The sequence below is a fragment of the Phascolarctos cinereus genome, unplaced genomic scaffold (assembly GCF_003287225.1).
Source record: "Phascolarctos cinereus isolate Bilbo 61053 unplaced genomic scaffold, phaCin_HiC Scaffold_726;HRSCAF=1367, whole genome shotgun sequence".
Classification (NCBI taxonomy): domain Eukaryota; kingdom Metazoa; phylum Chordata; class Mammalia; order Diprotodontia; family Phascolarctidae; genus Phascolarctos; species Phascolarctos cinereus.
In genome coordinates, this window is record NW_027556098.1 from 156,325,297 (window position 1) to 156,469,475 (window position 144,179).

General features: G+C 36.4%; 1 protein-coding gene and 1 pseudogene across 1 annotated transcript; both read right to left on the reverse strand.

Moving 5' to 3' along the window:
• Positions 1-8,846: 8,846 nt before the first annotated feature.
• On the reverse strand, positions 8,847-10,867 carry LOC110223788 (zinc finger protein 800-like; annotated as a pseudogene).
• Positions 10,868-28,906: 18,039 nt separating this feature from the next.
• On the reverse strand, positions 28,907-111,323 carry DARS1 (aspartyl-tRNA synthetase 1). Its single transcript, XM_021009452.2, is given in 17 exon segments — positions 28,907-29,598; positions 32,141-32,212; positions 32,370-32,481; positions 33,746-33,826; positions 34,765-34,807; positions 36,831-36,977; positions 38,993-39,140; positions 41,736-41,870; positions 42,579-42,690; positions 55,273-55,332; positions 56,138-56,158; positions 56,160-56,219; positions 60,300-60,402; positions 85,537-85,639; positions 103,755-103,847; positions 108,102-108,159; positions 111,141-111,323. Coding segments are annotated over 17 exon segments (1,500 nt in total). The 5' UTR covers positions 111,201-111,323; the 3' UTR covers positions 28,907-29,506.
• Between the last annotated feature and the right edge of the window lie 32,856 nt (positions 111,324-144,179).

The following is a 144,179-nucleotide window of genomic DNA, read 5'->3' on the forward strand; positions in this document are numbered from 1 at the left end:
GGCATGATGTAGGACTCAGGGGTGGGGAACCTACAGGTGATTATGCAGCAAAGAAGACGGAGAAGGAGTGATCAGGTAGGCAGGAGAGGTGAGAGCAGCAGAAGAGACAGTACCTAGGAGAAAACAGTCCAAAGGTATTTGGACTCCTCCAGAAGGAGGAGTGGGGGGAACAATAGTGTCATGTTTCAGAAAGGTTAAAAAGAATGGAAAACACTGTGTTTCTAACATCAGGGAAAGTAAATGTATAAGCTGGTGAAATCTGCATATTCCTTTCCTTGCTCCTACCTTTTGTTGGAATGATTCTCAGTTTTTCAGTGTGGAGCCAAAATGAATTTCAGTTTGTAGTTGAATCATTTCAGTTGTATCTGACTCTTTGTGACTGTCTGGGGTTTTCTTGTCTAAGATACCTGAGTAGTTTGCCATTTCCTTCTCCAGCTCATTTGGCAGATGACAAAAATGAGACAAACAAGGTTAAGTATCTTGCCAAAGGTCACGCAGCTGTTAAGGGGTCTGAGACCAGATATGAACTTGTGAAGATGAGTCTTTCTGATCCAAGCTCAGTGCTCTATCCATTGCATCACCTAGATGCATTTAAGTTCAAGAAGAAGTAAATGAATTGCAATTTAAAGCATCATGGTCCAACCCTGTCTGAATGCTGCCATCAGGGGATCATATGGTGCTTTAAACATCTGCAAAGCAGTTCTACAGGAGGTTAGTTCTTTGCATTGTAAATTTTTTAGTTTTGAGAGAAATATTGACAAGTGGGTCAGTTAAGTCAGGGGGGAGCATAGTTTGAGTGGCTTCTGTGACATTTTCTTTCTGTCTTAACATTTTCTTTCTTTAAGTGCATTTTCACTTAACTGCACAAATGTACTTCTGCAGTACATTTTCTTTCTTTAACTTTTAAAAATCATCTTTGAGTCCCTTGCAGGCTCTTCTCCCACCTTGTAAATGTGGGTGTTCCCCAGACTTCTGTCCTTAGTTCTCTTGATTAAAAATTATTGATGCCTTTTATCTTTAATACACAATTATATCTCTTTGTACCACCATATTCTCTTCCCTCTTCCCCTTTAAGTATGCACTTACCACTTTTGATTTTGATTTTACCATTTTTTGATTTTTGCATTATGGTTATTTGTGTGTAGCAACATGATGGGCTCATTTTCTCAGAGCAAGGTTATCTCATCTTCCCTTCAGGGCTCAAGGGGGTACTCCTGAGGAGTCAGAGGCATTTTTTTTTTCAGCCCTCTGCTACATCTGGATGTGTCTTACCTGCCTTGCTGGATTGTAAGCACCTTGTTCTTTTCTGTGTCTTGCCCATAGTTGGTATGCAATGCACATTTGCTGACTGGATTTTGCACAAGTTGTGCAAGGAATCCATGAATCTATAAGTGCCCTAAGCATTGTTGTTATGCTCTTAGCTCTTAAAAAAATGCAGTGAATGATACAGTGAAAAAATACAGTGAATGATAAAGAAGAAAATTTATCTGTTATGGGCTGAATAATTATTGCCTAAATATGGCTATTTTTCAAATATATGGAATTACTATTGTGGTTAAAAATAGAAGTTATTAGCATTACTGAATTCATTGTAGCATCTAGTCATCGTAATTACCTTTTAAAATCATATTTTACAATATAAATTTCTCTTCCCCCCTACCCTCCCAATCGAGAATGAAAGTAAAATAAAATCCTTCTTATAAACATGTATAGTCAAGCAAAGCAAATTTCTGCATTGACCATGTCCAAAAAATACATCGCATTCTGTACTCTGAATCCTTTATTTATTTATTTAAATCTGCCCAGGTTTCTCTGAAATCCTCTTCATCAGAGGTATCAAATTCTCACCATAGGGCAGAGAGTAGTGCAAACCAGATTAAAATGTAATTGAGAAATGTTTAACAAAAATATAATACAACATAGACAATATTAATTTGTAGTTTTCTAACTATGCATCCTGCAGGGATCCATTTATATTTCAGTTTGACACTAAAACTTTTCATTATTTCTTACAGCACAATAGTATTTCATCACATTTATATACCATAGCCTTTTCAGCCATTCCCTAGTTGATAGGAACCCCCTCTGATTCTCATTTTTTTTTTTTGCCATTCAGAAAATATTTCTTAACTCTTTTTAAAAAAAAAAACGCTTTCTTCCTCTCTTCAAAGAATGCTAGTTGAATCTGTGACTAAACTATATTTTTCTTTTAGGCTTTGCTTGTAGAGATTTTGGAGTGATTCTCTTCTTCTGGATTTGTATACTAAGCATCTGTCACATAATACCTTTATATGGTGAGATTCTTCATCTTTGTCTTCCTTTTCCCCCTCCCTTTTCTCCTCCTCCCTTTTCTCCCCTCTTCCTCTTCTTCCTCTCATCTCAGCCTTTTTCCTAACTTCTGACTTAATGTCAGGTTGGGCTTTGTGCACTCCTAGGCTGATCCTCTGCTGCTTTCTTAGTGACTGTTGACTTGCTCTGGCATCTTGGGGGGTCAGTTCAGGCTGTGGACTGCTAGCTTTTAGCACTACCTAGATGGTCTGATACAGGGCAAAGTCTGATTGCTGTCTCCCTGAGCTCTGCAAGTTCCTGACTTGGGTTTAGGTCTGAGCACTGATAGACTGCTGTTGGATTCATCCAATATTAGCCGGTTGGGAAGCTCTGCTGGTCCAAAGGGACAGAACTGTAGCCACCCTTTTGGTCTGGAAATCTTGCCCAGATAAAACCCTGCCTTAAACCCATACACATCCCTATATATGTATATATACATATTTACAAATTTTGTGTGTGTATATATATGTATATTTAAAATTTGCAAATTACTTTACCTTTTGTTCTTTGAGTTCATAATAACCCTGTTAGGTAGGTAATGGAGGTGTTATCTTCACTGAAGGTTTTACATATGAGGAAACTGAGGCTGAGAGATGAATTGATTTGCTCATAGTCAAACAGATTGTGTCAGAAGCAGTTTTGAACCCATGTCTTACTGACTCCAAGTGCAGCATTCTAGATACTATGCCCTTCTGCTGAATTAAAGGATTTTTGCTCTTCAGCTAGCAGGTAGGGTAGGGTGATTCTGGGCAGTGCAGCTGTCCTTGGGGCCCTTAGTATTGCTGCCAGGTGGGTGGTTTAGCCTAATGTCCATAGTCTTTTGTGGAGGACACAGGTTTACTGAAGAGTTTTATATAATTCATTACCTTTTAATAGTAAGTATCAACCAGGTAAATTGTTTCCACTGTAGTTTAGAGTCCAGTAATTACCCAATGTTTCACAGAGAGATAAAACCCATCTCCTTGACTTGAGATTGAAAAAGAATATTTCACGCTCCATTTTCCAAGACATAAAAGAGATATTATTCTTCATGTGCAGTTGCATCAGGCTGCGCAGACATCACAGGTTGACCATCGCATCTTTTATCAGTCCCAGGGGACTCATTACAGGCTCAGCAGGTTGGCATGTTGATAGTCATCTCAGAAAGAGATGCATTTATAAGCAACCCAGGTGGAACCGAGAGATACCTTTATTTCTGATTTGGATGCAAGACCACTAAGTTATCCTGAGGCAACTGAAAAAAAGAGAAAGAGAGAGAAACAAGAAAGCTTTGCTGTTCTCAGTAGTTATGGAGAGGATTGTCTGGATGACATTGAGCAGCCTTTAGTCAGCAGTTCATTGTACAATGCAACATGGCATAGGAGTCAAGGATAGTGGGATTCTACCTTTTAGCCTGATACTAGCTCTTTGGCCAAAGGATTTAAAAAAAATTAACGGAAATAAGAGACTATATATAGTGTTCCATTCTGATTTTTGACTCATGACCTAATAATTCTTAGAATATAGATTAATTCAATCAACAATATGTTTTTGTGGGTCCTAGGTACAGAGGTCTAGGTATTTCGTGGGTCAGAATCCTCTCCAAACAAAAACTTATGATCCCTCCCACTGATAAAATTACTAGTCAGTTTTAGGTAAAAGGAAAAGCATTTAATAAAATAGCATAGTAATAAAAATAATATAACCTTCTCCTCTAAATTAGGAGCACATTGTCTCTCAAACACTCTCAGCGTGGAGTATACATTTTTAAGGACTATGTGATGCATATACATGTGGTCAAGCCATACATCCATTAAGCACCTCAAAGTTACCCCAGGAGTGCTGGGAATGGTAGTGTCCTCCCCTGCTCTCTAGACCACCCATATTGTTTCAAACCCAGCCCTCAAACCTATTATCCAGGGAAGTGATTCCTGTGGAGGAGAGAAGCAGATAAGTTGTGCCGGGAAGGTAAATTATCATCAGCACCATTTGTACCACCATCTCCCCTAAGACCTTGATGGAGACAGCCTAGGACCCTGAACCCAAGAGCCTTGGGAATAGTGCTCCCCAAAATGCCCTCCTTGCTTCCAGCTTAGCCCAAACTGCTATTAATGAGGCAAGAAATCATGTGGAGAAGGAGCCTACCTTCAAATAATATAATATTTGTCAAGTGCTTAGCCTAGTGCCTGGCACATAGAAGGTGCTTAATAAATGCTTATTTTTAACTCCCTTCCCCTCCCTCATCACTACCAGCAACAACTGCTGACCAACTGAGTGGCATCATCCCTTAACCACCAGTCCTGAATCTACCATAGATTCCCAAAGTGGGCAACACCACCCCCTGGTGGGCACTAGAACAATTCAGTGGGGCAGTAGCAGCCTCAGGTGTATTGTAGGGCATTGAATAAAAATAAGAGGGTGGTGGAAGCATTAGAAGAGAAGAAAATTTTGAAAGACCATCGTTTGTTGTGTAACAGAGTTAAAGTCATAGTAATTACATTATTTTCCAAATAAACACACAAAATGTAAGTTATAACCAATCAGTGGTCAAGTCCACTGATAAGTCTTAACAAGCAAGTGTTGGCAGATGAGCCTGTCTGAAAGTCCAGCATGCATCGGCAATAATATGTGTGTGTAATGACTTGTTTACAATACAGTTACATGACACAATACTTCGTCATCAAAATTTCAATGCAGGAAAAAACCCACAAATGTACAATAAATTATTAAATTTAAGATGCATCATATATATATATATACATATATATATATATATACATATATTTAAAATGATGCAAATTTTAAAAAAACTAAGGGGTTAAGGTAGATTTCCAGGGGTGTGCTGAGTAATTTTTTTTTTTTGAAAAGGGAGCAGTAGGCCAAATAAGTTTGGGAACCTCTGGTGCAGCCCATCCCTCACAGGCATCATTTAGGGAAGCAACTCTTGTGGAGAAGGGGCCAGCCATCCTCACCAACTGCCATAAGAGACTCTACCATCTGCTTTGCCACCACCTAAAAATCTCTCATACACACCAGGGTACACATACTCTATCTTTTCAAAAGTTTTCTTACATGTTTTGTTTTTCTATTACAAATATTTCCAGATTATTCCTAGGCTATGACAGCTCTTGTGTAACAAAATAACACAAGCAAAACTAAAAATACAATGACCTCATTTGAAAGTGCATGTAATATTCTTCCTCTGTAGCAATCCCAACGTTTCCATTTTTAAAGTGTTTTTGGAAAATTAACAGAAATTTTATTTCCCTCCAATCCCCTATCCCTTAAAAAAGAAACAGATTCCTTTTTTAAACAAATATGTATACTCAAGCAAACATATTTCCTAATTGGCTATATGCAAAAATATTTGTCTTATTCTGCACTTTAAATCTCTGATCTTTTGTCAGGAGGTAGATGCTAGCTTTCATCACTGGTTCTCTGGGATCATGGATTTGTCATTGTATTGATCATTGTTCTTACAACTTCCAAAGTTGTTTGTCTTTACAATGTTACTGTTTAAATTGTTCTCCTTTACATTACATTTGTTCATTACATCCTTTGAGTCTTCAAAATTGTTTATTTTGATAATATTCATGTTATGATATAAATTAATTCTTCTTGTTGTTTACTTCACTAAGCAGCATTTCATATATTTTCCCATATTGCTTTGAAATCACCAATTTCTCATTTCTTACAACACAGTAGTATTTTGTCACAGTTATATACCACAACTTATTCAACTCTTCCTCAATTGGTGGCATTTTCTTGAATTTCTAGTTTTTTGCCACCACAAAATAAACATACACATATGACTACTCGTGTGTGTGTGTGTGTGTGTGTATACACATACACACATTTTGTGTTCAATCATATATACTCATATAATACACATTTCTTGTTCAGTCATTTCAGTCATGTCCAACTCTTTGTGACCTCATTTGGGGTTTTCTTGGCAAAGATATTGAAGTGGTTTGCCATTTCCTTCTCCAGCTTATTTGGAAGATGAGGAAACTGAGGCAAACTGGATTAAGCGACTTGCCCAGGGACACGCACACATGCCCGCATGTACCCATGCACAACGGTGCACATCCACGCACATACACTCTTCCACAAATCCTATACCACCAGTGGGGGAGGGACCATGAGTAGTCAGGACTCCTGTGTAAAAGTGGGCTCATAGCTAGAGTAAGTATTGCTCCTAGGAATATATCTCAACTAGATTTTTGTAGTTCTTTACTGTGCTACATGTTGTGGGGTAGCCTCTGCTGAGATTATTTTCTCTTCTCTGGTGCCATCTGCTGTTTTTATAGTGAATTGCAGCTTCTATATAGTCATTCTTTACAGAGGGAGCTCAGCTCTTTATCCTTTAACCTCTATAGCTATTTCAGCTCTTTTGTGAGTCAGACCCCATAGTCATAGCCTTCTATCCAATGAAAGCCCTAGGCTTTAGTTTGCTTTTTGAATTTCTTTGCTTCTGCCTCAAGAGCCACTCCATGAATGGAATCTGCTATTTGACTTTGAGTCTGATTTATTTCCATCACACACAGTACATTTTCCAAACAAAAGAATGTACATTCAATATAGAACATTTCCAGCTACAGTTAAAGTCTTTCTAGTTTTCTTTCATGGTATGTTTAAGTGCAAAGCACTAGGAAAGCTACATGTTTTTCTATCTATAAAAGCATTTTTTCTTATGACCTTGTAATCTTCAACATTTTTGGATTTTATACAAAAAGCAAATGGAAACAAGGTCCCTCCCAATTACAGGTATGAACCTATTATAAAAACATAGGGGCAGCTAGGAGGTACAGTGGATAGAGCACTGGTCCTGGAGCCAGGAGGACTTGAGTTCAAATTTGGCCTCAGACACATAACACTCACTAGCTATGTGACTCTGACCAAGTTACTTAACCCCAATTGCCTCACAAAAACAAAACAAAAAACATGGTATATTTTCTCTAGAACTTTTTGAAATTAGGATAATTTGACACAAATTTCTAGAAAACAAAATGGTTTTTCCTAAAAAATCACAAAATGTTGATACATAGAAACCTACCAAGACATTTGTAATGATAGGGTTGCCTTTTCCCCTAAAATCTTGATTTATTAGAAATTGGAAAAGAATTCATGGGAAAAGAATTCATTATTTTGCAAATTCTATTGCAAAAATCAAATGTTATCTAAAGTGGTCACTTGAAATTTTCCTGAAAGAAAAAGTTTTCTTGATTTCTCTTTTCTTCCTCCCTATGTAGCAATATTTAAAGAAATAAAACTAACATCATAAGAAGTGGTTATACATGGATTGTCTGTAAATATAAAATATCAGTAAGATATATACTATCTTCATGTTAACATTAGTAAATGTGTTGCCCATTAAAAAAAAATAGAAACTGAAAAATTAAGTTGCATCTAGCATTAAAATGCTTATGTATAAAATTTAAAGGAAAAATAGGGAAATGTTTGATTTTCATAAAAACCTCAGATGATTACAAATTAAAGGTATTACTATGAACCATGCTTGAAAATGAATTGGGGGGTAGCTAGGTGGCGCAGTGGATAGAACACTAGCCCTGAAGTTAGGAGGACCTGAGTTCAAATCTGGCCTCAGACCAAACACTTGACACTTACTAGCTGTGTGACCCTGGGCAAGTCACTTAACCCCAATTGCCTTAAAAAAAACCAAAAAAAAACCAACCCCCAAAACTGGAACTTTCTGTATACTATTTTTAGTACAATGAACCTTTGATTACACTAGAAAATCAGTGGGAGATGAATTGATGTTGAGGACAAGTACTAATATTCAGCAGACTTAAGTTCTTCTACGTTTTAATGGACTGTTCTTAGCATACATTCACTGGAGGAAATTTTGAAATCACGCACACAACCTGGATGAAAATCTTGCCAAATAAAATGAAACTATGATTGAACTTCTTTGTCAAATAACACCACCAACTGAGATATTCCCTCAGGGTGCTGACTGCCTAATGCTTCTGGTTTTTAAGAGAAAACACATTTTGCATTTTTAAAATTTTATTTTAATCTTTTTTCATTTTTCTCTTTTGTTTTAATATAGTAGGATGAGCCTTCCAAGAGTGGGGAACCTGTTGCCTCGAGGCCACATGTGGCCTTCTAGGTCCTTGGATGCAGCCTTTTGACAATCCAAATTTTACAGAACAAATCCTTTTATGAAGGGGCATTGTTCTGTGAAGTTTGGATTCAGATAAAGAGCCTCACTCGAGGACCTAATGGGCCACATGTGGCCTTGAGGAAGCAGGTTCCCCACACCTGCTGTAGACCAAATATACAAGGTAAGACAAACAATGATGTAGGTAGAATAAGATTAACTTCACAGCTACTTGAAAGAGTAGTGACTTGGAAGAGGCAATGGTTATTTAATTTAGTTAGAAAACATCAGTAACAATTGAATATCTATGAAGATATTTTTCTTTTTTTCTATATGGTACCATTTGAATACGTTAGTGGTTCTAACACCAATTAAGAGTCTTCCCACACAAATGAACTCCAAACCTTTCCATACATCACTTGAAGTTATCAGACAAGAGCTTGATCTTGTACTTTAGCCTTTGATTTTATTTCCTTCAAGTGAATTAGAAGCATTTGCCTTATGAGTTTTCTTAGGATGTTCAAGGTAAGTCTTTTTTGCAAATGCCTTTCCATACTTACTGCATCTGTGAAGAGAAAAATTTTTCATGACTTTTACTTCAATGCCAAAAGCAGCTACTTCATACTTTTTATTGGGAGAATTAAAAGTTCTATCATGTTTTGAATTGTTTTGCTTTGCTTCATCCCTTGGAGGGCCTCTTTTTGCCATTTTATTTAAGACAAAATCAGTGGGCCTTTTTTATAGCTCTGATCTCTAAACTGGCTGTGATTTTCCTAAGATAGTGTGGTGATTTTTTGTGAACCACAGTTATGTGCCTTATCATATTTCCAATGCGTTTCATAAGTACAAAGTGGACGCTTATAAAATCTAACAAAATGTTATTTACATCTGTGTGCAACTCAGTGTGTTTAGTCAAGTTCTGCTTGGAAGTGAATTGGCATTTACAAAGTTTACAATAAAGCTGCTTGAAGTCAAAGCCAGCTGAAAGTTTTGGTTTCCTGTTTTCGCTGGCCACCTGTAGCAGAAGGACTCATTGATTTAGAGCTTTGAGTCTTACTTAACTTTATTTTTCTGTGCTGCCATTATGTTCTGTTTCTCATTTGAATAATTTCTTCCCTTTAATTCATTTTATGGAGAATGGGTAATAGAAAGGGGTGAAGATGCGACAGTCTGATGGTTCAACTTTTACTGTTATTTCTGTGCTGTAGATAGTATTATTAGGGCCCTTTTCTCTTTTAGAGTTTGTTCCAGAAAGAGTTATCTTGTGGACAATTTGCATATCTTTAAGCATTATTTGTGAACTAATATTTCCTCTTGTAAAGGAGCCATTTATATGCAGTTAAATTGTATTCAGCCTTTGAATAAGACATTTATTTTCTAGTCTTAAAAGATTTTTTTTAAGGAGAAACAGTGTCAGGAACAAAGGCTGCCCAGGCTTTAGCTATATCAGGAGTAATTGAATCCCTCCTCAGTCTTCTATGAACTTTATCAAAATTCCCCCTTACATTCACTTTGTAGCAAATGATTGTAAAATAATGGACAATTCCTACTCAACGTCACTAGACATTCTTATTGCGCCCTTTAATAGAGGACTAGTTCGGATTCTTTCGTGTTTACTTCTTTTGGTGTACTCTTCTAATGTGCCCATGAACATGGTGTCTGGAATTGAATTCTTTTCTACAAAGATAACAAATCAACTGGTGGCCAAAATCAGAACTCTCAGAAGTTTCCAAGTTAGTGTGTGATTCCTGAGGCTGTTCATCAGACGTTGGTGTTGCTTCATTCCGGGCTGTTTCTGCAGGACAGGGCTCTACAAATTCTGTTTCTGTATCTGAAACTGGAGTTGTTTTGGACTGTTCAGTGTTAGGTTCTTGCATCTGAACTTGAGTTTGATTAGGAAAATTACTGATTAAGTGACTTCACCTGGTTTATTATTCCTTGAAATATACCAAAAAACACTGCATTCTGATTAGTTTCTATGGGTTTTAGCCTAATATATTCTGGCTTGTCCACGCTTAGATAAATGGCTTCTAGGAGATCATTTATGGCTTGGTTTTGTTGATCATTTCCATCAGGCTATCATCCATCTGGAGACTTGGAGGGCAGTAGAATGTTTTTATGAGTAATTAAATTGGGTAATCTGAAGAGACTGCAACATAATTTACTCAATAATGGTATCCATATCTCTTAATAAAATGTGTTTGGTTGTTTAGTTCCCTAAAAGTAGGTTCTGTTCTTTAAAGTGGTGAAAATCTCTTGAAAGTCGAATCTGCAAACCTAAACTGACCGAAAGCATTCAATAATTTGCTGAATGCCAGATCTGGAAATCTGCAGCGGTGGTTGTAACAAAGGAGGCTCTCCAGGTTCCAGAATATACACTGGTTCACAACATCCATGATGATGGTCAGTCTGACACCACTTGTTCCTCAGAGGCATTTTCAGGTAGGTATGACCTACTTTCTTTCCGCAGTTCGAAGCTCCTCCTGGGGCTGGCTGGCAGGCAAGCAGGCGGGCCGGCTAGCCGGCTGGGCAGCCGCGGGGCCAGCCTAGCATGGGAGGTGACGGACCGCACCTGGCACAGAGCCCCTGGAGGCTGGAGGTAGCCTCGCTCCCTTACCTGGCCGTCAGCTCACTTGGGCCACGCCACAACGTGCTGCGCTCCCGAAGAATCCCCAGCGCAGACGCGGAAGCAGGCAGTGCAGCATAACCCCTCTCTCTTCAGGGCAGCGGCTGCCAGAATCTGCTGTTTGAAATGTGAGTGAGTATAATCCTTTCAATGCCTTTCATATCTCCATTCACTTGCTTGGGTTCACGCAAATCCTCATGGGATCATTTAAACTGGGTACTGGGTAGAGCAGATGATCTTTGTCTTACCTTCTTGCACACACTAAAACCCCTATTCCTGCTACATTACAAATTTTCCTTTGACCTAGATCTTTTGACCTCATTACCTTGAAGTCTGGATTGACTTCACCACTTGACTAAAATTTGATTCTCCAAGATAATAAATGATCTCTCAATTGCTAAATCTAATTTCAGATCTCATCCTCCTTGACCTTTCTGCAGTTTTTGTCACTGATATATTCCTACTGAATATTCTCTTCCCCCTTGGTTCTCAGTATATTACTCTGTTCTAGTTTTCCACTCATCCTCAGTCATTTTTGCTAGGTTATCATTTATTTTCCTCCCTCTAAACATATGTGTTCCTGAAGGCTCTGTGCTCTTTTTTTTCTTCATAAATTTTCCCTTTATGGTCTTTTCAGTTCCTATGGGTTCAGTAATCATCTGTATGTAGATGACTCCCAAATGTAGCCATCCAGCCTTAATATCTCTACCGAGCTCCAGTCCCTTATCACCAACTGCCTGAAGGACATTTTCACCTGGATGTCCTGTCAGTATCTAAAACTCAACATGTCCAAAATCAACCTGAGAGTCTTGGAAATAGCAATGTCCCCCAATCCACCAGACCTTCTTGCAACCCAGCCTGAAGGGACAAATCGTTGTGGAGAAGGCACCCATCTTCCTCATCACCACCAGCAACAACTGTAGATCAACTGCCACCAATAGGCAGACAAACACAAAAGACCTGGGAGTCCTAGTATCCCCCCAGCCCTACCCCAACCACCAGTCTTACTTCCAACACAGCCCTCATAGCCATCATTTGGGGAAACAACTACCATGGAGAAGGAGCCAGCCACCCCCACCAATTGTCAACTAGCTGTCACAGGGCAGGCAAGTCAGCCTGGTACCCTTCAGCAAGGCACCCTAAGGAAGAGATAGGAAGTGACATGTGTTAGGCAATAATAATAGCTAACATTTACAGATGTATATATATATATATATATATATATATATATATATATATATATATATATATATATATATAATATATATAAAATCATATGTGCCAGGCACTGTGCTAAGTGCTTTACAAATATGATTTGATCTCCAACAATCTAGGGAGGTAGGTGCTATTATTATCCCCATTTTACAGTTGAGGAAACTGTGGGAAAAACAGATTTTTTAAAAAAACTGACTTCCAAGGTCACATAGCTAATGAGTATCTGAAGCTGGGTTTGAACTTAAGTTTTCCTGACTCCAGACCCAATGCTGTATCTGCTGTGCCACCTAGCTGCTCCATTCACATCTTGATCACCATCTCCCCTCCGACCTGATGGAGACAGACCAGAACCCCTGAATTTAAAAGCCTTTGAAATAGCAATATCTCCAACACAGTCCCCATAGCTTTCAACCTGGGAAGCAACTCCTGTGGAGATGTAGTCTGGCAACTGCTCCTATAGGTGCTATAGCCACATCTATTGAAGACCCAGAATAGAAAGTTCTTGCCACCAAAGTCCTTGGAACTATCAAATGGCTCAACATCAGAAACTGATATAATTTAATTAGTGGAAATGACATTTAAAAATAGACATTGTCATCTGCTTCGCCACCATCCCCCAAGGACCATGGGACCTTTCCATGTGGTTTGTAGCTGAAATCTTCCCTATGGGTTGTCTCCCCCATTAGAACGTGAGCTCCTTGAAAATGGGGACTATCTTTTCTACTTGTATCCTTATAACTTGGCACAGTATTTTGTATATAATAAGTGCTTGATGAGTATTTTTTTTTCATTCATTCATGGAACTAGCATCTTCCCCTCTAGACTTTTCCATCCTCCAAACTCCAATCTTTTGTCACCCAGTTTTACCACCTTGAATCATTTTTCAATCTTCACTCTCCTTACCCAGCCCTCTACCCAACCTCCCAAAAGAAAACCTAAACCAGAAATCAAAGGAAACATTTGAATATGAAAATCCAACAGGTTGTGAAGTCTTGTGAATTATATATAAAATAATTATTCTAAATTGGATTGAGCTGGTGATCTTACCTCCTGAACACATATCTTATCTCTCTTTCCTCCCTTCACATAGTCACTATCACACTTCAAGCCCTCATCTGCTCTCATGTGGACTATATCAATATCTCCTAATTAGTTTTCCTGCTATATATATATGGAGTCTCTTCCCTCTCCAATGCCGCTTTGTTCTGAATCCACATTTATAGGTTGGATTTAGTGCTGGGAGTTTGTTTTGAGGGTCAGGACCCCACATTTCTTTCTACGGATCCTTGAATCATATAAGGAATTTAGCTGGAGGTCTGAACCAAGTCTCCAGGTGTCCCTTCTACATGGAACATTTCAATAGATCTCTGCCAATACAAGGGTAACCTGCCTAGCCTTTAAAGCCCAACCGTAATACTACCTTCTCCAGGAAATCTTCCCTCAACTGTGCTACCCTCTCCTGCTTCCATCCTGGACATCCCACAGCCCTTTGTATTTCTCATTTCCATTTAATCATTATTCTGTATGACAATTATTTGTGTTTTTATCTTGTCCTCCTAATAGCTCCGTGAAGGTAGAGAGGACAGATGAGGCCCTACCAAAATTGATTAACATCACCAGTCCTTACATATAATAGACATCTAGTAATTCAACTCAACAAGCATTTATTAAGAGTCTCCAAGACTCTGCAAGGAACTAGTGCTATAAAGAAGAAAATGAAAATAATACCTACCCCCTTGGTGCTTCTAGGCTTCTGGGTGGTAATAAAACATACACAAGTAAATAAAGTTCAGATAGTTTGAGGAGGAAGATAACACTACCCACCAGGAGAATCAGGAAGGTCTGAGGAGCCAAGCCATGAAGGGAGATGAGGATTCTGAGTGGGAGCTATGAGGAGGGATTACAGACCAGGAGGTGAAAATGTTTCTTATTTGTTCAAATGAATTGACTTATTACCTCAACAGCTGTTAAGGCAAAGACAAGGAAAATCTACTGAACAGATCTCCTTTTATGATCCCCTAATACTCCATGGGCTCTTTGAAATTCTCAAGAAATATTTCAACTTGACAACACCTAAATAAGAAATGTGCTCCACAGGGATCAAAGCCCTCAACCCTTTTAATGGTGACGTCCCCTTGTCTAACTTGTAGGTCTAGCCCCACCCTGTGTTTGCTTACTTGGTTACATATGCTGGTTACGGTAATAAGACAACCAAAGAACTTGAGCATTAGCATTTTTATGCTTCCCACAACTAGAAAATTCACTTACGTTTGGAGCTAGAAGAAGTAAATGGCTGCAGATGTGGAGGCAATGACAAATATGCCTTCCGAGCACCAGCAGCAGGGTTTTGTGTCAAAGGTTTTCCTGCCAATTGAAATGTTAGCGAGAAGGACTAAAAAGGCAATCAGCGACTGCCCGGGTTAATTAGTGTATAAAGGAAGTTCAGCATCACTCTGCTTACTAAGTCAGACCAAACCTCATCTCATTGACTACTAGAAAATCTATTCTGCTAGGAAACTCTGAACCTGAAATACTGTATAGACCCTGACTCCCATTTGTTGAACTAGGTTTCCAAGAAAGACTCATCCAGAGGCATTATTGGCTAAATGCTAAAGAAAGGGTAGTCACTGAATTTGATTAATTCCATGTCAAATTGAACTGAATTAGGAGAATTAGTGATTATTTTGAAACTTGGATAATTAGCAAAGTTTATAATCTATTTGTTCTTAATGGCAGGTGGTGAGAGATCACTTCAAATGGCATGTTATTTACAGGGAGAGTTCTCTAACACAATCAACCTTCTAAGGATGTGAATAACACACCTGGCTTTCAACAACATAGTATACATACAAACTTCTGGGAAACAGTAGCAGCAAAGAGATCAACTTTGTGAAGAGCCATTATGGATGAGATATCTCACTTTATTCTATTTATTTATGTAAAGTTTTACTGATACCTTTTGTTTTTATATCATGGTCACTTTTGGATCAGCCCTTCTCCTGCCCTCTCTCCCATGCAATGAGCCTTCCTTTGAAATAAAGGCAGAACAGTTAAGTAAAATCACCGAAATATTGTACCTGACAGAATACGCTATTTTATTCTACATCTGTAATTCCCCTGCCCTGCCTTGCCACATACAGACCTCCTTCCCATGAAAGGATAGTAGAACATTTCTTTTTCTTTTTTCTGTGGCTAGCATTGGGCATTGTAACAATAGAGTGGTAAGTTTCATTTTTACTTTTATCATTTACATCGTTGTAGCCATTGTATAGATTGTTTTTTTCTGGTTCTGTTTACTTCATTTTCATTAGTTCATATAAATTTTCCTAGGTTTCTCTGAATTCCTCATTTGGTTTCTTATAATGTAAGAATATTCTATTTTCAGATGCCACAATTTATTTAGACATTCTCTAATCCGTGGGTTACCATTGCTTCCAGTTCTTTGGTTAGGTGACTTAGTTTAAGCAAAAATGTGTATGTAGCAGTGGAGAGGAGAGACAGCAATGAATTTGGCTTGGTATGCTTTTGGTTGCCATTTTTATTTTGGTTGCCACTTTAGCCAGGGGATTATTGTCATATCTTGCTTGGAACTGTTCATTGATTCCATAAAAACATGACATTAGGAGAAACAATGTTGAGAGATTATGGAAGAAGCTCAGTTATTTTCATAGGAATAATGTCATAAATGGGTGATTGAACACATGGTGTGGTGAGATTCTAGGATTTTATGAGGTTTGGTTATGAGTCATTAATGTTCATATAGGATCAGTGATCTAGAGCTTCCTTTTCTCAGATGCCATCTACTCCAACCCCCTCATAAGGAAGAAAGAACAGTACAGTGGAAAGAGAGCTGAATTTGGAGACACAGGGAGTTCAGATCTTACCTCCGCCACTGTGGGCAAATCATTTTACCTGTCTGAAATTAATTGTTCTTTGGATGTTTGATAGAATCAATTTGTGCATCATACCCTTGATCTTTCCTTCACCCACAAATGTACTACCTACATGTCATTCTCCTCTATGGCCTTTGACACTATTGATCACTCTCTCCTTGATACTCTCTTCTCTCTCACCCCACTCCCATGGTTTTCTTCCTACCTCTTTGACTTCTTCTCTACCTCTTTTGCTGGATCCTTTTCCAGATCTCATTCTGAGGATTCTGTCCTACGTTCTCTTAGCTTTGCCCTTTCTATTACTTCACTTGATGGTCTCATGAGCTTCCATGGATTTAATTACTATCTCTATGCTGATGATTTGTTTCCTGCCACAACCTCTCTGCTGACTTCCAATCTCTCATCTCCGACTGCCTTTCAATCATCTGGAACTGGATTCAGCAGACATCTTAAGTTCAATATGTCCAAAACAGAACTCACTGTCTTTCCTCCCCTCCGCTCCGCTCCCCCCCCAACCTTTTCTAAAACTGTAGCACCATCCTCCCAGTCCCTCAGGTTCATAAGCTAGGAGTCCTAGATTATCTCTTCTCCTGCCCATATCCAAGCTGTTGCCAAGACCTGTCAATTTCACCTTTGCAACATTTCTTAACTATGTCCCCTTCTCTCCTATGACACTGACACCACTTTGGTGCAGTCCCTCATCACCCCATGCTTGGATAATTCAATAGCCTCCTGGTGGGTCTTCCTCACCCAAGTCTCTCCCCATTCCAATCCATCTTCCATTTAGCCACTAAAGTGATTTTCCTAAAACACAAGTTCAATCATGTCACTCCTTCCCCCAACTCCTCTCCACTCAATAAACTCCTGTGGTTTCCTGTTACCTCCAGGATCAAATACTAAATGTTTTGTTTGGCATTCAAAGCTCTTCATAACCTAGGCCCCCCTTATCTTTCCAGTCTTACTCCTTGACATGTGCTCTACCACATAGTGACACTGGCCTCCTCAGTTGTCCCACAAAAAAGACACTCCATCTCTCAGCTCTGGGCATCTTTTCTGGTTGTCTCCCATGCCTGGAATGTTTTCTGTCCTCAACTTTTGTCTACTGACAAGCCTCTTTGGATTCTTATAAGTCCCAAATAAAATCCCACATTCTGTAGGAACAACCACTCTTTATTCTAGTGCCTTCCTTCTTTTAATTATTTCCTGTTTATCCTGTGTATTGTTCATTATGTAGATATTTATTTTCATGCTATCTCTCCTATTAGATTGTAAGTTCTTTGAGGGCAGGGACTGCATTTGCCCTTTTTTATATCCTCAGCACTTAGCATAGTGCCTGGCACATAGTACGCATTTAACAAATATTTATTAATTGATTTTTTTCTCTGGAAGTTCATTTATGGCATATTCAATTTCTTCCTCTGAAATGGAATTCTCTGTTGTTCTGGTAATTTGATTATTTTATATTTTTGTAAATATTCATTTATTTTATAGGAATTGTTGGTTTTTGTTGGCATATAATTGGGCAAAAAGTTTTTAATAATCTTCATTCTTTGTTGTGAATTCTCATTTTTGATGCTGGTAACCTGATTTTCCTCTTTTTTTAAAATCAAATTAGTTAATAGTTTATCTATGTTATTAGTTTTTTTCAAAAAACTAGCTCATAATTTTATTTATTAATTTAATGGTTTTATTGTTTTCAACATTATTTTTTTCTTTAATTTTCAAGATTTCTGTTTTGGTGTTTAATTGGTATTTTTTCACTTGTTGTATCCTAATATTTTTAGTCACATTTCCAATTCATTGATCTTTTCTCTGTTTTGTTAAGAAGTGTTTAGAGAGATACATTTTCCCCTAATGACTTGTTAGGCTGCATCTAAACATTTGAGAGTGGTGTTTCACTGTTCTAATTACCTTTAATTAAATTACCCATTGTTTCTATTTGTTCTTTGAATCAATAACTCTTTAGGTTGTTATTCATTTTCAGTTGATTTTTAATACTTTTTCAGTGGACTTTTATTATGATTTTGTTGCATTGTGAACAGTAAAGGATATATTCAGTATTTCTGTATTTATTTGTGAGGTTTTTATGTCCAAAAACATGTTTACATTCCAATGAATAGGGGAGATGGGGGGTATGGCAAAAGGGTTCTTTTAGAATCCTAATGTCACATGGCATCTTAGAGGTAGTCAACTGAGATAGAAGACCTATACATAGTTTGATGTTTTGAAAATGTAAGGAAAAAAAGGGGGCAGGGAGAAGAGAATATATTAGGATAAAATTGGAGAAAAGTTAGGAAAACTTTTTGTGACTCATAATCAGGTTGTGTAAGTAGAACCATATCCAAACACAGGATTGGGCAAAGTTGGTGTCACTCGAACTTCATATTCATCTAAACTGGTCAAAAGAGCATAGAATAGGCACATACAAAGTTTGGCATAGAAATACATTTAAGTCAGCACTATCTAGATAGGAACAGGAAAAGGGGGAACATAAGGGGGAGAGTAGGTTCAGGGAGGGATTAGTCATCAGCAAAGCAAACCTTAAGCTTGGAGAGAGGATAGTGAAGAGAAGGTTAAAGAGAAATATAAAGGAAAAGGTATAAAGAAGAATATTAAAAAGAAAAAGTATAAGAATAGAATGGAAGAGAATAAACAATTAACTATCATAAATTATTGAGAATAGAATGAACTTATCCATAAAATGGGAGTGGTTAGCAGAATGGATTAGAAAATAAAATCCAACAATGTTTTTATAAGAAACACACCTGAAATATAGATTCATATTGGGGCAGCTAGGTGGCGCAGTGGATAGAGCAAGGCCCAGCATTCAGGAGGACCTGAGTTCAAATGTGACCTCAGATACATAACACTTACTAGCTGTGTGACTGGGCAAGTCACTGAACCCCACTGCCTAGCCAAAAAAAAAAAAAAGAAATATAGATTCATAAAAAGTTAAAATAAGGGGTCAGCAAAATCTATTATGCGTCAAATGAACACCAAAAAGGCATAGCAATTATAATTTCAGACAAGGCAATAACAAAAATAGACTCTAAAAGAGATATAAGAAAGAAACTATAGTTTGCTGAAAGATAACAAAGACAATGAATTAACATATATGCATAAAGTAATATAGCTTCTAAATACTTAAAGGACAAATTAATTACAAGGAAAAATAGACCATATAATTATAATAATAGAGAACCTCAATTTACCCCTATCAGCCCTACATTAATTTAACAAAAAACAAAACAGAAGTTAAAGACCTGAGTAGAATTTTAGAAAAATTAGCTATGATTAATTTCTGTTTGGTGATTATTGATTAGAAATAGAAAGTAGAATACATGTTTCTCAGCTGTGAATGGTATTTCACCAGTCTGGGACTCTGTTATTTCATCTGTAAAATGAGGGCATTAGAAGGAACCTCTAAGCTCACCTTCCAGTTCTAGATTTATGATCCAATGCTGTTGCAAAATGTTGGTTAGGGCAACCTTATGTGTAGTGTGTTTATAAAAGAAAGGTCATGCAATGGTCTTTTAGTCAAAACAGTTCACAAAGGCAAATATTATATATATTAAATATACAAGTATTTTTGTGTTCGTTTTTAAAATTGTGTGTGGGGGGTTTTTCGTGGGGAGATGGTCTGGACGTGCCTGAGATTTCAATGGTGTGGGCAGTTTCCAGTGTGAAACACCTTCTACCAATGCATGTTGGCAGTTTGTCTAAAACTTAAAATGAGTTGTTTTGACTTGCCCATAGACATACAACTAATAGTCTCAGAGTCAGAACTTGAAACTATGTCTTTTTGACTTCAAGGCTGTCTTGCTGTCTACCATGAGACACTGTCTTCTGATGGTAAGTATATGAATGTAAGAAGAAAATTTAAATTCTAAATTGTCTTTTCCTGTTTCCTTATTAAAGGCGTCCTTGAGCTCCTGGAAAATGATACTAATTCATGCAATTTTCTTCTTTCCCTGACTCCTTGACAACATGTTAATCTTCCCTCTCAATTAGCCTCTTTGTGAACCTTATGAATGTAGTTTAATCTGTAACCTGACTTAGTTTACCTATAAAGTCTGCTTAACTAGGTATATGTATGAGATTATGACTGTTTAACTTTGTTCAACTTTTATGACATTGAAGAAGGCATGGGATTATGGATCTGTCTTTTCTCTAACTTTTATGGCCTAAGAGGAATGTACAAGATTGCAATAAGTAAACATTATTTATCATTTGGACATAATTTTCCTATTAAGAGGCCTTGTTAGAATCCTAATGATCAGATTTATTGTTTTCTCTGAGGTCTGAATCTATGCTTGCATATAATCCCATCACGGTAAATATATTTCAGCTGCAGTTATTCCTCCAGGAACTCAAAGAGGAGCTATTTCTCCCGTAACACTATATTGACATTCCTGTTTTTCAGGGGCAAAGTTTCTGGTTAGGAGAGAGGACATTTGGTGCCAGTATCCTTATAAGTGCTCTGTAAACCTTAAACGAATGGCGATCTAAATGTATTTTCTACAGCAGTGTCCCTCTCTGAGCTTGTTTCTTCATCTGTAAAATGAGGGATAATTGTGTATACTACCTATATCACAGGGTTATGGTGGAAACAAATTATACAGTGCCATATTAGTGGCTCTGCATGATCTATAGGATGACACAAAACACCCGAGACTGGAAAACTTCCACATTCTAGCCCCAATCTACTTTTCCAGCATTATTTCGTACTCCTATCATATACAATGTTTTAGCCATTTGGATTCCTGGCCATTTTGACACCCCCCCTCCCCCATCTACAACTGCAAAAATCCTTCCTAGGCTAGGGGTTCTTAAGGGTTTGCTTAATTTTTTTTTTTTAATGTCACAGACCTCTTTGGTAGTCCAATGCATACAGATACCTTCTAGAAAGTATTTTTTTAAAAATATAAATTTACTTTTAGTTTTCAACATTCCCTTCCACAAGTTTTTGAGTTCCAAATTTTCACCCCATCTCCCCCCTCCCCCTACCCCAAGATGGCATGCATTCTGAATATCCCTTCCCCTAGTCTGTCCTCTCTTCTATCTCTCTCCCCTTCTCTTATCCCCTTCCCCTTCTATTTTCCTATAGGGCAGGATAGACTTCTGTACCCCATTTCCTGTATTTCTTATTTCCCAGTAGCATGTGAAAACATTTTTTTAAACATGTTTTTAAAACTTTAGGTTTCAAATTTTCTCTCTTCCTCCCTCCCCACCCACCCTCACTGAAAAGGCAAGCAACTCAATATAGGTTATACATGTGCAGTTATGCAAAACATGTCCATAGTAGACATGTTGTGAAAAACTAACTCTATTTCCCTTAATCCTATCCTGCCCTCCCATTTATTCTATTCTTTCTTTTGACCCTGTCCCTCCTCAAAAGTATTTCCTTCTGATTACCCCCTTTCCCAGTCTGCCCTCCTCTCTATCATCCCCCTGCTCTCTTGTCCCCTTCTCCCCCTATTTTCCTGTAGGGTAAGACAGATTTCCATACCCAACTGAATGTGTATGTTATTCCCTCCTTAAGCCAAATCCTGTGAGAATAAGATTCACTCATTCCCTCTCACCTTCCCCCATTTCCCCTCCACTGCAAGAGACTTTTCTTTCTTTTTTTTTTGTGAGATAATTTACCCCATTCTACCCTAGAAAGTATTTAAAAATTGCAAGAAATGTTAAATTTTAGGGGTTACTGAAAATAAGATGCTTTTTTCCCCATCCAAGTTCATGGACCACCTAAAATCCAACCAAGTCCATGGACTCTAGGTTAAGAATTCCTACTTTATCCACTACTCAACACTGCCTCTGAATAGAATATTAAGGTGATGTTAAAATGAAAAAAAAAAAAGGAAATATACAAAGACATATGGAAAGACCTATATGAGGTGGTGCAATTAAAGATGCTTTTTAATCGCCAAAACTGTATATACATTATATAACAACTTTAAGAAAAAAAAGGAAAGAAAATAGGGCCAGGAGTGTCAGAATTTCAAAAAAGTCTGGGACACAAGACATATCTATAGCACCTAATATAGTGCCAGGCACATTTATCAACAAAAGAACAGTGACATGCAAAATATAACTATAATAGCAATATTTTTCCGTAACTAAAGAGAAAATCTGAAAACCAAAGAAATATAGTTGAAAAAAAGAAATGAATTTAAACATAAAACTAGGTGCTACTTTTCCCATTTTATCTTTCAACTAAGAAATAATTCCTCTTTCATCTCTTTGACATATAGACCTGGTTGTGGCATTAGGTTAAAGGGTAGGCACAGTTTAGTGGCTTTTTTGCTTTCTGAATTCCTGGATCAATTCACAGCTTCACCAGTGGTGCATTTGTGTGCCTGTTTCCCTGAAGTTCTTCCAAAAATTTTCAATTTTTTTTTGCCACCTTCTCCAGTGTGATTGATTGATGTAAAGTGGAACTTAAGAGTTACTTTAAAGAATTTTTCTAATTATTAGGTGATTTTGAATAATTTCCCCCTTCATATTATAGCTGTTGGTAACTTGGATATCTTCCTATGAGAAACGTCCATATCCATTGATCATTTATCGTTGAGGATAGGGGCTTTTTTTTTTTAAAAAAGCAAAAACAAGCTTAATAAAAAAAGGCAAACTGTTAGCTAATCTGATTTTAAGGGAGGAAGCCAAATTACTAAAATTAAAAATGAAAATAACAGATAAAAATGAATTTTTGGGGAATTATTGCCCAATTATATATAGCTAAAATAATAGATGAGTACTTATCTCCAAAAACCAAATAAAAATAAAAAAAATTAATTCTACTTGATAGCCAAACAAAAAAAACCAAAAAACAAAGAAAAACACTAAACAAGCTATAAATGACCTTGTATAGGGGACCCCAGATCCAAATGGATTTACAATTCTGTAAGTCAAAAAACAATTCTAACATAACAGATTTTTTACAAAAATAGAAACTTCTATAACTTTACTGAAGTTGTAACTCTTAAGCTTACCAAACTCCTATAAAACATGATTTTTACACACAAAACAGGGGGAAGTAGAGAAAACTATAGATCACTATCTTTAATACCTCACTACAAAAAGACTGAATAGGATATTGATAGTGTACAGCAACATATTAAAAAGACTATAACTATGAATAGGTTGTATTTAATTATACCATGAATGCAGTATTATTTCAACATTAAGTCAGCTATAAACATAATAGATAAGATTAATAAAATTCATCATCAGCAGAATCAGGAAAAGCTTTTAAAAATTTATTTTAAATTTATGGAATAAAACAAGCACTTCCATAATATGGTATAATAAAAAAGATTATTGCACATAAAGCTGCAAATCTATTGTGTACAATTTGCTATTCCTTTTAAATATATAATGAAATTATCATGTAAACTTTTTTCTTCTCTCTCCCTCCCCCTCATCCTAGAGATGACTACCTTTAGATACAAATAGGTATAGATATATAAAATTATTTTATACAGACTTCTATTTATCAGTGCTTTCTCTGGATGCTGATAGTGTGTTTCTTCATATATTCTTTAATTTGTGTAGTTATTATATTCAAAATGACTTATTTGCTCAGTTGTTCTTAAAACATTGATGTTACCATATACAATCTTCTCTGTTCTGCTCATTTCACTCATTATTTCGTACCAAGTCTTTCCGTGTTTTTCTAAGATCATTGAGCTAATTTTTTTTGCTTTAAATTTTATTAATTTATTTTGATTTATCAATAATCACTTCCATATGATTTTGAGTTTAAAATTTTCTCCCCTTTTCTCCCCATGAAGGTGCACAATCTGATATAGGCTATACATTTACATTCCTATTAAACATATTTTCACATTAGTGATGTTGTAAGTAAAAATTAAAACCAATAGGAGGAACCATCAGAAAGAGGAAACAAAACTCAACAGAAGAGAAAAAAATAGCAATTCAACTTCCATAGTTTTCTTTGGATGTGAATAGCATTTTCTATCACAAGGCCTCTGGAGATGTCTTAGATCCTTGTATTGCTGAGAAGGGTTAAGTTTATGAAGATTAGTAATCGCACAACGTGGCTGTTATTGTGTACAACATTATCTTGGCTCTGCTCACTTCATTCAGCATCAGACTATACAAGCTGTTCCAAGTTTTTCTGAAGTCAGCCTGTTCAGCATTTCTTATAGCACAATAGTATTCCATTTTTCATATACCACAACTTGCTCAGCCATTCCCTAATTGATGGGCATCCTCTCAATTTCCAATTCTTTGCCACCACAAAAAGAGCTGCTATGAATATTTTTGTACATGTGGGCCCTTTTCCCATTTGTATGATCTCTTTCGGATATAACCCTGAGCTAATAATTTCTAACAGCAGAGCAGTATTCCATCACAATCATATACTTGTTCAGCCATTCCCCAATTGTTGAACATCCTTGCAATTTCCAGTTCTTTGCCACCACATTCACATTCAAAGTTATATTTGTGAATTTCTTTTTACTATTTGCCTTCTCAGCCTCTTTTTGCCCTATCCCCATTACCTTATCTTCTCCCCTTACACCCCTATTCCTTATTTTACCAACCCCTCTAAGAGCTTTGACAAACTTTTATGTTAAAAGCCCTAAAAAGCAAAGGAATAAATGGGCTTTTCCTTAATATGTAGACACTATTACATCTAAAATCAGTAAGTAGCATTATCTGTAATGGAGAAACAGTAGAAGCTTTTCTAAAAAGATCGCTTGCTTTAAGAGTAAAACAAGGATGTCCACAGTCACTATTAAATTATTTGATAACAGTTTTAGAAATGGTAGCTATTGTAAAAAGCGTTAAGAACAAGATCCCTGCTGTTAAGAGATGATGGTTTAGAGAACTCAACAGATTTAATTAAAAATTAATTGACATGACTTCAGTAAGGTAGCAAGATGTAAAATACACACAAATCATCAACCTTTCTGTATATTGCCAACAAAACCCAGCAAAATAACAATAATAATAAAAAAAGAATATTCCATTCAAAATGGAGTGGACTAAGGAGTCCATCTACTAAGTCACTCTCAGGATTTATAGATCATAAACTATAAAACACTCTAGAAATAAAAGACAGAGAAATAAATTGGGTCTTGCTGATAAAAATCATGCCCAAATTATAGATTTAGTGCCATATCAAACTAAAAAGAGGTTATTTTATTTCTAATTAAATTTTATTTTTCAGTTCACAAAAACCAGCTCTTCCCCTCACCGCCCTGACAAACTGGAAAAAGAAAAAAATATCTTATTTTGTACCTCTGCCAGGATGTGGGTAGCAGGACTCAACAGTGGTCCTCTGGAATCATGGTTGGTCATGCCATTGATCAGTTGCTTGTTTTTACAATGCTGTCATATAAATTGTTCTGCTCAATTCACTCTTCATTAGTTCATACAAACCTTCCCAGATCTCAAACTATCCTTTTCATTGTTTCTTATGGTACAGTACTATTCCTTTATGTTACTATACTGTAACTTCTTCAGCCACCATTCTCTAATGGGTAATCCCTAGTTTCTAGGTATTACAACTATTTTTGCACATATGGATCCTTTCCCTCTTTATCTGAACTCTTTGTAGGCTTAGCTTGCAGTTGGTATTGTTGGTTCAAATTGTAAGAACAGTTTAGTGACTTTTGGGTATAGTTTCACATTTCTTTCCAGGATGGCTGGATTGATTCTCAACTCTACCAATGCATTTCTGTGCCTTTTTTCCTCCTACATATCTTCAACATATATAATTTTCCTTTTTTTTTTTAACTTTTCCAATCTATTGGGTATAAAAAGAAGCCTCACAGTGCCTTAATTGGTATTTGTCAAGTTATTGGTGACTTGGAGCATTTTTCCTAAGTTTATTGATAGCCTGGATTTTTTTCAAACTGCCTGTTATCTTTTGACTATTTATTAATTGGGGAATGGGTCATGAACTTATACATCTGAATCACTACTTCATAATGAGACCAAAGGGTTACTTTACAGAACTAGATAAATTAAGAAAATTCACCTGGTGGGGGGAGATCAATAATACTAAGAGAAATAATGGGGAGGAAAGTAGGAAATTAAGGCTACCTAGCAGTATTAGATCTCAAACCATGCCATTAAGTTTAGTAAGCATCAAACTATATGGTAATAGTAAAAAAACAAAAACAAAACCCAGAAACGTTGATCAATGGAACAGATTAGTTAAACATGATCCAGAATCAAGTGAACATAGTAGCACTGTGTTGAATAAACTCAAGACAGCAGCTACTGGGGAGTAAGAACTTTATTTTACAAAAACTGCTGGGAAAATTGGAAAGCCCCTTGGCACTAATTAGGTTTAAACCAACATATTGCACCATATTCTACTATAAGTGATCTAAATAAATGACATAAGCAGCACGAACACATTAGAAGAGGAAATTTTTTTATATCCATGACTATGGGGAAATATTTAACAAGGGATAAAGCTGACAATAGGAGATAAAATGGACAATTTAAAGTACACAAAACTGAAAAGCAGAACCAATATCAATGCGTTTAGTATTACAAAGTTAACTGGGTAAAAATCTTTGTAGCATATTTCTTTGATAAAGTCTGAAATATAAGATATGTAAGAAATTGATAGAAATCTGTATAAGCAAGAGGGTTAAATAGGTAAAGGATATGAACAGGGAAGCTGTCAGCAACCTTATGAAAAGTTCTCTTAATCATCAATAGTAATTAGGTCCTTGAGTGAGGAGATTGTTTCATTCTTTGCCTCTTCAGTGCCTATTTTCCTGGCACACTGTAGGTTCTTCATAAATGCTTGTTAAGGGAAATGTAAATTCAAACAATACTTAAGTTCTCATTCAGATTGATAAAGATGAAAAAAGAGGAAAAGTGCAATTGTTTGGGAGGACAGACACACTAATGTACCACCACTGGTGGGATTGTGAATTGGTCTAACCATTCTGGAAATAAAAATGGAACTATACTTCAAAAACTGATATAAAAGTGGTCAAAGACAGAGATAAAGGAGTCATTTGTACAAAAAACATTTATAGTAAGCCCTTTCATTTTTTTTTTTGGTAGTAAAGAACTGGAAACAAGGGGAATGGCTAAATGAATTATGGGATATGAAAGTAATGGCATTAGTTGCCTTTCATAAAGAAATGATAATGACAGTCTTGGGGAGACCAAGGATAATTTATATAAATCCATGAAGAGAGCTATAACAAATGTACACAATGACCATAATTACATAACTCTTAAAGACTTTAGAATTCTGATCAATGCAGTGACTAATCAGGACTCCATGAGAAGTAGATACATCTTGGGTATAAAATGAGACACAGATTTTTAGTCATGGTCAATGTTTTGATTGCCTATACTTATTTACTATGAGGAAGAGAGGGGAGGGAGAGTGTGAATTGGTGGGTAGAGACGGCGATGCCAAAAAAAAAACTGTCAATGAAACATTTTAAAACATGGAAAAGCACAAGTTTAAAAGGGAGATACAAGGCAGTTTTGTTAGTATCATGTTAAATTTAACATATATTAAGAAACCAGCTGAAGCTGTCTCATTTATGATCCTTTTTTGTTCTTTGTATACTGAAATGTTCATGTTTATTGATGTGTAAGCTCACAAATCTTATTTTTGCCACACCTCATGTAAAATGTCTCCTGACAAGGCCACCATTCTGGTGCAGGCCCTCATCACCTCACACCTTGATTACTTAACAGCAAGATCAAATCCAAAATATTTTTGAAGTCTTCATAACCTACTTCCCCAACACCTACTCTTCAGTCTAGTGACACTTGGGCCTCTTGTTTGATACTAGCTGCTCCCAACATTTTCTCTGGTTGTCCCCCATGCCTAGAATGCTCTTCTTTACTTTTGCCTACTAATAATTCCCTGGTGTCCTTTATTTTTTTTTCCTAATGGGGGAGACAACATGCAAACAAATATACATGAAGTGAGCTATATACAGGAAAAACAGGAAATAATTAAAAGGAGGCACTGGAATTAAGAGGGGTAGGGAAGGCTTCCTATAGAAGGTGGGATTTAGTTAAGACTTAAAGGAAGTCCTGGTTTCCTTTGAGTTCAAAGTAAAATCCCATCTTATACAGAAAGTTTTTCTGTATCCTCTTAATTCTAGTATCCTCCCTTTGAATATAACTTGCCTTGTCTAGCTGTCTGCATGTTGTCTCTATCAGGCTGTGAACATACTGAGGATAAGGACTATTTGGGTTCTTTTTTTTTGTATTCCTGGTGTTTAGCACACTGCTTATCACAAGTGTAGGGACTTAATAAATGTTTAATTGAAAATGAAAAGGTAACATTTTAAAAAGAGAACTGGATATCTAATAAAGAGATATGGAATCCAAATCTAAGCCATGCAGCACCTGTGTGACCTTAATCAAAATACCAATACTTTTGGGCCCTGAGTTTAAAAATGAATGGGCTGGATGAAATGATCCCTAGAACCTTCCAGCTCTACCAGTCTATTAATTAATTGAGCATTGTGACAAAACCAAACAGAAGGCTCCTTAACTTCCTGTTGCCAAATACACAGTACACTTTTTGTACTTTGACAATACAAGTGAAAAATAAGTATTTAAGTTTGTTTCTATTTTTAGAAACTAGAAAAAAGATGATCTTCATCACATAAAATCAGTTACATTAGAATATATCCTTCTTGTGAAAACAAACTGACATTAGAGCTGTTAAATTCAAATTCCCATAAAATCCCCTCACCAATAAAAAAGACAAGACCAATTTTAGAATTTTATTGAAACTCAGTTTTGGAATTTTGACAACTCAGTATAATAACTTCATTAAAATTTTTCTTTTCTAGCAGTATTTCCACCTGCTTTACATGATATCTAAGCATAATTTTAAAAAAATTAAAATGTTACTATTTCCTACTTTTTTCCATGATATTTCAGTTAGAAAGATGCTAATGTTCCACAATATTTTTCCAGGCTGTCTTTGAACATTGTCACAACTGTTAAAAATTGGCTGAAATACTGAATTTTAAGATACAACTTTATGGCCCTTGTCCCTTGTAAGATAGAAAAAAAGTTTTTTATTGCACAGCTGCAAAGTTTTAAAATGTTAACTGCCTAGAAATTTGTTAAAATTTGAGATAACGGAATATGAATGAACATAAATATGAAATCCTCATACAAAATATTTAAACACTTCCTATCAGAGAATGTCCAAGACAGTTAAAATCATCTAAACTGCAGTTAATGAGTCAAAAAAAATTGTGGCACTTTAGAAGATAAGATATTTATTCTATTGCATATTCTGAGCACTTAAACAGCCTAATCAACAGCAGGTTACTGGACAGAATAAAAAAGTAATTTTCCCTAAGGTGTTAATCTTTTGGGATCACGGGGGAACATAGATGTTTGACGAACATTGTGTAATCCCAGGTACAGCATGGTAACTCGCTCCAACCCTGTAAAAATAAGATATTTCATCAATCTTTTTTTCTTCCAAAATCTTTTCAGGCTCTGACTCACTTCAAATGATTAATACTAATGTATTTGTTCAACTGAAATAGATATCACAGTTGCTTCTCACTAAGAATAACAAAACAATTATTTTGAGCTATTGGCACATGCTAGTTGACAATTCAGAACTGTAGATTATGCTAAGGAGCTGATCAGATGATTTAAAAAATCTTCTCCAGCAGGTATTCTGTAATAAGCTTACCACTACTGCCCAAAGATAAATTACCCCAACCAATGTGACCATTAAAAAATAAAAAATGCCAGGGATACATGAATGAATTCTATTTTGGTGTACAGAATTTTGTAAAATTTCAAGTTATACCTGAAACCAATTTGTTAGAGTACAAAATTCAATAAAAATTGTGTCACTAACACCTTATGAAGTTCTTTTTATAATATTCAACTGCAAGATGGTCTCTCATTAGAAGAATACTTTTTCAAAGTAAGATCTGTCTTTTTCCAATATAGCCAAATCAAATATCATTCCCTTCACAAAACATTCTTCAATCTCTTGCCTCTTCCCAATGACGTTCTCTTTCTTGGGTTTCAAATGCACAACACTCCCTTTATGAATTTATTTCATTTTATAATAACACAGTTATTGTATATGTCACATTCTAACTACATTGTAAGATCCATGGATTGAATTCAACATTTATTGATAAAGGACTTAACATCTAAATTTTGTATTTCTTCTAGAAACTAGCAGTGTTGTATGTATTAAAGAAGCTTAATAAATATTTAATGAAATGAGTGTATGAAGTATGACTACAAAATAACATTTATTTTTCTGTGCAACTTAGGAAAGTAGTTTCATTTCTTTCTATCTATTGGGAATATTTGTTAGGATTAATGACCAAATAGCAAAGCTGGCTGAAAAAATTAGCAAATGGCTTAATTATTCTCTTTTTATGACAATCTAACTAAAAGACGATTGATTATATGTCATAAGTGAACCTTATAAATAAAATGAACTTACATGTAAAAAGTATGCTTCAATTTTCCTAATCTTACATTTTATAGAAGAGTAGCAAAGGGACCTCAGCTCTCATTCCAATCTAACTGAACAATATCCCTGACAACTATACATGGTTATTTGCTCTCACCTTGAAAATTTCCACTTAAGTTTTCAACCCACTATTACATCCCAAGGAGCCCAGTCCATTGTTGGATAGCTCTCTCTCTCTTTTTAATTCCTTGGGTCTAGCCCCAAATCTGTTCTTGTAATCGCCAACCAATGCTCCAATGTTTAAGTTTAAAGCCTTCCAACTAGTAAAAGACAGTTTTCCTATCCCTTCTGAATCTTTTCTTTCAATCTCCAATTCTTTCAATTGATCACTATATGCCCTATCTGGTCCGTGGCACTTCTCTATCTTGGTTATCTGACCCTGGAGATGTTCTAGGTTTGCCGATGTCCTTGCTAAAAGCACACAACTGAGCACAATAAGGGCTATCACTTCAGAAGACTTGTACTTTCTTAATGGAGAGGTTTCTTTCTTTTTTTTGGTGGCCATGCCACAGTTGATTCATTTGAAGCCTGTAAGTTGACCAAAATTGTCAGATGTTGTACACACGAACAAGTCTGTTTGATACAAACATTTCTGCAGTTGATTTTTTGTGTCTATGATGTAGGACTTTGAATTTATTTTTATTAAATTTCATCTTATTAGATAAAGGTCTCTCCCAGCTCTAAATCCATGATACTATGATATTTAAAATTAGTTTATCCTTTCCTACACAAAATAGACAAGATAGAGACAACTATGAACAAGTAATCAGCATGGGGATAAACTGCAAACCTAAAAAGCATTTTCCCCAACTTTCTTCCAAACGTTAATGGGGGAAAAAGCAAACCTTACTTTAAACAATTCTTAGCTAAAACAAAATCAGAAAACCCAATTATAGCTACAGCCTAATAAATTACATTAAAGATTTTAAAACTTGTGAGGATAGTAAAGCAAAAAAAGTTCTGAAAACTGTCATTTATTTCAATGAAATTCTTAATTTCAACTAAACCCTACTTATCAATATCATAGAGTTCACTTTTTTTTGGAAAAAAAAAAGGCAAAAGGAGGGTTGAATTAGGAATCCTCAAGGACTGGGAAAGAAAACTGGATATTTAATTTGTTAAGTACATCCAGTATTTTGAAATTCATTATGAATAAAATAAAATCACTGCCTGCCACCCCTCATGTTAGAGCATTGAAAACATAAAAATTTCAGAACACAGTCCAAAAAGCTATGGTACATGAATTTTGTCTTGTCAATCTTTTGTTTAATTCTACTCACTTTAAAGAGATCTTCCAATTCAATTTGGGGGATTTATAAATATTTAAAATTGGGCATTATCTGATATTTCTTATATAAGCCTTATCAAAACACCTTTTGAAATCCAGTTATAATGAAATTTAGTTAGGACTGATCATTTTCTCAAATAAAATTCCAACTGTAACCAGATATGACACAGTAATAATAAGAAAACATTACCAATGCCACCACCCGCATGAGGAGGGGCTCCAAAACGGAAGGAATCGATGTAAGCCTTTATTTTCTCCAGGTCTATGAAAGGGGAAAAAAAATGCATGATTTTGAACTCATTCAATTGAAAGATGATTTCATATATAATTATTAACAACCCATTATAGAAATGTGTAAATCTATTTATTTAAAATGAACTCTGCTTTCCTTCTTCCCCAGATACATTTAAGGGAGTTACCAATTCCATGATGTAAAGCCCTCTCTGTTAGCAGCTGAGGATCGTGAATTCTCTGTGCTCCAGACAGGATCTCTTCCCCTCTCATGAACATGTCATAAGAGTTTGACTGTTTCTAGAAAAAGCAAAAGTGACTTTACTCCACTGTGAATCATTTATCTATTATACTATTATAATATGGATTTTTTAAAATTAGTATTTATGGCTGTAGAGAAGGTGCCAGCCTGTACTGGATGACTGAGTCTCCTCACCCGGGAGTTCCCTACACCAATCACATCCTAAATGGAATACCTGTCCCTATTCACGATCAAGTGACCTATTAACACAAACAGTCTGGACCTGTGCTTTAAATAGTGAAAGTAGCTCCTGACAAGGAAACTTTATCAGCCCAGAATGGGATCTTGGACAGTTGTCTGAGGCACTGAGAATCAAATGATTTGCCCATCATCACAAAACCCAAGTGCCAGAGATGGAACATCAATTCAGGTCTTATTTGTGCCAAGGAAGGATCTCTATCCACTATACTGTGGTTAAATTTTAAAAATAAATAAATAAAAAGAAGCCCTACATCTTTACTTAAATACAGGGATAAAAAAATTGTGATTGGTGAATACTACAGTTCCAAAGTAAGGAACTCTATTTCTATAACAATACATATACATACAAACACAACATGATACAAACGGTTCCAAAAAAAGTATACTAATACTTTTTCAAAAATTAAATTACATTGCTGAAGTGAATGAACCTTAATCACATTACTGTCAACATTGCTCCCCATCCCCTCAACCATTCACTAAGCATGACACTATAGCAGATTTCAGAGAGTAGTTAAATATGTGATACTTACCTTATTTTATCATTAGACATTTTCCTCCTTGTTTGATTATACTACCCTATCTCAATAGAATACTTTTAGGCTATTACACTTGGGCGAATTACCAATCTGATTCAAATATGTTTTTTAAAACAAATTATCAAATACAAGCAAAATAATTTTGGTTTTTGATATGTCAGTTTATTCATTATCAGATTAGTAATGGAATTATTTATAGACTTCTAAAATAATAATTTGTGTAATAAATTCATAACATAGTAATAGTTATTTTTATATTTATGTGACCATTTTCTCTCAAAAGATTATACATAAAACATAGCCTATCATGTTAATGATATCAGTATCAGGTTGCATGACAGGAAACTGAAGGAATGACATCCAGATTTCAAGCACTATTAGACCTACTATTACAGGCAGACATAATAGCAACAATATATGTAACTGCTTCCATTCAAATGAAATAAAGTAACGAAACAAATTTTCCCAAAATGAACACAAACTCTACCACCACCCCAACACTAATTAAAACTAAAGTACTTACAGAATTTCTTGGGTCAGGCATAGTATAGAAAGGTCGTACAGCCAAAGGATATTTGTCAAGAATATAAAAATCAGTATCATACTTTAAAGAGAAGAAATATTTTTGATAGTGTTAATAAGAAATATGCTTAATGGCAATAAAATGAATCGAGACCACAATTTTCCTTTTAGAATAAAAGAAAATTCAATAAAATATAGTTTGTTCACTGTAGCACTTCCATTTAAATGGACAGTGAAACAATTTTATATTTTTTACTTAAACTGAAAATGCAATGAAAGTTTGCATTTCTGATTATTTCCCTGTGACTGCATTATAAATTTTTTTTTATGTAGCAGAAATAAAATCACTCAACTTTGTTTACTTTTTTATTTCCAGACATGTCTTGCTTCTAAGTATGTTTTGTACTTGCTAACACAGCCAGCAGGAGGAGCTCATGGACTGCTTTTAATTTTCTTAGATTCTACTTCCCCAAGTTTGTTTTTACATTAGGACAAAATTAAAACTATAACTTATAGCTTTAAATTTCCTTTCTCAAAAAAAATCAAAGAATTAGGTAGAAGACTATAAATGAATTATTATTTCATAGAGTGCTCTTCCCTCTCAAAGACACACAAAAAGAGTCTCAAGGCTGCTAAAGAAGAAATATTATTTCAAAAGAATCCCAAAGTATTTTAAGATCCTTTTTATATGCCTAAAGTTCTTTAGCTCCTTAATTATTTAAAGTAATATTAAAGGAGCTAATATTTGGCCGGGGGGGGTCTCATCTTTGGAAAATCATTTAGTATACCTTTGAATACACTAGTCAACTGCTTAACTCTAAAAGCTAATATTAGCAGATTCTGCTAAACAACATAAATTTTCTTAGAAACTTATTCTATTATTCTTATCTTGCTATTAGATATATCTGGAGGAATGCTGTACTAATGATTTGTTTACCCTGGACTATCTTCTTAGCACTGGAATACAGAAACATTTCAGTCTTTTGGAAATTCCAAGAAGGAAATAATAATAAATATTACCTTTTCTTTTACCAAACGACCCAAGAGCTTCTCATTTGGTGTACTGTAACAGAAATTTGAAATGAGTTATTCAAGGTTGAAACATTAAAGGAAAGACCCTTTTAATTTTCACTGAGTAATTTAAAAAATTACTATGTTGGAACTTCTATACCTAGCTTCAAATTTAGAGCAGAAAGGAACTTCAGACATTATCTAGTCCAACTCCCTCATTTTACAGGCAACAAGCATTTTCTGGTTTTATTTTTAAAATTTATTTTTAAATTCTGAGTTCCAAATTCTCTCCCTCCCTCCAAATCCTCCCTCTCCCATCCACTGAGAAGGTGAACAGTAATACCCATTATAAGTGTGAAACTATGCAAACATATTTCCATATTAGAAAAAAAGTCAAGAAAAGTAAAGTGAGAAAATTATACTTCAATTTGTACTCAGAGTTCATTAGTTCTCTGGAGGTGGCCAGCAATTTTCATCATTAGTCCCTCTGAACTGTCTTGGATCACTGTATTGCTCAGAGCAGTCTTTTCACAGTTGATCAAAATTACAATATTGCTGTTATTGTGTGCAATGTCCTGGTTCTGCCCACTTCAACTTGTATCAGTTCATTCAAGTCTTCCCAGAATTTACCAACCTCCCTCATCATTTCTTATAACACAATCATCTTCCATCGCAATCATAGGCTACAACTTGTTGGTTACTCTCTAACTGATGAACATTCCTTCAATTTACAATTCTTCGCCACCACAAAAAGCTGCTATTAATATTTTTGTACATGTTAAGTCCTTTTCCCTTTTCTTCGATCTCTCTGGGATACAGATCTAGTAGTGGTATTGCTGGATCAAAAGGTATACAGTTTTATAGCCCTTTAGGCATAGTTCCAAATTGTTCTTCAGAATAGTCAGACCAATTAACAACTCTACCAAATAATGCATACATGTACCTCATTTTCCACATCCCTTCCAGCATCTGTCAATTGATAGGTGGGTGTGAGGTGGTTCCTGAGAGTTGTTTTAATTTGTATTTTTCTAATCAGTAGTGATTTATAGCATTTTTTCATATGACTATAACTAGGTTGGATTTCTTCTGAAAACTGCCTGTTCACATCCCTTGACCATTTATCAACTGGGGAATGACTCTTATTTTCCTAAATTTGACTTAGTTCTCTATATATTTGAGAATGACCCCTTCATCAGAAATTCTGAAGATGTCAAGAGAAATAATTCCAGTGCTGGAGGGGAGGAGGTACTAGAGACAGATGTAGATACACACAGAATGCATTGATTAACACAGTCTTAAAATATACTTATAGAAGATGAAAGCAAAGGCAGTTAAGGATGATTTGAAAAACAGGGTGGCATGGTTCTATAAGAATAATGTGAGCAAGACTAACGTTCAAAATGAACCAATATTAGCAATGGATGCAAAGGACAACCAAAAAGAGTTTTACAGGATCAAAGAAAGATGAACGTCACAGAGCTCAAAGTGATTAGGATGATGATAATGAGTGATGAAGGAGAGGTATCAATTCTTGTTTTGCCTTTTTTTTGCTGCTAAGAATGACCCTTAGATTGGAAAATTCAGAATAAAAATGTAGTCAATAGGTAGCTGATACTGTAGTGATAAAGAGAGCAAAAAAACGTTAAGAAGAGTCAGAAGACTGACTTTGTTTTGAGTGTTGTTTCTCACATTACTGGCTGTGAGACTGTCATTTGTGAAACTGGGATAATAAGATTGTATTATCTACCTCACAGGGCTGTTATAAGTTCTATGCAAGCTCCAATTTTTTCATACACAGCAAAGCATACAGACCTTAGTTTAAAAATTGCTGATTTAGGACAAAAGTAACATATTAGTCGATAAATTCATACTACAGGAAGTTTTCACAAAGTCCTTGCAAACTTTTAAACTTTAATAACTTGGTAAGATAAAATGTTTACTGTAAACTGTGTTCTATGGCTAGTCAATGAAAACTCATGAAAAAGAATTTTGTCAAAATCAGCTGTTAAAAGTTTATAGTTTTTAAAACTTCGAAAGTATTAACGAAGACCCTTCTCAGTTTCCAAAGCACAAACCTCAAATCTTCTTCATCTCCCATTTCCACTCCAGCTTCCCTGAGCACAGCCAAAGCCTCACGATATTCTAGTCTCAAGGTTGGTTCCAAAAATTTGAAAGGCTCACATGGGAACTGTTTGTTTACTGTCTGAATCTCAGTTTGAAACCTATGAAGAGAAAAAATACTTTGGGGGTTATTAAAAAAAAAAAAAGGCTTATATGACATTAATTTTCTCCCCACAAGATGTCACTGTTGCAATACACAAAATCACATTCTGAATCAGAGTACAGACCAAGAATGTTATGGACAAAAAGTTATCTAAGTTAATATAAAACTTAATATAATACTTTATGTTAAATATTTAATGGAATTTCTCACACTTAATCATTTGCTGTCACCACAGCAACAACTTTACAATTAAGACTGCTTTACAACCAACGCTGGTTCTTTTCAGAGGAAAAGTGTGTAGGCTTCCAGCTGCCACCAGACTAGATCAGGGAGCATCCTACCTAGTAAAACTGGTATATCAATGCTAAAACAACAATTTAAAAAATTTGACAGTTCTACTCTGTCAATACATGTTACCAGGTGGAAAAAAATATTAACATGAATTTTTCTAATTCATGTATTATGAAGCATAATTTTTTCTTGAGAAGTATAAAACCTCATTTTTCATTATAAGTATCTACAAAAGGTATATAATTTGACAACATTATATAATCTCTTAATAGACCATTGGAACTTTCACAGAAACACAGATACTTAGCCAATAGTTAGTCTCAATAATTAAATACTTCATACTGAAATCAAGGTATGAATGTTATATCAAAAGTATGTGAATCAACTATTGTCCATCAAAAATAAAGTCAGTCAATTGACTAATCTAGGTTACCTGATTTTCTAAATTATAATGCTGATACTGAAATTTAAAATTATTGTATGGCTTATCTAAATCAGGCTTTCATTTTAAATGTCCATTACAGGTCAATGAATGGTAAGTGTACCTACCAAAGGTAAGTCAAATATTACAAGTTTATTATAAGATGAATATGTATCCTTTTTTGGGGGGTAAACTAAAGGAGGGCAATGATAATAGTAGCTAGTTATTTTCTATTTGTAAATAGTTCTTTAATTGCTGACTGATTCAAGCCTGGTTTATTAAAAAAAATGATGATGGGTTTAGAAGATATCAAAGCAAATTGCCTTCATACAAAAAAAAATCACAACAGCTTAAATGGTTGAGGTACCAAATTCTACAATTTTAGAATACAAATTTTTGACTTCCAAAAGAAAACTAAATTTTTTAAAAGGCTGTTCAATAAAAGTAGATCTCTTAATTATAGCTGGAAAAGGGTACATTATGAGTTGTACTGAATTCCAAACCAAAGACTTAAAACAGAACATGCAAGTATTTGGCGGTGTGGAGGTAGGGGTGCGTTGGGGGTGGGGAGACAGGGGTGGGATATGAGATCATTCTACAATAAGGCAATGCAGAAGATTACTGGAAAATATCTGTGCCTATGCTAAGGAAATAGCTATCCTAGATCAATAATTCATTTCTGAGCCTTTTGAAATTACTTGCTTGGGCTCTCCTGAGAACAGCCATAGAACTCATTAACACTTCTGCTGCCCCCTCCCTTTCTTACAAGTTCCCTGTGCTTAGATATGAGAGAAAAGAAGGGGAAAAGAATTAATTCAGAGATGAAGGACTTTGCAGTGAGATCCCTATCCAGAATCCATATTGGATGCAGGTAGCCCCTTGGTGTGTGTAAATGAGTTGGGATGTACCTTCTTTCTCTTGGAGTACCAGCACCCGGGTTATCTGGCATAGCCTTCTCTACAATGTGAGCTAAAGAGGAAGCCACTACTTACCCTGGGGAGACCAGCTACATGGGGAGAAAGCTATGTCATAGCTTTGTCTATGGTTAATGAGAATGTGTTTGTAAGAGTCATTCAGAGTTTTATACAAGAAAGATTTGGGGGCAAAAGTGGGGCCTATATTCTGATTAATATGGTATTTAGTATGGCCCTCTTCACTCATTAAATCTAACTACTTAACTACCAAATATTCATTTACACTGTTTGATAGCTTAAATATCTCTTATGCAAGGGCCCTTCCTTTTCTGAGACACTTATAATGAGTAATTAAGGAGGTATAGAGAAATATAAAATACTTCTTACCGTTCCTGAAGTCCTTTAAATATTTGTACCAATGTGTCAGCAATTTCATCTACTACTTCATGGTAATGGTAATTAAAAGCCATTTCAATGTCCAAACCAACAAATTCTGTCAGATGCCTATGTGTATTAGAGTCTTCCGCTCTGAATACTGTAACATTAAGTAAGTATTATACTATAAACGGTGCTCCAAAATTTGAGGAAATTATCACACTCTAAAAAATCTATTTTGTCCCACTTGTGCCACTCAAACGAGGCTGTTTTCACAGAATTATAGAGTTGAAAGAGGTTATGACATGTATCTGCTTTGACTTCCCTTTGGATTATAAGCTAATTACAAACTTCTATAAGAAAACTATTCAAATAAAAGTTGGTTTATCTAGCCTTCCACAAGCAGAAATCTATGATCAATGAGCATTAGTACAAAGATAAATGATGTTCATGATGACTCAAAGACAAAGCAAGACCTTGAAGTGTCTTCTAAAGTGTGAAAAATATATTAAAGTTTGTTTGCTATGGTTTTAAATATATTCAACATTTTAATTTTGTGCAAATTAATTAATTCAAACACAGACCATAACACATGATAAACTACAACCATGATGACTAACAGTAAATATACTCTCTCTCTGAAGGGGTTTAATTGCTTCCACCAAAGCTTTTTACCTATCTAGGGGCTTAGCCTTAGGATTTTACCTAATAGCAAAAGTAGGGCTTCTAGAACATCTGACCATATCTACTCAGAGAGGGTGAGGCAACTGGAGACCTGGTCCTTCTATCTTCCCAACACCTAAACAGAAAACCCTATTCCACCAACTAGATTGGTATCTTTTCTCTCTACATCTACATTCCAAGCTTAATTTTGTCTCCAATTACCACCTATTATTTGTAGTTTTGCTTTCTAAGGCCAAAGCCTTTTCTCATGTCATATGCTTGAATGCTCTTCCTATCTCTTTCTCTATCTCCTACCCAATCTTCAAACCTAGCCCTCTACTTCCCAAATAACTCTTGCTTATATTTTCTAACTCTCTTAACTTAAGCACTTCCCTGTACTTTACAACTTAGAACTACTATTTAGGGAAGCAGTTCTTAAAGTGTAGTCTGAGGAACCTTTCAGGAAATCTTTGAGGTCAAAAGTATTTATATAAGAATACTAAGATGTTTTAATTTCTAATATGGTAAATATCAATATATATAACCCACATAAAGAAAAGTCCTTTGACAGCCTCAATAATTTTTAAGAGTATAAAGGAGTCCTGCGACCAAAAAAAAAAAATCCAAGAACTGCTGATTTAAGATTACTGATGGCATTACATCCTTTCTCATTAACTCGAATTTAAGTTCCTTAGTGATCACAGATCAACATCTTACTTCTTTTATATTTTACTGTAATTAGCAAAATGTAGGTATGTATGGGCTGTGCATTTAATATTTACTGACAGGTTCATTCAGAATATAAATTTAAATAATCTCTAATAATCCTGTGATTTATATATTACCCAAATAACTTTTTTGGGGGGGATTGTGGGAAACTTTAACTAATACACAACTCTGCCCCCCATAATTAGACAGATTTTTAGGAAAGTAAATATTTTCAAGCAATTAAAATTATAATCAGTCTTTAATAATTTCACAGCTGGGACCTGAAGGACAATATAAGTCCAACCTATACTTACAATGTACCTGACAAATAGCCATCTAGTCTTTGCCTTAAGACATCTAGTGAGGGGGAATCTTACACTTACTGAGGTGCCCACTTCACTTATAGATTAGCTCTAATTATTAGTAAGCTATCTCTTAGAATAAGCCTAAATCTATCCCTTTGCAATTACCACCTATTATTTGTAGTTTTGCTTTCTAGGGCCAAAGCACAACAAATTTTATCATTTCATGTGAGAATCCTCTAAATACTTAGAGATAGCAATTATGTTCCCCTCATATTGTCTCTTCTTTAGCTCAAACATCCCAGGTGTTTTCAACTGACCCTCATCAGGCACAATCTTGAGGCCTTGGACAGTCTGATTCTTTTTCTAGATACTCTTGAGTTTATTAACACTGTTCCTAGAGTGCAGTGCTTAACAGTCACATTTCCTCAGTGGATTGTAAGCTTGAGGGTGGGGATATCTATATTAGCTGCACAAAACAGGCACTTAATACCTATTGAACTGTATTAGAACCTGGTAAAATGAATTGGGGTGGCTTCCCGTGATGATATGTATTTCATCATAGTCCGGATTACCATTTGTAATGCAGTATGAGAATTTATAGACAGGATTCATGATTTGGAGAGAGGTTGGACTAAGTTTCCTGCCTGTCTGTCCTTTAGCCTATAAGGCTTTTTTTTGTTCAATATACAGTCCTAATTGTGAAAAGATTCTTCCAGTACCCAAAGCATACTATTACTTTGGTTAAACACATTTCTAAATTATAAATTTGTTTTTTGTTCAGTCATTTCAATTTTGTCCAGTTCTTCCTAATCCCATTTGACGTTTTCTTGGCAAAGATACTAAGAATGGTTTTGACATTTTCTTCTCCAGGTAATTTTAAAGATGAGGAACTGAGGCAAACAGAATTAAGGGACTTGTCCAGAATCATATAGCTCGTGTCTGAGGCCAGATTTGAACTCTGGAAGATGAATGTTCCTGATTTTATGCCCAGCACTCTATCCACTGTGCCCTAGCTGCTCCCAAACTATAAACATACATACAGTGCTAACCAAATAAAACCAAGCTGGTCAAAATCTTACCTGGTCCAATACAGAAAACTTTTTCAAAATCAGCACAAATACACATCTGTTTATATAGCTGTGGGGACTGAGCCAGATATGCATTACTTTTAAAATATGATACAGTAAATACATTAGCTCCTCCTTCACTGGCAGCTGAAAAGTACAATATTCACTTTGTAAGAATAAAGTATAACCAAACTAAAGAATAGCACACATGTAGCCTCACAGGAAAAACAATTTAAACTTAAATTTTAAACTTCTTAAATGCAACTGTCTGAAAAGCATGATTAAAGTACGAGAATTTTATGAGATTTCCCTGTTTGCTATTTTTAGTAATTTTATGAAATACTATCTACTCAAACAAATAGGATGGCTGCAACACCAGTTTTGAAAGAAACCCAAGTAATGAAAATAGTTGTTGATGCAATTTACTTGCTTCTTTGTGGAACATGCAGTATTGCTTCACTTTAAAACTACTTTATATCATATAAAGCCTCTTAAAATAAGGGCAATGAGTTAAACATTATGGAGAACAGGCTTCTCAAAAACATAAAATAAGAAAAATGGAATAAAAATACAAATAATAAATATGCACTTATATATAGCCAACCTCACAAATATCGCCTCATTTTTATCCTCACAATTGAACTCTGTGAGGCAGGTGTTATTATTACCCTCATTTTACAGATGAAGAAATAGAGGCAGATAGATGTTAAATGACTTGCCCAGGGTCCCATAGCTTAAGTGTCTTAAGGTTAGATTTGAACTCAAGTATTTCTGACTCTAGGCCTAGCAGTCAATCCACTGTACAACTTTAACTTTGGGTACTGCAATGTCAATTTTGCAAATTTAGAGAAATACCTGAAATGATTTTGGGGGTTTGGATTTCTACAAACCCCCTGTGAATTAGAGTTTCACGGAAGAGGTGGCAGATACCAGACTGGAGACGGAAGATTGCCTGACTAGTTGAAGTCTGTAAGAGAAGTAAATAATGAATTTTAAAACAATTTAATAGTTAAATTGTATTTTGTCTGTTAATCAATAAAATAATATTAAAGCTCAAATAAATCATTACTGGGCAAATCAAATTATAAAGAGTTTCAGGAAAGTAATACAATTTTCAGCAATTAATAAAACAACCATTCTATGTAGATAGTATCTTGAATTTAGAAGCATACAACTGCTTCTATTTTAAGGAAAGGGAGAAAATGCTAATTCAATACACAGGACGTAGCACTGACCTATGCATTACCTGGTAAAAAGCTAGCTCAGGAAAAATGGATTCTTAGGGTTTTTTCTTTTAGAAATAAAAACATTAAACTTTAGAAAAATTGCATATTCTTCCTTCATTTAAAAATTTTCATATATTCAATTTAAAACAAAACCACCAGTATACTATCATTCCATTTATTACCAGCACAGCTATTCATACTTTTGCAGGCAAGGCCAAAATGAAAATGTTTTGCTTCCAAGCAGTTTTGTATAGTTAAATAAAAAAAGTGAAGATGGCCTCATCTAAAAAGGTTAAATAACTTCCGATAGAGCCGTGAATGGCACTTGTGGTAACTGTTAGTGGCACTCTATTACACTTAAAAAAACCAAACCAAACCAAACCAAACCAACCCCCCCCCCAACAAACACAACATTTAATCGTCCCTTTTTGCTATCTTTTACTTTCTTATGTCTCTACTCTAAAATGGACATTAGGATATTAATTAGCTCAGTTGATATAATCAGGGCTAAAGAGGTCAATGCCTTCTGGATTAGAATTTCTATATGTTTCTGGCTTACTGGTAGTACAGCTGTATGACTTGGAATTTCACAGCAAAAAACATGCCAGGACTAATGGGAGTGACTTTTCTTGGTCTACACCTTGGGGTGTTAGATATGAACATCAGTACAACTGGACCAGTCATGTGAATGGGATGTAGCAGCAAACCTGAAGAGACTTGACTTTAACTCTCTGTGATCTCACTGGAAGGAACTCAAGAACTGGATCACTTACAATATTCTAATCTTATATTCCCAAATGCTTTTCAAACACTGTTAATGAAGAAGGGCTATATTGCCATTGTCCCATCTTCAAACTGAAATAGCCTTACTAATGCTACAATTTTTCATAACCATTTAACATCTGACTGAATGTACGTATATATTACTTATTCACATTCTAAAAATATGCTTAAAATGCACTTACTAATAATTTTTCACACAAATGAGAAACAGTTTAAAAAGATGTGCGTCATTCATCACAATGTTTACTTGTTCATTTTCAAGGTATATGAATTTTCAGTTAGAGAGAAAGACTTGTGGTTTTAGCTTCATATGTGGTTTTGTGACATTCTTTTTATCCAATCAAAACAAGTTGCATAACCTTGAATCAGAAAGCTCAGTAACCCATTTAAAACAAAGTTGGTTTCACATTCACTGAAAAAGAAACATCTTTACCAAAATTTAATTAGATATAAACCACGTAAAATATTGCCACACTTTCCTTTATTTAGTTAACCTAACTAAATTCATTTTGGCCCCTTACCAAACATAAGATGAACTAAGGAGAAACAGCACGGTATAATGGAAATAGCATTATATTTGGAGTCAGAAGACCTGGGTTGGGAGTCCTCATCCTGCCAGCTGTATAATCTTGGACAAGTAATTTCACTTTTGTGGGATTAACTTTCCTCATCTGTAAACTCAACTCTAAGGTCCCTTTTTATCTATTCTGTGATTCTATTAAGTTAGCTGCGACTCCTCTTAGGATTGGGATTTTGTGTTTCCAAAAACCCACAGTCTACATTCTTCTACTTTCTGTCAGATATTTAAAAGATGAAGAAAATCCTGTGACAGACTGGGAATTTTCATTGCTTTCCTAGCTGCTGTGGGCCAAAGCAGCAACCACTTTTGCCCTCCGTGACTTGGCTCCTATTGCCATTTAGAATTCACTATGTGCTTGGGACTGCCCTAACTCTACAGCCCCTTCGTGACCAAGAGTACAGAAAGGTGGTAGCTACCACTGAGGATAAAAGAGCAGGTACTGCAACTACTGTCACCAACACTACTTCCCTGGCTTGGGCCACAGTCATTCACTGGAATTATAAGATACAATAACCAAATCAAGTGGCCAAATGCTGCCTGGAACTTGCGGTTTCTTCATCATACAGTACACTCAGCTGCCACTACTGTTCATTGTACCATGCCTGATACAATCCATCCCAAGCACTGTAATGGAGATGGATAGAAGAGTGAGATGGTAGTCCCAGATGCACACTGTGGACTAGTGATCTTCAAAGTAGACCTTCCCAAATGTCATCACCATTGATTGACCTGGCTCCCTGTTCTAATCAAGTGATTATATAACTGATCCTAAAGCTATCAAATCCCCACCTCTCCCCTATATCCTAATCCTTGTAATTCAAAGTTATTGCTTGTGAAGCAAACACCCTTTCCCACCTTTTGCAGCTCACCCTAACCCAACCCCTAATCTCTATCCTTTACCCTACCTGTCCCGTTAACAAGATTCTTTTCTTCTTAAATATCTTTGTATCACATGCTTTCTATCTTCAGAAAAACTTGGCCTTTCCCCAGAAGATATATTATCCCTTGCCAGCCTCTCTTGTGTTTATGAAGAAGAGTTAGCATACTCTTTATTGCCACTTCTAAGCCTTCCCCCTCTGCCACCATCAATCAGCACCTTCTTCTTTCAAAGGGTACCCTCTCTGTATATAACCCTCAGGATCTGTGTTAGTTGTCTACGGACCTCCAAATCATTATTTCTCCCGTTCTCAAGGAGTTCAGTACTTGGCGTATAGTTTTCCTCATTACTTTATCTTTGCTTTCATACTTTTGAAACTTAGTATTTCAAACACTGAGCTTCTGAACACTTTGGGCTCCCAGTTCATCAGCCTTTTCAACTTATGCAGCCCAAAGCTTTGCTCTACCTCAAACATGAATAGTGACGTAACAGATATCACTATTACCTACAACTCTTCTACTTCTGTGCTCCTGAACGCTGAAATTTTCTCACCTTATCATACTCTCCTGTATTTCCGTATTTCTATTGGTCTCAGTCCTATTTTTAAAAAATCCTTTAGTCTCCTTCTCCAGGTTAATTATCCCTGCTTTTGGGCTTGCTTTTCTCTCTATAATTTTGGCTCTGTAAATTAAGCAGTTTAACAATCTGCTGCCCTTCACCCTTGAATAACCCTTCCTATTCTTTCCCATTGTTCATGCTCATCAATTCCCAACACAGAGTCATACCCACCCAATACTTTCTAGGATCTTACTCCAGAGCTGAATGCTGGAGGAAGTAATAATAGAATGCCAAACAGTTCTACTGCAAATTCATTATCTGATACTACATGGCAATTTTCTTATTCCTTCTTGATCTGATGCTCTATCATGTTTCCCCAAATAACTCCTTTAAACCTTATTAATCTTCGCCATTTGTTAGAGTTCCTTCTTCAAATTACCTTATATATTATTGTGCACATGTTATATCCTTCTAGCATAATGTAAGCTACTGTCTGGCAGGAGTGCTTCCATTTTTTTCCTAAAATTAATTTTTTTTAAAGTTTTCAACAATCACTTCAATTGTGGAATGACTTGTACTCTTATAAATTTGACTTAGTTCTCTATATATTTTATAAATGAGGCACTTATCAGAGACACTGCTTGTAAAAATTCTTTCCAGCTTTCTACTTTCCTCCTAATTTTGGTTGCACTGGCTTTGTTTGTGCAAAAACTTTTCAATTTAATGTAATTAAAATTATCCATTTTGTATTTCATAATGTTCTCTATCTCTTGTTTGGTCATAAATTCTTCCTTTCTCCATAGATCTAAAAGATAAATGATTTCTTGCTCTTCTAATTTGCTTATAGTATCAGACTTTATATCTAAATCGTGTACCCATTTTGACTTTATTTCAGTATATGGTGTAAGATTTTGGTTTATGCCTAGTTTCTGCTACACTCTTTTCCAGTCTTCTCAGCAGTTTTTATCAAATATTGAGTTCTTATCCCAGTAGCTGGGGTATTTGGGTTTATCAAACACTAGATTACTATAGTCATTGACTACTGTGTCTTACATAACTAATCTATTCCTCTGACCTACCACTCTATTTCTTAGCCAGTACCAAGTAATCTTGATGATTGCTGCTTTATAATACAATTTAAGGTCTGGAACGGCTAGGCCACCTTTCCTAGCATTTCTTTTCATTAGTTCCCTTGATAAGCTGGATAACTTTTGTTCTTCTAAAATAAATCTTGTCATTTTTTCTAGCTCTATAAAATAATTTTTGGTAGTCTGATTGGAATGGCACTGAATAAATAAATTAACTTGGGTAAAATTGATATTTGTATTATATTAGCTCGGCCTACCTATGAGCAACTGATGTTTTTCCAATTATTTAGATCCGACTTTATTTGTGATGAAAAGTGTTTTGTAATTAATTGTGTTCCTATAGTTCCTGGGTTTCTTTTGGAGGTAGACTCCTAAATATTTTATAATGTCTACAGTAACTTTAAATGGAATTTCTCTATCTCTTGCTGTTGGGCTTTGTTGGTAATTTACAGAAATGTCAATGATTTATGTGGGTTTATTTTATATCCTGCAACTTTGCTAAACTTCATTTTTGCCTTTGTATACCCAATAATATAGTATCTACATGTAAACATTTGTTCAATATTTACTGAATTAAATTTTTCTTGAAATTAAACTGGATATTCATAATCTTATGGACAGTAAAAGAGAAATGTTACTCAAGAAAAGTTCAAAGGAAGAGTGATGAAAGGTGTGTAGCAGGGAATGAAAGTGGGACCCAGGAATATAGAAATAGAAAAAAAATATTCTCCTACTAATCCAGAACTATAGATACCACTGCTAAAAGAACCATATTCACTAATTAAGTTTGGGCTGTCCATGTTGCAAGAAAAGTGTCAAGGAAGTCTGATTCTATGTTCTTCATTCCTATATGAGGCAATTAACATTACAAAGAAAAATTTGCCTTTATAGTCACAGATACATTTCACCTAAAGCAAAGTCATGTTCTTGCTTATAAAAAATATCAATGATAAAGATCAGACAGTTCAAGGTACATGCTTTACAAAGGTGGGCCCAGTAGCATTATCTCTGCTTAAGAAAAATCTTTAAAAGAAAGACATTTTTTGGTTTTATATAAAAAATATCAAATTCAACAGAATATAAATATGATTCTTTTCACAGAAGTATTTTTCCCATTATGAGTGACTAACAACTGATTTTTTTTCCCATTACAGTTGGAGAAGTGACAGTTACAATATCAAAATGATGCAATTTCACACTGCAGTATAAAGTAAGTTTGTAAAAGAAAGTGCTTTTAGGCAATGCAATTGTATATGTAAGCCTGGTTTTTAAAAGATGCTTTAAAAAAGTTTGTCATTTTATGATGGTGCTAAGAAGTTAGAATCTGATCTTTGTTTTTAGCTGGTAAGCTAAAGCATAATTACTTTAGATACCTAATTTTACATCCCTATATAGGTTTCAACTTTACAATAAATATAAAGGCAAAACCATAATTGTATAAACATATTAACTTTAAAGACTTAATTTCATATATATACATTTTTTTTCCTACTTTCTACCAAGCATAAAAGCATACTAAATAAAAAGGCTACTTATTCATTACAGGGAAATGTCATGTTTTACAAAAAAGGCACACAGCCTTTGGGAGCTGACATTTTCAGTTACTCTGTCTCATCACAAATAGAAAGTAAGTTTGGGATCTTAAGATTTAAAAACTAAAAAATGTCGTAAGGTAAAAAACAGGCACTTACTTGACTAAATTAGAAATATACTCCTTAAAGCTTAATGCTTAATAGTAAGAGTTCTATGACTAAGCACTGGGTGTTTCAGGAGGTACAGAAGAGAACTGGAAGTAAGGAACTGATTTGCTTTACTTTTTAAGGGGTTAGGGTAGGTAAATTTCTACTTTAAATACCCTCTTTCTCTGAACTTGGCTCTGTAAAATGCCTGCCATTCCTTATAGATAGGAGACCATTTCTCTGTTTTACAGCAAATTTTCCTAAAATATGGGCCTTTTCCCTCCACTAGCAGTTTATTAAAATAACGTTATTAAAATGATATTGGCATTCTGAATGAATCACAGACAAATCTGAAGAAAAGGGAAGGAAAGTATTTGATATTCAGTATAGTGCATTTCCCTGAGGACCTCTGAAAGCATTTGAAGATGTAAAAAAGGACAAAATCTTCTGACTTTTCAAGAGCTCTAAAAGGAGACAGGAAAATGAAAACAATTTCAATCTTTATTACCCAGCCTCTAGTTTTACTAAAATCATTATATTTCCCACAATCAATTCCTTTTATGTTGAGTGGAGCTTGTTGCTCTAAAGAACATTTATAGTTTGCCATCTTAACCATACCCACCATAGCTTTTGCTTGGTATGTCACACAAGACTTCCTGTCAATTTAGGGCTAAATGCTGCACTAGATGCTATATATTTTTAAGTTATAAGGCATAAAGGAAATGGAAAGGAGGCAAAAAAGACAGTTTTGAACTAGTATCTGAAATGCATTTGAAGAAGCTACTGAAGATCAAAGTGATACTGAAATCCTTGTTGTTGGACATCAAGGTACCAAAAACCTGAGATACTATAAGCTAAGGCAGTCTTAGCAGGAAAGTGTTTCAATTGTTTTTTGTTTTGAAAACATTTTTTTCCAGGTTAATTTTATGTCAGTTCACTGAAGATGAGAGCCAAAGAGGAAGGGACAAGTCAAAGAACAGAAGGGACAAATGATATCAAAAATTTTCAACCAAGGAAGGCCCCAAATCAGAATCTGTAGTATTCTTTCTAGACTTCCCAGGATTTCATGATTCCAGGAAAATAGTGGTACTTAAGTGAGAAATAAACTTACTACTTATTTTCAAATTTTCATCTTTCCAAGTCAATGATTACAAATACTAGTTGGATCTCATTTTTAACTCATCAGTAGTTTAGTGATATGCACTGAAATGATACTATCACATGATAATAATGCTTACCTAACAGTAGAAAATTATATAATATGCAGAATCTTGAAGCATAAAACAAAGGAATGAATAAAGCACAATATATGGCTACCAAAGCAAAAATACGTTGACAGCTGGACTTAGGGTTTTTTGAAAGAGGAAAATTGGTCACATGATTACTACTAAGACTCTTAACAAATTTAAAAAATGACACAAAAAAGGGAAAGGGACAAAACAAAAGACAAAAAAGTCAAATAGGAGCAGAATCTGAGTATAAGGGCAGACATGAACGAAAGGAAAACAATTAGGATTTTTAAAGGTAAAAAAAAACAGGTAGAATAAATGATGAAACACGTTAACAAATTCAAAAAGGAGGAAGATGTGGTTAAGATATTAAGAAAGAAAGATGACATTGGTTTTAGTATAATGACGAAACCACCGTACTTTTCACTTGCAAACCAAACCAGAATCTAAAGGGAAAAAGAAGAGTAATGAGACTACTGCAAAAAACCACTAGTACCAACTACTTTTACCATGTTAAATTACTGAGTCCAGTATTTTATGGCTTAATCAATATCAAAAGAACTTTTAACATCAATTTAGTACATCCATTTTAAAACTGGGCCACTATTTCCTTTAGAAATATTAATTTATTAATAAATAAAAGAATCAATTTATTATAAAATCTTAATATTTATTAAACTTACTATGTGGAAGGCACTATTGATATAAAAATAAACTGACCTCAAGGAAACTTACAATCTGCATAGGAAACAGGTAACACAAACTTTAAGACAAGTCAAAATACAGTGAAAAGAGGCATTCCAAATAAAATGCTAGATTTGGTGAGGTAAGAAAGGTTTCATGGAGAGGGTACCTTAGCAAAGTCATTATAAAGAGACGGATGACAATAAAGAGATGATAGGGTTTGTTGAACTAAATTTAACTGAGATGGGGGAGAATCCATCTTAGGCATGGATGACAACGCGACCTTAAGCAAAAGAATATATGAAGATATCGAGAATGAGTAAACTAATTTGGTGGAAATGTAGAGCATGACAAATCACTAAGATAAAGCTGGAAATGTAGATTAGCATTAAATTACAGAAAAACTTGAACGCTAAGCCACAAGAGTTTCCACTTTATTTTGTAGAGAAGAGGAAGATAACAAAAGGTTTTTAAGTAGGGAAGTGAGGTAATCATTGCAGTGCAGTAGGAAGATTATTCTGGAAGTAGAAAAAATTGGAAGGGAGAGATCATGGGGAAGGAAGACCAGTTAGGAATATATAAAAATAGTCTAGCTAAGAGGTATGTAATTAAGGGGGTGGAGCCAAGATGGCAGAGTAAAAGCAGTGACTTGCTTGAGCTCTCCCCCAAACCTTTCCAAATACCTGTAAAAAATGGCTCTAAACAAATTCTAAGGCGGCAGAACCCACAAAAAGACAGAGTGAAACAAATTTCCAGCTGAAGACAACTTGGATGGTTGACCAGAAAGGTATATCCAGCTGGGCGGGGAGAGGAGCACAGCTTGGTGTGGGTGTGGGTGTGGAGGCAAAACAGGACTCAGTGAACCTGGAGCAGGCCCCAGAGGACTGAATCATGGGCAGCTGTGACTTCTCAACCCATGAATGCCAAACACAACTTAGAAGGTCAGTGGGAAAAGTCTGGGACTGCAGTGAGAGAAGGAAGCTCGATCCCAGGCCCAGTTCTCAAGTATGGCCCCAGGGTGGCAGCTGCTTTCTGAGATTCTGGCTCACAGACTGAGGGAGGAATTGAGTGGCTGATCAAACGATTGCAGGGATCTCTTTGCCAGTGCTGAATCAGGAATCTCTTGCTTTGTCCATGCTTGGATCTGGGTCACAGTTCTGGGTGGTGGTCCTGGGGCGAGGAGGAGTGCTAGCAAGGTAGAGCTTATAGTGGTGCCGAAAAGGGAATCCTCCTCACAGTTCCAAGGCAGAAAAGAGTGCTTATGGTCACTCAGAGATCAGAGCACAGGCCAGGAAAGGAGTAAACACCTCACCCTTTATCATTATAATGCCACATTGGAAGAACTGAAAATTTACAGGTCCCTAGAAGAAAACAGCTGCACAAAACCCCTGAAGCTTGGGACAGTACATTCTACACACTGGAAACAGATCTCTACCTTAACAAAGAATTTAAAACTCAAGTAACTGGCTGGGATCATGAGCAAACAAAAGCACAAAAAAAGTCAGACCACAGAATCTTTCTTTGGTAACAAAGATGATCAAAACATACAACCAGAAGACAACAAAGTTAAAGCTCCTACATCCAAAGCCTCCAAGAAAAGTATGAATCAGTCCCAGGCCTTGGAAGAGCTCAAAAGGGATTTTGAGAAATAAGAGAAGCAGAGGAAAAACTGGGAAGAGAAATGAGACTGATGCAAGAAAATCATGAAAAACAGGTCAACAGCTTGCTAAAGGAGACCCAAAAAAATACTGAAGAAAACAACACCTTAACAAATAGCCTAACCCAAATGGCAAAAGACGTCCAAAAAAGCCAATGAGGAGAAGAATGCCTTAAAAAGCAAAATTGGCCAAATGGAAAAGGAAGTCCAAAAGCTTGCTGAAGAAAATACTTCCTTAAAAATCAGAATAGAGCAATTCGAAGCTAGTGACTTTATGAGAAATCAAGACATGTAAAATATATCCAAAAGAATGAAAAAATAGAAAACAATGTGAAATATCTCACTGGAAAAACAACTGACCTGGAAAAAAGATCCAGGAGAGAGAATTTTAAAATTATTGGACTACCTGAAAGCTATGATCAAAAAAAGAGCATAGATATCATCTTCTGATCAAAAAAAGAGCCTACACATCATCTTTCAAGAAATTATCAAGGAAAACTGCCCTAACATTTTAGAACTGGAGGGCAAAATAGAAATGGAAAGAATCCATCAATCACCTACTGAACGAGATCCCCAAAGGAAAACTCCTAGGAACATCGTAGCCAAATTCCAGAGTTCCCAGGTCAAGGAGAAAATATTGCAAGCAGCCAGAAAGAAACAATTCAAGTATGGTGGAAACACAATCAGGATAACACAAGATTTAGCAGCTTCTACATTAAGGGCCTGGAGGGCATGGAATGTAATATTCCAGAGGGCAAAGGAGACAGGATTACAACCAAGAATCACCTACCCAGCAAAACTGAGTATAATCCTTCAGGGGAAAAAAAAAGACATTCAATGAAACAGGAGACTTTCAAGCATTCTAGATGAAAAGACCAGAGCTGAACAGAAAATCTGACTTTCAAATACAAGACTCAAGTGAAACATGAATAAGTAAATAGAAAAGAGAAACCATAAGAGCCTTATTAAGGATGAACTGTTTACATTCCTGCATGGAAAGATAATATTTGTAACTCATGAGACCTTAAGGTAGTTGGAAGGAAAAAATTATATGTATGTACATAGATAGATGGATAGATAGATAGATAGATAGAGGGCACAGGGAGAATTGAAGATGAAGGGGTGATATCTGGAGAATAAAATTAAGAGGTGAGAGAAGGTTACAGTGAGAGAAGGAGAAAGGGAGAGGTAGAACAGGGTCAGTTATCTCTCATAAAAAAGACAAGAAAAGGCTTTTACAGTGGAGGGGAAGTTGGGGAAGGTGAGAGGGAATGAAACAATCTTATTCTCATAGGATTTGGCTTAAGGAGGGAATAACATACACACTCAATTGGGTATGGAAATCTATATTACCCTACAGGAAAATAGAGGGGAAAGGGGACAAGAGAGCAGGGGGATGATAGAGGGGGAGGGCAGATTGGGGGAGGGGGTAATCAGAAGCAAACACTTCTGAGGAGGGACAGGTCAAAAGACAGAAGAGAATAAATGGGGGGCGGGATAGGATGAAGGGAAATATACTTAGTTTTTTACAACATGACTATTATGTTAGTGTTTTGTATAACTACACATGTATAACCTGTATCAAGATGCTTACCTTTTCAATAAGGGTGGGTGGGGAGGAAGGAAAGAGAAAATTTAGAACTCAAAATTTAAAAACATACGTTTAAAAAAAATTTGTTTTCACATGCAACTGGTAAATAAGAAATACAGGAAATGGCATATTGAAATCTATCCTGCCCTACAGGAAAATAGACAAGGAAGGGGATAAAAGAAGTGGGGGAGACACAGAAAGGAAGGCAGATTAGGGGAGGGGGTATTCAGAATGCATTCCATCTTGGGGTGGGGACAGGGGTGCAATGGGGAGAAAATCTGGAACTTAAAATCTTGTGGAAGTGAATATTGAAGACTAAAAATTAAAAAAAAAAAAAAGGAAATAAGAAAGGAAAAAAAAAAAGAGGTATGTAATTAAAGCTTCAACTAGGATGGTGGCAGCCAGAATGAAGGATACAGATTTAAGAGACAGAAAAAGTAGAATTGAGAGGACACGATAATTGACTGGATGTGAAGGAGAAAGAGAGGGAAAAGTCAGATGACTTAAATTTCCAGGCTGAGTGACTGGAAAGACAGCAGTGACTCCAAAAGCCAAAGGACGAGAAAAGGACAGGGAGGGAGTTTAGATGTAAGTTGGACTAGATGACCTCTAATTTTCCTCCCAATTCTAAGATGTCATGACGGGGTGCAAGACTGGTTTGGTTTTGAACATCTGACATTAAAGTGTTGATAAGACATGAAGTGAAAATGTGTAGGAAATAGGTGAAAATGAGAGGCTGAGAACATACATTTGACAATGGAAGTCATCTACATAAAAATGATCCCTAGAATCAAGGAGTAGATAAGATTGCAAAGGAAAGAATGTGTGTACACACGCCCATGCATACATGTACATTTTTTACACACACACACACACACACGCACACACGTATATGCATAAAAAAGGGCCAAGAACAGAACTATCATATTTATAAGTTGCGAAAAGGAATATGTGAAAGAAAGACAATTGAGTAGAGTCAAGGAAGCCACAGGAAGAGAAATGAAGGAGGAAGACCGAAGAAAAAAAAGCCACTGAATTTGGAGACTGTTTCAATCGTGGTAGAGGGGAAGCCACACTACAAGGTTATGAGGAATGAATGAGTAAATGCTGAAGAATTAAGTTTAGACCAATCTTCCTTGAAGTCTCGCAGTGAAAAAAGACAAGTGGATAGAGAGTTTGCAGATGGTTGAGAGACAGTCCTTTTAAGCACTGGGGACACATTCCTTATCCGTTACGTTCATGAGAAAATATCTGATGGTTGCTTGATTTTCCTGGAGCAGGTGTCAACAAGAAGTGTGTACCTTGCTTAGTTCTGTCTAGCTTCATGTCTCTTGGGGTGAGGACAGGAGAATTTCCTCATTCCCTGATGCTAACAGGTTATATTTGGGTAAAGAGGCAGCAAAAGAATAAGCTTGCTGTATTACCTTATCTATCTGTAAGTAAATGTCTAACTAGCTATTAACCCAAAATACTTGTTCCTTATGCTTTATCTATCTTTTATACACTTCCATATATAGGGTCACCAATGTTGACCCTCATATGGCCTTGCCCAGTTAATAAAAATTCAACAATATGGAAGAAAAAAAATGAATCTTACCCTAAGATCGATGACTCTGTTATCTAGTCTTGTATCCTGATTAACAGTAGCTCTTCCTTCCTAAAAACAGATCAATAAAAATTTCCTTAAATTAAAACAAAAAAAAATTTAAGTAGAACTATTAGAATATTTTATTCTTTATTAACTTTCCCCAAGAGTTTACAGACTATAGTTTAAAAAAAAAAGGAAAAAAGCAGTTTAGAAGTATAAAATCAGAGGCACAGAATAGTAAACAGTTGTTTTAACATAAGCCATTAGAACACAACAACAACAACAACAACAACAACAACGATGATGATGATGATGATTTGCTAAGATGACTGCGAGAATGTCATATCAATTGCCAAATGGAATGATACTCAATTTCTTTGGGAGATACTTGATGATACTAGAACCTCCTTCATCAGTACAGAGCTGGAGTTTGAAAAAGTTGAGTATGATGACATTGTTATTTCCAGACTCCTAATTCATAATTACTTCCATTTTTATTCAATGTACTGGACTTCGTGACCCAAAAAGATGGTAATTCCTGGGAAGGAGTACCAGAGAAAGACTAGTGATGAAAAGGGATAGGACAGGAAGGGAAATGAGTACGAAAAAGCTTCAAGATAAGTCAGAAAGGAGAAATGACATTGAACATATGGTTATTGATTCTTTCTTAAAGGCCCTTCTCTATTTCATGGAGTTATCTGCCACTCATAATGAATTTCCCTTTTTTAGATGTAGTGACTACAATGTTTCTCTGGTAAGACCTGGGTTCCAAAGAAAGATTACACTGACCTCAACAGTGTGGGTAGCACCAGGAGATTTAACTAAAAATACAAGGTAAAGTCAGTTATTTCAAAGACAATTTTTTTTTTTTTACCTCTTCTCCCTCCACTTCAGGTCCGAATTGCATCATCCAGCTGTAAGGGCAGGCGGGGTTCAGCCAAACTAACCACATAAATCTGAAATTGAGACAACACTACAGATATAATGCAGGACACAGAAGCACAACATATTATGTAGATAACAGTCTTCTGTTCTTCTTCAAGAAATCAGGCCCCCAAGTCCAATCCCTCAAACCTACAAGTCTTCCCTTCTCCGGTTCTTTCAACTGATCCTCTTTCACGTAATTCACCACCCTTGTAGCCCTATTCTGGATGTTCTCCAGCCTGTCAATGTCTTTCCTGAAAAGTGAATCCCAGAACTGAACATAATAGTCCAGATGTGATATAAGCAGAGCAGAGTACAGTGAGACTATCATTTCTTAAGCACTGACAATAATGCCTCTTTTAATACAAACTAAAACACATTTGTTTTTTTCGGTTGTTGAGTCATATTGAGACTGTATTACACAAAGCCTCATACTTCTTTTAGGGGAAATGCTGTATTAGCCAAGGCACCCTTAATTTAGACTTGTGAGGCTGATGTTAATTTTAAATCCAAGAACGAGATTTTACATCTATTAAGTTTCACTGGAATAGTTTTGGCCCAACATTCTAATCTGTCAGTATCTTGGATCTTAACTGTAATCCAATATGTTAGTTCTCTCTTTTACCTCTGTGTCATTTATAAACTTGATAAGCATGCTAATTATACATTTATGTAAATAAACTGACCAACATGTTAAATAGTACTGGGTGGCACACAAGTCCTTGGGACACTTTATAAAAAGCCTTTGACATTATTACTGCTCTTTGAGTCTGGCCATTCAAACAGTTTTGTCAATCTACCTAGCTGTCAAACTGTTTGGTACTCAATGGTTCATCTTTTCCAAAACAGCAAGGGACTTTGTCAGTTGATTTTTATCTAGTAACATGTCAAGAAACAAAAAGGAAATAAGTTCATCTGGCATGATTCATTCTTGCTCTTGGTGATCCTTACTTCCTTTTCCCTAATCATCCTTTTAATAATGCTCTAGGATTTTACTGGGAATGGAAGTCGATCTCAGTGACTTACAGTCTATGAATTCTCCTCTTCTTTCTCTCTCTTATTTTTTTTTGGGGGGGGGGGAAATCAGGACAAGAGCTACCCTTCTCCAATGGCATAGCAACTCACCCATATTGCAGTTTTTCAAATATCAATGACTGGTTAAGCGATCAAATCTGTCACTTATTTCAATACTCCTAAACATAGCTCACCTGAGTCAGGTGCTCTTTTACTACTTTTCCCTACAAATCTTGTCTCAACTCCTCATTAGCCACATATTTTTCTGTCCTTTACTGTTCAAAGATCATTCTCTTTGGCAGAATAAATGAAAAAAAAAAGTAAGAATTCAGCAGACCTATCTTCCATTTGTTATTATCGTACCTTCTATCCTAACAACCATCCTAATACACCTTAAAAAATACCTCACTGAAGTCCTTAGCTTTTCTGCCCAGGTTTAGTTTTAGTACTCAATAATGCTCTTAAAAAGCTATACCACAATTTTATATTCAGCCTCTATCTGTCATTCCATTCTCAGTGACTCTCTTTTAAAATCTAAGCTGGTGGATTAATTCTCTGATGTTTGCATCCACATCAGTTGTTTAGAAAATTTTTCTTTATTCCTCCTCTTTGGAATAGTTTCTTTGTGTCTTCACAACTGGCTCCTTGAGTTTACCAAGCATCCTAAACTGACTTATTCCTCCTGATGAATTTTAAGCTATGAGATCCTACCCATTCTCATTTCCTGAACACTTTTAAAGCTGTTTTCCCAAAGACTAATGCCTAACTTTTCTCTCCTCTAGGACAACTTCTAAGAGAGAAGGGTCACTTTCCTCCAAGGTTACCATCACTTCCTCCTTGTTGGTAAGGACCTAATCTACATTAGAATTTTTCTTTGTTGGTTTCTCTACCCTTTAAAGGATGGAATTATCATTAAAGTTAATAATTAACACCTGTACTTTTGGTAGAGGGTTCCAGCAGACATCTAGATAATTGAAGTCTTCCATCACTACTATATCATTCCTCTGAGCCAGGTTTTGATCCATTTCCCAAACTCCTTATCAATTTCCTTTCTGTAGTATACTCTGACAATATTGCTTTTGTTTCTAGTTTTTAAAAAAAATTCAAATACCCTTTTCTCCTCCTCAGTGCCTAAATTTCCACAAGCATGTATTAATTATACAGTGCTACTCTCCTCCAGTCTTTTACCTATCTTGTTCTTTCTAAAAAGATATTTCAAACACAGATTCTATCCCACAATATCTCAGTGATACCAACAGAGTTAAATTTCCCTCTATAGTTTACCTTACTGATACCCATGCTTTGCTCATTTGTGTATAGATTTCTTATGCCACAGGTTTTATTACTGGATCCTTTTTAGATTTTTATCTTCTATGAATTTTTGGGCATGCCTACAGCTAGTCATCTTTTTAGTTTAGGCCTTGGGTTTTTTTGTATCTTGGTGGATGGAAATGTTTTCACTGCATTTCCAGTAACAGAAGTAATTTATTTTAAATGTCTAATATATATGAATTCATGCTTTACAAGGTGCTTTGCAATAATTTTACAAGTTATCCTTTTATTATTCTCTAATGTCCTATTCTGGTGCATCACTGTGTCACCAAAGTGTCCTGATTTTCTTGAAGATCATATCACCTGAGGGCAAGCCCTGATAGATCAGTCCCTAGAGAGTTAAGATCTAAGTATATAGCTGATGATATTCTGGGTATCTGCATAAGGATTAAGCCTAGCTAGGTTCAGAACGGCTCATTATCAGGTGGATCACCAGAATCTGAATAATTCTGGTCATAGAAACTAATTGAATCATCTCTTATGTAACAGTATTCTGTATCAGTAGAGAGAGTATCACATGGATGAAATCTCACATTCATGCAATTCTGTAATTTATGTATTCCTGCATTTGTTATATAGTATATAAATATTATAATATGCAAATATATTACATTATTTTGCAACTGTTGTATGAAAGTTACTACAGAAAATATAAAGAGCATGTTTCTCAAAAGTTTAACTTTAAAAACATTAAATATGACAAATGTAATATTGTTTTGGGAAGGTGGGATATCTTGAATTGGATAAGCAGACCTATGCACTAGATCTCTTTTTTTTCCTCAATGGTTAATTTAAAGTTCACTAGGTTATAAATTTCTTTTAGAAAAAGAAATGAGATTTAAACAAAGGGAGATAATCAATGAGCTAGGTTCCAAACACAGACAAGAATTTTTAAAAGCAATGCAATAGAATTGATTCTGGTCATACAGCCCATTACACTGTCAAATCAACATCATAAAGAAATGACATTCTGTTTTTGGGATCATTAGGAGGTGTGAGGAGGATTAATAACAAGAATTTTATTTCTGAAATGATCTTCATTTGAAAGACTCCCTAGTTTAGTTCTGTAGTCTTGTTCTATACTGAATATCTATATGAAGTCTATTTATAGAAATCAGTGGCTACATCCCTTTGAATTTTTATGATCCAAAAAAACTTGTTTTTGTTCAGGCATTTGTTAGTTGTGTCTAACTCTTCGTGATACCATTTGAGGTTTTCTTGGCAAAGATACTGGAGTGGCTCATCAGTTCTTTCTCCAGATCATTTTACAGATGAGGAGACTGAGGCAAACTTGAGGTTATGTGATTTGCTTAGGGTCACATAGGTAGTAAGTGTCTGAGGCCCAATTTGAATCCAGTAAGATTAGCTTTCTGGACTCCAGGTCCAGAATTCTATCTGCTGAGCCACCTAGCTGCCCTCAAAAGATAAGAGGACAATTCAATTACATTTAACAATGAATCTTGAAATGTAATAAGATGAACTAAACTTTACCTAATTTTTCTATGGCTGGAACTAGCTATAAATAACAAGTCTTGGAATAAACCACTAATCCACAAAACTGTATCACTGCTTGGGAAAGCAAAAATAAAAAATGTTTTGCTCATATTAATAATAAAAAACCCCTGGATTTTACTTTTTTCCTGTGATGAGAAAAAATGTAGGATTATACCATTGTAAATTGATTCTATTAAAATAGATGAAAAAACTATTAATAAAAATTACTTAAATTTATTTCAGTGTACAACCTTAATTTAAAAAAAAATTACCCTTTGAACATGAAGCTCAACATCTTGCTGTGTACAGCTTCCAATTTTCTGATTCACTTTCCTCACAACACCTTCTACATCCACGATGCTCTCTTTGTTGATGCTGTCAATAAAATAGCAAACTTTAAATTTTCATCTAGTGTCTCCTCATTTGGACTCCCACCATCAGAAAAAAGTACTTAAAAGGAAGATGAATGCTACATTAGAGTACTGTTTAACAGAGTACTCTATTTCAGACAGTCTATTAACTTACTTATAATAGGCCATCACATAGTTCTTTGGACAAATAATTTCAGAAATGTCATAATTTAGTGACTGTGAGATAGCTTGAACATAAGAAAACTAAAAATTATGGAATTGTGAGAATGGGAAAAGCTTTTCTGTCAATGATCTGTTCTTAGATGGTTGCCTTAATACTAAGATCACAATCATTTGCAAAAATACAATATTAAAATAGTAAAAGACTAAATAAGGGAAATTAATTTTATGATTGTAAAACTATATACATATATACATGCATATCTATATCTATATATAGTCTATTTGTTTCTTTTTTTAAAATTTTATTTATTTTGATTTATCAACAATCACTTCCATATGCTTTTGAGTTGAAAATTTTTCTCCCCCTTCCTCCCCTCCACCCTCCCCAAGACGGCACACAATCTGATACAGGCTTTACATTTACATTCCTATTAAACATATCTTCACATTAGTGAAATTGTAAGTAAAAATTAAAACCAACAGGAGGAACCATCAGAAAGATGAAACAAAACTCAACAGAAGGTAAAAATAAGTGATAGCGATTCAACTTCCATAGTTCTTTCTTTGGATGTGGACAGCATTTTCCATTCTGAGGCCTCTAGAGATGTCTTAGATCCTTGTATTGCTGAGAAGGGTTTAGTTTAACAGTATTAGTCATCGCGTAACATGGCTGTTATTGTGTACAAAGTTCTCTTGGCTCTGCTCACTTCACTCAGCCTCAGACCATATAAATCTTTCCAGATTTTTCTGAAGTCAGCCTGTTCATCATTTCTTATAGCACAATAGTATTCCATTACATTCATATACCACAACTTGCTCAGCCATTCCCCAATTGATGGGCATCCTCTCAATTTCCAATTCTTTGCCACCACAAAAAGAGCTGCTATGAATATTTTTGTACATGTGGGTCCTTTTCCCATTTGTTTGATCTCTTTGGGATATAGCCCTAGAAGTGCTATTGCTGGATCAAAGGGTATGCACATTTTTGTAGCCCTTTGGGCATAGTTCCAAATTGTTCTCCAAAATGGTTGGATCATTTCACAACTCCACCAACAATGTATTAGTGTTCCAATTTTCCCACATCTTCTCCAACATTTATCATTTTCCTGTTTTGTCATGTTGGCCAATCTGATAGGTGTGATGTGGTACCTCAGAGTTGTTTTGATTTGCATTTCTCTAATCAATAACGATTTAGAGCATTTTTTCATATGACTATAGATGGCTTTAATTTCTTCATCTGAGAACTGTCTGTTCATATCCTTTGACCATTTATCAATTGGGGAATGGCTTGTGTTCTTATAAATTTGTCTTAATTCTCTATATATTTTAGAAATGAGGCCTTTATCAGAGAGACTGGTTGTAAAAATTCTTTCCCAATTTTCTACCTTCCTTCTAATCTTAGTTGCATTGGCTTTGTTTGCAAAAACTTTTCAATTTAATGTAATCAAAATTATCCATTTTGCTTTTCATAATGTTCTCTATCTCCTGTTTGGTCATGAATTCTTCTGTTCTCCATAGATCTGATAGGTAAACTATTCCTTGTTCTCCCAGTTTACTTATGGTATCAGCCTTTATATCTAAGTCATGAACCCATTTTGACTTTATTTTGGTATATGGTGTGAGATTTGGGTCTATGCCTAGTTTCTGCCATACTCTTTTCCAGTTTTCCCAGCAGTTTTTTTCAAAGAGTGGGTTCTTATCCCAGAAGCTGGGGTCTTTGGGTTTATCAAATAATAGATTACTATAGTCATTGACTACTGTGTCTTGCATATTTAACCTATTCCACTGATCCACCTCCCTATTTCTTAGCCAGTACCAAGCAGTTTTGATGATTGCTGCTTTATAATACAATTTAAGATCTGGAATTGCTAGGCCACCTTCCCCTGCATTTCTTTTCATTAGTTCCTTTGATATTCTGGACCTTTTGTTTTTCCAAATGAATCTTGTTATTATTTTTTCTAACTCTATAAAATAATTTTTGGTAGTTTGATTGGTATGGCACTGAATAAGTAAATTAGCTTAGGTAGGATTGTCATTTTTATTATATTAGCTCGGCCTACCCATGAGCAACTGATGTTTTTCCAATTATTTAGATCTGATTTTATTTGTGTGAAAAGTGTTTTGTAATTGTGTTCATAGAGTTCCTGGGTTTGTTTCGGAGGTAGACTCCTAAATATTTTATAATGTCTACAGTAAGTTTAAATGGGATTTCTCTTTCTATCTCTTGCTGTTGGGCTTTGTTGGTAATATATAGAAATGCTGATGATTTATGTGGGTTTATTTTATAGCCTGCAACTTTGCTAAAGTTGTTTATTATTTCAAGTAGTTTTTTTACTTGATTCTCTAAGTATATCATCATGTCATCTGCAAAGAGTGATAGCTTTGTTTCTTCTTTGCCTATTCTAATGCCTTCAATTTCTTCTTTCTTATTGCTAAAGCTAAGTTTCCAGTACAATATTGAATAACAGTGGTGATAATGGACATCCTTGTTTCACCCCGATCTTATTGGAAATGCTTCTAGCCTGTCCCCATTACATATAATGCTTGCTGAAGGTTTTAGATAATGCTATTTATTATTTTAAGGAAGACTCCATTTATACCTATGCTTTCTAGTGTTTTTAATAGGAATGGGTGTTGTATTTTATCAAAAGCTTTTTCTGCATCTATTGAGATGATCATGTGGTTTCTGTTGGTTTTGGTGTTGATATGCTCAATGATGCTGATAGTTTTCCTAATATTGAACCAACCCTGCATTCCTGGTATAAATCCTACCTGGTCATAGTGTATTATTCTTGTGATAAGTTGCTGCAATCTATTTGCTAGTATTTTGTTTAAAATTTTTGCATCTATATTCATTAGAGAAATTGGTCTATAATTTTCTTTCTCTATTTTGACTCTTCCTGGTTTAGGTATCAACACCATATTTGTATCATAAAAAGAATTTGGTAAGACTCCTTCTTCACCTATTTTCCCAAAGTCTATATAGTATTGGAATTAATTGTTCTTTAAATGTTTGATAGAATTCGCATGTAAATCCATCTGGCCCTGGAGATTTTTTTCCTAGGGAGTTCATCAATGGCTTGTTCAATTTCTTTTTCTGAGATGGGGTTATTTAAGTATTTTACTTCCTCTTCGGTTAATCTGGGCAATTTATATTTTTGTAAATATGTATCCATTTCACTAAGATTGTCAAATTTGCTGGCATATAGTTGGGCAAAATAATTCCTAATTATTGTTTTAATTTCCTCTTCCTTGGTGGTAGCTTCACCCTTTTCATTCTTGATACTAGTAATTTGGTTTTCTTCTTTCTTTTTTTTAATTAAATTAACCAAAGGTTTATCTATTTTATTGGTTTTTTCATAAAGCCAGCTCTTAGTTTTATTTATTAGTTCAATAGTTTTCTTAATTTCAATTTTATTAATTTTTCCTTTGGTTTTCAATATTTCTAATTTGGTATTTAATTGAGGATTTTTAATTTGTTCTTTTTCTAGTTTTTTTAGTTGTATGCCCAATTCATTGATCTCCTCTTTTTCTATTTTATTTATGTAAGCATTTAGAGATATAAAACTTCCCCTAAAAACTGCTTTTGCTGCATCCGAGTCTATTTGTTTCTTGAAGCCTATTTTGTCATTTGGTTAAGAGAGATACTAAGCGGAAATTATATAAATGCCGTACCAAAGACAGATGACCTTAACCTACCCTGAAAACATTTAATAAACACCAAAAATTCAATAGGGCATTTATGTTACATAAAATATAACAGGAAATTGACTATGAAGAGGCTAACAATCTAGTAGAGAAGGGGAGTTAAGTCACATACACATGTAAGTATAATACTAATCAGAATATGATAAATTCAAAGAAATAATTCAAACAAAACATAATGAGATTTAAGAAGATAAAGAATATTTCCAACCTGGTGATACTCTTGCTCAAGTTTCCTGAAATACAGTAACCAATATTTTAAGGTGGCCCTGTTCCCATTGGCTTTTTTCCCCTCACCCCCAAATCTTCCCTCCTAGTTTTTACCCCTTTCTCTTTGGGGTTTTGCTCACTAGTTCCTTTTTTCTTTCTTGATTTTTATCTGGTTATATAATTCTTCCCCCACTTTTCCCCTCTCAGTTAAGTAGGTGTTCCCTTTCCCTTATCCTCTTCAACAAGTCCCATTCATTATCTAAAATTTCATTTTTTCACACCTCTTCCCAGAGAGGATTTCTTTATTACTTTTCTCTTCATTATCTATCCTCTCTGTCTACTCAAGACTCTCATTCTCTAGTTCATGACCTCTATAATTATCTAGTCTCTCTCCATTCTCTGTATTTCTCATGTAATTAAAACTTCCAAGGTACCCATTCTGCAATCTCCTCCCTAGGGAGCTTCTGCGACTGCTTTTCCTTCACTGTGCCTCACCAGAATAATGTCAAGTCTTTTTTTTTTTAATTTATTTAGCATTTTATTTTTCCCAAGTAACATGTAAAAATAATTTTTAATATTTGTTTTTAAAACTTAGTTCCAAATTCTCTCCCTTCTTCCCTCACCCCAGCCCCTCCCTCCCACTGAGAAGGCAAGCAATTCGATGTTATACATGTATGTAGTGATACAAAACATTTCCATATTAATCATGTTGTAAAAGAAAACAAAGACCTCTCCTCAAAAAAACCTCAAGAAAAATAAAGTTTAAAAAGTATGTCTGTATTCAGACACTATCAGTTCTTTCTCTGTGGATGGACAGCATTTTTCATCATAAGTACTTCAGAGTTGTCTCGAATCATTGTATTGCTGAGAACAGTTAAGCCATTCACAGCTTATCATCTTACAATATTGTTGTTACTTTCTACACAAGTACATTTCACTTTGCATCAGCTCATGCAAGTCTTTCTGGGTTTTTCTGAGAGCATCACGCTCATCATAGCACAATAGTATTCCATCACAATCACATACAATTTGTTCAGCCATCCCACAACTGATGGGCATTCCCTCAATCTCCAATTCTTTGCTGCCAGAAATGAGCTGCTACAAATGTTTTTGTACATATTGGGACTTTTTTTTTTTATCTCTTTTGGATATAGACCTAAGTAATGGTATTGCTAGGTCAGAATATGCATGGTTTTATAGCCTTTTGGGCATAACTCCAAACTGCATGGTTGAATCAGTTCACAACTCCACCAACAATGCATTAATGTCTCATTTTCTCACATTCTCTCCAACATTTGTCATTTTCCTTTTTTGTCCTAGTAGCTAATCTAATAGGTATAAGCCAGAATTGTTTTAATTTCCATTTCTCCAATCAACACTGAGTTGGAGCATTTTTTTCATATGGCTAGAGACAGCTTTGATTACTTCACCTGAAAACGGCTATCTTTTGACTGTTTATCAATTAGGGAATGGCTCTTATTTTTATAAATTTGACTGTTCTTTATATATTTGAGAAATGAGGTCTTTATCTGAGAAACCTGCCTTAAAATTTTTGCAGTTACTATTGCTAACTGTAGTTCCCCCACCCCATTCCATTCTCTCTCACCCTGTCACTCCTCAAAAGTGTTTTGCTTCTGACTACCCTCTCCCACAATCTGCCCTCCTTCTACCCCCCCCATCCTCTTTCCCCTCCTATTTTCCTGTAGGGTAAGATAGATTTCTATACCCAATTGAGTGTATATAAGTTATTCCCTCTTTGAGCCAATTTGGATGCCTCAAAAACTCCTCTCTGGTACCATGCCCCTAGGTATTATAACTCCTTCCCTTCCCAAGGTAGAATGAACAGTCTTTTCAAGAACCAAATCCCTGAGACAACACCCAGCACAAGGTCCCTATCTCCATTCACAGAACATCTCTCTTCATCTGTAGGAGCTCCCACCACCAAAGCAAAGCCTCCTTCCTCCACTTCTGCCTTCAGTCTTTCTCATTTCCTTCTTATCTACTTCCCCTGCAAGCTCTTTTCTTCCTGATACCACAAGGGTCATTTTCCCCTTGTTACTCACTCTTGATTTGAGGGAGGCACCTCACACTTCCTTTTATCCCCTATTCCTCTTTCTCCCTTTCATGTGCTCTCCCACTTTGTTGTAGTCCCACCAAAACTAAACAAAACAATACCCAATTTACCTACAGATTGGATGCTGTGAAATTCTGTCCATAATGCTCCAGGTCAGCACCTTCACAGTTACCTTCAGCTGACTTCTGCCTTCATCCATGTCTTCTTGTGTATGTTTAGAAAGAAGTCTCTTACTAGTTTCTCTGCTGTCATTCTCTTGCTGTTATTGTCCTTGGGGGCTTCATTTATTCATCCCTTCTGCATTTGTTGTCTGGGGTGTTCAAGAAGCAAATAATCTCTTCAGATCTGATTTTCTTTCTAAGAATGCTCAAACATCTCTTTATTGAACAGCTATCTTTTCTCATTTACAGTTAAGCTCAAATTTGCAAAGTAGGTTAGGTCATCCTGGACTCTATCCTGAGCTTCACTGCTTTTCAGAATATACCATGACATTCACACCTTCTCCAGATTGCTGGCATAACTTAATATTTTTGAATTTAATTGTTAAAAAAAACCCCATTATGTATCTTGGAGTCTGCAATCATGTTTTTTCTTTTTTCTTCTAGAGGCAATCTATGAATTCTTTGAACTGGTTATTTCATTTTCTGTGTGCAGAAGTTCTGGAGTTTTCTCTTGTATTATTTCTTGCATTTTCCTGTTAAGTTTTTAACTTGTTGTGTTCTTCTGGGAGACCTATGATCCTTAGGTTATCTCTCTATGCATGAGTAGCATGCTTTGCTTGTATAGTGAGCATGTTCTATTTCAGTGTTGCTGTTTTTTGCTTCTTTTCTTCTAAATTGGTTTTCACTTCTGTGCATATGCATTTCTAATCCAATGCTCCCTTTTGTTTCTTTGGTGAGACTTGCAATTGCTGACCCCAGTTTTCCTATTCTGCTCATTATTTTTTCCTGTGCAAGCCATAAATTTTGCTCTCAGGAGTATCATTTTTCTCTTGAACCACTGAGGAAGAGTGTGTTGTGATTTCATATTCTCCTCTTTTTCCTTTGTTTTGCAGCATTTATTCATAGGTGCCCAAACACATTTGCTAAAATCTGGATGCCATATCTCTGCCTGTTAATATTTCTCCTGTTGATTTATCTGCTTATGCTCAAGGTCTTTTGGGTTTTCTTCTTCCTGAGATCTTTGGAAATTTTAGTCTCCCGCAAGCCCCATAATTTCCCCTCATTGTTCACTTTCTGACTCCCTTCCCTATAATGGGAGTTTCCTTGAGGGCTGGATTTCAAAGTGTCTCAGCTTCCTCCCACTGGGCAATTCATGGTTCCTCAGCCTAGGTCTCTGCCCCAAATGACATCTGAAAGGACAGAATTGGGCCCAAACAAATGCTGAGCTCTTTCCCTGTGGAATGCCATATTCTTCTTTCTCCCACCCCCCAGAATCCTATCCCAGTCTTCTGTCCTGCTTCTTCTGTTCCTCAGTTTTTTGGCCTGGCACTCCCAGTTTAGAGAGCTGATGTGCTCGTGCTACAAGGTTGATTCCTATGGTTTGGCTCTCTGAGCTCTAAGAGGAGGGGGAATTAGAGTTTGGGATGGAGCTCTATTTCAAATCCAGACTAGTGTCCTTTCCTTTTCTCTATGATCCTCTGTTCTTCTGCAGCATTGGCTGTCTGACACAGTTCCCCCAGTGATACTGTGGCCTGACACTGAGATCTCCATAACAATGGGGGTGGGGGTGGGAGTGGTGGTGCTGAAAAATTGAGGTGTGGGGTTGAGTTTTGTTCCAAGTCCATGTGCTGAGTCCTTGGTCAGCTTCAGTTCAGCCTCTTGGCCATAGTTGTTCTTTCTACCCTAACTCCTATATTCATTCTAAGAGTCTTGAACATACATGATGAAATTCCCTCAAACGTATTTTCTCTTCCTCAATCCACTTAATTCCCATGATATACTCCCGTGCTGCAGCTATATGATCTTGATATCACCCATGAGTATTCTACTTCCTACTTTTTGTCCTGATTGTAATCTCTAATCCTTCAGTACCTTTCCAGGCCACCATCCCTTCTATCCTTCCTTCAAAGTCTCAATCCCTTGGTGAAATCAGTTCAACTCCACACACTACCTTTTATTCTTGAATTCTTTGCTCCCTTGTCATGTTATCATGTCTTGTCAAACTCTAGCCCTAGATTCCTCCCACTATCTGCCTCCTTTCAAGCCTAATCACACGCTGCTGAATGGAATGGGAGGAAATCCTGAAATCATTTTGAATGGTTACACTGCAAATCTGTGCTATCAAATAGAAAACAGGCCCTTACCAGGGTAATCTTACTCCATCTGAGATGATTCCCTATTCTACTTGCCACACTATCTGTTCTAAACCTTCTCTTCCCTCTTCAAACCTCCCACTCCACTCCCTTCCCCCTCTCAGCTGAGAACCTTGCTTCACCCTTCACCTCAAAAATAGGGTAATTCACCAAGACCTTCTGACAGTGCCATTATCTCTTTCACCCCAGTCTCTGATGATGAGATGGCTTTTTGCTTTCCATAACCAAGGGATTAATGTTCCCTTCAACCCATTGTCTCCTGTCTTCTCCATCTGACTGCCCCCACTATCAACACCTTTTCTCTCTTATGTTCCACCTTGTCCTGATATAGGTTCCTTCTCTGCTACCAACTAACCTACTCAACTATTTACCGTCCTTAAAAAAATCCTCATTAGATTTTGTTAATGACCACAGAATTTCATAATACATGCTAGCAAAATAAAAGAAAAAGGCAAAGCTGCCTTAGCTTTGTGCTGTTTAACACACACACCACACACACACACACACACACACACACACACACACGCTCTCTCTCTCTCTCTCTCTCTCCCTCCAAAGAACAGAATTTTTACAGTGACATAAGGGGAGCATCTTTTAGATATACAGACTGAAGATTACAATTTAAAAAATATTACTCTTAGTAGTTATTCAGACAAAAGCTTCCAGTTTACTTAAGAAAGTGAAAGAAAATGGAAATGAAGTAGATGGTAAAGAAACTTTTACCGTGTATTGGTTGGTTCGATAGTTTTAAAAATCAAGCTCAATGGCATAATGTTAAAGATAAGCAAGGTAGCTAAACATACTGAAGTTTTGAAGAAAATAATCAAAGATGGTAGAAAAGTAAGCATAGAAATTTAATGACTATAATAATAATAATAGTTTGGAATGCTGAAAATTGTTAGACCAGAGATGAGATAGCATGTTTGGAGAAAAAAGCAGCAGCTGTCTCTATTTATGTTTATATTGAATAGAAAAGCCTACTGGCCACAAATGTGTCTTTTCAGTAAATTTATACATATGAACATACAGTTTTACCCCAGAATGTGAAGGATTTAATTAAACAGATCTTTACTAAAGATCAGCTATGTGCCAGGCACTTAATGCAAAAAATGAAAAAGTATTTGCCCTGTAAAAGCTGACTATCTAGTGAGAGAGGCGAAGCTTACACCATAAAATATGATAAAACAGAAATAACTGACCCTTATTTATGCTTTGGATGTTTTGCATACATCATCTTATTTGAGCATCACAACAAATAAGATGATGTATGCAAAACATCCAAAGCATAAATAAGGGTCAGTTATTTCTGTTTTATCATCCTGTGAGGTAAAGTGAGACTAAAATAATATTACTATTTATTTATATAGCACTTACTATATGCTAGGTATTGTGCTAAGCAATTTATAAATATTAACTCATTTGATCCTCAGAACAGCCCTGCAGAGTACCTACTACTATTATTCCCATTTTATAGTTGAGGGAACAAGCAGAAAGGAGTTATGCAGTGACTGATCACATGTTGTTGAAACATGTGACCCACTTCCTGAGAGAGAAGTGGTAGCTTCATGGTGCAGGATGAGGCATACATTTCTGGACACAGCCAATGAGGTAGCGAGGTAGTACGGTGAATAGAGTGCTGGGCCTGGAGTCTGGAAGACCTGAGTTCAAATGTAGCCTCAGATACTTCCCAGCTGTGTGACCTTGGACAAGTCACTAAACCACTATGTATTTTAGTTCCCTCCACTATAAAATGGGGATAACAATAGTACATACGTCCCAGGACAGTTGTGAGGATCAAGTGAGATAACATCTGCAAAGTGCTTAGCACAGTGCCTGGCACATAGTAAATGGTATAAATAGTAATGTTATTTTAGTCTCACTTTACCTCACAGGATTGTTGTTACTGTAAAGACATTTGCAGGTAGTAGGCTTTTCTATTTAATATAACCGTAAGGATACAGAGAAAGCTGCTGCCTTTTCTCTACTAAATGCTTCCCCCCCCCCCCCAAACATGTTATATCATCTCTGGTCTAACAATTTTCAGCATTCCAAACTGTAGCAATCTAAGGGTCCTACTGATATTTATTTATTAATCTCAATTTAGTTAGGCTTTTAGTTAATTGCCCTATTCCAGATCACCATTCCTGAAATATCTTGTCATACCAAGTTAAATGTGTTTTCTAGACAATGTTAAATAAAAGTATACAGTTTACCCACTCAGCCCTTATAATAGCAAGGGATATTCCTTCCTTCTCTGCAGAAGTGGTGGGGGGAATTCTCAGTGTGGAATACTACATGTACTGAAAGATGTGGCTGTTATTTTGCTGTTCTATACCATCCTTCCTGCTGTCTCTTGTTCCTGTTTTTTTTTACTCTTTGTTATAAGGAATGGATTGCATCATGGGAAGGAATGACAGAGAGAGAGAGAGAGAGAGAGAGAGAGAGAGAGAGACAGAGAGAGAGAGAGAATGTATATGGAAAGAGAAAAAAAGGTAATGTAAAAACAAAAGTTATCAATAAAAATTAACTATTCCATTAAGATGAAATCAGTAATTTAAGAGATTCCCTATTTAAAAGCCAATGTAAGAATTTGAAATGAATACTCAACTTTAAGAATACCACAAAAAGACCAAGCTGCATCAAATGACCCAGTGGTTTTTTTTCTCTTTACAAGGCAAAGAAAATAAAAATAGGACGGACATTTTAATTTCAAGGTAAAATTATTATGTCAATTTCCCTGGTTCTTCTAGTGTTAAGATGACTAATAAAATATTTAATTTAAAAGGGCAGATTTAGAGACAAAGGAAAACAAAACAAAAAATAATATAAGCAATTATTAAATAATGAGAAACACTTGTGACTCTTCAGCTTTTAAAATTAACACAATCTTAATCACTGACTACCATAATTAATACAATAAAGATGAAATCTAAACTAAGGGAAAAAATACCTAACAAGCCCTGATTGTCAGAGCCAAAAACATCTCTGGAGAACTATTCTGGAAAAAAAAAAAAGTCAAAATAGATTTCTGAAACTTAAAAAAATTGATAATCACATAATTAAGACAGAAAGGTTCAAAAGACTGTCTTTTAAAACTTGATATTTGAATAACTTTACCACATATTGCTTTGTTGTTAATTTCAAAGATAAAACACAAAACATAATCTGATAAGGGAAAATAAGGTAGAATTCTAACACATCAACAAGGACTGTCAAATAATATCAACGTAAGGCAGAATAACAAATACAAGTTTGGAAAGAAAACTACACAGCCTTCATCTAAAGACCTTAACCTTTTAGATATGTAGATAAGTAAGGTAAGAGTAAAGAGACTATTTAGTTATGTGGATAAATATTCTATTATTTAAAATCTGAAGTGAATCACATTATTTCTCCTTAGTAATCTACTTAGTTGCTTCACATTTATATGCTTACTCGATTATGTAAAAATAGACCTTTCATACTTACATAGCAAGAGCAATAATGTATGATGATCTACTATGAATAACTTATCTATTCTCAGCAATATAATGATCCAAGACAGTTCTGTAGGACTTATGATGAAAGGTGCTGTCCATCCCCAGAGAAAGAACTGGTATAGCCTGAATCCAGATCAAATATACCTTTTCTTTATTTTTCTTGTGCCTTTTTTTTTGGGAGGGGGGGTCTTGTGTTTTCTTTCACAGAATGACTTACGTGGAAATGTGTTTTGCATGACTACACATGTATAACCTATGTCAAATTGCTTCCCTTCACAATGAAGGGGAGGGAGGGAGAGAACTTGGAACTGCAAATCTGGAGGAAAAAAAAAGAATGCTAAAACTATTTTATATGTAGTTGGGAAAAAATATTAAACAAGATTTAAAAAAATTGACCTAAAAAAAAACTTGATCAAGTAAAGGTGGAAATGGGAGTAGTGTTCAAGGCACACTTAAACCTAGTTAGTGAAATATACTTTTTTTCATTTGTATAGTGTTCAACTGGATTAAAAATCATTCAGAAAAAAATAGTTTAAAGCAGACTTCACACTGAGATTTAATGTGGCTTTTTGGAAAAATTCTCAAATATTAAAAATTTTAACATGATATTCTTTCTATCAGAGGTCAATCTTGTCAACAAGGTATGTAGTTCACAAATAAAAGGTAAAGGTGCACTTAGGTCAGTTGTAGTAACCTACTTAGGATATTAAAAAATAATTTTACCTTTTAGATGATTTAGAAACTCTAGCTGGAAACATACACCTTCACAGTTTCAATAATGGTTATAGTCAATAAACACAGACAGGCCCTGACAGCTTGACATATAAATATGTTTTTCCCTGTATTTTGACGTACACCTGTTTTGAATATGAAATTTAAATTAGCAATAGTATTCATAACAAAAGCTCCTTAAAGGCAGGAATGTTGCATGTATATAAAATTATGTAGCATTGCATATTATAGGTACTTAGAATGCTTATAACTATAACAGACCTAAGATAGAATGAAAATTTAATAGGGCCTAGAAATGGAAGATGTTCTGTGGTCTACTAGACCTTTCCTATGAACATATTTCTAGGTCTATTATTTTCTGAACCACAGGCTCTGATGGATTGGTTAGTTGGGCCACTAACTGTTGTTTCTCAAACGGTATGCCATTAAACATTCACCTAAAAAGGTTTATCTTGGTTTAATGATATCTGAATCACTAAAATAAAAGATACGAGTTTCACATTGGTAGCAGACACCCCGGTTATCCCTTCCACATCTTTCCACATCACGGGGAGTTAGGGGTACAGCACCCCAATGATCTGGAAAATCTGTGTAAAATTTTTTGGCCTTCTCTTCATACCGGAGAAGACATCTGAATTTTTCTGTTTTTCTTTTATGGGGTGTTTACGGTACCTTATTGTAAAATGTGGGTTAAGTATTTATTTGGTCATAGGCTCTGTGTTGTCTGCAGGCCTTCCTGTGTCATCTGTGGCTTCCACGTAACTCCCCCCAAATCACCATTTACTTTCTTATATACTGACCTACAATATATCAAAACCAAGATGGGTAGGCTACGATATGGAATTGTACCATCTTCTGGAAATACCCTACCTCCCACAAGGACTTAATGCCTGACCATGTGGAGATACAGAAAGTGTTGGGGAGAACAGAATTTAATATATGTGAATGCTATTTTCACAATGTGATACTTCTTATTCTTATCATTCATATTTGGATTAAAATCTGTATTTATTTGTCTTACCATAAAGTAAGACTACCAGTATTTAAATTTTTACCAGGCTATTTTGTGTCTTATTTCTTTTACTCAACAATTTTTAAGGTTGTATTTAATCTTTGCATATATGTATACATACAGATCACAACCATTACAAAGACTTAATTTGATTACTCAGAGATAGAAAAACTTATTTTGTTCTCCAAATTTTTAACCCTTCTTATCCAGAGACTGGATGGTTGGATCACTTTTGTTTGCATAGCAAGCTAGATGCTTTGGGCTGACCTTTTCTGGGTTTATGCTCTAGCAAACAGTCTCCAAGAAAGTTAAACTTTAAATCCCCAATCCCAATTTCTATTTTCAAGTAATCCTCAAATGAAATCTCTAACAATTACTATTATTATCTATTTCTACTTTGCTCTATATACCTGGGACTTTGAGACCTCTTATTTTCTTTCTCTTCATAATTGTTATAAGTTCCCACAAATTCAACTATCATCTCTATGCATATGACTTCCAAACAAACACATCAGTCAGTCAATATGCATGCATGTATGCAGGCTTATTGCATGTATGCAGGCTTACTGCATGCATGTCAGGTACTATGATAACTGCTGAGAATACAAAGGAAAGCAAAAGTAGTTCCTACTCTCAAGATGCTCACATTCCAATGGGTGGAGATGGAGAATATACGATTTACATATAAATTAGATGGGAGGCAATCTAAGTGGAAAAGGCAACAATATATGGAAATTAGAGTTGAGGATGACAACACAGTTTTGAAGCTATCATTTAATATCTTCCTAATTGGTGCTAGAACGTTAAAAATATAAACACTGGCAGGGGCAATACTAAAGTTAGCTATGAACTTATTTGTGTGGGTAAAGGATTTGACAAATTGGTTCAAAGGGAGAAAGAGAAGAAAGCAAAAGCCTGAAGGAGGAGTTTTGTTTGTTGTTCAGTTGTTTCAGTCACGTCTGACTCTTTGTGACCCCATTTGGGATTTTCTTGGCAAAGACACTGGAGTAGAAGTTTGCCTTCTCCAGCTCATTTTACAGATGAGGAAACTAGGCAAACAGAGTTAAGTTATTTGCCCAGGACAGAGCTATTAAATGTCTGAGGCCGGATTGGAACTTAGGTCTTCCTGATATCTGGCTCTGAGTTCAATCCTCTGTACCACCCAGCTGCCCCTGAGTGAGGAGGGGGGAAGGTAAAAGAGAGATGGCTGCTGAGGAAAGTAAGGGTAGAGAAATGGGGAAACTGGGGCACAGATGTCATATTTTACCTTCTTTAAAAATATCACAGAGGGCCACCGCTGTCAATAAGGAAATTCATTACAAATGAAAGCTTCTAAATAAAACAGCTTTTTTAAAGTCCTGGTGAAGGGTACTTTGTCCCTCAGGTGACAAAGCAAATCCTCTATGAAAAATACTATACAAAAAATTAAGATAATATATTTAAATCTATTAGAGATTTCAGAGTTCCCAATCCCTTTATTTTGCATACATCAGGGTGTGAAGAAAAAGGGGGGAAAAAGGCAGATAATTTGTCCAAGGTTATGCAGGTAATTATATTTCCACTTTCTGTCCGTTATCTTTCATTTTCTAGTCTCATCTCCCTAAAATATATCAACTATCTAAATTAATAGGAGTTTAAGTGCTTCAATCAATGATATATACATAACACTGGCTATTTTCTTCTACTGGCTTTGCCAACACTGTGTTCCACTGGCAAGTATAATTAAAACACCAAGAGTTTCTAGTTTTGATTGTCACTTCCTAACCACTGTGACCATGACTTCTCCTAACCTCATTTTACTCATCTGTAAAATGAAAGTTGGATTAAATAATTTCCAAGGAACATCCAGGGCTAATATTCTATGATTGTACATCTTTTTTTCATTTACAAGGCCACTAGAGAGGCTGGATATAAGACTTTTCTTCTGCTCACTGGGAATGCAAATACTAAAATGGTTATTTATAACAAAATTTATCACAATAAAATTCCTTTAATGTAAAATTTTAAAAATCACATTCCCAGTATTCAGAAGAAAGAAATGAATAAGATCTGTAGTCAGTCTGGCAAAAGGAAGCAAACGTATTTATTGGATGGTGTTTTGGCTTTCCAAGTACAGGAACCAATAAGATCAAAGAAGTATCTGCCTAGGGGATAATGGAGAATACAGTTTAGCTAAAGCACTGGTGGAGGGAAAAAGTATGAAATAAGGTTAGATAGATAAGGTATTAGACTTTGCAAGACCTTCAAAGCCTGCCTAGAGTTTGAATGTTATTCATTAGGCTAATAGGAAGCCACTTAAGGGTTTTGAGCATGTGCTCCAAGAACAAATCTGGACATACAGAAGAATAATATGTCAAAAGTATTTAGGACTGGTTAGGATGAGGGTGGAGGTAAAAGGGGGAAAGCCCAATTAGGAGGGTTCTGTAATAATTTAGACAGGTGGTAACAGTGGGATGAAAAGAAAGGTAACAATTAAGAGGACATGACAATTGACGGATATAAGTCATAAGGAAAGAACCTGCTCTCATCAGATTTCATCTAAGACAATGGTTGCAGACTGCACAATGACTTAGAAAACTGTAAATTAATACTATCTATGTTTGTATTGTATTTTCAGTAATTTTGTTAAACATTTCCCAGGAGTAATGCAGCTGCATGACCCTAACCCTAATCTGAGCAGGGCTCAAGTTGGACACCTATGATCCTTGGACATTAAGTTCATTCAGAAGATCACAGTTTAAGAAGGACGTCGATAAGCTGGAGAATGTCCACAGAAGGGCAACCAGGATGAAGAAAACCTTTAGTTCCTGTTACGAGACCAGCTGAAGAAACTATGCATATTCGGCCTAGAAAAGAGAAGACTCAGAATTGTCTCGAAGTATCTAAAGAGCTATCTTATGTAGAGAAGAGATCAGACTTGTTCTCTTTAGACTACAGGAGAGAACCAAGAATAATGGATGGAAGTTGAAAAGAAGCTAATTTTGGCTTGATGTTAGGAAAAATTTCCTAATAATTATGTGCTAGGTTCAAAAATGCAATGGGCTGCCTTAAGAGGTGGCGGAAATAATGTAGGAGCGTATTCTTGTCACAGGGAGACAGACAGTGCTTAGATATGACCATCTGACTCCCCTACTCAATCAACTCCAGTGAATCCCTATTGACTCTAGAATAAAGTATCAATCTTTTTGATTAGCTATTAAAGTCTTCATAATCTGGCTCTGACCTATCTTTCCAGCCTCACTGAACATTACTCTCCCTCATACACAAAGTAGATTCTTAATAACTGCTTGGAGGGCAGGATATATAAAAAGTAAACTGTTAATAGTACCACTAATCAAGTACTTTTATTATAACAGAAAATTCAGCAAGGAAAAGCAAGGCCAAAGATCACTAAAATTGTCAAGTTCTGCATTATTATTTAATTTAAAACAAAGCTTTAAAAACAAATTTATCTTATATTGTATCACTGATATACGACATCTGAATAATACACGAAGATCTGCCATACCAATTCTTGGAAAGTAAGTTTATAAAAACACAATAACTATTTCTGTAATAAAAATATTAAAAACATGGTGGGGGCTTACAAAAATATTCAGACTATAAATGTAAGTGATAGTGGCAATGCATACATCCCTTAAAACAATTCTTTTAGGGGTTTTCAGATTAATAGAAGCTAAACTTATTAACCTTCTATTTACATCATACTTCGTCAGGAGTTTGAGGTATGTGGGGGAGATCCATGAAGATGTATAAGACACGGTCCCTTCTTCCAGGAACTCAATCAAATAGGAAGAAAGAGAGGACAATGTTTATTGCTGTTGATTTTATGTGGATAATTAATTGTCATACAGATGGAAAAAAAAATCTGATTCACTTTACCTATAAATTTGACCAGTCACTCTTACAAAATATGTTACTAAATATATACTAGAGAATGATGGGTTGAGAATCACCAATGCTGGGAGAAAAAATTCTAGCCCAAGGTAAGGATGAATATTATAATGACAGTAATCTCTTAAGGACAATGTTGTTGTTTTTTAAAATTTATACTCCATCATGATATATGTATGGACCTAAGTACTTCACTTTATATTGTATAATAACATTATATTTCATATTGTATGTAGACTTAAATACTTAAATCTTTTTTCCAATAAAATTTAAAATCCACAGAAAGACAATATTATTACTTTTTTACTGATGGTATCCTGCCAAATAATGTTTGTTATAAATGATGGTAAAGGGGTAGAAGCCTGAAACTAAAATATTTTTGGATTCCATTCAAATTTCATCTTCATAATTACTTCTTTATCCAGTTATTGCAGAAGACAGAATCATAGTATTTTTTTCTGTCATACATGTAGCTACATTCAGTACAACAAAAATGGATATGGAAATTATTACTTAACATTAACAAAATTGACAGCAGATGAAACAGAATTTTAAAAGTGTGCCAATGGACTTTTAAATAATAACACTCTTTAGATGTATCCAAATAAAATCCAAATAAAAAAGTTCTAATTCTTAAAGAAATGACAAAGCTGTAGAGTTAGAAATTAGTTTGGTTCATTAAGGTACTATAAGTTACTTATTTGCAAAATGCATCAATAAAGCTGCTTCAGTAAATAGGGATTATATGAACAATTCAGTAAATCAAAAGCTCAGTGGTTTGGACCATAAACCCTAAAGTATCAGATTCCTTGTCCTCTTTCTCATTATAAGCTAAGGTATTTCCAGTATAATGAAAAAAAAAACTATATTCTAATATATTTAGACCACAACAGGTTATAAAAATTCTCGTTTTCCATGTGTTCATGCTAAAAAGAGGAACTTCTGCTGTTCACTGTTTCTGAAGATTTTTATTAAAATCTTTTATCATAGATCCTTGTCCTTAAAAGCATCAACTCAATAGATGTTTATAACCTTAACTATATATTACATATAGACACACATATGACAAACAACAAAACTATGAAAGCTCCTACCTTTTACTCATAGAAAAATACCTTATTTTCATAATTTAGATTTAGAACTGATATATCTTCATAGAATGAAGGCAGCTAGGTGTCAGAGAGGATAGATCATTGGATCTGGAGTCTGGAAGATCTGAGTTCTAATCATTTAATCTCTTTTCTCAGGTTTTTTTCATCTCTAAAAATAGGGATAATAATAGCTTCAACCTCCTTGGGTGGTTGTGAGGATAAAATGAGATAACTTTTGTAAAGTGCTTTACAGACCTTAAATACTATATAAATGCAACACAGGCCATCCCAAAAGTCTTACTGAAATTTTTAAACTATAAAGTGTAAAACTGTAATAAATTTTTTAGAAAACCCTTTATATATGAATAAAAATTATTAATTACTATTTGGAAAGCACTGTGCCAGGCACAGAAACACAAAGAGAAAAATAAGACAGTCCCTGCTGTCAAGGAGTTCATACACAGGAAGAGGTTTCAGATATTCGTCACATTGGAAAGGTCCCATGGTCCCTGAGGTCTACTGGCAAAGCAGATGGTAATGCATCTTTGTTAATGTTATTCACATTGAAAAGACCATTTCCATTTTTGATGCTGAATTATTTGACCATGCCAAGGACCTCAATGGAAAGACCTTTCTTTTCTGGGTCTTCAGCAGCTGTTTCTGGTGACAGCAGGGACAACAACACCTGCAGAAGCAGTTACTAGGTCATGTCCCTACAAGAGTTGATTCTTCAATGTTGGCTATAAGGGCTAGGCTGAAAGGTTGGCTGGGTTAGTGAGGTGTTTTAAGTTCAAGTTAAGGTTCAGGTCTGGGCAGGTAATCCTTACAAACAAGATTTTTATAGAATTTAGCAACTTTAAAGCTGGAGTGACCTTAGAGGTAAGCAAGTCTGATTTTACAGAAGACAACAAGGCCCAGGGAGGTTAAATGTTTGTTTTAGGTCATACAGCAAAGAAATGACAAACTTGGGAATAGAACCCAATTGTGAATCAGTCCAGTGATTTCTCTCAATTTTTTTTGCATATTGTTCTCCCTGCATGAGCTACTCTAACATCTGTGTAAAAGCAGAGCTCCTCAGAGAACACAACTACTTCACTAACACCAATAAAGGAGCCAGGGGACAAATCTGGCCCCACTTGTCCCTGTGAACAATGTTCTGTTTTGCTCTAAATCATGTCATGAAGCTTTGGGCCTTGAGCTATTTTTCCAAGAGGCCTAAGAATTTGTAGTACTCCACGTGCTTGTGCCTCTTTTGACCAATGACAAACATTTATTAACTGTCTGGTCTGGGACAGAGAGACAACTTGAAATCACATAAAAGAGTCAATTTAACTGGTCCAGATAAAGATTTCTCACTGTTAACTTATCATAAGTCTCTAAAATTACAGGTAGCATATATCAGGTGAATTTCCCTTTAAGGTATCAAAAAAAATTAACATGCTTAATAGTTAATAACTGGGCCTGATTACAGCCACAGAAAATAATCAGCGAGCATTTACCAAGTGCCTACTATGGTACAGGCACTGTGCTGGGCAGTGGTGATAAAAATATAAAAATGAACCTGTCTCTTCCTCAAGGAGCTCAAGAACTAAACAATTAGCTCAAACACCACATTAAACCTATCACACAAAATGACTCCACAGAGCTCTGTGTAACCAGTTCAAGTCCTTGTTAATTTGCCACAGGACTGCTAGGAAGGAAGCCCCTTTCTCTCACCTACTCAAACGGCTCTGTGATCTCACACCAAAAGTTCTATCCTTTGACACAGGCACAGCCCACCCATCTGTGCCCATTCTTATCCATGTCTTCCCAAAAGGTCAATACAGGAGGTCCATCTAGTATGCTAGATGTTTTTGTTTGGTTGGTTTTTTGCTTATGGTGATGGTACTGGTAGAATGGGCAGGTAGGTAGGGCAATGGACAGACTTATGGATCTGGATTCAGGAAGATTCATCTTCTTGAGTTCAAATCTGGCCTCAGACACTAGCTGTGTGACCCTGGGCAAGTCACTTAGCCCTGTTTGCCTTACATTTCCTCATCTGTAAAATAAGCTGGAAAACAAATGGAAAACCAGTTCAGTATCTCTGCCAAGAAAACCCCTAATAGGGTCATGAAAAGTTGGGCATGGCTGAAACAACTGAACTGGTAGAACACTCTGACTTTCCACTTGTCATTCCTTGTCCTTGTCAAGTGACCATCTTCTCTTTCTTTGATATAATTTCTTGATGACATTCTTTACTTCACACTCACTATGTGGCCTTTCCACTGTCCTCTGTGATATTCACCTTTAGTTCTTCAGAAAAGTGGCATTTCAGGGCTTGCTGCTACACGTCAACACAAGTATTGAAAAGATGGGCCTTCGTTGTTACGGGATGCTCAGGTTTAGTAAAAGTATGGCTCGGTATTTTTGCAGTTTCCAAAAACAACCCTTTTTTAAAAATCTGAGACCAGTTCATTATCTATCTGTATTGCCTGTCCTAGATATATTTTGTTGGACAACTATCTCAGGTGTCCATGTAGATAAATGTTGCAATCTGGACAACAGACTTCATTTTTTCTTTTCTGTGTGGCCAGACAGACTCAACTTCTTTGAGTAATTCCAGAACCTGGAGGTTCTATAACATCACGAAGACAATGCAATTAACACTACGTTATCTGCAAACAGCAGCATTTAAAGCACCATTCACAGGGAATCTCTCTTTAACCTGGATTCTGCACTGGATCTCCTCTATCACAGTGGCAAAGGCTTTTGAAAAGCATACATCTGTTTCAAGCTTTGCTCAATGTTTACTAGCAGAGGGTTAGTAAACAGGGTTATTTCTGTTGTTACACATTCTAAAGAATCATGAATGTTTGATGTAGCAATGTAAGACACCTTGCTGCACAAGAGCCCATAAAAGGGAATGTTGTTCTACTGAGCCAAATGGTTTTTCAAAATTGATCAATAAGCACAATGATGTTTCATATTTTCTACACATTTCAGCCAACTGTGAGATGGTAAAGACACAATACATTGTTGAATACCATTTGCAACAGCCTACTTGTTCTTCATTGAGGATGCCCTTAATTCATGGATAAGATAACCCTCAAAAATTTTTCCTATAGATGGAAGAGTAGGCATATAAATGAATAGTTATTGATGTTCTCTTGGTCACCTTTTTCTGGTAGTCATAAAGTATGAGACTATTTTCCCCCAAGCCATTGGTATCTTATAGCTTATAAATTGGTCCCTCAATGCCTTCATAACTGTATCACTTCTAAGAGAGATCTTTCTCTATTTGAAGCCATTTGGCTGCCTTTCCCATCTTTGCTTTTTTTTTAGTGTCATCCCTAGTTCCCTTTTAAGCAGAGACTGATGTTGGGTTCAAGTATGGCATATAGTGGGGTCACTATCCTTGCTGGAGAAAAAAGTTTGTTTTAATAGCTTTTGCAAATACTTTCCATTTTCCTTTTGTTAGCAGTCGTCTTTTTGTTTTTATCCTTGAATTGAATACCCTTGAGATATCTTTGCTCAGTACCGCCCTGACCCCAAACTACCCTTAACAACTTTTATTTATCCTCTTTAGATTTATTCTCTATACATTTATATACATGCTTGTTGTCTTTCATTAGAACGTTAAGCTCCTTGTGAAAAATCATTATTTCACCACTCCTATCTATATAACTACTGCCTAAGTGCTTGTTCACATAAGGGGCTTAATAAATGCTTGATGACTGACTGGCATCTTGCCAAGCTTTTTTTCCCCTCCTCTCTCTTTTTTTAATTAATTAATTTATTTTTAGTTTTCAACATTTACTTCCATAAGCTTCTGGATTTTAAATTTTCTCCCTCTACCTCCTTGCCTCCCTCCTGATATAGGCTCTACACATACATTCCTATTAAACATATTTTCACATCAGTCATGTTGTAAAGAAGAATTAGAACCAACAGGAGGAATCACAAGAAAGAAGAAACAAAACAAAACCGAAGTAAAAAAAAAAAGCCAATGGTATGCTTCAATCTGCATCCAATCTCCAAAGTTCAGACTTGGAATTGTTTTAGAGCCTTGCATTGCAGAGAAGAGCTAAGTCTATCAAAGTTAGTCATCATACAATGTGACTGTTACTGTGTATGACATTCTCCTGGCTCTGCCCAAGGTTTCTTTAGATAGTTTTACCCTTCACTGCTTCTCTCTTGTTCTTTTATTTATATACATATGTATGTGTGTGTGTGTATATGAATTCCTCATGCTAGAATTTACAATAATTTTTAATAAAGGTGTTAATAACAATTTTTACATTCTCCTTTACATCCTGAACTGAGCATTTCACAAACTATTAATGTACATACTAAAGCTTTTCTTTTAAAAGGCTCAAAGTTTACTTATTGTTGGACAAACACCCAGCACAGCCATTATGGTCGCCTAATCAAGTCCCTTGTAGAGTTAATGAAAATTCCGTCAAATTAACGTTGTATATTTAAACATACATATTTTTAATGAGTTCATAAAGTATCATGTGGCATAACTAATTTATATTTCTTTAATAGTAAAATGTCTTTCAAAATAATGTTCAGACTCTTAAATGAATTTCCTTACTGCACCTTCGAACCAAAATATTTTCTGTGGGAATATACTACTAAAACTGGAATAATCTGCATGATCTCACATATATAATTGACATCATATTGCTTACCTTCTCAATGGGTAGGAGAAGGACTGGAGGGAAGGAGAGAATTTGGAATTCAAAATTTTTAAAAAATGAACACTAAATATAAATTTAAGGGTTTTTTTGAGGGGGGGGGAATAAAAGTCAAGGGAATACAGCTTGTTTTTTCAAAAACATTTTTGGAGGTGTCTGTTTTATACCACGTTTGCATTGGACAAGAGGTCCAAGATAAGTCCTGTTCTATTTCAAGTATAGGTAAATTAATTCATTGGTTACCTTCCCTAGCATTTTATTGAATGCAAGTTAAACAAATACACACATATATGTATGTATATACACATATGCACACAATAAAATATGTATATACATATAAATATGTATGTGTTTTTTTGCTTTGTTTCTGTCTGTGGACCTGTGATTTTCTGAGTATAAAGAGCTACTGGTGAGGAACTCTGTTCAAAGTAGATCAGCATCTTTGCAACTTTGGCCTGGATTTACTACCTCACCAAGAGATTTTGCCCAGAGTCACACATCCAGTATATGTCAGAGACCAGACTTGAATACAGGTTCTTCCTGACTTCTTGACTCCTGACCAGCTTTAATCTACTACTACTCCATACTGCCTCTCGTATATGTATATGTATGTATATGTGTATGTGTATGTATGTGTGTATCTGTGTATAAAAATGTTTATATGCATGTATACATAGATATTGCTTTTATAGTCACTTTTCTTTTTTAGGTGTGCTATAAATGTACAAATAACTCAAGGATTCAAAGTATACCTACACCACATCAAAGCTAATGGTCCACTAGTCTGTTAGAGTCCAAATCTTTTTTTAGGGGGTGGAATGGAGTATCCAATCTAATTAAAAGACATTGGAGGGTAGAACTTTGTCCTGGGATGCAACAACAAAAACAAAAAAAATGCTTCCTTACATAGTAGGTGCTTAATAAATGTTTGCTGTATTGAACCTATCCTCATAAGCACGAACTGGCTACAGATTAAAAAGGATGCTTTCACATGAAAAGAAAAGTTATGCTGCCTGGGAGAGGGAAAAGCTAACAAAGGTCCATCCATCATTATACACAAATTCTCCAACTAACCATGAACACATGCATATATAAAACAAAAGAAATCTCTTTTCTTACTTGTAGTCACAATTGAACAAGGCTGTGAAATATGCTTCTAATGAACTGTAGGTTAGATGTCCTAAGTTTAACAGATATATGTGTGTGCATAAAAACAAAGGAAACTATTTCTACATTAAAAAAAAATGTGTACACCCCCACTCCCACTACTTAGTTTTCTTCCTTTTAAAAATCTTTAGTCTTCCAAGAAAATACAAACTATGATGCAAAGTTAAAATTAATGTGATTTGTAGTACTATTTTTACTTTCTTCTAACTCAGGAACCTGCCTACAATACAAAGTAATGTTGTTTTTGTTATTAATTTAGTTTGAAAAACCTGTTGCTCAACTACAAAGCTCATGCTTAAAAAAGACATCCAAATGTAAGATAATGGAGTTGTCCTGTGATGCTGGAGCTGTCAGGATTTTTGTTACTCAGCCTGAAAGTCAGTGTGGGCTGTCTCTGGAAAAACTGCTACTTCAGCACTTCCAAATGAATTTCAAGTCTATGCTCTATTTTATCTTTTGTAAGTTTAATGTATTCAGCAATAGCGAACTGACAATTTAAATAACTACATTTAAAAACAAACGATGCATTGATGTTAATGTGTGAAAATGGTCCCAACCCCTGGGAGTCTTGGTTCCCACCATTGTTTACTCTGACAACAGGATATAATTGCTTACTTACTTGGCAGCAAATTTTACCATCTGCTTGCTTGCATGGTCTCCCACAGCCACAAGGGCCTGGACATTAAACTGCTGCTGACGTAGTACTAAGAAACACTGCTTCCCTGAATAAAGAAATAGAAACAATGCAGGTATATTAGGATCAAACTACTTCATTTTTTTTTTTACAAAGAGGGAAAATGTTTCTTCACTTTAAAATAAGGCTAAAATTCCCAAAGCAAATGATTATAGTTTTCTCATATGCATATGGAAACCTCTTTCCCTTATTTAAAAAAAAAAAGGCTCAGATTCTTAAAATCTAGCCACTGCTCAAATTCTTAAAACCTGGTCTGCTTGCATTAGTGATAGAAATTCTTAGATTCTGCCCAGTATGATGGATGTTCTAATAAACCTTGTCTCTGGCTGGGAAAAAAAAAAGCCTCTCACCCAGTTATTTGCCATTAATAAGTAATTTAAAACATTTATGCAAGTTATAGAATTCAAATCAGAAGAACATAACAAAAACACAATCTTTAACAAAATACACACAGTCTTTTAGGAAAAATGCTTTTTTTCTTGCATTATGAATTAAGTTAGTATTACTGCAACTTCTATTAACTTCAAGTCACTTCTATAAAAAGCAACATAGTAAATAGAGAAATTCATATTCTCAGTTTCCTTTACTTTTCCATCTATAATTACCCAATCCTTTCCCCATTTATAGTAGTACTATTATTTTCTATCACAAACTTTCTAGGTACCCATTTAAACTTCTTTCCTTAAAAGATTTTTCTCTTCACACTTCTCAAGTATTGATTCTTTCCTATTCAACAATTCAAAAATCATACAATTTTAGAGACAGAAGGGACCTCCACACTCATAGGGCCACAGGACCACAGCTCTGGAGCCACAAGGCCCTCAGAGATAATTTAGTTCCATCTACTCATTTTCTAGATGAAAAAACAGGCATGGGGCAGTTAAGGTTACACAGTAGTGTGCTTCACAGGTAGAATTTTAATTCAGGTCCTCTGACTCCAACACCTCTTTCCACAACGCCACACTGCATCCCATCACTAATTCCCCCCCCATCACTAATCCACTCCCCTCACTTTACAGGTAAGAAAACAGACCGAAAAGTTTAACGACTCATTCACAAATTTAAGAGCAGCAACTAGAATCCAGGTCTCCTACACTGCAATTTATTATTTTTTCCTATACTTCTCTTTCCCCCTTTTATATAAAAATGTCATCCCCTTGAAGAACAATGGAAATGGAATTAGAAATCACAGGATCATAGATTTAGAGCTGCGAGATATTTCAAAAATGTCATCTAGTCTAACCCCTTAAGTTATTTATATATATATACACATACACACACACACACATACATATATATATATGTATGTATGTGTGTGTGTGTATATATATGTGTATATATGTGTGTGGGAACTAAGACCCAGGGAGGTAGACTTGCCCAAGGTCACACAGGTAGTCTCAGGTTTGACTCCAGGCTCTGTCACTTATCAAGTATATGATCTCTAGAATGTAATTTAACCTCTCTCAACCTGTTTCCTCATCTGTGAAAAGAGGAAGACACCACCCCTTACTCTTCCAAGGCAGACTCTGGAGGAGCCTCCAATCAAACTTTGGGAATCAGTTTCCTCATACAGCATTTAAATCTAATTTAAGATTTATAATTGCTATTCTCATTATCACACACTTAGAGCTTTAAAAATGAAAAGAAAACCTAAGAATATTCCTTGATTTAAAAAAAGAGAGTAGATGTTCTATGTGATGCCTTTCCTGATTCTCTCCAGCTGCCAATGCTCTCTCCCAAAACTATCTTGTATTTATTTTGAATGTTTTATATAAGCTTAAATATATATAGATAGAGATAGAGATAGAGAGAGATATATATAGATATGTTTTCTCACGGATTATACAATTTTTTTATCTCTGTATCCCCACTGCCTGGCACACAGTAGGGTCCAAATAAATGCTTAGTAGATTTTAGTTAGCAACTCAAAATGTTATTTGTTGAGTCTTCCAAAAGGATGTCAATCTCCAGTTAAATATAAAAGGATAAACAGAGTCTCAATTATACACATAATCTACCTAAATTGTTGACCATACCTGGTTAACTGGAATATTTGTACCATTTCTTTACCCCAAAGCCACAATCCTATGTTTTCCAATCTATCTGCTAAAATAATTTCAAATATCATATAATGGGAAAACACTGTGGCATGGTCTTAAGATGGTAGTTTATTATCATGGGAGAAACTCTAGATATACCTAAAAACAACAATGTCCACCTTTAAGAACTGCCTTGAACTAACTCCAGATTGTTTAAAAAAAATAATAAAAGAAAGAAAAGAGTGAGTCACGGAAGAAGGTACATTTACCATCACCTTATTCTAATGACATGCAGATCTGGAGACCAGGCTTCTAGAATCCTCAACTGTCAGTAAATTCAGAAATGCAACCCTAAACTCAAGGCTCTAGCAACAAAATAAGACCAAGCAACAAAGTTACAATGAAAACTTCTAAGAAGAGCTAAGGGTTATCCCCATTGTGTAATTTCTTGTCATGTTGTTGACCAGAGGGACAGGACCATCTGGACTGGCTGGCAATGTCTTAAAAAAAGCCAGAAGTTTCTGTAGAAAGTTGAGATGCATGGGAGAAGTAACATGAGACAGAAGAGATAAAAACGAAAAGCAGTGAGAATAGAATGACAGAGATTAAAAGTAGAAGCAGCTGGAGTAGAGTACTGGGAATAACAGACACTGATATTAACATGGAAGCAAAAAAAAAAGGCGGAGAAGACAGAACAGTGCTATCATCTGAAGTGGGGAGGTACAACATCCAGTACTTCTTAAAATTTTAAAAAAATCATTATCGATATCTTTTTTCATATGAACTTCATTTCTGAAAATATCCCTCTCACCTCCTCCATTCAGCAAGCCATCTCTTATAACAAAGATTTAAAAAGAGAAAAAAAGCTATTCAGCAAAACATACCCTAGCTTTGACAATATTTTACACCCAAAATTCCCCGGCCCCAGCCCCCCTCTCAAAGGATCCTCTTCTCTGAGCCAAGCTTTGTCATTATAATTATACCAGATTCAGTTTTGCAACACTGAGTTCAGGGGCCTTTGAAGATACAGCTCTAACCTTCATTGAGAGACAGAGAAGGATGGAGGGAGGGAGAGAGACAGCAACACATGGAGACTTGGGAGTCAGACAACCTGCTCTGTCACTAACTGGCTTTGGGCAAACCACTTCACCTCTCCAATTCTTAATCTTTTCACCTGTAAAGTGAAAATATGGACTACTTGATCCTTAAGGTTTCTTTTAACTCCTTAAACACGATTCTGTGACAATAAACACAACTCTTCAGTTTAGGAGGTATTAATAAGTATACAAAGGAGTGGCAAGATAAACTATTCATAAACTTTCTGTTTTCCTGAATACAACCAACAGAACAAACCCATATATTTTTATCTGGATTATAAATTTCCTCTAGTGAAAAGCACAAAGCAAAATTTGAAGAAAATTTTCCTAATATCAAAAGAGAAAACAGTAATTTGCACATGACTTGAAAAGCAATAGCTCTAGAAAACACTGTTATCCATGTGGACTCCATGTAGGAGGAAGCATTTGGGTTGAATTTTGAAAGGAATTGGTTATTGTAAAAGGCAGAAACGAGGTGGAGTGGTGGCATGCCAGCAGTGTGTATGGAGATCATGGCTAGTTGATTGTGACTGTCTTCCTAAGGCTGAATCCTTCTTGCATCTCTGGTCTAATTTAACTTGGTCATGATTAATACTTCTTGGATAAACTGCTTTGACAGGATTTTGGTCTATAGACCAATATAATTTCTGAATATGAATTTGAAATTTTAAAATAAAATCCTATCAAACAAATGTTCATAGTATACCCTCATTCTACGAGACTTCAACATATATACTGATTTCCCCCCAAATATCCTAAGCACTCGGTTCAACTTGTTCACTTGCCATGACTTTTCCACCCTACCGCAGCTACACAACAAAGATAGATTCTTGATCTTGCGTTCACACACAAATATACCTCTTTCATGTTCCAGAATTCCCAAATCCTCTTATCTAACCATAATCTACCGGATTTTCACCTCTCCCTCTGCCTCCTCTTACCAAACCCTATTCTTTGCCTGCATCATGACCTCCAATCCTTCAACCCATTCTCTCTCATCTCCCTTGCACTAACCACTGTCTTCTCTTTTCCCCATCTCAACCCCCTGGTAAACTAATTCAACTCTACACTGTCCTCTTCTCTTGAATCCTAACCCCCTCCTTATCATATTTCCAATTATGCCCAGTCAAGCCTCACTGGATCACTTCCACCATTTGTAGCCTTTCTCCTATACACACGCTGCTGAATAAAAATGAAGAAAACCACACAACTAATTTGACTGGTTCCTCTACAAATTTATATTATACAACCTCAACAGGGCCCTCTCTGTGCTAGATAATCCTATTATGCTTCCCTTATCAACTCACTATTCTACTCTTCACAGGGGCTCTTTCAATTTTCTTTTCTCCTCAAACCAACCATAGTGTACCGCCCCCTTCCCCCATCCCCAGGCCACTTTTTTCAGCTGAAAACTTTGCCTATTTTATTGAAAATACTGAGGCTATTTGCTGAGAGTTCCCTTTTCTCTCTCATTCTCATCTCATGTCACTTTAGATATCTTCTGCCACTATGTCCTCCTTCATCTCTGTCATACATGATAAGGTGGCCCTACTCCTTATCTTCTCTACTTGCTCAATCCATCCTGTCTCCTCCAACAAACTGCTTCATCTGTCATCCCCCATCTATCACTTTTTATTTTCAATCTCTCCATCTCTACTGAGTCATTCCCTATTGCTTACAAACATGCTCATGTCTCCTTCACCCTCAAAAAATCCTTCCTTCATCTTTCTATCCCTGCTACCTCTCTTCCTATATTTATTCTGCCTTTTGTAGCTAAACTCCGTGAGGCTTTCTACAACTGGCACCTCTATTTCCTCACTCTTTTTAACCTTTTACAATTCAGCTTGACCTTATCATTCCACCCAAAAATGCTCTCTCCAAAGCTACCAATGGTGTCTTAGTTGCCAAATCCAATGGACTTTTCTCAATCCTCATTCTCCTCTTCCCTCTCTGCAGCCTTTGACACTGTTGATATTATCTTCTCTCTAGGTTTTTGCACATCACTCTCTCCTGGTTCTCCTCTTCCCTCTCTAACCACTCAATCGCCTTTGCTGTATCCTCATCCACATCATGTCTTCTAACCATAAGTGTCCCATAAGGTTCTGTACTAGGTCCTCTTCTCTTTCTCCCCTATGTCATTTGACGATCTTATCAGTTCTATGGATTTAATTACCATCTCTCTGTGCTGACAATTTAAAAAATTAACCTATACTGCTCCAATCTTGCTGTTGACCTCCGAATTCAAATGTCCATCTGTCTTCAGACACCTTGAATTGGATGTCCAAAACATAATTTCTTTTCCCCTAAACCCTCCCCACCTCCTACCTTCCTTCTCTCTTATTGCAGAGGACACCACTATCTTCTCAGTTATCCAGGTCTGCAACCTGGGTGTCATCTTCAACTCCTCATAATTTCTCTTACCCCTTTCTCCCCCATTCAATCTTTTTTTTTAAAACTACTGCAACACTTCATGAATAAACCCCCTTCTCTCTTGACACCACCACCACTCTAGTATATGTCCTCTTCTCATGCCTGGACTACTGCAAAAGCTTACTAACGGGTCTGCCTGCCTCAATTCATCCTTCATCCAGCAGCCAAAGTGATTTTCCTAAAGCACAGGTCTGACAATGCCACTTCCCATTCAATGAATTCCAATGGCTCCCTATTACCTTCAGGATTAAAAGAACAAACCAACCCTCCAAAAAACAAAATCCCCACAAAAACCTGTTGGTATTCAAAGTCCTTCACACCCTAGCCTCCTTCTACCTTTCCTGTCTTCTTACATCTTACTCCGTGTCATATACTCTTTCATCCAGTGACACTGGCTTCCTGGCTGTTCCATGAACAAGACACCCATCTTTCAACTCCGGGCATTTTCTCTGGCTGTCTCTCACACCTAGAATGCTTTCCTCTTCATCTCTGCCTAATGGCTTCCATTTTCTGTAAGAAGCCTTTCCCAATCCTTCTTATTTTACTGCTTTCCCTCTCTTAATTATTTCCTAATTATTCTTTATTAGGAATACCGGAGTTACCTACCTTCTACATAGACCTGGACAAGTCACAGCCTCTTGGTGTCATTTTTTTCAACTGTAAAATGGGCATAATAATAAAACCTGTCCCACAATGGTAGCTGTGAGGCTCAAATGAGATAATATACGTAGAGCACTTTGAAAATGCTACCTATCATCAGTTATTCTAATGATGCTATTTGGCTGCAAATCATGAAATGTCACTATCTCTGAAGATCAAGATTGTGTATGACTTAGGGCAACAGAGAGACATATGGTGGGTGTAATTACACTGAAACTTATTATCAATGACAATTTACCCTCAAGAATATATTACCCAGGAGGTGTATGATCAGAAAATTAGGTAGATTGGTAATGCAGGGAGAATGAAAGATAACAGATGGACAGCTTGTATGCTGCACTAGTACATATGTAATATTTAAAAAAAAAATGTAGGCAAAGAACCTCCCTCCCTCCCCTTTAGTATGTTAGGTGGATTTCTATTGAGCATTTTTTCAAGGAAACAGGTAAAAAGTGCACTTGATGAAAATATGGAGATGGATTGACATCAATAACTTTGTGAGGCGGTCCTAACACTGATATCACAAATTCAGTAAAAATATTAAATAACAAAATAATAATAATAATAATTTTTTTTTAAAGGGTAAAGAGGTAGCTAGGTGGCGCAGTGTATAGAGCTCTGGCCTTGGAGTCAGGAGGACCTGAGTTCAAATCCGGCCTCAGACACTTGACACTTACTAGCTGTGTGACCCTGGGCAAGTCACTGAACCCCGAATACCTCACCAAAAACCAAACAAACAAAACTAAATAACAGCAGCTTAGGAAAGACCACAATGTACTAGACAGAGAGCTGGCTTTATAGTCAGGAAGACCTGGGTTCAAGTCCTACTTCTGACACATAATTGTTTTACCTCTGTGACCCTGGGTAAGTCATTTAACTGCCCAGTACCCAAGCATTAAGACTATAAGGTTGATCTGTTTTTGTAAAGGGAGTTCCCCACACTGGTGAGGTTTAATCCAAGAGAAACAAGCCAGCAGCTTACTATAGCACTTTATGATTACGAGGTTCTTTCACATATATTACCTGATTTGATCTTTACAACAACCTATTATGTAACAATAACTTTAGCCTGAAAAATGTTTTAGTTTGCAAGTTACATTTACTACTTTATATGATTCTTACAACAGCCCTTTTAAAGTAATGAGAGTATCTCTTACTCTTCATTTTTCACACCTGAAGCTCCAAGAAGTCACAGAGCTTTAAAGAGCCAGGGTTGGATTTATTTTGATCATATGAAACTGCTGAATACTGAAATCCTATGGCTTTCTCTCGTATTCTCTGACTATCAATATAAGTGACCAGTGAGCAACAACTTCTCTGCATGGCACTTATTTGAGATTTGGAAAATTGAGCAAGCAATCACGTCACGTCTGAATGAATAACTGAGAAATGTCAAGAAACCTTGTCTGAGCTTTAGGACGGGAGAGCCAGGAACACAAAGGTACCTCTCGGTGAATGCAAGTGATCCTGTTTATGCTTTTTTGATTCTTAAGCAACTTCCTGAAAAAATTCACCTTATATAATGTCTATTTCACTCTCCAATTTTAGTATTCTTATTCCTCTGCCTTTAAGTGAACATTCAGATCTTAGAAGTGATTTCTTTGTTCTGTGTACAAAAGAGGACTAGAAAAATATACTTATAAAAGACCAAATCTGATAGCTAAGATATGCCAATCTGTGGAAAAATATCAAAGGACTCAGTGCCTTGCATGCACATATATCAAAAGAACTCACAGAACTACAAGTTTAGCATAACTGAGCAAATTCAGAAGATATTACTCATTTCAGAAATATAGACAGGAAGAGCTACCAATATAATTTTAAAGTTAACACATTTCTATTTGTCATTTTCCCCGAAATGGCCGTCTTTATTTGAATGATGTAGACTTCAGCTGTACTCTAAGTTTCAGTATAAAAGTACTAAATTATTTGCCTATGTATATAAAGAAAAGTTACTTGGGGTGGGGGAAGATGGGAAGAGAAGATAAGAAAAAAAACAAAAAACAATCTGAGGGGTAAACTGTTGTACCATCTTGAAGTGAAGATGAGAAGTTCATACTTTAACCTTGGGCAGCGGTAAACCACTGGAGACTTTTGAGCAGATGACAAAAGCAGTATTTAATAAGAATAATCTGGTATGATTGCATAGGAAATTCCTGCAGCATGAAACACTATTAGAAGACTATGGATATAGTTCAGGAAGGAATTGGTCTAGGAACTGGACTTATGATTTCACTGGTACAAGAAATTCCCTGATGAGGAAATCCCTGCCTCTAACATAAGTTGGTACCTTTCATGCAACTTAGAACTTGAGAGACATAATAATAATAATAATAATAATAATGATGATAATTATGATAACAGATAACATTTACATAGTGTTTATTATGTGTCAGGCACCTTACTAAGTGCTGTACAATTATCTCCTCCACAATACTGAGAAGTAGGGTCTTTTGTTATCCCTGTTTAGCAGATGAGTAAACTGACACAAACAGAGGTGTTAAGTAACTTGCCCAGGGTCACACAGCTAGTAAGTGTCTGAGGCTGGATTTGAACTCAGGTCCTCCTGACTCCGGGTACAGGGCTTCATCCAATGAGTCACCAGCTGTCTCTACAACTGCCTACAACAGTGAGAGGTTAATTAATTTCCTCAAGGTTATGCCATCAGTACGTGTCAGATGTGAGACTTGAACTCAAGTCTTTATTACTCCAGTTGCAGGTCTCCATCCACTACCTTCTACCTCTTAGGAAAGAGGAAAAAGATCTAAACTGGAGTTAAGAGAGAAGCAAAGAAAAGCAATTAAAGATTTGAAGCAATACGAAAGAAAAATCACTTATATCCAGTGACTAGGAGAACAATGGTTACATGAAAAGAAACAAAAGATCAAAAGAAAGAATTTGTTCTAGGAAACAGATAAATTCAGTTTTAGACAATTTGCTATTTAATAACCCTTAAATTGCTTACTTTATACTGGAGCAGAGTTTCTTAACTGGTTTTGTCTCATGGACTCCCTCTGGCAATTTGGTAGACTTTTCAATATATGACCTCTCATCGGTGCAACCCTTCTCAAAATGTTTGTTGCGCGTATTGCCTAATTGCAGATTAGTTAAAATAAAGATATATATTTTTTTCTATCCAAGTTCATGTACCCTGAAATCTTCTCACGAACTCCAAGTTAAGAACTTCTGCTTTAAAGGTAGTAATCAAGTTTAATAACAGTTCTGAAGTAGCAGTAGAATCATTTAAGTAATAATTTTTTATTTACCACTTTCTACCTCAGAAATGTGTGGCATTCATGCTGTCAATGACTAAATCTATGATTAGGTAGTGAGCTTTGCAAATAGATAATAGAAGTCATTCCTACAAGACAGTTTTGTGTACATGTACAATACAGGGTACAGGACACTCAATTAAATATTAATTCGAGTACAGTTTCAATAGCAGAAAAATATAGGATATGCTGCATCACCCCCAATACACGAAAGTCATAAAGTGCAATGGAAAACTTGTGTGCCTTTCATTACGCACATAGAAAAAGGAAACTGCAAATTAATAGAGAAGCTTTGCAATTTTAATAAATCTCTAGATGTTTTAAAATATCCTCCACCTCTGAAACACTGATGTCCGTTGAGAGACATGTCATTCAACAGAATTTGTATCATTACTTCTAAAGTAATTACTTATTTTGAAGACAGTTTATAAGCAGTGCATTAAGAATATTTCTGTCTAGAAGCTTTCTATCACTGATGTTTCAAATCCTCCTACAACTTTTCTGGGCCCATTCTGGGGTGGGAGGAAGAAGGGGAAACATGCTACTATTTTTTAACTTGAAGGGAACTGTGGCAGTTCAGAAAAACCTCTGGTTTCCTAGGCCTAAACCTTCTGACCCTGCTCCGCCTCTTCTGTAATCTACTGAGAACAAACTTCCAAACTCATAGATAATTGGCTCAACTTGTCTGCTGCACCAAAGGCAGGAAACTAATCTGACATAACTGAATGAGGCTCTGCCTCTATAAGGGCTCTTGGACACCTTCTGCATTGAAGAACAACTCTGACCGGTGGGACAGCCTAGGTGTCCTATCAAAGAAATGATATAAGCTCAGAGGCAAGGGGAGAATGGCACCTCTCACCTAGAACTCTGACCTCCTCCTCCTGCTGGGTCTAAAGATCATTATATCCGAGGTGAGGATACTATGGGTCATGTCCCTTCTAGAGATCCTGGTTGAATCCTAGTGATTCTGATATATCCTCCTGCTCCTCTCTTCCCCTGTCCCTCTCTCATCCTCTCCCTTCCAGGCATCTTAAGTTAAATAACTTCTTTCCTTTCTGTGAAAATAAACTTGTACATAATAAAAGGCTTATTGCTTTTCTGTAGCATTGATTTTGTTTCTTCTTTGGAAATCTATTAATGTACCACCCAGGTATATCTGTCCATGCTTCATGAGAATGAGGATAGTTTTATTCTTTTATTTGTATTCCCAGCATTTGGCACATAGTATGTATGTAATAAAGGCTTGTTGATTGTGACTTATTCAAGTAATACAAATTATGATCCATCCTGGGCAACTCTTTTCTACCTAATATCATCCTGATTTTTCTTCACACCTTGAAGCTATCAGTGGAGTCCTTGGACTATTTACCTATCATCCCAAGGCATCTTTTCCTATTATACATTTCCCATAAATCTGCCCTTGATTTTCTTCAAAATTCCTCACTGGTCACATGATGCAACCTGTTCATTCTCATCATACGCCTTTCCATTTGCCCTCTGAGTAACAGTTATTTTCAATTCTGCAGAAACTGCTGTGATACACACTGGATAGCTATATATAAATACCAGTATAGTACTACAAAGGAGAAGCTTGAGGTCATTGGAGAACTTTGCAATTTCCTATAATTAATCCAGTCTACTCTCCTCCTGTTAAAATACTGCTCCTACAGAACACCACTTTTGGAAAAAAATCTGCCCAACTTTTTGTGCTGGCAAAGAACTGGAAATTGAGGGGATGCTCTTCAATTGGGGAACAGCTGAACAAGTTGTATATATGATTATGATGGAATACTATTGTGCTATAATGATGAGCAGGATACCATCAGGAAAACCTAAGACTTACATGAATGGATACAAAACATAATAAACAGAAACAGGAGATCATCGTACACAGTAACAGCAATGCTGTACAATGATCAGCTGTGAATGACTTGGCTATTCTTAACAATACAATGATTTAAGACAATTCCAAAGGATTCACGCTATTATTCACCTCCAGAGAAAGAACCGATGGAGCCTGGCCTCAGACATTTATTAGCTGTGTGACTCCTGCCACTTAACTCTGTTTGCCTCAGTTCCTCCTCTGTAAAATAAGCTAGAAAAGGAAACCACTCTAGTATCTTTGCCAAGAAAACCCCAAACGGGGTCAAGAGGAGTAGGATGTGACTGAACAACAACAAAAATCAAGACTTGATTTGTTGTTTTTTTGATTGTCTAGATTTAAGAAAATGGTGGAGAAAATGTTTATAATGCAGATTTAGGGTCAGTTAGGTGGCACAATGAATAGAGTGCTAGGCCTGGTGTCAGGAAGACTCATCTTCCTGAGTTCAAATCTGGCCTTAAGTCACTTACTAGATGTGTGACCTTGGGCAAGTCATTTAACTTCTGCCTTAATCCACTGGAGAAGGAAATGACAAACCATTCCGTATCTCTGCCAAGAAAATCCCATGTACAGTATGTTCCATGGGGTTATGAAGCATGAGACATGACTAAACAAACAACAACAACCAATATCTATATAAAAGTACTATAATGAAAATCTCCAAGTTCCAAAAATGCAATTGCAATGGAGTAGGGAAGAGAAAGACGCAAGAGGTATTATGGAAGCAGATTGAGGACATGGTAACTAATCAGTTACTAAAGGAAGATATGGAAGAATTAATCACAACTTAAATTTTAAATTACTAAATTACCATTTAAAAAAAATAATGAAATGGGCAAAAATCTGGTTTTGTGAAGAAAAAAAAGACTGTAAATTATCAGTTATCTGAAAGAAAGAATACAGCAATTAGGAAATAACAGAGCAAAACAGAACTTTTAAAAAATTGCATCAAAAACAAAATTCCCTATGTATATATCACTGTACTAGATTTCAAAAGTATTTTGTAGACTACAAAAGGTCAAAGAGCAGCATTAAACACTGTTAACAGACTTTTCAAAGCTTTTACAATCCAACAAACTAGCAAGAAAAGATGTTATCATTGGGCTACAAAGAGCAGATGTTCTGCCACCAGTCAGCATTCTCTCTCCTCTGAAGTTCACTTGATTATACTTTTTGACCTACTTCAGATCATGGCAGCTGTTGTATACCAACCCTCATAGGTCATCCTCCCCACCCTTCTCAAAACAGATCAGCACCGAGCTCACCATCTTCCTCTCCTTGACCTCATCCCTTCCCTTCCCATCTTTTCTGTTATACTGCCTACCTTAATCACTTCCTTCTAACTTTAACCTCTCCTTACCTACCGGTTTTTTTCCTTAGTCTCTTCAAAAATGTCCAAGTTTCCCATATCATTAAAAAGCCTTCACTAAACACTAGAGACTCTTTCTCTCTCTCACTCCTCAACCCTATGCAATGAGTCTTTCAGTCTCATCACAATATGAAATTTTTATTGAAATTATGAAATTCTCTTAACAGTCAAATGACACAGTCCTTTCTTAGCCCTCATTCTTCTCAATCTGTCTGCTATGTTTGGCAATGTTGACCACTCTCCTCTTGGATGTTCTCTTCTTGTTGGGTTTTCATGACTAATCTTTATTTTACTTTTACCTACTTCTCTAATGGCTCCTTTTCTTCTAAGGGCTATGTCTTTGGCCTTCTTTTCTCCCCACACCAAGGGTTCTTAGCTTTTTGTACATCATGGACTCCTTTGGGAGCCTATGAACCCCTTTTCAGAATAATATTTTTAAATTCATAAAACACATAGTATTGGAATAGAAACCAATTATGTTGAAATACAATTCTCAAATTTTTTTTTCAAAGTGGACCCCAGGTTAAGAAGCCGGGCTCTACAAAGACATTCTCTGGTTGACATCATTAGTTCCCCCATAATTCATTATCAGTTACGATTTCTCCTCCCACCAAATTGATATGGTTTTCTCAGTGGAAATGGCATTAAAGAAGAAGCATTACCACCTGTTTTGTCACTACCCCCTAAAGATTGTAGGACCTTTCCATATGACTTTGAAATCTTCCATTTACATTGGCTTTTCCATTAAAATCGAGGGCAAGGTCTGACTTCCTTTTCTTTTTAAAATTAATTTATTTTTAGTTTTCAACATTTACTTCTTCCATGAGATTTTGAGCTCTAAATTTTCTCCTACCCCCTCTTCCCCCCTCCCCAAGACAGCATGCAATCTGATATAGGTGCTACATATACATTCATATTAAACATAGTTTCACATTGATCATGTTATTAGTAAGATTCTTGAGCATGTGAATTGTATCATTTGTTTTTGTATCCCCAATGTCTAGGAAAGAGCCTGGCACATAGCTCGCACTTAACAAATTTTAGACTCACTGATGTCTATGTAAATGATAAATATATCTATATTCAGCCCCAGTCTCTTCCTTGAGCTTCAGTCTAACATCACTAATAGACATTGCAAATCAGATATTCCAGGAATATTGCAAACTCAGCATGTCCAAACAAAACTCAATTATCTTTTTCTCTCATACCTACCCTGTTCCAAACTTTCCGATTTCTGTTGCAAGCATTACTACTTTTCCAGTCTCCCAGATTGGTAACTATGGTGTTATCCTTGACTCTGCCCTCTGTCTCACACTACATATTTAATTTACTGTCAAATTATTCCATTTCTACCTCTCTAACATCTCCTGCATCTGACCCCTTCTCTCTACACACATAGAAGCCACCTTAGTTGAAGACCTCATCACTTCTCCCCTAGATTATTCTAACAGTGTCTTAATTGGTCTCCCTACCTCAAGTCTCTTATCACTCCAGTGCATCCTATGAGGCCAAGGTGACTCTCCTCAAATGCAAATTTGACAACACCCCCCTACTTAATTAACTCCAGTGGCTCCCTACTGCCCTTCGGACAAAATACAGGCTCCTATGTTTAGCTTTTAAATTTCTTCACAATGTGTCAGCAACCTATTTTTCCAATTTCAATTTACAATACTCTTCCCTCCTGCATTATGCAATGTAGACAACTAAACTTCTCTCTGTTCCTTTCACATGACACCCCATCTCCAATCTCCAAGCCTTTGCACTGGCTGTCCCTGCTGATCAGAACATGCTGACCTCACCTCACTTCTGCCTCATGGAATTCTTTTCTTCTTTCAAGATGTAGCCCAAACACCACCTTATAGATGAAACATTTCCTGATTCTCCAACAATAGTGCCCTGTCTCTCTAACCATCTTGTAAAAAAGTACTTGTTATCTCCCCCAAGAGAATGTACCTCCTTTAAGGAGGATTGTTTCATTTTTGTATTAATATCCCCAGTACCTGGCATGTTTATTGTTGTTATCATTATTATTATAGGGACCAAGAAATATGCACAAGTAACTTTCTCATAAACTCAAATTTTTAAAAATCACACATAAAACATGGTAGCAAGTATAAACACAAAGGAGTAAAACAACCTTGTAAGAGTAGCATCTGGAACTCTCAGAGTGAGCTGTATAAGGAGAACAAAATGCTTTTCAGCTAATTTAAAGGGTCAAAGGGAAGATCAAATTAAGGATCAGACTGGCACTTGGGCTTGATGGACAAGACAGCAGACCAAAGAGAGAAGGTCAAACTAACCAACCCTTATTTTGCTTGTTTTTCTTGCAAAGGAGAATGATCACTCAATTAGGAAGGAAAAAATCAGAGAGTGGAAATCTAAATAATAAAGGAGATGGAAAGAGCACCTAGCCACCCTCATGGAGGGCAAGTCACAGGCCTGGATAAAAAAAATACCTGAGGGCACTGGAAAAACTGGCTGTGACTATAGATCTCTGTCAACGATACTGGAGGCACACTGAAATAACTCGATCAGCAAGTATTTATTAATAGACTCACTCTCTTTCAAGATGCAGCTCAACACTCAATAATTTGACACTCATGTAAAAGTATGTAGCCTTTGCTGACCCCCAATGGCTAGTGTACTTCCTCCCTAAGTCTAATTGCCTTATATTTATTTCACGCATATTTCTATATGTAGCTGTTATCTCCCTCTTTAGACCACAAGCAACTTGGGGCTATTTCATTCTCTGTATTTCTATCTCCAGCACCTAGCACAGTACCTGACACACTGTAGGCATTTAATAAACAACTGATTGGTTAAGTGCTCACTATGTGCTAGTCACCATATATATTTAAGTACCTACCAATATATAAAATGAATAAAAGTAGTTTTGGCAGGAGGCGCACTAGCAGCTGGGTGACAAGGAAAGACTTCACGTAGAAGGTGAAGTCAGCTTCATGTGAAGCTGAGTCTTGAAGGAAATTCCTTTAGAAGGAATTCCAAAAGGCAGGGATGGGGAGAGAATACCTGTGAACACACAGCATAAATGCAGAGATGGAAGATGGAGTATTGTGTGTGTTAAACAATGGGTAGAGGACAGCATAGTTGGATTGTAGAGAATGTGGGGAGTAAAGTAGTAAGCGGCCAGGTTGTGAAAAAGATTTCAATGCCAAAAAGCATTTTATAGAGCAAGAAGGGTGCATGTGCAGGCCGTGCGCGCGCGCGTGTGTGTGCGTCTGTCTGTCTGTCTGCGTCTCTGTGTGAAGATCAGGTCTGCATTTTCAGAAAATCAACTTAGCTGCTGTATGGAGAATGGATTAGAATGTGGAAAAGCTTGAGGCAGGGAGATCAAATAGGGGGATTATTATAGCAGTCCAGGTAAAAAGCAATGACACTCCTGAATTAAAGTGATGATTGTGTAAATGAAGAGGAGGAAAACGACAGTGCAGATTAAAAAAAAAAAAGGAAGAAGGCAAAGGTTCCAACTACAGGCTAGTGAGCATGACTTCAGTTTGACAAAATTCAAGAAAATATTACTATTAAAAGATTAGGTTATGCGGCAGTTATGTAGAGAAATCGTCAATGAGCACTAGCAAGACTTCATTAAGACTACTGATCCTATGACATCATGGGGAGTGAATTCTAGGCTTGGGGAATGGTCACTGCAGAGATACAGAGAGAGGAGGTGGTGGTAGAATATCTATGTGAGATAAAGAGAAAAGACTAGATTGGCTGGATCGCAGCCTGTGGGAGGGGGAGTAATACCCAAAGAGCTAGATATGTTGGGGGTTGTGAAGGGGTTTGAAAGCAAACGAGTTTATATTTATTTCAGACTTTTTTCAGTTGTGTCTGACTCTTCTTGACCCTATTTTGGTTTTTCTTGGCAAAGATACTGGAGGGGTTTGCCATTTCCTTCTCTATCTCATTTTACAGATAAGGAAACTGAGGCAAATAGGGTTACAAGATTTTGCCCAGGGTCATACAGCTAGTGTCTGAAGCCAGATATGAACTCAGGAAGAGAAATATTCTTGAATCTTAGTCCAGCACTCCATCCACTGCACCATTAGCTGCCTTTATATTTTATTCTAGAGGCAACATGATGTTAGCTGGATGTAACATGGTCAATCTGTGTTTAAGGAAAATTACTTCGGCAGTAGTATGTCAAAGGCAACTTAAGAGATTTAAGGTAGGGAGAAAAATTAGGAGGCTGTTGCAGTAATATAGTAAAGAAGTTATGAGGGTCTGAACTGGGATGGTAACTGTGTAAGTGACCAGAAGGAGTTAGATGGGAGAGATGCGAAGTAGAAACAGCAAGATTTGTCAACTGATTGGAGATAAATTTGTAGACTGAGAGAAGTTGACAGTTAAAGGTTAATGAATCAGATAATTGGCCAGGATACTAAAAGATGTCAACAAGTTTGAATGATGGGTCAAAATAGGGTAAAATTTCAATTCTACACTTAGTTTCCTGCCCCTCCTGACTCCCCCTTTTCCCCCCTCAACTTTATAAGCTAGAGAAAGACTAGCCAAATAACAATTTAGTGGAAAAAGAACTAGTAGATTTAGTGGACTGAAGCTTTAAATAAGTGTGACATGGTAGCCAAAAAAAATCATTGCTATCCTCTACTGCAGAGTCAGTGTCCACAGAAAGAAGAATGCTGATAATTCTGTTATACTCTGACATAAATCATACTATTAGAAGATTAGGTAAAAGAATCAGGAAATGCTTAATTTCAAGAAAAGAAGATCTGAAGAGGACATTAAAGCTTCAAGTATCTTAAAAGAAGTGGTATGAAGGAGAGATACATTCTTCTTGGCCTCATATGGCAGAACTAGGAGCAATGAGGAAAAATTTCAGAGAAGCAGATTTAGGTTTAATGTAGAGAAAAGCTTTCTAATAACTAGAGTTACTCAAAAGTGGAAGGACTGTTTTGAAACACAGTAGATGAGAAAATGTAAAAATTTAAGGCATTAATTGATAACAAGAAGTCTGAATAACCAAGGTAGGCCAAATCAGGCTTCATGATTTAACTTCTAAGGGATGCTAGTAAAGCACTGAGTATTGAATACTAGGTTCTCAGTAGTGTCTTAAAAGATGGCAAGCTCCTTGACAGTAGGGATTGTTTCATTCCTTGTATCTGTAGCGTCACCTCCTTGAACAGTGCTTGGAACGTAGAAGGCCATTAATAAATGCCTGACTGATTAAAGTCTAGTCCTTAGGTTATTATGGTCCTTTAGCATAAGGCAAAATGTCTTCTGGAATTAGTCATGGGCAAGTATTTTAAATTAAATACCACAAATAAAATGTTCATGAATTTTTACAAGAGAACCTAGAATAGTACATTCAAATAAGATATTCATAAATAATTAAAAACACACCAATAATCTTACCTTTAGCTCTGCTTGTATGAATTCTGGCACGAACCCAAACTACTTCATCAGCTTTTTGTACTGTCAGGTCTTTAACTCGAACCAAAATTCGATCTGCACAAAACAAGTTAAACAAGTCAACAAGGTTGAACAATTAAATCTCAAGTCTAAATCAAGTCAATTTAATCCCTCCTCCCCCAATCCTATTTCAGTGTAACTATTAGCTTCAGTAACTGGCATACAACTAGGTGAATAGTTTTATCCTATCACCTCTTGATAACTCTTAGGGTTTTCTATTTCTTATATCACTACTCTATCAAAATCCAAGCATAACAAGATTTCAATGACAGCAACAAGGGGAAAATGATTGTCTTTTTGTTTCCTTAACTGAAAAGTGTTAAAGTCTACAGTTGAAATTAGGAGAGGATTACAGGGAAACGTATAAAGTAATAATTAAGGGTGAGGTTGGGTATGATAAGGAGCAAAAATGGTTACTAATAGCCTGGTGTTTATTTTATATGTTGAAAAATAAAAAGGTTTGGCTGGTGACCCACATTTAAGATAGTGAGTAAAAGTAGAAGTTCTTAACCCGGGATCTGTGAATTTGTTTTGTAAAATATTTTGCTAACTGTATTTAAACACAATTTCCCCCCTTGTAATCCTATGTATTTTATTTTAATTCACTTAAAAACCTGAAGTGATCCAGAGTCTTCACAAGGCTGTCAAAGGGTTCTATGACACACAAAAAACACAACTCCTGACAGATAAAACTGTCTTGGCAAAAATGATGGTGGTAACTGGATCAATGCACTTAGTAAGACACACTAAAGGGTTAAGTAGGATTAATATAAAATAATGGGTTTTATCTGTTGAATTTGCAATACTGTATAGATACCACTGCAGTAGAGTACGAATCTCTACCAGACTGTCTAAAGGATTCATGACAAAACAAAGGTCAAGAACCCCTACACAAGGCAATGATAGCTGGCACAATCTCAGTTTTGGATGATCTTGGATGAAGAACCATCTTTGATTTATTCTACATTAGTACAGTCTGTACACTGACTAACCTGGGCATGATGAAAAAATGGGTTCAGTTATTACGCCACCAATTAGGAAACCCAATCTAGCGCAGAAAATCCATTTGGTCTGAACTAGAGGACTCTTACTATTAGTGCAGAGGAACTGCACTACATACATATACACATGTACATATAAATTCATACATACATTTACATCAACTCATATAAAAGAACAAATGATCAAACACCTCAAGCCCATGTTAGTTTTTTGGTGTGGATCTGTTACTTCATCACTATAGGGAACACCTTCTAGCAATGCAAATTTTTAACTTGTTGAGCTCTTGTAGTAGGTTATGCTAAAACTACCTTAACAATTTGGATGCTTCTTTAACCTCTTAAATTTTAAATAAATTATTTCAATTTACGTATGAGGTGTTCCTGATTTAAAAAAAAAGAATCTAAATGCACTAAGGGAACTGACTTAACGGCAATTTGTGAATCTCTTATAAAATAAAAATACTTCTTGAAAGCAACAAAAGCATCCTGACTTCTCTTTTTTTGGAGGAGTTTGGGGCAGAGCTCAGGTGAGTCCCCGCTTTTACTCCACCATCTTGACTCCACCCTGACTTACCTTTTTTGTAAAGTGAACCTTGCTTATCATTTTTTGAAATCAGGGCCCAACTACACACCCACCAACCCCACTTCATTTTCAGTTTTTATATAGCTTCTTTTTCCAACTGTTTGCAGAGAAAACCACTCACATTAATCTAGAAAGAGAAAACAAAAGCAGGAAGACAGGGATAATATCCTTTGACTCAATCAAATCATACTTGTAATTGTGAAGAGGCTCCTTATTCCCAAAGGTTTATTATACTGCCTGAGAGAAGCAAAGCGATGTCATGTGCAACACAGAAACTGTAATTACAGTACTACACTCTAACAGAGAGTACATAAGAACAAATTTCAAATTTTGGTCTAAATATGCTTCATTACAATTTTTTTTTTCTCTTCTGAAGATTTTAAAGAGCCCTGGATCTGGCATGGGTGGAACTGTGTTCCACTACATGGTCTCTGCCACTCAGGTCCTTGTGACTCTGAACAATCATTTAACCTTCTAGGCCTCAGTTTCCTTATCTGCAAAATAAAGGAGTTAGATTAGCTGTCCTCTAAGATCCTTTCACAAACTAAGTGTGATTATTATGATCCTCCTACACAGAGTACACTCAACACAAGCAAGAGGCAGAAAAGAAATAGGTAATTTCTTTGGAGCTGAATAGTCTTCACAGCCAAAAGCAAAAAAAAGGCACATTGGGGCAGGTAGGTGGTGCAGTGGATAGAGCACCGGCCCTGGAGTCAGGAGGACCTGAGTTCAAATCCGGCCTCAGACCAAACACTTGACACTTAACTAGCTGTGTGACTCTGGGCAAGTCACTTAACCCCAACTGCCAAAAAAAAAAAAAAAAGACAGATCAATGACTCAAAACATTTTTTGCAACTAGAGCTTCCTAGACTTGAGATCAAATCTACTGAGATCTATTATCAACTGGACTAAATAATTATTTCTCCTTTGTATAGATTCAGTCAATAGGAGACAAGAAAGGGAAGAAAGGCAAAACAGTATAATCTCTTACTAGAAAAATTTATTTAACTCAAAAGGAAAAAGTTGCAAGAAGGCCATGAGTGGAAGAGTAATGAATAGGCAGCCAGAATGATGAAGCATAAAGCCAAAGCAACACAGAATGAATTCACTAGGAGAGAATTTTGAATAGTTGATTGTTTAGTTGATAGTTCTGGAGACTGAAAATTCCAAGAAGGTTTGGTGAGCTGTGGAGACAGGAGACATGACCCTTCCTTCTCCTAAAATTCCACCTACATTAAGAATACGAATTTGGAAAAACTATAGTAGCAAGTATCATAAAATTACAACTGAGACGGTATTAAAAATTAAGGTTGAATAAATGAACTCTGAGGTTTATTCCAAAACTAAGATTATATGATTCTATAATTTTAGAAATATAAAACTAGCACAAGGAATGATTATATTGATTGGCCATATCAGGTGCACTGTAGCATTAAGTAAATTTAGAAAGTAAAGTGAATTTGTGATGAGGAAATAGATTAAGTGCAAAAGGGTGTAAACAGAATTATGAATGTACTATATCCTAAAAGTACAAAATTCTTGGGTAGTTCTCTTATTTGAAGGGTTCAGCTGTCTAAAGATTTAGGAGCAGTTTTAGTTTCACAAAAATATTTTGAATATAATTTTTGATATAAGTCCATGTATCAGGCAAAAAGATTAATAAAAATTCAAGTTATTAATAAAGATGAACAAAAGAATGCTTTTAAAATCAAGGTTTTTATTGGGCAAAAAAATCATAGAAAAAGCAGAATTCAGATTTCAAAGGAAATAATCATGAATTAGGGTCAATTTTTAATAGCAAGCTAAAGGCTAAAATAATGGGGAAAAAAAGATAACAATTTTACAAAGGTTACCATGCTATACATTTAAACTACAATTACCATCCCCAAATATTTTGAATTAAACAAAAAGAGAGTATGGGAAAGAATTAGTAAATTCAAAGCAGGCAGAAATAATCACAATTGTATCTAACGAGATATGTGCCTAGCCTAGGCAAAGCTTTGTAAAGAATCCAAAGCAAATGCATTTGAGGAAGTTAACCTTAAAATATCATCACGCCTAACAAATATCTAATTCCATTTAATAATGTTAAGTTCTCATTTGAAATACCAACTGTTTCTGCAAGTGGGGCCTTATTTTACTGTCATTTTAAATCAAAGATGGGATTATGAACATATTTAAATAGGATATAACAAAGTATGATTCACACTTTCCAATCAGGCCTTTTATTGCTCTTAAGATGACAGGCTTGTATACCAACCACCAGAAGGAATCTTATGAGAGATCACCTATTCCACAGGTGTCATTCCTACTACATTTCCGAGTGCTGCCCAAACCAGATTAAAATGTAACTGGGAAACATTTAACAAAATAAAGAAAAACACAATAAGACATATATAGTTTTCTAAGTCATTATGTGCCCGAAGGAATCCTTACATGTGGTTCAGTATCCCGGTTTCTATTTGAGTTTAACACCACTGATATACCCCAACTTCCTTTTTTCCCCCTTAAAAAAAATGAGGAAATTGAGGCCCAGAGAAGGAAAGTGACTTTCCCAAGTCACATAACTAATGACAGAGCAAGGATTAGAACTTAGGTTTTGTGACCGTAAATTCAGCATTCTTTTCATTGTATCACAAAATACATTTTCTTGGCATGTAGCACAAAAATATCTTTACAAAACCTTTACAAAAAATAGCAACTAACCTGGTTTTTCTTCTGACTGTATCATTGAAGATATTCCATATCTTTCTTTGGCATAATCCTAAACAACAACAAAAAAGGTTTTATATTATGTCTTTATATTGAAAACACCAGGTCATAAAGTAAAAGACACTATATTAAAAAATGAATATAAAAATAGATTTAACATTTAGTACCACTCCGATTTAGATATTCAGAATACTAAAGGAACTGAGATGTATGATAAAAGGTTAAGCCTATATATGTCGTTTAGAAAGGGACATGGCATGTCTCTTTACCAAAAGAACCTAAATATCATCTAATACTATAAACACATTTATTAATAATAGTTAGCATTTACATATGTTTTAAGGCTTGCAAATCACTTTATATGTTTTTTTTTTAATCCTGACAACAATCCTGTGCAGTAGATGTTACTCTTATCCTCATTTTATAGATAAGAAAATCAATGTTAAGGGATTAAATGCCTTGCCCAGAGTCACACAGCTATTGTTTGAGGCAGGATTTGAAATCAAGTCTTCTTGACTCCAAATCCAATTCTTGATCCACTGTGCCAAGTATAAACTTACATACTTAAGCATTTTCTCTAAAATGTGTCAGACTGTTTCAAAGTAGTGAAATAAACTCCTGTAAGCTAAGAGGAAGACAAACAGCACAGTTTAGTCTGGCTAGATTACCTTCTTAGCTTCTTATTCCAGGAGTAAGTATTTAAAGATTTAGGCAATTTTGGAGGAAATTCTTTTGAATTCCAGATTTCTATATAGGCTTGAGATCTGACATACTTAACACGATACTTATCCTTTCCCCTTCAAACATCAAAAAAGTCTTACTGCCTAATTTTTATGTAAAATGGCCCTTTCATAGAAAACAAGTTATTGCACAGTATAAGATCCATAGTTTTTGTGTGTTACTGGACTTCATGACTTCAACCTTATACCTAGACTTGCTGTATCTGTAAAGCTGTATCATTAATTCAAAGGTTCATCATTATCTCAAAAAACAAAAGGAAATTTTCCTTAGTTTTCTGACAGTGTAAATAGTAGGTATATCTAATGTAATCTGTCAATTTCTGTCTAGTCACTCTATTGCTGTTAGATAAAAACATGGTCTATTATAAGGGAATCCCCTCCCCCCTTGTATCTACACAGAACCTTAATTTTAAGTCAAGAAATTAATCTGGACCATATGTTTATATGCAACCACAATGCTTACAAGGATAATTCAAACTTTTCATTTTCACAAGCATCAAAACTACATCCATATTGCAGTTGAATTTGCATTAAGTAGCCACAGATCCCTCTATGTAATGGTAGGCCTCTGGGAATATATGTGAGCTGGATTAATATTCGATCAAGAAATTATTATGGACAATAGCAGGTCCCATTTATATAGCACTTGTAACCTTTAAAGCACTCTTCTCACAATTATGTGAGGTAGGTTGTGGCAAATACTCATTTTATAGCTGAGGAAAGTGCAAAGAGATTAAGTAACTTGGCTAGGGTTACCAAGCACGTTAGCCAAAGGAACTAAAGTCGAGCTTTTTTCATGGGGTCTTCCTATGCCTATAATACCTCCATATTTTAAGAACTCTATTTCATACACAAGTCAAGTCAGCAGGCATTTATTAAAAACCTACTATATGCCAGGCACTATGCCAGTGTTATACACATGGAACAATTACGGATTCTAAAAAGATTTAATAGTGCCACTTTGATTCAAAGTTCAGAATCCTAAGGGAACTGAGATGAGCAAAAAAGGAAAAGGCTAAGTCTGAACAATGTCCTGTTTAGAAAGGGACTGTAGCATATCTCTTTACCATCAGAATATAAATATCACCTAATACTATAAACACACATTTATTAGTAACAGCTAGCATTTACACATGGTTTAAGGTTTGCAAATCACTTTACGTGTCATCGTTGATCCTGACAATAATCTTGTGAAGCAGAAGCTTCTATTATCCTCATTGTAAAATGAGAAAATTGGGTCTGAGAGATTTAATGCCTTGCCCAGAACCTCACAATTACTGTGTAGCTTTGTGAATAACAAAGGCACTGTATTCAATTTATTACCTATTCAGAACTCTTTGTGCGAATAGGAGAAAAAATTAAGATACCCTAACATTAGCACAAAAATGCACAAAGGGTTGCCAGTTTCCTTTAAATTTTTTCAGTTTTGCAAAAGGGGGGGATGGTGGTGTGTTCCTGCCACAGCCATCAACTTTAGGAAAAACATTTAATCTCAGTTTCTAATGCTCGAAAAATGAAATTAACACCTCCGATATATTTTGGAGAAATTGCAATTATGGGTGTGAAAGTTAAATAATGTTTTTTTTTAAAGAACCAATAGTATTGAATAGAGCTTGAGGGGCCAGCTTTCAAGTGCATTTGAGGGTACAGAAGTTGTTACGTCCTCCACAGTGAACACACTGGCGGGTCAGGGGGTGTGGGTGGTGAGAGCAGAACGCAGACCCAACAGACGGATCAGGGGAGCCTACTTTTTTTTTTTAACGAGGATATGGATTGTGTGGGTTGCGGGGGGAGGGCTCCCGTATGTGTGTTTAAGGAGGTAGGTAAGGACCCCGGTATGTGTGTTCAAGAGGGTAGGTAAGAGCCTCAATATGTGTGTTTAAGGGGGTGTTAAGGACCCCCGCACGTGTATTTAAGGGAGTACATTAGGACCCCCCCCATATGCGTTGGTGGGGTAGGTAAAGACCCTCGTTGGAGGTGTTAAGGACTCCCGTTGTGTATTGGGGGGTTAAGGACGAGGATCATTCTGTAAAGAGCACACGCAGGCACACCGGAGCACACACACAGACACACAGGCTTAAGGCGGGCTCCTCCTGGTCCCGGGAGCAGGAGGCCTCGTCGAGACAAGGGGTCACTCAGATCACAGACAGCGAGCAGGCCCCAAGCCTGCCCTGGCCTGGGCTTCCCGGTGACCCTCTAGGGCAGGGCCCGAGTCACCCTTCTCCCCCACCCCTCAGAGCAGGTCTGCCTAGACGACCTATTCCTCCCAGCCCCAGGGAAGAAGGAAACCCACTTCCGCCGCCTCCATGGTCTCCCGCGGCTTCTCCTGACTCTGGCGGCTGGCGCTGGGCATCTGGAACGACTGGACTGTGGCGAAGGGGCCACGCTTCCCCGACGGCTTCCGTAACTCGTGGACTAAGGGCTGCTCCCCCACCCCCACCCGATCCTGCTCCCGCCCCTACGGCTCTTCAGACACGCAGCGCACGCACTCACGTCGTCGCCGGCGCTTCTGCGCATGTCCGCCTGGAAACTCGCGAGACGGACCTCTCTTCCTCACTCTCTCGAGATCTCGGAGGGGCCAATAACGGGAGGGAGGCGGGGCCAAGACCTCCAGCTATTCCGCGACCCTAGCGTCCGCTGCAGGGAGGAAAGCGCGCGTTATCTGAGGCTTTTCTCGCGGGATTTCCTTGAAAGGGAGAGTTGGGGAAATGGAAGTTGTGATTGTGGTGTATGCGGAGTGGCTCAGTGTTTTGGGTCCCTCGGTCTAAGAACCTGAAGTGGTTTTCACCACCTCGCTCTGCCCATTGATTCCTTACCAGCTATATCCAATGATCTTCCTAGTCTTCTTCCTTCTTTATCTGCGGTTTGTAGGGATATTATGGGGTGTGTGGGGGGGTTCTCCCCCTTTCCCCCTACTTTCTCCTTGCTGGTTCCTAGTTCTCCTCCGACCCTCCAACTCTGGGTGTCTCAGAATGTTCTGTCCTGGGACTGTTCCTTCGTCCTCTCCTATCCCCAAGGCATTAACATGTAAATGTGCCCTTCCAAATCTGTATATCCAACCCTTACCTCTCTCCTGAGCCCTATTCCTTTGTCATTCATCCAACAAATATTACAGGAGACCCTGGCTGTCAATCACAGTAATGTCCTTCCCCTCTTTTCTCGATTCCTGTATGCAGTCACTTGCCAAATCTTGTGAATTTTACCTCCACCACACAATCAGTCAATAAATATTAAGCCCCTTCTGCGTGCCAGCTCAGTGCTAGGGTTCTAAAAGAAACCAAAGACCCACTTCAGTCCCTTTCCACTGATAAAGCCACCACTACTTCTGACTCTCATCAGCTTTTACCTGGACTATTTTTTTTTCCCAGGCAATTGGGGTTAAGTGACTTGCCCAGGGGCACACAGCTAGTAAGTGTCAAGTGTTTTGGTCTGAGGTCGGATTTGAACTCAGGTCGTCCTGACTTCAGGGCCGGTGCTCTATCCGCCACCTAGCTGCCCCTACTTGGACTATTTCAGTGGTTTTCTAATTGGTTGCATTGCCTCAAGTCTTCTAGTTCATTTTCCAAAAGGCTACCAAAACGCTATTCCACAGGTATAACCATGTCACTCTCCTTGAATTCCAGAGGCTCTTTGTTGGCTCCAGAATCAAATTTAGACTTCTTTGGTAAAGCCTTTCACAACCTGGTTCCAAACTACCTTTCCAGAGTTATTATACAGTACTCCAATACAATTTTTTAAAAAGTCTATTAATACCTACTGTGTGCTGGACACCATGCTAAGCACTGGGGGTACAATTTATAATAGAGACAACACAAAAGAAGACAGGAAAGGGGGAAGGGGAAGGGGGACTTCAGGTAGTGCCAGGTTGAGGAAGGATCTTCCTGTCTTCCGCACACTTTGTTCCAGGCAGACTGGCATTGTTGTTTCTCAACGAACTATTTGATGTCTTGTCTCCCATGATTTTGCAGGGGGAGGCTATCCCCCCGTGGGATATGCCCTTTCTCTTCAGCTTTGCTTTTTAGAATTCTTTGTTGTTCAGTCCTGTCCTACTCTTCATGATTGCATTTGATATTTTCTTGGCAAAGATACTGGAATGGTTTGCTATTTCTTTCTCTAGCTCATTTAACAGATGAAGAAACTGAAGCAAAAAGAGTTAAGTCACTTGCCCAGGGTCACACAACTACTAAGCGTCTGAGGCCAGATTTGAGCTCAGAAAGATGAGTCTTCCTGACTCCTGCCCCAGCACTCTATTCATTGGGCCACTTAGCTGCCCATTCTTGGAAATCCTTGTTTCCGTCCAAGCTAAGCTCAAATACTACCAACTACTTGAGGCCTTTTCTGATGTTCTAACTCTGATGCCTTCTCTCTAAATTGCTTTGCATTTATTCTGCTTATACTTACTTTTATATGTGTGCACATCTCTTCCACAGAATGTAAGTTGATTGCAGAGATTTTCATTTTTGTCTTTGCATCTCCAACTTCTGTTATTTTTATTGAGTTTTTGTTTTTTCTTTTTCTTCCTAGTTATCACTTCTCATATGGTTTAAGTCCATGTCTATAGTAGCTTTTCTCCTAATTTGTTGTTTCTTATCTGACTAGTGCTTGGAAATCAAATGACCAAGTTTGTTAGCATCATGTGCAAGACAAAAAGAAATGGCCTTTGATTAGGGGCCTAAGAAACTTCTGTAAGTGAAATTCATGAATTTTGTGGCATCTGTTTGGTGGCCTCACAGACCTTTTTAGTGTGTCCTTACTTCTTGGTTCTCAACTGTTTTCAATAGGTGAGATTGTTAATTAGCTTAATTGAATTAAATTACTCCTAAAACCTCTCAAACAAAAAACTTTACTAAAATGGAAAGTGTGTTCTCTGCAGTTTTTGCAAATAATATGCATCACAGTTTTTCTTGTGGTTAGTTACCTCATTCTCTGTTAAGCTCTTGAATTATTTAGGACACAGAATATTTTAATTATGATATATCTTTCTCTAGTATTTTAGGGTTCAAAAAGTTCTTTCTTCCTAAATGTCCCTGAGATAACTAATGCAAGTATGATTATTCTTTTTTTTATAGATGAGGAAGCTTAAGTAACTTGCCTTAGACAGTTTGGGTAGAAAGTAGTGGAGAGAAGTCATAAAACAGGCTTCCTGGCTGAAGGCTAAGGTTTTTTCCAATACGCCATTATTGCCTCTTGGTATGGAAGGAGCATTGGCTTGGAGACCTAGCTTTTGATTCTGGCTCTTCTGATGTTTGACTGTGGACAAGTCACTTAATCTCTGTGGACCTTAGTTTCCTTATTTGTAAAATGAAATGATTATAGACTAGATGTTCTCTACAGTCTTTTCCAGCTTTAATATTCTATGACTTAAAAAAATACATTTTATTTGTTTTAATCATCTAAGTTCTGCCTTCTCATCCTCCCACCCCAAACCCCACCACCAACTGAGACACAAGAAAAACAAGTATAGTCATTCAAAGCAGATTTCCACATTGTCCATATCCAGAAAAGTTTGTCGCATTCTGTACCAGGCCTTTCACCTTTCTACCAGGAGGTGGGTAGCATGTTTTATTTCACATTTACATACCATAACTTGATCATCCATTCCCTAGTTTATGGGTATCCCCTCAGGTTCCCACTCTTTGCCACCTCAAGCAGAACTATAAAGATTTCTATACATCCTTAGAGTTTGTTGTGCTTAGGATGAATCCCTCGCTTAGTCTAGTCTCCCTCCAATGCCCCCCACCTCCTCCCTTTTCCTTCCTATTTCTCTGTTGAGCAAAATGGATTTCTGTATCCAACTCTGTGCCTTCTTTCTTTTGACCAATTCAGATAAGAATGAGCTTGAATTGGCCACTCCTCCTCAGTTTCTCTTTGCTTGTATAGAGATGTACTTGTGCATTCTGATCATGTGCATGTGAGATGATTTCCCCTAACATTTCTCCCCACCCCCACTGTTTATTCTTTTTTGTTTTATTTATTTTCAAGTTCCAAATTTTCTCCCTCCCTCTGCCCCTTTCCCACCCATTGAGAAGGCAAGCTGTACAATATCAATTATACATGTGAAATCATGCAAAACATATTTCCATATGTTGCAAAAAAAGCAAGGAAAATAGAGTAAAAACTTTTACTTCAATTTCACTCAGAATTCATCACATCAGTGCTCCCTCTGGTTTCATCATGAGTCCTTTGGAATTGTCTTGGAATTAATCAGAGGAGCTAGGTCTTTCACAATTGATTATCGTTACAGTATTGCTGTCACTGTATACAATTATCTGGTTCTACTCACTTCACTCTGCATCAGTTCATATAGGTCTTCCCAGGTTTTTCTGAAAGCTTCCTGCTTGTTATTTCTTATAGCACAAAAGTGTTTCACCACAATCATATACCTCACTTGTTCAGCCATTCCCCAAGAGATGGGCATTATCTCATTTTGCTGCCACAAAAAGAGCTGCTATAAATATTTTTGTACATATAGGTCCTTTTGCTTTTTCTTTGATGTCTTTGGGATACAGATCTACTAGTAATATTGCCTGGTCAAAAGGTATATACTGTTTTATATAGCCCTTTGGACATAGTTCCAAAATGTTTTCCAGAATAGTTGGACCAGTTCACAACTTTACCAATAGTGCAATAGTGTCTCTATATTTCCACATCTCCTCTAACATTTGTCATTTTCCTTTTCTGTCATGTTAGCCAATCTGATAGGTAGGAGGTGGTGCCTCAGAGTTTTCTTAATATGCATTTCTCTAATCAATAGTGATTTAAAGCATTTTTTCATATGGCTATAGATAGCTTTGATTTTTTCTTCTGAAAACTGCCTGTTTATATCCTTTGACCATTTGTCAGTTAGGAAATGGCTCTGATTTTTATAAATTTGACTCAATTCCCTATATATTTGAGAAATGAGGCATTTATCAGAGAAAATTGCTGTAAATTTTATCCACAGTTTTTTGCTTCCTTTTTCATTTTGGTCACATTGGTTTTGTTTGTGCAAAACTTTAAAAATTTAATTTAATCAAAATTATCCTTCACACTTCCTGTAATGCTTTATATCTTGTTTGGCCATAAACTCTGCCTTTATCCATAGATCTGACAGGCAAATTTTTATATGCTCTCCTAATTTGCTTATGGTATCATCCTTTATGTCTAAATCATGTACCAATTTTGACCTCATCTTGGTATACTGTGTGAGATGTTGATTTATGCCAAACTGCTTTCAAATTTTCCCAGCAATGTTTAGCAAATCGTGAGTTCTTGCCTCAAAAGTTTAGATTAGATTACTATAGTCATTTACTACTGTGTATTATATACCTAATCTATCCCACTGATCTATCACTCTATTTCTTAGCTAGTACCGGATTGCTTTGATGATCAGCACTTTGTAATATAGTTTGAGATCTGGTACTGGTAGGCCACTTTCCTTCACATTTTTTTCCATTGATTCCCTTAATATTCTTGGTCTTTTGTTCTCCCAGTATGTGTCTAGTGGAGCCCCAGTGTGGTCTAGGACCTCTTCTTGCACAGGTCTGCATCTTCATCCAGGGTGCTGCAATGTGCTCCTAGCCTGACCCTTCCCCAATGTCCAAAGACCTGTCTGTCTCTTTCCCTGTGCTGAGCTGGGTTGGATAAACGGCTCATTATGACTTCTTCTTGATGTCTCCGTAAAGATTCTGTCTGGTGCATTTTCTAGATCTGTTCGGAGGATTCTTTGGGGGAGGGAATTCACAGCATTGCTTCTTAAAACTCCACCATTTTGGCACTCACCTCTATTCTATAACTTTTACTAGAATGCCTCTTTTTTCTGTAATACTATACTTTTCTCTCTATTCTTTTCTCATTAGATCCTTCTTTTTAAAATTTGGATAACTTCTTCTTGGCCCCTGATTGATCATTTAGAGCAAGCTGTTTTTCCCCCAGAAAGCTTTCTACTCCAGCATTAAAGATAACTCATTTGTCACGCCTTTCCTATCACCTAAAAGGATGATGCTTTTTCCGCTGGCCTTCTAGCCATAGACTTTCCCATGGTTTTACAGTGTGCAGCTGCTACTAGATACCGACTACATTTCTGCTGAGTGAATTGCCTTCCCTTGTCTTGTTTCTGTATAGTTGATTGTCTTCAGTATTTTATGTGAGTTGTAAACATACTGGGTAGAAACTATATTCAATGAGTGACAAAGAGTAAAATGAATAATAAAAATGCACTGCCTCATAAAGTAAAAATGAGTAGAGCTTCTATCCTAAAGAAAAGTAAGAAAAATATATCATATATTATGAAAATAACAGTTGCTTCTTTTTCTCAAAATACTCCACTTTGAAACTCCAAAATCTTTGTCTTTTTTATCCTTCCATTCTTTCCCTTCAATAATCAGCTTTTCCTCTTACCCGCTTTCATATTTTCTATAGAAAGTACAACTACTCTGTAGCTGAGAAGTGTAATCATGATGGGATGACTGGATCTTTTCTCTAGTGTGATGAATTTAGAGAGCTCTTACAGGACTTATATTTCCTCAGTAGCTTAGTTAGCAAGAATAATTAGTTCAAAGCTATAGGGGCAGCCCAGTGTTGGATAGCCAGAGAATGCAGGAAGGAGCCAGAGCTGAATGATGAGTCCTGATGAGTCACCAAAAACAAACAAACAAACAAAGAAACCCTTTTGAAATTTTGATGGCCAGCTTTAGAGTTGAGAATACCCAGGTCAAGCTCTCCTTCTGACACATACTATCTGTGTGATCATGGATAAGTCATTTATCAATTGCCCAAGAAACTCTCCAAGATAATTATAGGAAAGTTTTTGATCTGCATTGGTGGAGGGAGTCACCATGCCAAGAGTTACTTTCAGTACTATAATAGTCCAATGGATCTGTTGTCTCATCATTATGAACCCTCTAACAATGCAAATCATAACTCATCCATGCCTATTCATCTTGTGCTAGGGTTGGATGTACTAGATGTCTTTCTTGTATTCTGCATCTTTAAAGGAAATCTCCACATTGGGAGTCTCCCTCAGAGATGAAATTATAGGTTTAGCTTCCAAAGGAAAGTTACCAGATGTCTGACTGGGGTGAGCTCTTCCCCCACCCCTGTCTTTGTCTCTTACCCCTTGGTGGACTCAGAAAAAGAGGCCAATATCCTGAGGTCTCTGTCTTCTCCTTCAGTGTGCCATGGGGTCTGTCTTCTTCCTACTCAACCCTGTTCCACTAAACTTTTATGCTACAAGCACCAAGTGAAGTTTGTATTATCTGCCTAGGTATAAAAATTCCTAGTTAGATCTTTGCCCTAGTCATTCAAGCTAGGAATCTTGAAGTAACTTTTGAGTTCTCCCCAACTCTTTTTGCCACATTAAATTAGTTACCAAGGCTTACCATTTTTTCCTCCACAAGTTTGTTAGGATTTACCATTTTATAAAAACTAGGTTTTTTGCCATTGTGAGAAGGAAGCAAAAGAACACGCAGGGTTTGACTCAAGTACTATAATCTTCCAGCAGAATTGTAAACTCCTTGAAAGGAGACACTATTTTCATTTTATTTTTAGTGCCTATGCTGCTTTGTTTGGAGTAGGTGCTTCTAAACATTTGTTAGTGAATTTCTGACTTCTGTATAATATAGGAGGTACTTAAATATTTTTTGATTGAACTAGTAATTGAACTAGCAGAGTTCAAGGACAGGAATCATTGACCAAATATATGATATTGCATTTAGATATATGAAAAGTAGAATGGCAATGGTAGATAAACTATTGTACTTGGAGCCAGGAAGACATGGGTTCACATCTGTTATGTGATCAAAGGCAAGTAACTTAACCTCTCTCAGTCTTGCTTTGCTTATGTGTAGCATGGGGAGAACTATATCTATAGTACCTATATAACAGTTATCATGGGGATCAGGTAATGTAATACATGTAAAGTGCTTTAGAAATATACAAATATCATTCATTATGTTTTGTGATTATCAGCCTTATTTTGGTTCAATGTCTTAAATCATTGCCTGAAGAGTAATGAAATTATTTTTATAACTAGCTCAAAAGCAAATTGTATGAACTCAACTTAATTTAAAAGTGCATGTATTACATATTAATCAAACAATAAACATTTGTTCAAAGACAAAACATAAGCAGTTTCTGCCCCAGGAGCATGTATATATAAATATAAATCTGAATACATAAAATACATACAAAATTGTGAGGGAAGTCATATACCAAGATCCTACCTTAGCCAGATTAGGCTAGTTTTTTCTTAAAAGGTATTATAACTGGCCAGGGCATTAAGACCTGGGGCATTGGTGTAGCTTCTGGTTACCTGAGTACAAAAACAGTCAAGACCTGAGGGGATGGAAATCTTCCTTCAAGCTTAGTGTGCATACCTGCAGCATGACCATCAGATGTGAGGAGGGAATGCGTTTCAACCACGGTTAACCTTGGCTTAAGAAGAGTAAATACAAAGTAATTTTGGCAAGGAATTGGAACTACTAGCTGGGAGGATCAGGAAAGCTCTAGTGTAGGAGGTGGCTCTTGAAATGAACTTTGAAGGGAGTTAGGAATTCTAAGAGGCAAAAGTGAGGAAGGAGAACCTTCCAAGCTTCGAAGATTTGTCATGGGTGCACAACTGCCCCCCTTTCCATCACCTCTGCTACTTCTTGCATTGTCAGCACAAAAGGCAACTGAGCCATTGGGAAGGGCATCCTATGTTATGTGGCCAGGCCTGATAAAGGGTTCAGAACTAGTATAGGTAAATTAGACAATGACCACTCATCCTATTTTGTTAGGGAAGGGAACTTCACAGTGATTCGAAAGATGGTGAAGGGTCTGGAAAGTAGAAGCAGGTCAAAGCTCTTCTCTTTGCCTTCATGACCACCATGAGGAGAAAGGCAAAATTTTTTTTTCACCCACTGAGGGTGGTAAGATGGCATCTTATTGCCATTTGCACAGAAACCATCCAGAACAGTTTAAAAAAAAAGGTATCTTGTTGCTTAAAGTAGTGAACTCAAAGTAATCCAGAAAATTTGTAGAATCATAATGTTGAAAGCTCTTTGTAGAGGTGATCCAGTTCAACCCCAGTTAAAATAAGAGGCTTTGCAGCTTCCCCAACAAGTAGTCATCTAGCTTCTGTTTGAAGACATTCAGTGATGGAGAATTCACTAAATCCAGAGGTAACTCATCCCATTTTTTAATAACCCATAATTGTTGGAAAGTGTGAGAAATTATTTCTCTCTTATATTTAATAACTAATTATTGTATTAGGACCAAGGTTTTTTCCCTTTTCTACTTCTTCATGCTGAAACCAACCAGTGTGGTAAATCTCTCTTAAAGACGTATCTAGGCCAAGATCTAATCAGACAGTAGAAGAAATTCTAAGTTTGAGCTAATGGGTGTATTCCTTCTCATTGTGTTTGCTCAGACAAGCTTGGGGAAGTATTGATTTTCCCTTTTGTCAAGACAGGTGATATGAAAATTGATGTCTCTTTGACCAAGATTTGGGTGATCCAAGTCATCTCATTTTAATATAGCCCACCTCCTTTTGTGTTAACCAATCAGAGTTAATTGCCACCCCTCAGGAACACCTGTTCTTCAAAGAGCATATGAACTGTGAGCCCATCGCCATTATGAGTCTTTGGTTTCAGAGAGACGGCCAAATGACCATCCTTTTACTGATAACATGCCAGCCTTATTAATAAAATGATTAAATTACTCAGAAACTATGTCTCTTGGAATTTTTTAATCATCACAGAAGGTCTTCCTTATATTGAAGTGAAATCTGTCAAGCTGTAAGCTCCATCCATTCATCCTAGTTCTTCCTTCTTTGGAGCAAACAGAACAAGACAAATTCTTTGACTTAGGAATCCAGAACAATTCCTTTTCTGAGGTCCTCTATTGTTTGGGAATAAAAATAGTGTCTTTGTATTATTGCCCCAAGCACAGAAATTATTGGTCTTGAATTTCTTGCTTTCCATTCCACAAAAGACTTTCGTTTTATCATTATTTAAAGCCCTTTGTGCAGTATGCTTTCTCAGATGATCAGATTTAACAACTGTCTCTTTTCATATGTCCAAGAAAGACGTTAAAACCTATCACCAGCGAAATGTGTCACATCTTCTTAGAATTTAAGTTGCTGGATGAAAAAAAATTAAGTTTGTGTTTTCTGCATCCTGTCTGTCATTAGAAAAAAATTCGTTAGTTGTCATCTATCTTGGAGAGAGATGGTTCTTTCTCTTTGGGAAAGCTCAGTGCTAGGTGGTATAGTAGACAGCTAGATGGTGCCAGTGGATAAAGTGCTAGGCCTGGAGTCAGAAAGACCTGATTTCAGGTTTGGTCTCTGATGCTTACTAGCTCTGTGACCCTGGCCAAGTCTCTTTACCTCAGTTTCTTTACTTGCAAAATGGGGATAATAATAGCATCTACCTTGCAGAGCGATTGTGAGGATTGGATGAGATAATATTTGTAAAGCGCTTAGGGCCTGCATAGTAGGAGATATATAAGTGCTTATTCCTCCCCCTTCTCTTTTATGCCTTTTTTTTTGGGGGGGGCAAGGCAATCAGGGTTAAGTGACTTGCCCAGGGTCACTCAGCTAGTAAGTGTCAAGTGTCTGAGGCCAGATTGATTTGAACTCAAATCCTCCTGACTCTAGGACCGGCACTCTATTCACTGTGCCACCTAGCTGCCCTATGTCCTTCTTTAAAAAAAAATTAATACCATTTGGTTTTGCATTGTGTTACTTTTTGAGTCTATCCATTCCCCTTTCCTCTACTTGTAAGTCCCTCTCTCATAACAAAGAATAAAAAAGGAAGTGAAAAAAAGGCAGTTGAGCAAAATCAACATATATATTAAAAAGCTGACATTATATACAATAGCTTATACCCATTAATTCCCCACCTCTGCAAAGTATAGATAGATATGCTTTTTCTCAAATTTTCTTTGGGCCCAAGCTTAGGCATTCTAATTCCAACAAGATCAGTTTCATTTCTTTTTGTTCTTTCCATTTACACCCTTATAATCATTGCATATAGTTTTCCTGGTTCTGTTCACTTCACTCAGCCATCAGTTCATGCTTCTCTGAATTCTTAATATTCATCATTTCTTGTGGCATAATAATATTCCATTACATTTATGTGCCACAATTTATTTAGCCCTATTTATGGGTATCAACTTTGTTTCCAGTTCTTTGTTACTGCAAAATGTGCTATGAATGTTTGATATATTTGGGATGTTTCTGACTTAGAGCTCCTTGGTATATGTCTTGGCACTAGAATCTTTGGTTCAAAGGACATCAGGCCCTTAAATTTTTTTCTTTTTTTAGTGTTACATAGGACACTAAATCCTGTCTATTTTTTAATATAAGGTAATATATTTTGTAGTTATGTAGGCAGTTTAGTTTAGAGGTAGCTAGATGGTAGAGTGTTAGGCCTGGTTTTAGGAAGCCCTGAGTTCAAATGCTACGTCAGATATTTTCTTTCTTTCTTTCTTTCTTTCTTTCTTTCTTTCTTTCTTTCTTTCTTTCTTTCTTTCTTCTTTCTTTCTTTCTTTCTTTCTTTCTCTCTCTCTCTCTCTCTCTCTCTCTCTCTCTCTCTCTCTCTCTCTCTCTCTCTCTCTTTCTTTCTTTCTTTCTTTCTTTTCAGATACTTTCTACCTGCATGACACTGGGCAAGTCACTTAACTTCTGTCTACTTTAGTTTTCTCAACTGTATCATAGGGATAAGAATAAACCCTCCCAGGTTTGTGTGAGGATCTAATGAAATAATATTTGCGCTCTTAGCACAGTGCCTGGCACATAGAGAGCAGTTTAATAAATGCTTATCCCATTTCCCTACTTATGAACTATGACACTGACTGTGCTTTAAGTATAAAAATATTATCTACATAAATCTAGAGATTTCGCCCCACCTTTTTTTTTTCTAATTCCTTTCCACTTAAAGTAATTTGGAGAATCTTCCCTGAATTAGAATAAAGCAGACAGGTTTGAAAAGGGATGAAAATGGAGTCCATCTTTTAACTGATGACTATTCTATTTTTCTCAGTGTGTGATTTAATAAGAGCAGGGAGGCTAATTGTTCCCATTGGTTTACTATGTACCTAGGTAAAGAGCACTTTCACCTACTCTAATTATAGTTAACAAACGAAAACCCCAAACTTCACTGCCCCTTGGATTACAGAAAAGTCACTTATGGAGGCAGATGTTTAATTGGCAATTGCTACCTGGAAAGATACTCAAAATGATGAATATCTGAAATATGTGCCCTAGTATATACCTGGGGAAAAGCCACAAGAGAGAGCCACCATGAAGAGGATGATTAGTCTTTGTTCATTCAGCAGGGACTAATGAATGAGGATGACATCACTAAGAAGCCACCCGTGAGGCAGATGTTCAAGACCTACATTTTGCTCATGCAATGGGGCCTAACAGACTTCAGTGATGCTAAATAATTTATTCCTGGGGCATATAGTCAAGTACAGAGCATAGAGGTGAAAGCTATGACCATATCAGCATCCAGAGATTTAAAACTGGCTTTTCCCATCCTTCAAAAAGAAATTGTGGTGGAAAATATAATTTCACTTAAAAAAATAAACAGTGCATATATTAGTGAAGTGCTTGGAAGTACAGTTCTATGAGGCAACTTTAAAAGAATTCCTTATATATCTTTTCTTGATTGTCTGTAGTGTTTTTTTTTCTGTGACCAATGCTGATAATTCTTTTGTTTACATTTTTATTGTTCATTAAAAGCTAAATTAAATCTATTTAAATAAATACATTTTTAAATCCATGTAAGAGAAATGCATGTTTGAAGAAGTTATGAATCCACCTGTTCCTAGTCATATCCCTGGAACATTTGAAATCTTGCACCGGATGAACATATGTGAATGTCTGTGTAACAATAACAAAACAAATTGTCATTTGGATTTCGGAAGTTTTTGGTGGGCAAGGAGCCAGAGTTTACAGGCCCATCCACACACTGTTGTGTATTCTGATGCCCACTGACCAGGAAAGCAATTCTAAGGTTTTTAAATGACATTTTTTCCTTCACAAAGCTGTTGTAAAATAAAATACAAATCCTTCCTGAATTTTCCCAGCTCTACTTCCTTTAGGAAGTTTTAAGTCAGTGGGAAACAAAGACTTATTCAGAGGATTAAAGTCATAGCCATTTTCTTTGTTTTAAAACTTCAATGATATCGTTTTCTTCCTACAAACAGAAATTTCAATTCATAAATCTTCTCGAAAACAGGAAATTTGGGAAAGCACATGCTTATATGATAACAAACAAGGGATATGTCACTTGCCACAGAAAGTTTACACGAATAAAAGATGCATCCTTTGTCGTTTAAGAAAGACATAGTCCAATTTCTGAATGAGCTTTAGAAAGATTATCCTTTAAAAAAAGACATCACATCTCATGGCCTGTAACAAGGCTACATTAAACAGTGGTTTTGTTTTTTAAGGGTGAAATATTAATTACAATTGCATTCTGTTATGTCATCTTCTTCCTTTTGTGACCATCAGGGAATCTCCATAATAATTATAATAGCACTTATATAGCACTTTAATGTTTGCAAAGCACTTCACATATGCTATTTGTTCCTTGCAATAACCCTGTAAAGTAGGATCTATTATTATCCCCATTTTGTAGATAAGGAAATGAAAGATGAGAGAAGTTAAGTGACACAGCTAAAAGTGTCTGAAGCAAGATCCAAATTTAGTCCAAGTCAATTTGAATTGATCCCACATTCTATAAATCTGGCTTTTCCATCTCATCCCATCCCATCACAACCTAGTCCAGTCCTTATTCTTTGCCTGTGGGATGGGGAAGGGTGAGAGACTTGCAGTGAGAGCATATGAAAAGGTGACAGGATTCACTAGGAACTTGGCAGCAATCATAGAGTAACGCAAAGGCTGGCAAGGTTGTGATGGCACCAGGGAGCCAGTATGGGACAATGAGCAGGTGGCAGAAGTGCTAGTACTATCTATGTTAATTATCTTGGTCTTGAGACCTCACAGGCACTGGTAATAAATTGCATTAGAGCAAATTCACCTTGGAAAGTTAGCCAGACTCTTTCTAGATTAAATGTTGGTGACATGAGGTACTGTGCTGGAGTAGACAGAACATTGATTTGGGAATTAGAAGACCTGGGTTCAAATTCCACCTGTGATGCTTACTACTTGTATGATCTTAGGCAGGTTGATTGACATCCTGGACCTCATTTTTTCTGAGGTCTCATAGATCTATGATCCTATGATATTGCTCTTTAAATTTATTCCTTATTTTGATAGTGAGATTTTTGACAAATGTTATCTGTTTTATTGCCAAACAAAAATTGCTCATTACAACAAAACTTCCATTATGTTAGTATTTTGTGGCAGGAATTTCTCTTGACAACTATTCCCTATAATTATTCTCATTCTCTTTGGTTTTAACCCACACTTCTAGGGCTAGAGAAGCATCAGACTTATTCTAAGCAGTCAGGTCAGTCATGAACAACAACTTTTCCTGCTTGGCTTTGTGTTCCAAGTCCTGGCTCCCTGGGTACAGTGCACAGTGATAAATGGGGCCCAGACTTGTCCTAGACCAGACTCCATGCCTTCAGAACACCTTTTATTACACTGTTATATCATTTTATTTGATCTTCAGAGAATGAGAAATGGCAGGTTAGATTTCATTATTGCCATTTTACAGAAAAGGAGACAGCCTCAGAGAGATTAGATGACTTGCCCAGAGTCACGAAACAAGTAAGTAGAAGAATTGTAATGAAAATCTGTGTCTTATGACATTACTTTCTTTTTTAGACAATTGGGGTTAAGTGACTTGCCCAGGGTCACATAGCTAGTAAGTGACAAGTGTGTGGTCTGAGGCTGGATCTGAACTTAGGTCCTCTTGACTTCAAGGCAGGTGCTTTATCCACTGCACCACCTAGCTGCCCCTTATAACATTACCTTTTTAAAGATAGGAGTAATCTTATTTTGCAGATGAAGAAACTAAGTCCCACAGAGAAAGGACTTGCTCAAGGTCACACAGAGAGTTTCTCTGTCTCCACACCTACTATCCCACCTACGTTGCTGACTAGTTTGGCAAAAAAATTTCTTCAGGGAATACTCATAGAGACAGAGATGGAGGTAGATAGTAATGATTTTTAAGGAAAATAGATAAACTGAATATCTAATTACGTAGCATCATAGGAGTTGGAAAGGATCTGAAAGAACATCTAGTCCAATCCCTTCTTCATTAAATGTGATGAAATGCCCCCTGGACAACCTCTCTTACAGGTTAAATGACTTGCCCAAGGTCACACTGGCATTAAATCTCAGAACTAGGATTTGATTCAAGTATAGACTTGTCCTCTAATATAAATCTAGTACTCTTTCCATTATAGCATACTGCCACCCCATCACCTCCCCATCACACTTGAAAGGAATCAAGAACTAAGAACAGGATAATAATAATAGCTAACATTTATATAGCTCTTACTTATTATCTCATTTGATCTTCACAACAATCCTGTGAGGTAGGTGCTATTATATCCCTACTTTACAGATGAGGAAACTGAGACAAACAGAAGTTAAGTGACATGCCCAGGGTCACATAGCTAGTAAGTGTTTGAGGCTGGATTTGAACTCATTTCTTCGTGACTCCAGGCTCAGTGCTCTATCTACTGAGCCACCTAACTATCTAAAGGATAACCTTCTGACTCTTCCTCCACCTGTAGGTAGGAATAGGTGATGCTATATTGAAAAAAAAAACACATCAGATTTTGTATCAGGAGACTTGGGACTGAATCCCAGTGTGTGGTAACAGTCAAGACAACTTTTTGAGCTTGTTTTTTCATCTGTAAAATTCAGATAATACTTACATCATCTACCTCACCGGATCATTGTAAGGAAAATGTTTTATAAATGCATTTTTTTTGCTAGACTTGTGACAGAGCTGTGGGGAGTTCCCTTTAGCTTTGTACCAAGACAGATACTTTGCAACTTAAAGTGTTAGAAAGTTGCCTAGGGCATTGAAAGGATTTGCCCTTATGTGTCAAAGGCAGTGTTCGAACTGAGGTCATATGGACTCTGAGGGCAGTTCTCCATCTACTGACTATCCATGATGGCTCTTGAGTTACCATTGCTCTTGGCAAAATTCTATGATGATGAATTCCAAGGAGCTGTTCGGAATTATTTTGTTGTTCTGAAATAAGTGGACCACTACCGGACTTAGAGATCTTTTTGTGTGATATATAGACATTTTTGCTATAAGCATTTTTCTTTTAATGGCATTTGACCTATAGGGCACACTCCACAGTGCTTCACCATCTGCCTGTGCCCACATACCTACATGTCCGATCCTGGTTAAACAGGAAGTCCTAGCTGGCAACCTTTTTCAGAGTTAGCAGCTGCAACTGCTTAAGCAATCATTGCAACTTCTGTCACTAACAATTTACCTGGGCAGCCCAGAAAACACTGATTTTTTAAATATGTCTCCAGATTCTTTTAATATAAAAAAAAGACTGTATTCTGATCTGTTTGAATAAATGTTGAATTGTTGGCAGCCCTATCACCCAAAATACAATTATAGAATGACTCTTTGATTTATCATTTCCCAAATACTAAAAGAAATCGTTTACAACATTTTACTTTGTGGAAAAGAACCTGATCTTCAGAAGCACAACAGAGTCCTTTCAAATCTCTGTCTCTGTCTCTCCTTCCTTCTCCCCACATTGTTAAAGTGAGGAAATTGTGGAAGGAATTATAAGAGCACAGGAAGGTCTCTCCCAGCCCTAAATGTATGCTCCTATGATTCCTCCACAATTTTAGAGAAAAGTGAATGGCGTCTATGTGAAGCCTTTGTCTAGCAAGTTCTAATTCGAATTAAACTTTTACGGGCTCACGGATTTTTAAGTGGAGTCAGGATTCCTAATAGAAATGCTGACTCAGTGTAGAGTACAAATGGCAGGAACAGAGCTGCTCTGTTATTTGCAAAAACCGAGTTAGGAGTCTGCACCAAAGCTGATTCTTTAGCAACTTCCCTTTGTCCCCCAGGCAAAATTCAGATAAATGATGATCTGTAACAAAAGACTTTAAACATGTTTCTTACTTTCTTCAGTTGAAAGCCCCAAACTTCTGTGTCAACAGAATCTGCTGCTGATTTCAGGACTCTGGAGAGATGATTCAGATAGATATCTGTTGAATCAGCCTCCAGACGATCTTTACGTATAAATGCTAAGTTTAGTGACAGCGTATTGGGTGATTCCTGGAGGAAATAAACGTTAGCCTGAGAACAACAGCTGAACTAAAATCCCATAAGCCAGGAAAAACAGCTACACAATTACAGTAACAGGTGGCTGGTTTCAAAACAAATTTCAAGGTCTGACTGGTCTTTGCACCTGCTTTAGGCTGATTTCTTTTAAGGGGTTAGAGCTCGACAAGGACCATAGATAAAGAATTTAATTCTTTGTGACAGAGTCCAGTCATCTTTACTATGCTATGAGGAAGATAAACTACCTTCATTTGTGGAATAAGTATTGCACTAGGCTATAGCTTGTCTGTCATCAAATGTTAAAGTCTTCTCTGGGAAAGGTTGTCACATGGAGAACCTTGTCTTTCCCTTCAGGAGGCAAAAATCTTGGGGATATTTCCTACAATAATAGTAGAGTAGAAATAGCCCCACACTAGCTATTAGGAAATCTGAGTTCTGGTCCCAGATCTGCCACTAATTAATATGTAAAGATGGGCAAGTGAGGGGAAATCACCCTTAAAAATTAGAAGAGCGTCCTTTCCCTACAGTTTCACTGCGGTGGGACATAGGAAGTAGTTGTCCTGACTTTTTTTTTGTTTGTTTTTTTAGGCAATTGGGTCTAAGTGACTTGCCCAGGGTCACACACCTAGTAAGTGACAAGTGTTTGGTCTGAGGCCAAATTTGAACTCAGGTACTCCTGACTTCAGGGCCTGTGCTCTATCCACTGCCACCTAGCTGCCCCTTGTCCTGACTTTTTAAGATGTAGGGCAAATGTGTTTCTAAAGTTAAGTTATTGGTTTGATGATCCAACTACCTTTGATTCTATAGTTAATGGAAATTGAGGTCAAAGGAGGACAAATCTTTTGCCAAAGCAATAATAAGGACCACTTTTCTTGGGCAGAAGGGCAGCATAGCATAGTGGAGAGAGTGTAGAATTTTGGAGAGCTGGGTCTGATTTTTACCAGCTGTGTGATTCTGAGGCAAGTCAATCTCCCTGTGCCTCTGTTTACTCATTTGTCATATGGGGATAATACTTTACTACCAACCTCAAAGAGTTTTCGTAAGGAAAGCACTATGCAAACCCAAAGTACTCTGAATTTGAGTTATTATCCAATGCAGATAGCAAGTAGGATATAACTATTGTACTAATATTAGTGTGAGCTGTGGAAACACATTGTTGTCTTCCTTAACTAGACCAAAGCTCTATTTGTGTGAATGCCCACTAAAATTAACATTGCCTTGTTTTAATTCCTGTTTATGAAATCATTCACTCTATCTCAGACTGACAAAGGAATAATGATGAAAATCTATGGACCCAAAAGCTGTTCAATGCATCATAATCTCAAAACTTTTTATTTTAAATGTACTTGAAATTACTTTCTCTGAGAGCAAGAGATGTGGTTTAGCATGCCATCTTTATTTTTCAATCTTATTTTTATTGATATCTCTCGTTTTTGCATCACTTTCATTTCCAACTTCTCTATGCATAGAGCCATTTTGTAACAAAGATTTTTTTTAAAAAGAGAAAAAAAATTGCTTTAGCAAAACCAAATTATAGGCAATATTCTACATCCATAGTGCCCCATTTCTGCAAAGAAGGAGGCAGGCATATTATCTCAGCTCTTCTCTGGGGCCAAACTTAGTCACTATAATTATATAGCCATTCAGAGTTTTTTTTTCTTTTGAATTTACATTGTTGTAATTGTATTGTAATCTTCTTTCACTAACAAAGTCATTTTGTAAACTCAAAAACCAAACTCTAATTTGACTTTTATTAATGCTTTATAGTTAGTGTATGGCATTCCATATTTGTGAATGTTTTATATTCTTCCTGTTACATTGTAAGCTCTTTGAGGGCAGGCATCATTTTGAAAAAGCTTTGAAACTCCTCTAGCAATTAGTAGAATATTTTCACATATAGTAGATGCTTAATAAAGTTGTTGAATGAGTAGCTTAATTCTTTCATTCATTCACTCAATGACCATTTAATAAGCTCCTACAATATACAATGCAAATATTTTACACTGCTGAGTTAGTTCCTTCTTATCATTCCTGAATAAGCTCTGAAGTCCTATTTTGGTGTCATTATGGTCGAGAGGTGGCCCTGAGCTCCTGAAGGCTATGCTTGCAGTCCAAAATCTCCAGCAGATTCTATCAACTAGCAAAGACTTCCAGCATCAGCCAGATAATGGCTTGTACGCCTGCAATCTGGGGATCAGCCTAGCTAAATTGGTAGAGGTTCATCAATTGACTTCAATAAATATTAATTATATATTCTCTATGTGTAAGTTGCAAGGGATAAAAAGACAAAAACAAACCTGTTCCTGCCTTCATGAGTTGACATTGTAATGGGATCTCCAGTTTGGTCCCAGGATGATGATTTTTTTTCACCACATCTATTCTTGAAGACCATTAAGCTATAGAGGAATTGCCATCTGCTATAGAAGGAATAATCCTCCTAACAAAATCATAGATGTCTGAAGTGTTGAAGGGATACAAGATATTTTGGTAGCTATAAGATGGAGGGCATGGTCCCCATCCTCAAAGAGTTTGTAATCTATTAGGGAAAATAAGGCATGTACTTATATAATTATTAACAGAAGTCAGAATGGAAGCTATCTTCATCCAGAATACTGTGCTCCAAAATCCTCATATTCCCAACTCTCACTTAAAGCTCTGGGAGCAGCTGATAAAATTAACACTTCTATTGATACAATGGTTAAAGTGCAAGAGTTTGGAGTCAGGAAGACCTGAATTCAAATCCTGTCTCAGACCCTTGCTATCTATGTGACCCTCTTTCAGCCTCAGTTTTCTCATGTGTAAAATGAAAGTGTTTGACTCAATGGCCTGCAACTTAAGGCTGCTATGCAGCATGGAGTGATATGAGGATAGGAGTTAAGAAGACCTCAATTTGAATCTTGCCTCAGACACATACAAGCTATGTGACTTTGGGCAAGTCTGATGCTGTCTGATTCAGTTATCTCAGCTGTAAAATGGGAATAATAATAGGGTTGTTTTGAGGACCAAATGAAATGATGTTTGTAAAGTGCTTAGTATGGCGGCTGGCACATAATAGGTTTTTCATAAATGCTTGCTACCTTCCTTCCCTCATTTTGCCTTATATTCATGTGTTATATACAGTCTACTAACAATTATATACATACATGTTGTCTCTCCAACAGAACAGGGTTGTTGTGAGGATCAAATGAGATAATTTATGAAAAGCACTTTGTAAACCTTAAATTAAAGTACTATGTAAATGTTTGATACTGATGATGATGATGATGATGATGATGATGATGAAGAAGAAATGTCAGCTCCTTGAAGGCGGAGACTTTTTTATTTTTCCCTTTGTATCTCCAGTCTAGTACAGTGCCTGGCATGTAGTAGATTATTAGTAAATGTTTGTTGATTGATGTCAGAGACCACATTTTATTCCTCCTTGTATCTTCCACAGAACTAGCATAGCACTCTGAAGAATAAATGATCAAAGAAGGCCTCATGCAGGAGGGACTTGGATGATAGGATTTCAACAGGCACAATGGAGGTAGTGGTATATAAATTTTCACCCAACATACATTTAATAAGCACCTACTCAGTTCAAGGCACTGTTCTAAGGACTCTGGAGGATACAAAAATGAATGATGTCCCATCTGTTTCCAAAGAGCTCATGGTATAGTAGAAGATATAAAATTTGTACATAAATAAATACATGGCAGTGCGTGGCAAATGCTATGTGAGTAATAGGCTTTAAGCTAAATTTTATAGGAATTCAGGGGGAGTAACTGATTCAGGTTGTGTCAGTTCTTTACTTGATCATTATGTTATTTGCAGAGAATTATATCTTTCCAACACATTAAATATATCTCTTTGGTTTGAAGAGAATTGCTCATTTTTTGGTTCATTGAGGATGCTCTGAATAATTCACCGTGACTGGCTGATATGTCTGATTGAACCATGGAGGTAATAAAATAGTAAATCAATAGTTAGTCAGCTGGTGAATATTTCTTTGCTAAGTATGCTGTTAGGGTTTATTTTCAGACCCCCTGTGCCCGACAGAGGCAAACCTGCTTAAAAGAGCACAAATGAGATGTAAATTATGTTGGGAAATACTTTAATCAGGCTTTTAAAATACCTTGGAATTTTAACATTTTTTTTGTCAATAACCAAATTAATTCATTAATCAAAAATCCCATTAATTGTTTGCAAAAAGTCAAACTGCAGTTAATTCCCTTTCCTATACTTTAGACTGGTTGTTTATATGCTAAACATACTACAGAAACACTGAGTGACAACTTCCTTTTGAAGAATGAGTTTTTAGCAAAGAGAAAGGGCCCTTATTCTGAAGTTATCTGTATGTTATGGATTTGCATAATTTACATAAATTAATTTGGCTACAACATTTTCCATGGATTTTGTTTTTATGTTAGGCAGCATTTTACTGAAGAAAAAAGAAGGTACTAAGACTTTCCACTGCTTTCCCAAGGATAAATGATCCTAGTGTTAGTGAAAGAGAGACATTCACATACACACATAAATGCATATCTGTGTAGAAATATACACATATTTATATCTGTATACATGGAAATTATACATATTTCTAAATTTCCGCACACATATACATATATAACTTACTCTCCCCCCAAAGGAGGAATTATTAGTTTGTAAAAAAAAGTCATATATAACATTAAGCTATACAATGGGAGATATGGTACAATGAATTATCCTGTTGTCTATTTTTAGTAGCCTCCTATACCTAATCAAAATGAATCAGAGGGTTGATCCAGTCAATAGGAAATTCAGCCCCCATTCCCTACCCCCTCTGAATTTGCTAGAATTTTCAGGGGATTATGCCTTAGAAATCAATATTCTTCCAATCTATTTTGGAACCCAAACTAGAATGAATTTGACGCATTATTCTTCACTCGTTATATAATAGCTAGCCTCAACATCAGAGATAATATGGCATCAAAATTCTAGTCACCCCGTGGATTAAATCTGAAGCTAGACTGCAATTAGAGTAGAATTGTTTGGGAGGGCCATTAGAATCTGTAGGACACTGTCTTTACAGCTGTCATGGATTCAGCTCTTTCTTTAGAATGTTTTTCATATACCCTTACTAGGGTCAATGGCTTCCGTTAGGACAAGATTGTTATTGTTGTTTTTAACCTCTGTTTCTCATAGGCAAGGATGATTCTATGACTTTTGTGGGGCCCTAAACTGTATGTGCTGTTGGGCGTAGGAAGGGGGTTGTCAGTGGTCCTCAGAGGGGCAGTCTGGTGTTAGCAGAGTCACTGGCAGGTCAATAGTCTGTGGCAAGGCTTGGCTCTAAGACTCTTGTTTGCAATAGAATGGTCTGAAATCCTTTGGGAATAGGGGAGAGTAGAACAGGAAACAGCTGACTGTCGAATGGGTAGGGCATTATGGTATAATGAAAAGAGCACTGGACTGAGAATCAGGAAATCTGGTCTCAGTCCTGGCTTTGCCACTTACTGGCCAGGTGACCTTGCTTGAGGAAGTCACCTGGCTTAACTGGGCCTTGGTTGACAGCTATGTAAAATGAGGGAATCAGACTAAATGATTGTTGAGGTTCCATTGACTTCTAAAAGTTTATTGCTTTTTTTACTTACAGAAAGCAGGCTTGACAAATGGTACCAGGGCATTAAAAGGAGTTTCCAGGGATGGCAGAACAGCACTGCTCCTGTTCTAGCAATGTAAAAGTACAGAAGAATTTTCAGGTCCGTAATCCTTCAACCCTAGATCTCACTCATCATGACTCCCCTTACCCGCTACCTCAGAACTGACATACTGTATATCTTGTCCTAAAGGGAGAGGTACTCAACTAGCTATCAGTTTGGAAAGGGTCTTAAACTAATTCATCCAATGAATTAATAGCCAATAACTGGATCCTTCAGAATTATTTGCATTTCTGCATCTCTTGACCCAAAAGGTAGAGATGATAATTAAGGCAGATTTTTCTCCTCCCCTCCTCTCAGCCCTGCTCTTTAAATCATACCACATATGCAATAGCCCTTGATAGATAATTTATTAGGGGCTTACTGTGTTTCAGGCATTGTGCTAAGTGCTAGGGATGCAAATATAAGTCAGCACAACAGTCCCTTCTCTCAAAGAACTTAAATTCAAATAATGAAAGAACACAGATAAGGGTACTAACAAGGCAGGGGAACAGGGAGTTCTTTCTAAGACCTGCCTTGAATTAAGCCAATAGTTCTATACACATGGTACACATCTTATATGAATGTTGCTAGGAGATGTGTCACTATTGTTAGTCTTTTCATTTTCATTTACTAACTGTCCTCATGACCTTAGGAAACTCCCATGTAGAGACTTGGTTTTTATTTCTGGGTCCATTTTGCATGGTAGGTAAATTTGATGTCTGTCTGTACTTTGATTTCTCTTCCTATTAAGTAAGGGTGCTATAATACTTTCATCGTTCTTCTAACATTTATAACATGTTTTAGTGTCCTTTGAAGAAAGTTGATGTATATAAGCCCTATTTTAAATCATAGTTGAATACCAAAATACAGTTACTTTCTATCTTCCTTGCCATAAAAAAGCAGTATTGTTTGTTTTCTGTATTTATTTGTGACCTATTTACATAAGGATAGCTGTCTTCTAATTTTCCCTTGATCTTTAAAATAAGGACAACTGGTTGTATTTTTTTCTCAAAGGATGATCCTGCATTTTAATGATATGCTTTCTTAATGATAAAATAAGCAAGAATATATAGAAATACTTTATAGTCACCTTACGTGAAAAAAGAATAAATTGGCTTCTGGCAAAGCATATGTTGTTGTAGGCAATGAAGATAAAAGTGTATATACTCTAAGTGAACAAATAAAAATATTGTAATTACTTTTTCCTAAATAATAACTTTTGGGCCTGAAATTGCCTCAACTCAACTTCAGTGTGGAGGAAAAAAGTGGAGGAAGCATAGACACAGCACATTGAAGTTTCAAGTCTCAAGTTAAACACACATACATACATACATGTATATATATATATATATATATATATATGTGTGTGTGTGTGTGTGTGTATGTATATATATGTGTGTGTGTATATATATATGTATATATATGTATATATATGTATATATATATGTGTATATATATGTATATATATATGTATATAAAACATACATATGAAGATAAGGTCTTTCAGCAAAATCACATGGTAATAAGTAATCCTGGTATAGCACTCTTTGCAAAGTGCTTTCCGCCCCCTTGTTGTACCATTCACCCTAGGGCATATCACTTGGCTTCAGTCAGTCTATGATTCCTGCCCATCTACCTCTCCAATGTCTCTAGCACCTCATACCTCTATGCACTGACAGGGTTCCTTTTAATTCTCACCTCATTTCAGTAGTCTCTTAAATAGTCTCCTTGTCTCTGGTCTTTACCACCATGCTCCTTCAATCCTATACACTACCACCAGTTTAATTTTTCTGCTGAATACTACTGATCGTGCCACTTTCCCACCCAATAATCTTTAATGGGTTTCTAATACCTACAGGTTAAAGTCTAGATTATTTTGTATGGCATTTAAGGTTCTCCATGGTCATGGTCAAATCTCATTTTGTCTTTCTATGTTTATTTTCTACTATTGTCCTCCAACCAAATTAGACTATTTACTATTCCCTAAAAGTACCAGCCCAGCTTCTGCTTATTTTCTCAGATTGTTTCCTTCACCTGGGATGCACTCCCCACAGTTTTATTATTTATTATCCATCCTTCCAGGTTCAGTTCAAATGGCACCTCCTTCACAAAACCTTCTTCGATCATATTCTGTCCCCTATAGCAACCCTCCACTTGGATGGACATGAGTTCTCTTTCCTCTGAACTCCTACAAGACTTCATATTCCACATTGCAGAAGATTTACCTGGAATGCTATATAGACCTTTCTCTTTTGTGAGGCTTATCTATTTCTTTGTTTTTGGAGTGTGTTTGGGTGGGGAGGAGCAGTGTTTCCAGGATACTAGTATGCTAGTTGTGTTGTTCATCTGCTGTCTTTCACTTTTACTACATGATTAACCTACTTCCTTTTTGGTTGTATGTATCTTTTTTTTTTTTAGGTAATTATGTTTTTTTCAATCAGCAAAAATACATCTTTCCCCCTCTCTCATCATCTCCTCCCTGCAATTGAGAAAGAAAAACATTATGTGTGTGTGTGTGTGTGTGTGTGTGTATTCAAGCAAAAGAAATTTCTACATAGGCCTTCTTCTGCACACACACATATGCTCTTCTCCTGCTCCACAATATGCTCATTCTATACCTTGGGTCCATTACATCTCTATCAGGGGGGTGGGTAGTATGTTTCATCATGAGCCCTCTATAATCATGGTTAGTCATTCTGCTGATCAGATTCCTAATTCTTTCACAGTTACTTGTCTTTATAGTAGTTTTGTCATTAAATAAATCATTTTCCTGCATCATACAAGACCTCACAAGTTTCTTTGAAAACTTAACTTTGTTATATCATCCAGCATTGATATTCCATCATATTATATATCATAATTTGCTTGGCCATTTCTGAATTAATTAATGGGCACTTTCTCAGGTTCACATTCCTTGCCACCTCAAAAAGAGCTATAAAATTTTTTGTATATCCTTAAATTTTATTTTGTTTAGAACTAATCTCTCCTTTTATCTCCTCTCTCTATAATTTCCCCTTTCTCTCCTTTCCTTCTTATTTCCCCACTAAGTGAAATGTATTTCTGTATCCAATTTGTATTCTACGTGCATTTGTCCCTTTTTTGTCCCTCAGTTCAAATGAGAGTGAGGTTTAAATGTCATTTGTTGCCCCACCTCTTTCTCTTTATTTGTATAGACTTCTACTTGCAAACCTTGTTTGTGAGAAGTATTTTCCCTAAACTTCCTCTCTTCCCACTCCAACAGTTTTATTCCTCTTCTCCTCTCTTTCCATTCTTCTTTTAAGTTCACCAAGATATAACTGAACCACCTCCAGGCTTTTGTCTAGCTAGACTCCTTTTATGTCCCTTCATAGAGATCAGAGAGGATAGCATATCTCCGTAGAATCTAAGCAGTTTATTCTTTTTTTGTTGCTTAAAATTATTCATTTATATTTCATTTAATTCCTCTGCACATCAAAGTTTCTATGTAGCTCTGGTCTTTTTATCAGGAATGCTCAGAAATCTTCTATATCATTAAAGGCTAATTCCCTGCTCTCACTGTATCCCCTTCACCTGTAGAATTATACAGAGTTTTGCTTGGTAAGTAATTTTTGACTGTAATCCTATGTCCTTTGCTTTCTGTAATATTGTATTATAAGCTCTCTGCTCCTTCATGGTTATGGCTGCTAAGTCTTGTGTGATCCTGGCTTCTTAGTACTTGAATTCTTTCTTTCTGGCAGCTTGCACTATTTTTTTCTTTGACCTAGAAACTATGGAATTTGGCTGTGGTGTTTTTGGGGGTGTTCTTTTCTTTTCTTTTCTTTTTTGTTTTGTTTTTTATTTTTATTTTGGCTAGGCAATGGGGTTAAGTGACTTGCCCAGGGTCACACAGCTAGTAAGTGTTATGTGTCTGAGTCCAGATTTGAACTCAGGTCCTCCTGAATCCAGGGCTGGTGCTCCGCCACCTAGCTGCCCCAGGGAGTTTTCATTTTTGGAGTTTCTTTCAGGAGATGACTAGTGGGTTGTATTTTCATATTGTGGTCTGGTTCTAAGAGATTTGGGTGGCTTTCTTTTGAGATTTCTTGAAATATGATGTCTAGGATCTTTTTTGATCATGGCTTTCAGGTAGTCCAATGATCCTTAATTTTTTTTCTCTTTGATCTGTTTTCCAGGGCATTCGTTACCTTATATTTTCTTCTATTTTTTTTTCAGTCTTTTAACTTTGTTTTTTTTAACATTTCTTATTGTCTCATGGAGTTATTAATTTCTATTTGGTCCTTCTAATTTTCAGGGAGTTTGTTGCTTGAGCAAGGTTTTGCACTGCTTGTGCCATGCTGTTAATTCCCTTTATGATTTTTTCTTCTATAGCTTTCTTTTTTTTCTATTTTTTTTTACCACTAGTTCTCTCATTTCTTTAATATAAAATATTTTAACTTTTAAAAAATTCTTTGATAACTTCCAGGAATTCTGGCTAAATTTGTGCCCAGGCTGTGTTTTTATCTGAGGCTTTACTTGTAGATATTCTAGCATCTTCTCGATTTGTGTCTTGAATATCCCTGTAACCATAATAACTTCTTATGGTGACTTTCTTTTTTTTTGTTTATTCATTCTTCCAGCCTACTTCCTGACTTTAGATTATATGTGAGAGCCAGGCTCTCTGTACTTTTGAAGATCTGGACTGGTCTTGCTGCAGCTTTCTTGGGAGTATTGAGTATTATGTCATTCCAGGTTCTTAGGGACAGCTCAGGCTAGGGACTTGCAACCTTTCAGTGCTTCCAAAGTGGTCTGATCCAGGGTAAAGATTGATCACTTCCCCTCTGGTCTGAGTTCCACAGGCCCTTGATCTGGTTTCAGGTCTGAGCAACAGTTCCATGGGCTTGTCCCATTTGGAATTTCAGTAGATTGTGGCTGGAGTCAACCAGTATCAGCCAACTGGAACACTCTGCTGGGTTCAGAAAAACAGAGCTGCAGATTTTCCTTTGGTCTGGAATTTATATGTGGCTAGAAGCTGTCACTGAGACCCCTTGCCTTCCTGGGGTCTGAGCCACACTACTGCTGCTTGCTTCTGAACTTGTTCCTTGCTCAGGACCATTCTTCATCCTGGAACACCACCTTTAGGCACAATTCCCTTCCTCAGCCCACTCTGGACATATCACCCAGAACTGGGTAGTGAGCAACAGATATTTCCCTGTTCTTGCATCATATACAAAGTTAGGCCCCTCTGTGATGGATCTGGGATCTCCTCTTGCCCTGATGCATAGTCTCTGTCTACCCTTCAATGTTCCATGCAATAGACTCCTGGCCAGACCCCACTCCTAGAGTTCATATACTTCTTTGTCTGCTTAGAGCTAACTGTATTATGTCTTGGATTTTCTGATTAGTTCTGGTGCATTCCCAAGATCTATTTTGATTTTAGGCTGGGGGGACTAGGAGGCAGAGAATCCCCCATACTTCTTCCTGTATCTTGGCCATCTTAGCTCAAGCTCTAATGATGTGTGTGGTGTGTGTGTGTGTGTGTGTGTGTGTGTATTTGCTTTTGGGTGAGGCAATTGGGTTAAGTGACTTGCCCAGGGTCACACAGCTAAGAAGTGACAAGTGTCTGAGGCTGGATTTGAACTCAGGTCCTCCTGACTCCAAGGTCAGAACTATATCTATTGCGCCACCTAGCTGCCCCTACACACACACACACACACACACACACACACACACACACACACACACACACACATCTTTAGTGATGTCTTTTCCTCTACTTTGTAAATACAAGTTCTAGATCATTAATACCCTGAAGCCTGCTCACATCTACCATCCTCTTTCCCTTGCCCTAGTTTTTAATAATTTAAGTTCTTCTGATACCTTCTTATATATAATAGGCACTTGATAAACATGTGATCAATGTTTAATGTCTCTGGGAAACATAAACTCTAATGCCAAATGTGCTACTGTTATTTCCACATACACAGAAGGAGGATTATATGTGCTAAAAAGTGCTCCTGGGACTATTTTCTCTTGTATGGAGACTTAATGCTAAAATCTTTCGTTTGAAATTGACGATCATCGTGCCTCCTTTCTTCATCTAAATTAGTCTAAATTTCAAGAACTCAATAACTCAGTGTCTGATAAATGTGAAAACATAAATTATTTAGGAAAGAACACCCTATTTGATAAGAACTTCTGGGAAAACTGGAAAGCAGTATGGCAAAAATTAGACTTAGACCAATATCTTGCACCATATTCCACAATAAATTCAAAATGGATACATGACATGACTATTAAAGATCATAATAGAAAAAAATTAGGAGAAGCAATCATATACCTTTTATAGCTGTAAGTGGGGCTGAGTTCTTAATCAAACAAGGAGCAGAGGCAATTATGAGAACTAAAAGAGATAATTTTGATTACATAAAATTGAAATGTTTTGCATGAACAAAATTAATGTATTTAAGATAAGAAGGGTGGTATTTGACTAGGAAAAAAATCTTTGTATTGCTGTCTCTACTAAGTGTCTAATATCAGATATATAAGGGCAGCTAGGTAGCACAGTGGATAGAGTCCTGGGCCTGGAGTCAGGAGTTCAAATTTGGCCTCAGACACTTAGTAGCTGTGTGACCCTGGGCAAGACACTTAACCTTATTTGCCTTATTTCCTCATCTGTAAAATGAGCTGGAGAAGGAAATGGAAAAACCACTCTAGTATCTTCGCCAAGAAAACCCCAAATGGGATCACAGAATCAGACATGACTGAATCAACTGAACAACAAAATCAAATATATATATAGAAAACCAAAATATTATATATACACACACATATATACAACATACATACACATACATGTGTGTATATATGTATATCTCTGTGTTATATGTACATACATACATGTACATGTATATACATACCCCCAAAAGCCATTCCCCAATATATAAGTGATCAAAAGATATAAACAAAAGGTTCTCAAGAGAATTACAAGTTGTTGCTTAGTTGTTATCAGAGAACAAAACCAGAACTGAAATAATGTAAGAAGTTTATTAAGTCATCTAGCAAAGAGGAGAACTAAAAGGGTGGGTTGGTCTCCTAAGTCTCTCTAAGTTTTACATCATATAGAGGAACAAGGAAACAGTAGCTGATTGACTGGCATGTAGGCAGTTTCCAAATAAGACACAAAGGTTACTTGAGATGTATTAGGGAAGGAACCTCCTTACATCAGTCTTCCGATTTGGCTCCCCTGAAAGGTTTTGGGGTCAGCATAATCTGGAATCCTGAGTTAAGCTTAAGACAAATCTTGTGTCTAAGCAACAGGTCTGCTCTCTCAGCTCACAGGGCTCAGTTCAAGCAACCAAGTCAAGTCAGTAATCATTTATTAAATGCTTACTATGTGCCAGGCACTGTGCTAAGCACTGGAAATACAAAGACAAGCAGAAAGAAAGACAATCTCTGTCCTCGAGGAGCTAACATTCAAATGGGGCAAGACAACACATAAAGGAAACTGGAAAGGAAACAGGGAACAAAATTATATGGCACAAGGGTACTGTAAAGAAAATCTAGGAGAAAAGTCAGGAGTATAACCTAGAAAGGAAAGAAGACGTTCATGGTCATGGCATCTTCCTTAAAATGGAGGTTCTGAGAAGAACTGTCCAATCAGAGGAAGGGGCGACATTGGTGAAGGGTAGTGAAGTCCAGGGCTGGAATGAGCTTTCAGGGTAGAAAGGTCTCTTTGCCATTATAAAGAAAAACATTGCAGTTAATAACCAAATAAAAGAATTGTTCCCAATTGTTAATAATAAGAGGAATCTAAATCAAAGCAGTTCTAAGCTTTCATCTCACATATAGTAGTCAAAAATAAAAGATGAGAATAATCAATGTTGGAGGAGTTAGAGAAATATAGTCACAAAATGCATTATTGGTGGAGCTGCAAATTGGAACAACCATTCTGAAAAGCAAAGAAATGAAGGCAAAATAGAAGCCCATCAATTGAGAAATGGCTAAACTGTGGTATACGAATTAATGGAATGTTACTGTACTGTAAGAAATAAGAAACATGATGAATACAAAAAAACATGTGGCCTTGAGCCTTTTTCACTGGCCATTTCCTTGTCACATATGAGAGGACTTGTATGAACTAATGCTAAGTGAAATAAGTAGAACTAGGAAAATAATGTGCACAATGACTACTACAATGTAAGTGGGAAGAATAACAGCAACAAAACAATTGAAACTGAATGTTGTGAAATTTTAATAATCAAGCTTGGTCCCAAAGAAGAAGTATGTTAGGATATCTTCCTCCCTGCTTTGCAGAGGTAGGGGTCCACAGGTGTGAAACATTGACTATAACATCAGACTTTTTTGATGCAATCATTGGTTTTGCTGAATTTCCCCCCTCTTCTTCCTACTTTTCTTATTTTTTGTTGTAGAGATGCTCTAGGAGGGGGTAAGAAGAGGGGTATAATGGGAAATATGTGATATAAAGAAAAAGAGAACATTAAAAGAGAACATTAAATATCATTTCTAAAAACAATGGTCAATTTCAAGTCAGACTAGGACCTGAGGGAGTATTTCACTTTAAACAAAATAAATACTTCTAACTTGTTATAAATTCTCACAACTATTTTATTCCTCAATTTTATTATATAGAAAGTTCAGATATTTGTAATATATCTGTATAGGAGAAATGAAGAGAAGTGGAATTATCCAGATAATTCAGGCCCCAAAAAACCCTTTTTAGTAATGAAAAAGATCAATGATGCAGATTGATTATGGCCTCAGTTCACCCAATACTCTTACAAGCCATTTCATTTTGCTTATATGAATACTGCTGAAATTAAATGACGCAAAGTTTCAGAGAACGCTAATGCCACAAATCAAGCTAAAAGCTTTCCCTTATTACTTGAAGTTTGTTGAGCCATGCTGAAAAATAGTTTTGGCCTAAGTAAACATGCCCAAATGTTGGAAAGTCAATTTTCAATCTCAAAGAGCACAAATTTTAAGTTTTACCAAAGACTTGCTCTGGTCCTTTATTATGAAGAGGAAGTAATATAAGGTTCTGTTCTTTTTTTCTGTTGAATTTATCACTTACTTATTTTAAATATTCTTAAAAATTTTTTTAGTTCCAAATTCTCTCTCCCTCCAACCTCTCCCCCACCCATTGAGAAGGTAAGCAATAGGATATCAAATTATACATGTGAAATCCTGCAAAATATATTTCCACGTTAGCCATGTTGCAAAAAAAGCAAGAAAAGGGGGCAGCTAGGTGACGCAGTGGATAGAGCACCCAGCTCTGGATTCAGGAGGACCTGAGTTCAAATTTGGCCTTAGACTCACTAGCTGTGTGACTCTGGGCAAGTCACCCAATCCCAATTGTCTCACAAAAAAAAAAAGCAAGAAAAAGAAATTAAATTAAAAAAAGTTATACTTCAACTTATGCTCAGAGTTCATCAGTTTTTCTTTGGAGGTAGACAGCATTTTTTGTCATGAGCTCTTCAGAAATATCTTGGATCATTGTATTGATCAGAGCAGTTAAGTCTTTCACAGTTGATCATCATTACAATATTGCTGTTATTGTATACAATGATTCCCTGTTTCTGCTCACTTCACTCTGCATCAGTTCATATAGGTCTTCTCAGGTTTTTCTGAAAGTCCTGCTTGTTATTTCTTATAGCACAATAGTATTCCACACAATCATATACCACAACTTATTCAGCCATTCTCCAATTGATGAGCATCCCCTCAATTTCCTATTCTTTGCTACCACAAAAATAGCTGCTATAAATATTTTTGCATATATAGGGTCCTTTTCCTTTTCGTTTTTTATCTCTTTGGGATACAGACCTAATAGTAGTACAGTTTTGTAGCCCTTTGGGCATAGTTCTAAATTGTTCTCCAGAATGGTTGGACCAGTTCACAACTCCACCAACAGTGAATTAGTGTACATCTCCTCCAGCATTTGTCATTTCTATTAGGTGTGAGATGGTACCTCAGAGTTGTTTTAATTTGTATTTCTCTACTAGATAGTGATTTAGAGTATTTTTTTTCATACTACTACAGATAACTGATTTCTTTTTGTGAAAACTGTCTTAGTTCCTTATATATTTGAGAAGTGACCCCTTTATCAGAAGAACTTGCTGTAAAATTTTTTGATATGACTTCATTGTCTATGGTCTCTTTTAGAAAATCTGTAGTTTTCCTGATTGTCACTTTTATTTAGGCTTTTTTTTGGCTTTTGTTTTGTCTGCAATTTTTTTTTTTACAGCAGCTGAAGTATAAGATCTGTTCTAGCCCCTTATTTTAATTCTCTGTGAGTCTTTCAGTTTCAAGTGTGTCTCTTGTAAACAGCATATTGTTGGATTCTGGTTTCTAATTTATTATGCTATCCACTATCATTTTATGGGTGAGTTCTTCCCATTCACATTACTAACTGTGTATTCCTCTCCATTGTATTTTCTTCTGTTTATCCTTGTCTTTCTCTTTTTACCCTGTCCTTCCTCAAAAGTC